The 144,179-nt window shown below is 42.5% G+C and overlaps 1 protein-coding gene and 1 pseudogene across 5 annotated transcripts; one reads left to right on the top strand and one right to left on the bottom strand.

The window, feature by feature from the left end:
- The first annotated feature begins 1,522 nt into the window (after positions 1-1,522).
- On the top strand, positions 1,523-1,971 carry LOC123460221 (annotated as a pseudogene).
- A 36,735-nt stretch (positions 1,972-38,706) lies between these two features.
- Positions 38,707-140,995, bottom strand: Ino80d (INO80 complex subunit D). Of its 5 annotated transcripts, none has more exons than XM_045147595.1 (12): positions 140,898-140,995; positions 127,708-127,802; positions 111,965-112,056; positions 111,595-111,841; positions 93,661-94,403; positions 79,448-79,556; positions 68,512-68,736; positions 63,772-63,881; positions 53,666-53,799; positions 42,404-42,621; positions 41,256-41,413; positions 38,707-40,431 (listed from the first exon to the last, which is right to left on the bottom strand). In XM_045147595.1, the coding sequence occupies exons 4-12, from the start codon at positions 111,810-111,812 to the stop codon at positions 39,260-39,262; spliced, it is 3,087 nt and encodes a 1,028-aa protein (XP_045003530.1). In that variant the 5' UTR covers positions 111,813-111,841; positions 111,965-112,056; positions 127,708-127,802; positions 140,898-140,995; the 3' UTR covers positions 38,707-39,259. The 5 variants fall into 5 exon arrangements, with proteins under 5 accessions (XP_045003530.1, XP_045003531.1, XP_045003528.1 ...); XM_045147596.1 differs by lacking the exon at positions 140,898-140,995 and adding an exon at positions 140,488-140,507; XM_045147593.1 differs by lacking the exon at positions 140,898-140,995 and adding an exon at positions 140,338-140,405.
- Positions 140,996-144,179: the final 3,184 nt, after the last annotated feature.

Here is a 144,179-nt window from a genome sequence, read left to right as displayed (position 1 = left end):
GGTGGGAGAGCGGAGACTGGCCCTCACAGCCACCACAGCAGCTGGGAAATTGCAGCAAAAAAGGGACCTAAACTGGCTATAACATCCCAAAGTCCATACCCAACAACCACCTCCTCCAGCAAGGCTCCAGCTCCTAAATTGTCACCAGCTGGGGACCAAGCATTCAGAACACATAAGTTGATGGGGGACATCTGATTCAAACCACCATTCCATGAAAAGCCAGGCGCATCTAGCATTCATTTGCAGTGGCAAGCAGCCCTGATGCTCCTCTCTCTCTCTCTCTCTCTCTCTCTCTCTCTCTCTCTCTCTCTCTCTCATAAAAAAATGTAATACGAGGGCTGGAGAGATGGCTTAGCAGTTAAGCGCTTGCCTGTGAAGCCTGAGGACCCCGGTTCGAGGCTCGGTTCCCCAGGTCCCACGTTAGCCAGATGCACAAGGGGGCACACCTGTCTGGAGTTCGTTTGCAGAGGCTGGAAGCCCTGGCGTGCCCATTCTTTCTCTCTCCCTCTATCTGTCTTTCTCTCTGTGTCTGTCGCTCTCAAATAAATAATTAATTTTAAAAATGTAATACAAAAAAAAAATTTGTCCTAAAAAAAATAAACAAAAAAGTATTTGGGGGCTGGAGAGATGGCTTAGCAGTTAAGCGCTTGCCTGTGAAGCCTAAGGACCCCAGTTCTAGTCTCAATTTCCCAGGACCCACGTGAGCCAAATGCATAAGGTGGCACGTGTATCTGAAGTTCCTTTGCAGTAAATGGAGGCCCTCATGCACCCATTTTCTCTCCCTCTCTGTGTGTGTGTGTGTGTGTGTGTGTGTGTGTCTGCCTGTCTGTCTGTCTGTCACTCTCAAATAATAAACAAAAATGTTTAAAGTATTTTAAGAGCTAGATAAATGTCTCAGTGGTTAAAGGCACTTGCTTGCAAAGCCTGATGGCCTGGGTTTGATTCCCAAGTACCCAAGTAAAACCAGATGCACAGTGGTGTATGTGTCTCGAATTGGTTTGCAGTGGCAGGAGGCCCTGGAGCACCCATACCCACTCTCTTTCTCTCCTTGTCTGCCTATTTCTTTCTGTCTTTCTCTCTAAAATAAATAAATAAAAATATTTTTAAAGCATTTTAGCCAGGCATGTTGGTACATGCATTTAATCTCAGCACTTGGGAGGCCAAGGTAGGAGGATCGCTGTGAGTTCAAGGCCAGCCTGAGACTACATAGTGAATTCTAGTTCAACCTGGGCTGGAGTGAAACCCTACATCAAAAACAAAGCAAAACAAACAAAAAAAAAAGAATACTGGGGCTGGGGAAATGGCTTAGCAGTTAAGATGTTTGCCTGAGAAGCCTAAGGACCCCAGTTCAATTCCCCAGGACCCACATAAGCCAGATGCACAGGGGGCGCATGTGTCTGGAGTTCGTTTGCAATGGCTGGAAGCCCTGGTGCGCCCATTCTCTCTCTCTGCCTCTTCCTCTTCCTCTCTCTCTCTCAAATAAAGAAATAAAATATTTTTTTAAAAAAAAAAGATGTGCGCTATGGAAGCATACGAACAGGTCCAAAAGAGACCTCTGAAGCTGAAAGGCGTCGCGGAGCTCGGCTTAACAAAGCGAAAGAAGAAGAAGAAGGACAAGGACAAGGCGAAGCTTCGGGAAGCTATGGGAACCAGCAAGAAGAGCGAGGAGGAGAAGAGGCGCTGTCTGGACAAGCGGACCCGGCGCAGGTGGCCTTCGAGAAGATGCAAGAGAAGCGGCAAATGGAAAGAATCCTGAAGAAAGCATCCAAAACCTACAAACAGAGAGTAGAGGACTTCAACAGACACCTTGACACACTCACAGGGCACTACGATATCCCCAAAGTCAGCTGGACCAAGTCGCCGCCCGTGGGGCAGCTTCCAGGAAAGCGAGAGGCCACTTTGGCCATCTTGCTCCCTTTGTTGTTTTGGGAAACAAATCTTTTACACACATACACATGCATCCTCTGCTGAGCCCAGACCTGAAATTGTGTCCCTTGTTTTGGAATTTGATTAAAATAAGTCTGTTCTTTTACTCAGTCTTGGTTTAGGTGTAGACTAGAAATTCTGGGCTGGAGTCCTTTCTGTATGAGGGCTGTGTAAGGAGGATTTTATCCCCAAGTATATCCCACATGCTTAGGCCAGCAGCTGTCTACACTTGGACAATGTGGTAGACTACAAAGGACAGGCTGGGGCTGGGGAGATTGCTCAGCAGTTAAGGTGCTTGCTTGCAAAGCCTAAGGACCTGGGTTCAAATTCGCAGTACCCACGTAAAGCCAGATGTATGAGGTGGCACATGCATCTGGAGGACAGGCTGCTCAGGCCAGCAGGCCTGGAACATGTAGACACTGCCAGACTTCCCCAAGAAGCTTTGGACACAACCAGGGCAGATTGCCAGCACAAGTGGGGACAATGAAATGGGAGAAATGTGGAACTGAAACTGGAGAGTTGGGATGTTTAAGGGTCTCCATGGAGCACATGAAGATCAAACTGCTTATCTATCTTGGGAGAAGCAGCCCCTGTGGCTATAGATACTGAGAGAACAAAATCAAGGAAGTCCAAGTGCAGGCCACTGTCCTGTACCTGCAAAGTAAAGCAAAAGTCTATCATTAAAAAAAAAAAAAAAATACTGAAAAACAGTATGTCAAGGTAGGGTTGAATTACACAGTAGGTTACCAGCAGTTAAACAACCACAGTGTCTAATGATTCTGTCCAGTACAGGGGCTAAGAAGATGTCATGACTTTTCAACTTGGTTATAATAAAAATTCTACTCAAATCAGGCACATAAAATGGATGGGTTTATGGCATGCAAAAAAATAGGTCAATAAAACTGTTAAACATTCTACTTGAGTCATGTATTACTATCTTCAAAGGATGAATAGATAGGAGACCTTACTGTGGCTTTAGGAGGCTAAATGGTATATCTGCATATCTGAAAAGTGTTGGGGGGGGGGGACAGCTCCAAACGAAAAGCCTGTGCCACTCCCTACTTACAGTTCAAACCCCTTGTTCATGAGGGTTGGGTCTAAAAGACCAAATCCATTCTTAATGTTTGCAATTCTCTAAGACAGGTAGATAAACTAAACCAACTCCACATAAAATTGGAGAAAAAGAGGCAGGAATTGAAGTCCATCATCACAAGTGGGTCTTTGTCCACAGGGAGTTAACCGTTAACTCCCGAGCACAAACAAGGACTTTGTCTTTCTCCTGAGGCGCCCCTGTCTCCCACAGCGCACCCCCTTCTCTCCCACCCGCCTCCCAATGCAAGGTAAATGTGATTAAGCACCAACGCCCCCCTGGGAAGTTCAACTCCACAGTTGAACAGTTAGGACATGGAGATAAAAAGAAGACAGCTTCAGCAACAATCTTTTGCAAACCCTTTCCTGTTACTAGAGTCCCGTTTGCAGAAAGCTGTCAAAACTGCACTCACATTGCTGCCCATCGGGAGCTTGTTAGAATGCAAACCGGATCCTTCGTGCGTGGGGTGGCACCTTGCTGTGAGTGTGCGTGTAGATGCGTGTGTCTGTTCGTGCCCGATTCCTCACAGCCTCTCTGGACTCTGAGCTATTACTCCACACCCAGCAAACTCATAAAGCTATGGTCTAAATTTACTATCAACACTGAAGTCAAAGAGTGAAAAAAAAATGATAAAAGTAATTAGAGGAAAAAGAGCATGGCTTCATCAATATGTATAATTAACACATGTTAACCAAAAATAAGGTCTAAGGGCTGCGGAGATGGCTTAGGCTTTCTTTCAAAGCCTGCTGGCTCAATTCCTTAGTACCTACATAAAGCACAAAGTGAGCTGGGCATGGTGGCATGTGCCTTTAATCCCAGCACTTGGGAGGCAGAGGTAGGAAGATCACTGTGAGTTTGAGGCCAGCCTGAGACTACATAGTGGATTCCAGGTCAGCCTGGGCTAGAGTGAGGCCTTACCTCAAAAAACCAAACCAAACAAAAAAAGAAAAATCCCTGCTCTCAGGCTATGCAGCAGAGTACGTGCCCAGCATTTACAAAGCCCTAGGTTCAATCCCCCATACTAGAGGGAAAAAAAAAATCACTACTCTCTTAGAATTTAGAGTTCAGTAAAGAAATAGACATTTAAGGGGCTAGAGAGATGGCTCAGCAGTTAAAGGTGCTTGCTTGAGAGACAGACATTTAAGCCAGACATGTTGGCACACACCTTTAATCCCAGCACTCAGAAGACAGAGGTTAGGAGAATCACTATGAGATCAAGGACAGCCTGGAACTATAGAGTAAGTTTCAGGTCAGCCTGGGCTAGAGTGTTGAAAACAACAACAACAAAAAATCATTCCAAAGTGGAGTATCAAAAACTGAAATAGACATTTAAAAAGAAATAGTGACAGAGAATAGCATCCCATTCCTATTGTCCCAGCACTCCGGAGCTATTATTTCAAAAACAAGCAAACCAAAGAGAATTAAGTAGTTGGAGGTGTGCCTTGGTGGTAGAGATGTTTTCACAGTATGTGCAAGGTCCTTGGTTCAATTCTCAGCATGGAAAAAGAAAGTGAGAGAAGAAGAAAGATTCACAAAAAGGAGTAGGTAAACCGTACTCTATTAGCAGTGACATGCGATAAGGAGAGGACTACACAGGGAAAGGCAGCAAGTGAGGAAGGTTGAACGATCTGAGTGAGGCCCCAAAGCAGGCGCAAGGTCAAGCCACATCTAGTTATCACAAGAAATAATGCTGCAGCCAGAGTGTGAAGGCAGAAGCATTCAACATTCCAGGAGAATCCCATTGCTCCGTGGGCCTGGAGCACAATCAGTGTGCTGGAATAGGCAAGTAGAGGCCAGGGAGGGAACATGGTGGGCCAAGAAAGGCGAGCCCCAGGCCAGAGAGGTGGCTCAGCCACAAGGTGTGCTTCCTGCACAAGAATGAGGACCCAAGGGGGCCTGAGACAGGACAGGTTTGAATCTCCAGAGCCCATGTAAGCAGCTGGATGTGGCCAGGAGCACCTGTAACCCCAGACCCCAAGAGGAGCAGAGACCCAAGAATTGTAGGAGCCGGGCAGGAGTCGAGCTACGGAGCAGAACACCTGAAGTTCCAAGAGAGCACCCTGGCCACAGGTGAGTATATGAAGCACCAACCTCACATACCACATCACACCATGCACACACATTACCCATTGTACACACAAAGCAAAAAAAAAATAATAATAATAAGGAAGGAAGGAAGGAAGGAGAAAGAAAGGAAAGACAGGCCAGGCATGGTGGTGGACACCTCAAATCCTAGCACTTGGGAGGCAGAGGTAGGAATATTGCCATGAATTCAAGGCCAATCCCAGGTCAGCCTGGGTTACAGTGAGACCTTACCCCAAAAGGCAAAAAAAAAAAAAAAAAAAAAAAGAAGAAGAAGAAAGAAAGAAAGAAAAGCCAGATTCACATAGCACTCACTGTGGCGCTCTAAGATGGAATGCCTAAACCCTTGGAGATTTCTGACTAAGGTCTCACATGGTCTGAATTATGATTTACACGACATGACTCTGGCTGCTATGCTGAGGATAGATTTAACTACTGCAAGGTCAGAAGCAGATGACCAAGCAAGACACACACTTTTATTGTGGGGAAGGGAAATGGTGCACAGTGTGTTCTCCCAATACAGAATACGTGTCAGGGGCTGGAACTTAGAGATTTCAGCAAAGGTGTCGCAGTTACTTCTTGCTGCTGCACAAGGTACAAACCAGAAGCAGCTCACAGAAGGAAAGAGTTCAACTTACAGGGGTTTTTTGATTAACTTCATTTATTTGCAAGCAGAGAGATACAGACAGAGAGAGAGAGAGAGGGAGAGAGAGCAAGATGGAGAAACAGAGAGAGGCAGAATAGGTGCACCAGGGCCTCCAGCCACTGCAAATGAACTCCAGGTGCATGTGCTGCCCTGCGCATCTGGCTTACTTTTATTTATTTGTGTATTTATTTGCAAGCAGAGAGAGAAAGAAGAGAGACCGATTTTTTGTTTGTTTGTTTGTTTGTTTTGGTTTTTCGAGGTAGGGTCTCACTCTAGCCCAGGCTGACCTAGAATTCACTATGGAGTCTCAGGGTGGCCTCGAACTCACCGCAATCCTCCTACCTCTGCCTCCTGAGTGCTGGGATTAAAGGCGTGTGCCACCATGCCCAGCTCAAGAGACTGTCTATATATATATATAGTTTATTTATTTATTTAAGAGAGAAAGAGGCAGACAGATAGAGAGGGAAGAGGAGAAAAAGAGAGAGAATGGGCAATGCCCAGGCCTCCAGCCACTGCAAACAAACTCCAGACCCATGTGCCACCTTGTGCATCTGGCTGAGGAACAGAACCTGGGTCCTTAGGCTTCACAGGTAAGTGCCTTAACTGCTAGGCCATCTTCCCAGCCTGAGAGGCAGTTCTGGGGACAAGTTTCATTACAGCAGGAAAAGCACGAGAAACGCAGGCAGCCAGGCCGTCATCATGTCACCACAGCAGCCAAAAGGAAATGGAGTACTGGGCCTGGAGCTGGGCTACACTGACCCAAAGCCTACTCCTAAAAGGCCCTATCTTCCAAAAGCCCCACAATTTCCCCAAATTGCCCCCAGTTGGGGTCCAAGTATTAAACTTAATCATAAACACATGAGACTGTGGGGACATTTTTGCATTCAAGCCACCATTTAAGTATAAAACTTTCGTCACAGAAATGACCAACTATGGAATGGACTGCAGACAGAAGACTTCACATATGAAAAGTGGTTTTAGCATGATGGAATCCGTCTAAGCCACACCCCTAGGGCTCATGAGAAAGTACTTTTCTAGCAAGTTCAGGGCCCTGGATTTGATCGTAAGCACCAGAAAACAAGCAAGGTAAAATAAATACCCTTTGAACTCTGCTACTCCACACTTCAACTAGAAATAAAGTTGCTCAAGAATATTCCACACTAGCTATTAAAAAAAAAACACCGCGGGCAGTGTCAGAACTACCAGAATCACTAAAGCAAATAGTAGTGCATTAAAAGGCTCCTCCTGTGAGGTGTGGTGGCTCACACCTGTAATCCCAGCACTTAGGAGGCAGAGGTAGGAGGACCACTGAGTTCAAGGCCAGCCTGGGCTACAGTGAGACCCTACCTCAAAATAAAATAATAAAATAAAATAAGAAAAATAAGAAAAAAAAAAGGCTCCTCACAGACTACGGAGATAGCTGAGTCTGTAAAGTGCTTGCCTTGCAGGCACAGGGACCTGACTCAACCCCTAGAACCCACATAAAAATGCAAAGTGGGTGGCAAATGTCAAGGATCCCAGCCCTGGGGAGGTGGGGGAGGAAGACCCCTGGGCTCTTTGGCCTGCTGGGCAGCCTTACCTAATCGGTGAGTTCGAACGGTGTTCCTAAGAATGACATCCAAAGCTGTCTTCTGGCCTTCACACACCCATGTACACACACATGCATGCGTACTCACACATCTGTGTGTACCTGTACACGCACGAACACGTGGACACACACTTGTGCACCCCCCCCCCAAAGAGCTTCCTTCCCCTTCCCCTTCCCCTGAATTCTTTGGTTGCAGTTTGTAAAGTGTCAGAAGTAAGGAAGGTCTTTCCTTCCACTGCTCACCGTACTGACCCGGCGTGAAATGGCCACAAGACAAGTTGCAGAGAAAGGAGTCAGGAAGCGAGGAGACTGGGTGAGAAGCCGACAAGAAAATTAGACTTTGGATAATTGATGCGCTTAGACTGGAAACATTCTAACCGTGCTAAAACAAACTGGAACATTTCCAGTGACTGGATTTGAAGCCTGCTCCGAAGGAAACGCTGGGTAGAAATGACATGTGAGGTGCTAGTCCTGGAAACAAATGGCAGCCGGAGAGCAGGTGCCCTCCTGGGACATGCGGGAAAGCATGCCACAGTTTAGTTTGTTTTGTGGCACAGAGGTGCTTCTTTGGTTCTCCTTTCCTTTCCTTTCCTTTCCTTTCCTTTCCTTTCCTTTCCTTTCCTTTCCTTTCCTTTCCTTTCCTTTCCTTTCCTTTCCTTTCCTTTTCTCTTTTCTTTCTTTTTCTTTTCCTTTTCTTTCCTTTTCTCTTTCTTCCTTTCTTTTTCAAAGCAGCATCTCACTCTTGCCTAGGCTGACCCAGAACTCACTCTGCAGCTCAGGCTGGGCTTAAACTCTCTGCAATCCTCCTACCTCTGGCTCCTGAGTGCTGGGATTAAAGGCTGTGCACCACCTCCCCCAACTTTCTGTGTGTGTGTGTGTGTGTGTGTGTGTGTGTGTGTGTGTGTGTGCGCGCGCGCGCGTCTCTAAAGCAAACTTAGAAAGAACTTAGCGGAATGGCAAATACACATGTAACCTATCTATGGCAAGCACCGTGTGTCAAGCAGGGTTCACAGATCCGACTAGCCAGTAAACAACCTTGTGAGATTCCTTCCACTTGTTACTTAAGCAAGAGGGAAAACAAGGAGCAAAGGTGTCAGCTGCCCGCGCTCTTCGTCCCAACACAGAAGGGCAAGGGGACACGTGCATGAGAGGATGCTCTGAAGCTGAGAGGCCCAGGCCACCCGGCGCCTAAATGGCTTCATAGCCTTCAGCTGGACTGTAAAGATGGGCACAGGGCCTCGTCCATCTCCCGCCAGAGGTCAGGAAGGCTCAGGTGCAATGGCCTGACTTATCAGCCCGGCACTTGGAGCATGAGGACCACAAATTGAACACCAGCCCAGGCTGCTTATTGAGACCCCGACCCCGGCCTGAAACTCACTCCGTAGCCCTGGATGACTTTGAAATTTCCTCCTGCCTCAGCCTCCCTAGTAGCTGGGATTGTAAACCCTCTCTACCCGAGGAGCTGTGGATGCGCTTAGGGCCGGAAGAAATGGCCTCATAGCACCGCCTCCCAAGCCGCTTGGCTCCAGGGAGAACCCCAGGGTTTTCCGCCAAGACCACGGCTAAGCCACGCCCTGGTGACCTGCGTTGGGAGCCACAGATCTCGATGGCAGAGAGCCTCGGGAAAATTATAGGCACTGAAGTTGGGCACTGCAGGAAGAGTTTTAGACAAGAGCGCGTAGCTGTTCAGCAAGTGGATCCTAGAGAAGGAACCACTGTACTTCCTTAGCCTGCCCCTGCTTTGGCAGAGGGAGGAGATGCTAACAAAGCTTTTGTAATCAAGCCTCAGGCTGAGAACTGCATAAAACCCTGTATTGGTCTGTTTGGGTTTTTTTTTTTTTTTCTGATTTATTTTTTATTTACTAGAGAGAAAGAAAGAGAGTGAGAGAATGGGCACGCCAGGGCCTCTAGCCACTGCAAAGGAATTCCAGATGCATGTGCCACCATATGCATTTGACTTATGTGGGTCCTGGGGAATCGATCCTGCGTCCTTAGACTTCACAGGCAAGTGTCTTAACCACCAAGCCATCTCTACAACCCGTTTTTTAAAAAAAATATTTTATTTATTTATTTATTTAAGAGAGTGAGAGAATGGGCACTCCACGGCTTCAGACAGTGCTTCTGGCTCAGTAGGTACTGGTGATTTGAGCCTGTGACTTGCAGGCAAGCACCTTTACTGCTAAGCATCTCTCCAGCTCCAAAATCCTGTATTGTTTTTAAAATGCTTCCATACGTACAGACAATAAACAATGATAATCCCAGCCCCATTTTCTCAAGTCCACCCTACATTAAATCCCCTGATAGCTTCCAACTAGTCTCTCTTGCATTATGACATCATCATCCTTTCTCCTGTTATGATGGTCTTGTGTAGGTAGTGTCAGGCACTGTGAGGTCATGGATATCCAGGCCATTTTGTGTCTCGAGGAGCACGTTGTAAGGGGTCTACCCTTCCTTTGGCTCTTACCTTCTTTCTGTCACCTCTTCCACAAAGGATCTTAAGCCTTGGAAGGTGTGATAGAGATATTTCAGTGTTGAGCACTCCTCGGACACTTTATCTCAGCACTGTGGTGACTTTCGAGTCACTCCAGTGGTCACCACCATCTGGAAAGAGGAACTTCTCTAATCAAAAGTGAGAGTGAACTGGGCGTGGTGGCGCACACATTTAATCCCAGCACTGGGAGGCAGAGGTAGGAGGACTGCGGTGAGCTGGAGGCCACCCTGAGACTATGTAGTGAATTCCTGGTCAGCCTGAGCTACAGTGAGACCCTACCTCAAAAAAAAAAAAAAAAATTAATAAAAAGTTGGGGAAAAAAAGTGAGAGTAGTATTAGTATTTGAATATAAACTTTTTTGTTATTTGTTTTTCAAGGTATGGTCTCACTCTGGCCCAGGATGACCTGCAATTAACTATGTAGTCTCAGGGTGGCCTTGAACTCACAGCAATCTTCCTACCTCTGCCTCCCGAGTGTTGGGATTAAAGGCATGTGCCACCAGGCCCAGTGGGTATAAACATTTTTTTTTAAGTGCTTAAAGGGCAGTTTGGTGAGCATAAAATATGCATTTAGCCAGACAGCAGCAGGCATTATGACCTTCCCTAGGGCTCACGACCTCCCTACCATAGGCTATTGACTAGGTTTTCAGTACCAGCCATCTATTCCCTCCCGTGGAGCAGGCCTCCAGTCCAATTAAGAAAGTGGTTGGTTTCCCACATGACAGACATGGCAGTATTGCACCAGCTGGCACATTTGTCCTGGCTAGCCAATCTTATGGATTGTAGGATTTAACTGCTGTTTAACACTATTGATGACTTTTCTCCCACAAAAGGCTGCATAGCTCTTTCCAGCATCATGACAGCTGGTCAACGAGGAGGCTTCCGGCTCAGCTCCAGATTGATTTCTCCGTGACCTGCTGCCCAAGCATAGGGTCTTACTACCTAGTTCTGGTGGGCAACCAAGAGTCTTGGCAATGGCCTGCAATGTCTTGGGGGCAACTCCATGGCCAAAAACTCACTGGAAGGTATCCCACCCTTGACATTGAATTTTTTTTTCAATGTAGTGTCTCACTCTAGCCTAGGCTAACCTGAAATTTACTCTGTAGTCCCAGGATAGCACTGAAGGATGGCCAGAGGCAGCCCCCTACTTCTGCCTCCCAAGTGCTGATATCAAAGGCATGAGCCACAATGCCCACTGCTAAAATTTTTTTAGTAACAATCTATGTCTTCTGGATGTACCATTATCCATAACATCTTATGGCTTATTCATAACATCTTAAATTATTGTTTTTTGTTTTGTTTTGTTTTTATTTTATTTTTTCTCAATTTTTATTAACATCTTCCATGATTATAAAAAATATCCCATGGTAATACCCTACCTTCCCCTACTATCCCCTTTGAAATTCCATTCTCCATCATGTCCCCTCCCAATCTCAATCAGTCTCTCTTTTATTTTGATGTCATGATCTTTTCCTCCTCTTATGATGGTCTTGTGTAGGTAGTGTCAGGCACGGTGAGGTCATGGATATCCAGGCCATTTTATGTCTGGAGGGAGCACGTAAGGAGTCCTACCCTTCCTTTGGCTCTTACATTCTTTCTGACACCTCTTCCACATTAGACCCTGAGACTTGGAAGGTGTGATGGAGATGTTACTCAGTACTCCAGTCACTTCTTTCCAGCACTATGATACCTTCTGAGTCGTCCCAAGGTCACTGCCATCTGAAAAGAGAAGATTCCGTACCCAAAGTGAAAGTAGTGTTAATATAAGGGTGTCGGGAGCCATTCGGCTGGACTTGTATCCATAGCTCTGGGCCTTTGGCAGCAAGACTTTAGCAAAACTATAGCAAAAACTTTAGCAAAACTATAGCACCGCACAAGAATTAAGTCCAAATGAATTAAAGACCTTAACATCAGACTGAAACTCTGAAACTGCTAGAGGAAAAAGTAGGAGAAACCCTTCAACATATTGGTCTTGGCAAAGACTTTCTGAATACAACCCCAATTGCTCAGGCAATAAAACCACAGATTAATCACTGGGACCTCATGAAATTACAAAGATTTTGCACTGCAAAGGACACAGTGAAAAAAGCAAAGAGGCAACCTACAGAATGGGATAAAATCTTCACCAGCTATATATCTGATAGAGGATTAATATCTAGGATATACAAAGAACTCAAAAAGTTAAATAATATGGAATCAAACAAGCCAATCAAAAAATGGGCTATGGAGCTAAATAGAGCATTTTCAAAGGAAGAAATACGAACATAAGCATCTAAAATGATGTGCTACGTCACTAGTCATCAGGGAAATGCAGATTAAAACTAAAATGAGATTCCATCTCACTCCTGTCAGATTGGCCACCATCATGAAAACAAATGATCATAAATGTTGGCGGGGATGTGGAAAAAGAGGAACCCTCCTTCTACACTGCTGGTGGGAATGCAATCTGGTCCAACCATTGTGGAAATCAGTGTGGAGGTTCCTAAAACAGCTAAAGATTGATCTTCCATATGACCCAGCTATAGCACTCCTAGGCATATATCCTAAGGACTCATCCCATTTCCTTAGAAGTACATGCCCAACCATGTTTATTGCTGCTCAATTTATAATAGCTGGGAAATGGAACCAGCCTAGATGTCCCTCAACTGATGAGTGGATAATGAAGATGTGGCACATTTATACAATGGAGTTCTACTCAGCGGTAAAAAAAAAAAAAAAAAAAAATGAAGTTATAAAATGGATGGATCTGGAAAGGATTATACTAAGTGAGGTAACCCAGGCCCAGAAAGCCAAGTGCCACATGTTCTCTCTCATATGTGGATCCTAGCTACAGATGATTGGGCTTCTGCGTGAGAAGGAAAATACTTAGTAGCAGAGGCCAGTAAGTTAAAAAGGAGACATAAAGGGAAGAGAAAGGAAGGGAGGAGGGTACTTAATAGGTTGATACTGTATATATGTAAGTACAATGATTGAGATGGGGATTATGATGGAGAATGGAATTTCAAAGGGGAAAGTGTCGGGGGGGGTGGAGGGAACTACCATGGGATATTTTTTTATAATCATGGAAAATGTTAATAAAAATTAAAAAAAACCATAGCACCTACATGTAAGCAAGATTATGTATATTCAGTGTAGGAAGCCATTTGACTGGCCTTGTATCCATACCTCTGGGCCCTTTGGCAGCAAGACTTTAGCACCTACATGTAAGCAAGACTATGTATATTCAGTGTCATTTGGCTGGCCTTAATAGTCTTTTGTACTGAGAAGTGATTGAACTGCAAAAACTCTGTAACAAGAAGGAGTTTTGATAGAAACTTGTGTGAAGTTCATGGAATTTTTGTCCATGGAAAAACTGTTTGTAAGAAGATATAAAAAGGAATGCTGTGAAGTAAACTGGGCTTCAGTCCTTGCTTCAGTCCTGGACTGGAGTCCTTGCTTTCATTCTTTCTCCTGTCTTTCTTTAATCTTCACTCCCCAACAGGCTCAAACCCTTTAAGATTTTCAAACAGTGAAATCTATGTTCTTAAGGTTTCCTTAAGATTTTCTGAATTTCATTGGTATCTGTTTAATAGTGCCTGTTTCATCTCTAATTTTTATTTTATTTTTTCGAGGTAGAGTCTTACTCTAGCTCAAGCTGACCAGGAATTCACTGTGTAGTCTCAGGGTAGCCATGAATTCATGGCAATCCTCCTACCTCTACCTCCCAAGTGCTGAGATTAAAGGCATATGCCACCATGCCTGGCTTTCATCTCTAATTTTATTAATTTGTGTCTCTTCTTTCTTTCTTCTGATCAGTTTTACTAAGAGTTTATCAATTTTGTTTATCCTTTCTAAGATCTACCTCTTCATTTCATTGATTATATATATATATATATATATATAATATATATATATAATATATATGTATATATATATAATATATATATATAATATATATATAATATATATATATACATATATATGTACAATATATTATATATTATATATATGTATATATATATATTTTATATGTACAATATATTATATATATTATATATATATGTATATATATGTATATATATATATATATTTCCTTAATTTCCATCCTGATCTTCATTATTTCTTTCTGTCTACTGATTTTTTTATTTTTATTTTTGGTTTTTATTATTATTGTTTTGGTTTTTCGAGGAAGGATTTTGCTCTAGCCCAGGCTTACCTGGAATTCATTACGTAGTTTCAAGGTAGCCTTGAATTCAAGGTAATCCTCCTACCTCTGGCTCCCAAGTGCTGAAATTATAGGGGTAGGCCACCATACCCAATTTGTTTGTTTGTTTATTGATTTATTTATTTTTGAGGTAGGTTCTTGTTGCAGTCAGGTTCTCATTGCTGATAGAAATCACCCAACCAAGAAGAGCTTGTGGGAAAAAGAGGTTTATTTTGGCTTACAGGCTTGAGGGGAAGCTCCACAATGGCAGGGAGAAACGTCCGCATGAGCAGAGGGTGGACATCATCCCCTGGCCAACATAAGGTGGAAAATAGCAACAAGAGAGTGTGCCAAACACTGGCAAGGGGAAACTGGCTATAACACCCATAATCTTGCCCCCAACAATACACTCCCTCCAGGAGGTGTTAATTCCCAAATCTCCATCAGCTGGGAACCTAGCATTCAGAACACCTAAGTTTATGGGGAAAACCTGAATCAAGCCACCACATCCCCCCCCCCAAACTGATAACTATCTGCGGTGGTTTGAATAGAATAGATGGTCCCCAATATATTCAGTTGTTTATTTGTTTGTAGATTGCATCTGCAGTCACCTGGCTAGAGGCAATGTCACTGGGTGGATCTTAAGATGTGGTGGTGGGTTTCCGATTTCAAACTAAAGATATGCAAAGTGTGCCTAGCTGGAGTTCCTGAAGTGTGCTGTGCTGTGTGGCTTTTTGGCTTTTAGGCTTGTGCTTCTCTCTCTCTGCTTGGTCCTGTGAAGCAGGCCAGCTTCTTCTGCCATTTATGGAACATCCTCTGGATCTGTAAGCTTCAAAAGTATCCCTTCCTCCATAACTGTGTCTGGTCTGAAAGTTCATCTCAGTGAACCTGAAACTGTCTGGTATACCATCCATGATGTAAAATGCAATGCATTCACTTCTACTTTAAAAGTCCCCATATTTTTTATCAATCCCAATGATGTTCATACATCCCCATAATCCAAGGTCTTTTGACTGAGCCATAATAGCAAAAAATAACCTCAAAAACCCCAAACGGCACAGAAAAACATTCACACTGCAAAAGATGGCATTGACCATAGTAAAGAAATACTCAAGCAATACATGATTTAAACAAGGCAAACATCAAACACTGTAGCTCCAAATCCAACAACTCTAGCCAGTGACAAATATCCAGGTCTGATAATCCTAACCAGCAACAAGTCACTGGAGTTCCAATTCTGCCCCTCCAGCTAGGCTACTCACAGTCCTAGAAAACTTCATCAGGGCCTGCAGCTTTCCTTAGCAGCCATCTCATGGTCCCGGCATCTCCACTGGGTCTCCACTGCAATCTATGGATTATCCTCATGGCTCCATTGGGTCTCCATGCAGGCAACCAGCAAACCTGCTTCACACTGCCCATGGCCATTTCCAAAACACAAGGCCATGTTGCAAACTTTGCAAACTCAACTCAATGACCCTCTCTTTCCTGCATTTCTTATACTCCACAATACCAGGTAGGGTGCCAATTTGTTAATCGGGTGGTGGGGGGCGGGGGTGGGGAAGGTGGATAAAGCAAACTTTGAAGAACAGAACACTCCTTGAGCACTCAGACCCCTCCATAGGAGTATAGCAGACAGCTTCAGGTTCGCTGAGATGAACTTCCAGACCAGACACAGTTATGGAGAAAGGGATATTTATTGAAGCTTACAGATCCAGGGGAAGTTCCATAAATGGCAGAAGAAGCTGGCCTGCCTTCACAGGTCCAAGCAGAGAGAGATAAGTACAAGCCTAAAGGTAAAAAGCCACACAGCACACTTCAGGAACTCCAGCTAGGTACACTTTGCATATCTTTAGATTGAAATCTGAAACCCACCACCACACCTTAAGATCCACCCAGTGACATTGCCTCCAGCCAGGTGGCTGGAGAATGCAAACTACAAATAAACAACTGAATGTATTGGGGGCCATCTATTCTATTCAAACCACCACAGGAGTCTATATTCTTCCTGTTACCCCAGTGCAAATCAGCTAACCCAATATCAAAGGTTGTATTCTCTCAATTGCAGCTGAATGGGCAGCAGTTCACCCAAAGATTTTTCTTCCTCTGCCATATCCCTTTGCTCACACCAGTTCATTTCTATGCAAAGCAACCCTACACAACTTCTCAGGACACAGGCATAACAGCAAGCTTCTCACACGAACTGCTAGCCCAGTCCAGGCAGAGCTCTTTCTCACCCTCATAGGCCAAACCTCACAGTCCATAGTTCTTACTGCATTCAGGTCTTTCAACTCTTACCAGAATAATCCATCAAGCTGTACTTACAGCACTGCAACATGTCTCTTAGGTCAAGGTTTCAAATCCTTCCACATTCCTCTTGAAAATCAACTCCAAAAGGCCAAAGCCACACAGTCGGTATCTAGCAGCAATCCCACTCCCCGGTGCCACTTTACTGTTGTAGTCAGGTCACATTGCTGGTAGAAATCACCCAACCAAGAGCAACCTGTGAGAAAAAAGAGGTTTATTTTGGCTGACAGGCTCGTGTGGAAGCCACACAATAGCAGGGAAAATGACGGCATGAGTAGAGGGTGGACATCACCCCCTGGCCAACATAAGGTGGACAATAGCAACAGGAGAGTGTGCCAAACACTGGTTTGGGGAAATTGGCTATAACCCCCATAAACCAGCCCCAACAATACATTGCCTCCAGGAAGTGTTAATTCTCAAATCTCCATCAGCTGGGAACCTAGCATTCAGAACACCTGAGTTTATAGGGGACACCTAAATAAAACCACAGTTCTCATTCTAGGTTAGGCTGACCTAGAGCTCACTCTTAAGTCCCAGGCTGGTCTTGAGTTCATGATCCTCCTTTCTCTGCTCCAGGAGTTCTAAGATTCCAGGTGTATGCCACCATACCTGGATACTCTGCATTTCTAACAATATTCAGTCTTCCATACCTCCATCAAAAATTACCTACAGAGCTTTGCTTGCAGTATTCTTGGGATTCTCTAGCCCACAGTTCAAATGTCATCTATAATCCTTAAGTAGAAAGAGTTTATTCTATCTTGCATTTTAAGAAGGAAGGCATGGTGGCAGAAGTGTGAGTCAGCTGGACATTGCAACTGCAGCCAGGACCTAGTCAGGAAGCAGAGAACTGACAGAAAGTGTGGCCAGGTTATAAAACCCTAAAGCCCATCGCCAGTGACCTACTTCCTCTGATGGAAAGGGTTTCAGGATGGGACCAAGTGTATGAGCCTGTGAGAGACATTTCACATTCCAACCACAGCAGCAGCAGAGAGCAAGACATTTCAGGGTAGGCACACCCTACTGACCTACTTCCTTTAGCTAAACCCATTTCCTCAAATTTCCATGATCTCCCAAAATAGCACCACCAATTTGGGAACAAACAAAGGACATGACCCTGTGGGGAATATTTCACATTTAAACTACATTACTACGATACTCCCACTCACCAGATCACCCCAGTCTCCCCCAAATTGCATTGCTTCTATTTACCAGCTTCTTTGGGTTACTAAGTTGACTAAGTTACTAAGTTGACTTAGTAATATTTCCTTTGCGCCTGAAGATCAGCAAGCACACTGTGCTAGGAAATGAAGTCTTGAGAGTTAAAGGTACAGACGCTGGAGCACTCAGTCCAGAAGCCCAGGTCAAATATTGTCATTGCAGTGGGGTGTGGGCAGAAAAGTAGCATCCATATTCACATCTTCCCTAGGGAGGGGAGGTGGACTTGTACTCCTAGCAGAGCATCAGAGAAGGGAGCTGCCGGGTAGAATTCAATGCCAGTTCCATATATTAGTAGCTGGATTTTTTTTTTTATTTTCACAATTTTTATTAACATTTTCCATAATTATAAAAAATATCCCATGGTAATACCTCCCCCACACACACTTTCCCCATTGAAATTCCATTCTTTATCATATTACCTCCTCATCTCAATCATTGTACTTACATATATACAATACCAACCTATTAAGTACTCTCCTCCCTTCCTTTCTCTTCCCTTTATATCTCCTTTTTAACTTACTGGCCTCTGCTACTAAGTATTTTCCTTCTCACGCAGAAGCCCAATCATCTGTAGCTAGGATCCACATATGAGAGAGAACATGTGGCACTTGGCTTTCTGGGCCTGGGTTACCTCACTTAGTATAATCCTTTCCAGATCCATCCATTTTATAACTTCATTTTTTTTTTTTTTTTTTTTTTACCGCTGAGTAGAACTCCATTGTATAAATGTGCCACATCTTCATTATCCACTCATCAGTTGAGGGACATCTAGGCTGGTTCCATTTCCCAGCTATCATAAATTGAGCAGCAATAAACATGGTTGGGCATGTACTTCTAAGGAAATGGGATGAGTCCTTAGGATATATGCCTAGGAGTGCTATAGCTGGGTCATATGGTAAATCAATCTCTAGCTGTTTTAGGAACCTCCACACTGTTTTCCACAATGGCTGGACCAGATTGCATTCCCACCAGCAGTGAAGAAGGGTTCCTTTTTTTCCACATCCCCGCCAACATTTATGATCATTTGTTTTCATGATGGTGGCCAATCTGACAGGAGTGAGATGGAATCTCAATGTGGTTTTAATCTGCATTTCCCTGATGACTAGTGATGTAGAACATCTTTTTAGATGCTTATATGACATTCGTATTTCTTCCTTTGACAATGCTCTGTTTAACTCCATAACCCATCTTTTGATTGGCTTGTTTGATTCCTTATTACTTAACTTTTTGAGTTCTTTGTATATCGTAGATATTAATCCTCTATCAGATATATAGCTGGTGAAGATTTTTTCCCATTCTGTAGGTTGCCTCTTTGCTTTTTTCACTGGGTCCTTTGCAGTACAAAATCTTTGTAATTTCATGAGGTCCCAGTGATTAATCTGTGGTTTTATTGCCTGAGTAATTGGGGTTGTATTCAGAAAGTCTTTGCCAAGACCAATATGTTGAAGGGTTTCCCCTACTTTTTCCTCTAGCAGTTTCAGAGTCTCAGGTCTGATGTTGAGGTCTTTAATCCATTTGGACTTAATTCTTGTGCATGGAGAGAGAGAAGAATCTATTTTCATCCTTCTGCAAATATATATCCAGTTTTCCCAGCACCATTTGCTGAAGACGCTGTCTTTTCTCCAATGAGTATTTTTGGCACTTTTATCGAATATCAGGTGGCTATAGCTACCTGGACTTATATCTGGGTCCTCTATTCTGTTCCACTGATCTACATGTCTGTTTTTGTGCCAGTACCATGCTTTTTTTGTTACTATGGCTCTGTAGTACAGGTTAAAATCAGGTATGGTGATACCACCAGCCTTACTTTTGTTGCTCAGTATTATTTTAGATATTCTAGGTTTTTTGTGATTCCAAATGAATTTTTGGATTGTGTTTTCTATTTCCATGAAGAATGCCCTTGGAATTTTGATAGGGATTGCATTAAATGTGTAGAGTGCTTTTGGTAAAATTGCCATTTTCACAATATTGATTCTTCCAATCCAGGAACAAGGGATGTTCCTCCACTTTCTAGTGTCTTCTGCAATTTCTGGCTTGAGTGTTTCAAAGTTCTCATTGCAGAGATTCTTTACTTCCTTGGTTAGGTTTATTCCAAGGTACTTTTATTTTTTTTTTTGATGCAGTTGTGAATGGGAGTGATTTTCTGACTTCATCGTCTGTATGTTTGCTGTTAGCATATATGAAGGCTACTGATTTCTGTGTATTTATTTTGTATCCTGCTACATGGCTGTAGGTTTTGATCAGCTCTAACAGTTTGCTAGTAGAGTCTTTAGGGTCCTTTATGTATAGAATCATGTCATCTGCAAATAATGATAACTTGGTCTCTTCCTTTCCAATTTGTATCCCTCTTATGTGTGTCTCTTGCCTTATTGCTATGGCTAAGACTTCCAAAACTATGTTAAATAAAAGTGGGGACAGTGGACACCCTTGTCTTGTTCCTGATTTTAGTGGAAAAGCTTCCAGTTTTCCCCCATTTAGTAATATGTTGGCTGTAGGATTGTCATAAATAGCTTTTATTATATTGAGGTATGTTCCTTCTATTCCCAGTCTCTGTAGGACTTTTATCATAAAGGGATGTTGGATTTTGTCAAATGCTTTCTCTGCATCTAATGAGATGATCATGTGATTTTTGTCCTTCAACCCATTTATATAATGTATTACATTTATAGATTTGCATATATTGAACCATCCCTGCATCTCTGGGATAAAGCCTACTTGGTTAGGGTGAATGATCTTTTTGATATATTCTTGTATTTTGATATATTCTTGTATTCTTGTATTCTGTTTGCCAGTATTTTGTTGAGAATTTTTGCATCTGTGTTCATGAGGGAGATTGGTCTGTAATTTTCTTTTTTTGTTCTATCTTTGCCTGGTTTTGGTATCAGGGTGATGCTGGCTTCATAGAAGGAGTTTGGTAGAATTCCTTCTTTTTCTATTTCCTGGAAAAGCTTAAGAAACAATGGTGTTAGCTCTTCCTTGACGGTTTGGTAAAATTCAGCAGTGAATCCATCTGGGCCTGGGCTTTTTTTAGTTGGGAGATTATTGATAACTGTTTGGATCTCCATGCTTATTATAGGTCTATTTAAGTGATGAATCTCATCTTGATTTAATTTAGGTAGGTCATATAAATCAAGGAAATCATCCATTTCTTTCAGATTTTCATACTTTGTGGAATATATGCTTTTATAGTAAGTCCCTATGATTTTTTGAATTTCTCTGGAATCTGTTGTGATGTTACCTTGTTCATCTCTTATTTTATTAATTTGTGTCTCTTCTCTCTTTCTTTTGGTCAGATTTGCTAAGGGTTTATCAATCTTGTTTATCCTTTCAAAGAACCAATTCTTTGTTTCATTAATTCTTTGGATTTTTTTTTTTGTTTCTATTTCATTAATTTCTGCCCTAATCTTTATTATTTCTTCCTGTCTACTGATTTTTGCTTTGCCTTGTTCTTCTATTTCCAAGGCTTTAAGGTGAAGCATTAGGTCGTTTACTTGTGACCTTCCTAATTTCCTAATACAGGCACTTAAGGCTATATATTTACCTCTTAGAACTGCCTTCATTGTGTCCCAGAGATTTTGGTATGCTGTGTTTTCATTATCATTTGACTGTATAAATTTTTTGATTTCCTTCTTGATTTCTTCATTGACCCATTCATCATTTAGTAGTGTATTGTTTAGTTTCCATGATTTTGTGTATGCTCTATAGCCTTTCTTGCTACTGATTTTTAGTTTAATTCCCTTGTGGTCAGATAGAATGCAAGGAATTATTTCAATTTTCATGAATTTGTTAAGACTTGCTTTGTGTCCTAATATATGGTCTATTTTAGAGAATGTTCCATGTGCTGCTGAAAAGAATGTATATTCTGCAGCATTTGGATGAAATGTCCTGTATATATCTGTTAGGTCCATTCCTTCTATGACCTCATTTAGTCCAGATACCTCTCTGTTTATTCTTTCCCTGGATGACCTGTCAATTGATGAGAGTGGGGTGTTAAAGTCACCCACCACCACTGTGTGGGGTTATCTGTGACCTTAGTTCTAATAGTGTTTGTTTGATGAATTTGGGAGCCCCCATTTTAGGTGCATATATGTTTAGGATTGTAATGTCTTCCTGTTGGAGTGTGCCCTTAATCAATATAAAGTGACCTTCCTTATCTTTCTTGACTAACGTTGGACTGGAATCTACCTTGTCAGATATTAGGATAGCAACCCCTGCTTGTTTTCTAGGCCCATTTGCTTGAAATACTTTTTTCCAACCTTTCAACCTAAGATAATGTCCATCCTTTGTAGAAAGGTGAGTTTCTTGGAGATAACAAATTGTAGGATCCTGCTTTTTAACCCAGTCTGCAAACCTATGTCTTTTGGTTGGGGCATTGAGGCAATTGATATTAAGAGATATTATTGAAAGGTGTGTATTTATGTTTGCCATTTTCTTTTTCTTTTTTTTTTTTTTGTGGTTCTGGTTCTACCTTTGCTCTCTTGTGTTAACTAGTATTTGAGTATTGCTTGTTTATTCCAGGTTCCTTATATGTGTGCTTTCCCTTTTCTTCAGCATGGAGGATTCTATCAAGTATTTTCTGTAGAGTTGGTTTTGTCTTCAAATACTCCTTTAACTTGCTTTTGTCATGGAATGTCCTTATTTCTCCATCTATTTGAATTGATAGCTTTGCAGGGTAAAGTAACCTTGGTTGACAGTTGTTATCTTTCAGAACTTGGAATACATCACTCCAAGCCCTTCTGGCTTTTAAAGTTTGTGTTGAATAATCTGCTGTAATCCTGATGGGCTTGCTTTGTAGGTAACTTGATTTTTCTCTCTAACTGCTTTCAATATTTTTTTCTATGGTTTGTGTGTTTGGTAGTTTGATTATAATATGGCGAGGAGAGGTTCTTTCCAGGTTTTGTCTGGCTGGGGTTCTAAAGGCTTCCTGTATCTGCATTGGCACCTCTTTCCCACTTTGGGGGAAGTTTTCTTCTATGATTTTGTTGAAGATGCCTTCTATGCCTTTGGAGTGGAATTCTTCTCCTTTTACTATGCCCTGAATTCTTATATTTGATCTTTTCATAGTGTCCTGAATATCTTGAAGTTCCCACTCATACTTTTCTATAAGTTTGTCTTTCTCTTTGTTGGCCTGTATTAGACTGCCACCTGGTTTTCTAGCTTAGATATTCTGTCCTCTCCTTCATCCATTCTACTGGTGAGATTTTCTACAGAGTTTTTTATTTCATTAACTGTGTTCTTCATTGTTAGTAATTCTGACTGATTTTTCTTTTTTATTTCTATTTGCTTATTTATGTCTTGTATTGCCTTCTTTATTTCATGAAATTGGTGTCTTGCATCTTCTTTGATTCCTTTGATTTCCTCTTTGAGTTCTTCTTTGACTCCTTTGATTTGTTCTCTGACTTCTTTGAACTTATTTACAATCATTCCTTTGAAATGTTTCTCAGGCATTTCCTCTAACTCGTTGTCACTGGAGGTCATTTCTGATGCATTAATACTGTTAGGTGGATTTATATTGTCTTGCTTTTTAGTGTTTCTTGTGTCATAATGTATATATTTTTGCACCTTGGATTAAGTGAATACTTGGATTTTCTAGGTATCTAGGTATTCTTAGCTGGATCAATTCATTTGATGTTATATATCTTCAGGATAGGAGCTTAGGTGTTAGGTGTGGCTCTTAAGGCTCTCAGAGTATCTACAAAGGTGTTACTAGGGGTTGAGTTTCCCTGCTATGGGAGTATTCAAGTAGGCTGAGTGGAATAAAATACAGGTAGATTCTAAAATTGAACTAAACACTGTACACATTCAATCAAAATCAGCACCAAATATTTATGCAAGAGTAGTTATTATAACAACCAGATCCTCTATCAACAAAGAGGTTAAGATTTCTGGTCTGTTGAGGGATCCAAGTCAGCTTGTGACCAAGAGAGACCCTTCCCTGGTGCAATCAATCCCAGTTACCTTTTTGGGTGATTTTGGTCTCAGTCAAGTTGCTGGCTGGGTCGTTGGGCTGCTGTCCTGATTTCTGGAGCTGGGCACTGGCTTTTCCTGCAGGGCAAACCAAGGCTGGCAACTGTAGCCCTGCAGATCTGCACCCTCACTTTTGGAACTGCTACTGCTGCTGCTGAAGCTGCCACTGCTGGATCTGTCGCTACTGCTGCTGAAGCTGCTGCTGCTGCTGCTGCTGCTGTAGCGTACACTACTGGTTCTGCCACTGCTGCCTCTGAAGCTGCTGCTGCTGCTGGATCTGCTGCTGCTGCCTCTGAAGCTGTCGCTACTGGATCTGCCAGTGCTGGAGCCACTGATGTTGCTGCCGGACCCTGCTCCTGCTTGGGTCCTGCTGTCGGCTCAAGTTGGCATGGCCAGGTCCCAGGACCGCTGGTCTGTTCGCTGGAGCTGGGCTCAGGTGGTGGGGTAGGGTAGGGAGCTGCAGCTGCTCTAGTTCTCTTGCTGTTCCATGTGTTCTTCTACCTTGTGATCTGCTCCTCTGTTGTTCACTGCCACTCTCCATTCACGTTTCTTGAGTTGCGGAGAGCTCTGGTGTGAGTAGAAACTCCCCTCACCCGGCTTTTCCTGTGGCTCCAGCTGAGCCTGGCAGCTTTCTGGTGCACTGCTGCCACTGCCACAGTTGGCGGAGCTGCCAGGGCCGCTTTTGCCGGCCTGTGCGGGCTCTGGATGCTCTGGATCTCTTCTACTTCTCCCCTGCTGATTCAATTTCCTATACACCTCACTTTTTAGTAAAAGTGTGTATTTTGCTGAGTTTTTTCTTTTCTTTTTGTCTCCCCCCACACCCAGGCTGCTTTGACGTGGTACCTACACTGCCATCTTAACTGGAAGTCGAACTTTTTTTTTTGAGGTAGGGTCTCACTCTGGCTAGGATGACCTGGAATTCACTATGGAGTCTCAGGGTGGCCTGGAACTCATGATGATCCTCCTACCACTGCCTCCTGAGTGCTGGGATTAAAGGCGTGTGCCACCATGCCCAGATACTTTATTTCTTTTCTTTACTTCAGGGGGTGTCAGATAGAGAGACTGGGCATGCCAGGGCGTCTAGGCATGGCAAACAAACTCCAGATGCATGTACCACCTTGGGCATATAGCTTACATATGGGTGCTAGGAAATGGAACTAGGGTCTTTAGGCTTCACAGGCAAGTGCTTTACTGCTAAACCAGCTGTCCAGTGCCCCCCCCCAACCCCTGCCTTTTTTTTTAAAGGTAGGGTCACTCTGTAGTCCAGGCTGACCTGAAATTCACAATGTGGTCTCAGGGTGGCCTCGAACTCACATCAATCCTACCTCTTCCTTCCTAGTGCTGGGATTAAAGGTGCGTGCCACCATGCCCAGCTTTCAAGTTTTTCTTTAGGCTTGTAAATAAACTAAATAATGTGAAATAAACGTTACCAGAGTTAGCCGGGTGTGGTGCCACACGCTTTTAATCCCAGCACTTGGGAGGCAGAGGTAGAAGGATTTCCATGAGTTTGAGGCCACCCTGAGACTCCATAGTGAATTCCAGGTCAGCCTGGTCTACAGTGAGACCCTACCTCCAAAAACCAAAAAAAAAAAAAAAAAAAAAGAAAAGAAAAGAAAAAAAGAAAGTTACCAGAGCTGCCCAAGTAGCTGTCCTTTTTTTCCCAAGAACATGTCCATCACTCCCCATCAGCATGTGTGTGCTGTTTACGTGTACGCATGTTGATATGCCTGTGGGCATACATGTGTGTAAATGGAAGCCAGAGATTGATGTTGGGTGTGTTTATTAGCTCTCACTTTACTTCTTGTTTTTGAGGTAGGGTCTCACTCTAGCCCAGGCTAACCTGGCATTCACTATGTAGTCTCAGGGTAGCCTTGAACTCATAATAATCCTTCTACCTCTGCCTCCCAAGTGCTGGGATTCAAGGCGTGCACCACCATGCCCGGCTCTTCACTTTATCAAGGTAGCCTCTCACTTGAACCCAGGTCTTGCTGTATTAGCTGCTCTAGATAGCCAGTTTGCCTCGGGGATCCTCAGGCTCTCTTCAGTGGGCTGGGATTATTGGCAGGCTGTCACCTTCGCAGCACTGACCTGGGAAACGGGATCTGAATCCCAGTCTTCATGCTTTTTATCCACTAAGTCATCTCCCCAGCCGGGAGCCTTACTTGCTACTACCACTTTGCCAACTCCTCTTTAACTGTTTCAGGAGTTAAAAAAAAAAAAAAAAAAAAAAAAAAAACTCTTCAAAAATATTTTAGGGGCTGGAGAGACGGCTCAGCCAGCTAAGCCTGACAGCCTGGTTTGATTCCCCAGTAGATGCACAGAGTGATGCATGAGGCTGGAGTTCCTTTGCAGTGGCAAGAGGGTCCTATAGCATCCATTGTCCTTCCCTCTCTTCCCTTACAAATAAATAAAAGCATTAAATAATATTTTATTTGCAAGAGAAAGGGGCATCAGGCCCTCTTGTTACTAAAAATAAAAAAAAATAAAATAAACACACCTTGCAAACTTGCAGCAACGAGAGGTCCTGTTGCACCCATACTCACTCTCTCACAGAAGAACGGAAGGAAGGGAGGAGGGAAGAATGGGTGGAATGGCAAGAAGAATGAAGAAAAGCAGCATGGTGGGCCAGGATGTAACTCGGGGATGGAACATTTACCAGCACAAGTGAAGCTTGGGATTCAATCTCTAGCAATATATAAGAAATGGAGAAAGGGGAGCCAGGCGTGGTGGCACACGTCTTTAATCCCAGCACTCGGGAGACAGAGGTAGGATTGCTGCTAGACACCTGACTGTGTGGCTATGGCTTTTTGGAGCTGATTTTCAGGAGGAATGTGGAAGGATTTGAAACCTTGGCCTAAGAGACACATTGCAGTGCTGTAAGTACAGCCTGATGGACTATTCAGATCAGAGTTGAAAGACGTAAATGCAGCAAGATATATGGACTGTGAGGTCTGCCTTATTGAGGGTGAGAAAGAGCTTGTGTGGACTGGGCTAGCAGCTTGTGTGAGAAGCTTGCTGTTATGCCTGTATCCTGAGAAGTTTTATAGGGTTGTTTTGCATAGAAATGAACTGCTGTAAGCAGAGGGACATGGCACAGAAAAACTTTTTGGGCCAAAATTGATGCCCATTCAGCTGCAATTAAAAGATTACAACCTTTGAGATTGGGCCAACTGACCTGCACTGGGGCAATAGGAAGAATGTAGACTCTTTTGAAGGGACCTGAGTGCTCAAGGAGTGTCCTGTTCTTCCAAGTCTGCTTCCCCCTTACCCCCATTAACAAATTGGCGCCCTACCTGGTATTGTGGACTATAAGAAATGCAGGAAAGAGAGGGTCATTGAGTTTGCAACACGGTCTTGTGTTTCGGAAATAGCCAAGGCAGTGTGAAGCAGGTTTCCTGGAAGCCTGCATGGAGACCCCGTGGGGCCATAAGGATGAACCATGGATTACAGTGCAGACCGAGTGGAGATGCTGGGATGAGATGGCTGCTAAGGAAAGCTGCTGGCTCCAATGAAGTTCTCCAGGACTGTGAGTAGCCTAGCTGGAGAGATGGAATTGGAATGCCAGAGACTTGTTGCTGGTTACAATTATTGGACATGGAGATTTGTCACTGGCTAGAGTTGTTGGACTTAAAGTTAGAGTTTGACATTTTCCCTGTTTAAAGCTTGTGTCGGTTGAATGTTTCTTTGCTATGCCCAATGCCATCCTTGGCAGTGTGAATGTTTATTCTGTGCCATTATGGGTTTTGGGGGGAGATTTTTTAGTATTATGACTCAGTTAGAATATCTTGGACTATGAGGACGTATGAACATCACTGGAATTGATTAAAAAAAAAAAAACTATGGAGACTTAGAAAGTTGGACTAAATGCATTGCATTTTACATCATAGATGGTTAATAGTTTATGGGGGCTGGGGCAGAATGTGGTAGTTTGATTCAGGTATCCCCCATAAACTTAGGTGTTCTGAATGCTAGGTTCCCAGCTAATGGAGATCTGGCAATTAATGCTTCCTGGAGGCAGTGTATTGTTAGGGGAGGATTAATGGTGTTATAGCCAGTTTCCCCAAGCCAGTGTTTGGCACACTCTCCTGTTGTTATTGTCCACCTTATGTTGGCCAGGGGGTGATGTCCACCCTCTGCTCATGTCATTTTCCCTGCCATCATGGAGCTTCCCCCTTGAGCCTTTAAGCCAAAATTAACCTCTTTTTCCCACAAGCTGCTTTTGGTTGGGTGATTTCTACCAGCAATGCGAACCTGACTGCAATACTCATAAAGCCCAAAGATTCAGGTTTGATTCCCCAGTACCCACATGAGGCAAATGCACAAAGTGGCACATGCATCTAAAGTCTGTTTGCACTGGCTAGTGGTGTGCCCATTCTGTCTCCAATAAAGGAGAGAGCTGGGTGTGGTGATGCATGCCTTTAATCCCAGCACTCAGAAGGCAGAGGTAGGAGGATCACTGTGAGTTCAAGGCCACCCTGAGACAACATAATGACTTCTACTCATCCTGAGCTAGCGCTAGACCCTATCTCAGAAAAGAGAGGGGTGGGGAGGGAGGGAGAGAGAGGGAGGGAGAGAGGGAGAGGGAAAGGGGAGAGAGGAAACCTTAACAACTCAATTCTAAAGTGACACAGGCTTTTTTAGATGTTGTCATTTTAGGCAATATTTAGGATCAAATCCTGTGGTTTCCCCATGTAACAAGTGCTCCACTACTGAGCTACACCACCTACTGAGCTACGCCCCTGTACCAGTTACTTCTGCATATGGTAAAAAGAGAGGGGACCAAAGAGAAGGGCCAGGCACGGTACGACCTGCCCACAATGTCAGCACTCAAAAACTGAGGAAGGAGGATCATGAGTCAAGGGCAGCTTGGGATACAAAATGAGTTCTGTTCAAACCTGGCATTCTAAGAGACAAAAGCAAAAGAAAAATGTGTGCATAGGTGTTGGAGGCAGTAGAATACAAAGAAAGGACTTGAGTTTAATAAAATAGAACTTGGCTTATAAGCAGGGTGTGTTGGTGCATGCATTTAATCCCAGTGGCAGAGGTAGGAGGATCGCTGTGAGTTCAAGGCCAGCCCGAGACTAGTGAATTCAGGTCAGCTAGAGTGAGACCCTACCTTGAGCAAATACAATTTGGCTTATAAGACTTCCATTGTAAATAATTTCAAGTGCAATTCTGATTGGGCTTCAAGGTTGTAGAGTATAATTACAAGCAACTTGGACAGAACTTAATTCAAACAACTAGAATTTTTAATTGTCAGTCTAACCATAAAGACCATGAATATAGCTCCCTAGAGTTACTGAAAAAAAAATACTGCAGCTAAGTAACAAAGAAAAGGCTGGGCATGGTAGTACACATCTGCAATCACAGCACATGGGAGGCAGGGGCAGGAGGTCTGCCTAGGAGTTAAAGGCCAGCGTGGTCTACACAGTAAGCTCCAGGCCAGTCAGGGCTACATGGTAAGACCTGGTCTCAGAATAATACATAAATGTAAATAATGAAGAGGAAAAAATACCTACCTGTATTAGCAGCTGCCATCAGAATCCAGGCAAAAAAAATTATAGTAAAAGAAAGGCTACTTCACAGCAAGATTTATTAATACATCCAAAAGAAAGAAAGAAAAAAATCATTTTGTCACACTATATACAGATAATACATACAGTGTTTTTATACACATATTACATCAGTTTTTACACAAGAAAAATATACATAAAAATGTAAACTTTTGTATACAAAAACCCTTAAACAAATTAAACAAGGACCAGATAACAAAAGGAGACCAATCCATTATTATTTCATCAATTTTTTTAAAACAGTAATACAGTACATTCATTGAGATATACATGGAAAATGTGAACCATCTCGTCTTGTTTAAAGGGAAATCTCAAACCAAAAGCCATCATCCCCAAAATGTGCTCTCCCACAGCAACACTGCACCCAATCCCATAGATGCATCTCTTGCCTACCTATGGGGAAAGCTATCAAAACCAGCCCACCTCATCTTCTTTCCACAATCCATGCAGAAATAAGTGAATTGATTGCATGAAACTAAGCTTGCAGCCACTAGAAACACATGTGGAGGAGAAGATTCTTGGTCTGTAAATTCCCTTTAAACAGCTATTTCATTTTGTTTTTAATGTATAGCATATTAAACATACTTGTGTGCCAAGGTGAATGAGAACACTGAAAAAGAAGGGCTTTGAGAACCGCTAGTCCTTGCTACCGTGCAGTTACTTTATTAGAAGACATTTAAAAACTGCCCAAGCTGTCTATCACTTTCTGGTTTAAAATAGGCGACCTCACCTTGGATTTCCCACTGCAACTTGGTTTCAACTTACACGTGAGTACTTTGGTGAGTTCCACACAAGTGCCAAGAGGCTTTTTGTTAAAGGCTGCTTCTGATATCAAGTTCCAGCTAAACTACTTTGTTACGTCATACAAACCCCAGTCTCTGCTTCAGTCTTTGGGATACCCTTACTCCGCTTCCCCACCCCAACACCTACACTTTAGCGTTATCAATCTCCCTTCCTCTCCCTGAAAATTCTTGAGAGGTAATCTGCTGCCAGCTCATCACAACATAATATAGTATTTAACAGAGTTTTTTTTTTCCTTAATGGTCTTGTGTTCTGTATGGAAAACTGATATACTAATAAAAAAATACATGTAGCTGTGGAAAATAAGAAATCTATCCCAAGTAATGCAACTTAAGAGTTCTTTCCAAATGAGGGGAGGGGATTCATAACTGTAAAATATGCTCCAGGCAGCTTCCTGAAAGAGCTGCCTTCTTGCAAAGGCGAATTTTGAACAAGGCAGAACAACAGCTAGGTGATACACGTCCCTGCAGCAGGAGAGGAGTGAACTTCCTCCAGGCAAAATGATCACAATGATCATTATCGATGAAAGGAAGAGGCAAATTGGTGAGTTCACTTGCTCTAGGAGATGGTGGATGATGATACACACTCATGGAAATAATAGGCTCACTTCCTAACTGAAGCAAACATACCAGGTTGTGGTAATCCCCATTTCAGAGGCAAAATGTGCAAGTTCCCCAAGTGAATCTGTTCTCCCATGTGACGATGGCATTTTTTAAATGACAGTCTCCCTTTCAGTTAAACATACATTACAACAAAAGGAATAGAAAGCTAAATAAATAATGTGTAGATGTCTTTAGATGAGACCTTTATATGCTCTTTAAATAATTTTTGATAATGTATTTTTAAATCATTACATACAACTGCCTTTGCAGTGACAATATTCCAGTAGGGGCAGCATTTTGCTAAATGTAAAAGATTGCCATTTAAAACTCATACATATACATGTGTATATACAGTCATATCAACACTATTTATATACATATATATCTAGAGAGCAACATTGCATTGCCTTTGAATATCTGTATGTCCACTCCCACAATATACACTGGAGACATACTGTGTGAGTATATAGGAAAGTGTACACATGCTTCAACATGTATATACACTTTTATCTGTGTGTGCATGAGAGCTTTAAAGGCACAATAGATAGGGGTCCAAGTTTTCTAGAGAGCTGCAGTTAGGTTAAAACATAATGCCATACCTGTGAGAAAAGTCAAAAGGAAAGATAGCAGAACTCATCACAAAGAATTTATCAAAGCAATTTCAGCAGGAATAAAATGGGCCATTTACAGAACTCAAGAGGCTAACAAGTGACTTTGCATACTTTCCATGAAAATGCAAATACTAAATTTATGGTTAAACCCCAAAAGCAAATCAAACTGTTTAAGTAACAGTGAGTGTGGATATAAACTAATCCTAATACTAATCATAAAATCATAATTATGGGTTTTTAAAAATTTAAATAAATACCCCCAAATTATTTATGTAAGATGGTCAAATGTCAGATTTTTTGATGACTACCCAATTAAAAAAATTATGACAGAACTATTACTAAGAATTATATCTTCTGGGAAGATAAAGATCTTTAAAAGAAACAACTGAGAATTCAAGAAGTATGTTTAAGTTAAATGCTTCTAGCCAGAAGGGATGTACCGAAGGAGAATCAATCACACTGTGGGGCTGGGTTAGAGCTCAATGGTAGAGCACTTGCCCAGTACATGGGGTGCTCTGGATACAATCTCCAGCTCTGCAAACAAAAAAAAAAACCCTAAATTCCACAATGACATGGTTTTGTTGTTGTTGTTTTTTAAAGAATGAGAGGACAATTAGTAGAAAGTACAGGTGAAGACTAATGAGCTGGCGAGGAAAAATAGTTCAGACAGGAACTTATCTGTGGCAGGCATTAAGAAGTCTATAGTCTAAAGGCTTTCCACTTTAGTATCCTCTGATAATATACTATAGACTGTCACTTCCTCTGGCTTACAGAACAATCCAGAATTTTCCACAGATGCGTAATCTGACTTAGCAAAGGCTGTTTACCTATTAGACACACACATTTTTTTAGGGAAATATATGTATATAACTTTATCTATACACACACATATACATACGTGTATATATAGATTTATACAAATGTATAAATAAACATAATACTTTTCAATCTTTCCATTGACAAGGCAAATTCACATTCAGCAAAGTGCCACCACATCCCATATACACATCTCTGTACAGATATACAAAAGGGGTCTGTATTCTCCCTTCAATAAGGGGGAATTTCTTCTAGCAAATCCCATTAACCAGCAACTGAAGGGAGAAATGACATCAGTACAAACTCCCTTCTTTCATTTGCATGCATATGTACAAGAAATATGCAGATTTCTTAAAATCTGAAAGGAAGAGTGAATGAAACTGGGAGATGTGACAAAATGCAACTGTAAAAAACAACATATAAAGTGTTCCTAGGTCTTCACTAGGTCTAAGATGGAGTGAGGCTTCAAGGGCAACTCCAAAGTCACTGTACTAAAGTTTTTCTGACATAGTCCAAAGTACATGATTTTTAATATTCAAATAAGTGTGATGGAGCACTTAACCCTAGTTTGGACTATTTCAGACCACCAGCTAGATACTCCAGTAATGAATGTACAGAAAACCAATACCTTAAAACTAAACATAGGAATGCTTTCTTCTTTCAGTTTCCTATTAATCCAGAAAATATTGAGGGTAACATGATTTTTCCTGCAGCCAAGATAGAAGCAGGGGTGCTCCAACTTCATAACCAATGGCACAACTGAGTAAAGTTTTAAAAACTGTTTTGGAAATAACTAAAATCACCCCAGCTTTGAAATATGCATGGTAAAATGATCCCACCAACTCCTTATAGCAGCCCTTTTGAAAAATGGATTATAAAAGACTTGTATTTTTTAATTAACTTTGCCAAGAAAAGCTCATCAGTATTTTATACTCAGAAAATGAAGAAAATCTATTATCAACATAAAGAAGTTTCCACAAATCTCTGGTCCCATCACCCCAACAGAGAAAACACAGCTCCTGCCTGGGTCTGTCCTTTTCTCCCTCTCCTGTTTTCATGGTCTTTAAGTATGAGGCTGGTCTTAGAATCTGCTATTTCTCATGTCACTTTAAAAACAGCATAAATTAACCCAAAGGTTAAAATAAAATGCACATGATATCAGAGCTAGCCTTTTAATATAATGAAGAATTTGGTGTATTTATAAAACAGAATCAATGAGAAAAGTCACTCATACCCTCAACTAAGCAAATCATAGTTCTATATTACATTCAGATACCATTCTCTATTTTCACACAAGCAAACATTCATATCTCACACATGTGCCCCAATGTATATTTTTGCATGTGTGTAAAAACAGAGACATATACATGCACACAAGTAATTTAATTCTATTTTTTAAGTCACAGTGGGAATTCCTTAGTGAGGAGGGATAAAAAAGTTCCTGATAAGACACTGAGAACATCTAGATTTATTATTTTCTCTATTTTACTTCACAACTTACAGAATAAGCTGTAAATTAAAGAATAAATCCATAGGAAATAAAAGAGGTCTTAAAAACTTAGTTTACAAATTCCAGCTACAGTAGTTGGAGTTGTACTTGATCTATGTATTTCTATTTACCCTGTAACTAAGTTTCTGGCCATCTTAAGTGTAAACCACAGATCATTTACTCAAGAACATAATTCTCAACAGTTCTATGAACAATAATAAATTGTCTAAAGGTGTTCTACATTTTGAGGCCCCGGGATATCCTTTTACTTTATATATCTGCAAGGTAGCAAAGGATAGCTATACACCTTGACACGGCAGAGATCCAGTGTAAAAAGGTGCTTCACTAGTTTGTTTTGTCCAAAGAAAAAAGAAAAAAATAAAAGGAAAAAAAAAGCTCATATATAATTTTTTAGCTATTCAAACACATAGGCAACATAATTCATTACACTCAATACAGCTTTAGTATAAAACATAATTTATGAGGTGATGTTAATAGCATAAATTAATATACCTTTTCTCTTAAAATCTACAATAAGTATTCTGAAAGCTCATCGGGGAAGGAAGTTTTTAAATAAAAGTCTTAAAGCTGTGCACGATGGGAAAGATTCTGTATGCAGATGAGAGCCTGAAGTAGAAAGGAAAAGTCCTAGGTGAGACACCGTGGGCCACTGAACCAAATGCTTTCTCTTTCTCGAGCTCTCGTCAATGATGAATCACCTTTAGTTTCTTTTAAAACTATTTGCTTAGTTTAAAAACTGCCCTAATTTCCGCAAGGAATCCCTGAGACATACTGACTACTAGACAGTGAAAGCGCCATCACTGTTGAGGAACTGGTTCGACCCTGCGGGCAGGTGCGGCCGTCGGCGCGGGGCAGCGCCGGGCACAGGCACGGCGGCTCCTTGGGTCAGGTCGCTTGGGGCCAATCAGTCGACGCCCCAAGGAAAGCAATGGTGTGCCTGTGGCTGCACTGGCGCCTTGCACGGTGGAAAAGTTTTCCGTGGGGGACTTTGGGTGCCTACAGAGCGTACTACAGTGGTCCCCAGCTTACAACAACAAACAATAGGAACGCGGAGAGGGGCCTCGGCCGCTCCGCCGGCGTCGGTGCGGCTCAAGTGCACATGCGCGCCACGGCACAGGGGGTTGGGCGAGCAGCGGGGCAGGAAGCTTGCCGCCCAGCGTGGCTTCAAAGAGTCAGACTGATCTTCCGGATTAAACTTTAGATCGTCCCAAATCGTTTTGGATCTGTTCTTTATATAAACACTCCTGATATTCGGGAACATAGGGTAAATAAAGCCATGGGAAATTTGCTCTCTGAAATGCCACATCTCCTCTTACCACAGGGCAGAGGGGAAGCTAACCAGAGCTAGGAGCTGAAGTGAAACAAGAAATGGCTCCCAACCTCGGACCCACAGCTGCAGCATTAATGACACTGAAGATCAGAAGACATGACTAATTCTCATGTATGTCTGTCTTCTCCTTAACTCACTGCCAGGGGGGAATGCTCACAGACATCCCTGTGTTCTTCACTGGTATTTTACCACAAACCATTTGAAAGATTGTACTTAAAATGTTACCTTAATCTACTAAGTATGATTTTGGTTCCCTCCAGAAGATGATATAGGAAAGCTTAATGAAGCCAGGTTATTAAGAAATCATTGTTATAATCATGGAAAATGTTAATAAAAATTGTGAAAAGAAAAAAAAAGAAATCATTGTTATTTTCCTTTTCTCTACAATTCCAATGAAGAGTCAGTTATTTTTACTTTAATGAGGGGGATACTATGGTCTCTTATGGATAAACATACATCTATTCCTCATGAAATGTACTTTGTCAGGAAAAACTCCTTAGAATAATTATTAGTGACAAAATGAGATACGATGAAGACTGTTCATTACAACTAAATTTTCCTTCAAGGAAGCCTCTAAATCACCTCATGGACTGTAGAGTTCTGTTGACCATTCAGCACACCACCCCTGGAATATTCCACACCTATCAGATTAAAAATAGAATTGAACAGAAATTTTTAAAAGTCTAAAAGATGGAAGAAATTGAAGATACCTAAAATGGTTTTAGTGAATTCCAAACATACTTAATAACTAGTGTTAATAACTTCATGCTTTTGCAATGCCAACCCACAGCAACCTTTAGAACTGAAGGTAGACATGAACCATCACCAATGCCCATGAAGCCAGGGCACAGGAAGGATCAAGAACAGACTGTTAAGAGACCCATCTACATGAGCTTGAATCCCTCCCAATACCCCTTTAGAAAAAGGTCTGTGCTCTAGGTCAACAGAAATGTAACTTCCTTCATCTAAAAGAAAACTGTCGGAGCAGGGCACGTGTGCAGAGCACAGAGATGGTTTCCTTCCCAACCAAACAAGTCTTCGCCACCGTAGACTGAGGATGAGCTTAGAAAAGGAAAAGCTTTAGTGTTAGTCACAGATGATAATTCAATCCCTAATCGTCAAGTGAAAGATGGGCTTACTGAAGTTCTATAAATAATCATTTGGCAAAGATAAACTATTAGCTTTCCTTAGCTTTTAAGCCACTAAAGATGGTAACATCAATTTTATGGAATATGACATAAAGTAATAACTTTCCAAACTGATCTCTATACCTATTGTTTGCTTCTTATTAAAATTATAACCTTTTCATAGAGGGGCACTAAACATACCACACTGCCTGCCAGTATAAAATCGCTCAAGAAGGCATTTATGAAGCAGGTATGCTACACATGGTAGGCTTACTAGAGTTATGCGACGATAACTAGAAGATTTTTCCATTGCATAGTCTGCCACTTGATGGATTAAGTGTAATCACTATTTACTATCCTGAATTGTTTGTTTACTAGCTACATAACCTACCCAGATGTGAAAAATACTAAGCCATTTTATAGAAAAAAAATGTCAACTACTTTTATTAAAATAACGGTAACAGTTCAAGGAGAAAAAGCCCATCTTTCCTTTGGATGCTACACACCCCAGTCAGAGCATAGGATGCATCCATTAACTGCAGCTACTTGGAAAATTCAATCACAGTAACACAATCTAACTGGCCTTTACGAATGGTCCCAAAGAACTGCAGAAACAGAGTGAACCCTCTTTTCCACTGAACACTAAGAATAACATCCGCCCCCACCCCACCCCCAATTAGGACCTTGTATAAATTCCAGTATTGTCTTACTATAACATAAGTGCTGTATTTAAACAAATGCTAGTTTTCATATATCTGGATAAAAGATGCTTTATTCTTTTCTTGTATAGTAACAGCCCACCTACCACTAACAGACTGGAACTACCTCAGTAGCTAGACGAGAAACAAAGCACAGACATCCTGCCCCCAGGGCCTCACAAGAAAAGCAGAAGCAAGGCAAACTGCAAGCTGAGATGTAAGTTCTAAAGAAAAGTGTGTTTTCACTCGTTATTCAACTCCTACTGTTTCTAAGACTGCCCTCCCTCTTCAGCTATCAGCATAAGCATCTAAACAATGAGTTTAGTCAACATTTTTGGTGTGAAGCTGACTGGCAATGTTCCTGATCACTTCATGCCTCCTTAAGCAAAGAAGGGCTTTTAAATGCACATAAAACAGAAAACCACAAATAAAATGTGCAACCTACTGCAAACTCAGTTTGGACAACTAATGGATTTTAAGTAGCTAATATGAGGGACAAATAACCAGAAGGGGTTCAAGTTGACTCCCATGATTTTGCCTTCACAACAAAACTATCGAGAATGCAGTTATCTAGTGATGGCTACAATGGGATGTGAGAATAGCTTAGCAAACTACATGACACTTTTGAGCCAAGGGGACCACTGTCATTTCATTACAGTGCACTAAAAAAAAAAAAAAAAAAAAAAAGAAAGAAAAAAACTACTCACATAGGTTCACAGGTGAGAAATCAAATTATCAGTTCTTGCCATTCAGGATAGATTTATGGCAATACCAAATATAATTTTGCTTTGTGACATAATTTATAATTTAGAAATTTCTCAATTTGCAAAAAAGGCAAAGCTATTAAAATAAATCTTCCAATTAATTTAAATGATTTTTTTAAAGTACATATATTACATATTTTGTAACCCCCCCCAACTTTAATAAATACAAAATAGGGTATATCATGATTTCACAGTCATGTGACACTTCCCTCCATCATATCAGGCACCTGGTATCTGCATAATGCCTGATGGTCACCATTATTCCTTTGAAAAGCTGAGAAAGAAAAACTTTCAAAAGAAGGGGCTGATTAGAACTAGCATGAAGAGAATATAAAGAAGAAGTACGAAAATACATCCACATCTTTACTTACAAGGAAGGAACTAAGATCACAGACCCTGCACACATCATTAATAGATATCGTGTCTGACTTCTCTAGGGTACATGTAGACGTGAGACTGGACTTGGGGATGAAGAGCAATGGTAACTTAAGGGACAGTGTAACATCTCAGCAGAAACAAAGAAAATCAAGGTCCACCCTTCTTTGGGGCGGGGAAGGCAGTCAAGAAGAAACCTCACACATCATTTCAGAGTCACCAAGTTACTAAACTACCCAATAGGATTTTTTAACTCTAAAATTCTGGTACTTATGAAAATTTCCCAAAACTATTTCCAGATTTACTTAAACCTAAGTACTTGAATTATTTTAAAGTACCTAAGGTAAGTAAAATTTATGTCTAATTTCCATATTCTGCTTTGAAATAAACTTTAAAATGTGTATCCTTCAGATATTACACATCACTTTACAACAGGTATACCAATTCTACAAGTGTCTTCAACATTACAAACCTCACCAAAGAACCACAACTGTAAACATGAAAAATTAAAAGCAAAAGATGGACCAAGGAGTTCACAGATTTCAACATTCAAATCCACCTCACCTATTCTGCTTTTTCACATCAAAATGTTTCCTTTAATTACACCTGGCAAATGTGTTCCTTGAGTGAGGGGCCGAGGAACAAGTGTACACATCACCAGGCCTCTGAAACTTGGTTGCCCTACGGTCACTTGGGTAAGCTTCTCATGACATACCCCATCTCTGATGTGAATTCAGCTTTCTGTGTCCCGTTTCTTCATGGGCTAATTTTTTAGCAGAAAAGGACTGTGCTATTGACACTACTAGACCATCTTCTCCCTATTCAGGACATTTCAGTCAACTCAGTGGGAAAGAATGACCAACCTTGCTAGAGTATGAGATGGAAGGAAGAAGAAAAGAGTGTCTGCTCATTCTAGGGGTGAAAAAAAATACAATGGGACAGCTATTTCCTGCACGGCACAAGACACACGCATGGATGCACATACACGCACAGCCAGTCAAAAGACAACTTTTCATTTCTTTTTAATTAATCATACCACAATTAGGAATGACATCCTGGCCTCACCGTGGTGTTGGATAGTTGGTACTAAGCCAGAGCCTTGACCAGCCTCCGCGCACCACCTGCTCTACAGGAGCTCAAGAAGGGTCATTCTATCTTGAACCTCCTCTATAAAAACCTGGCTAGAGAATGGAAAGCACTGATCTGAACACTGGGGAATAGTAAAGGGCACTGGTAATCTGAGGTATCTTCCACTTCTAGGACTCGCTGCAAAAGAAAAATCAACCCTATCCAGTCACTGTGCTGAACCGCCGGCCGGCCGAGGAGACCACCAGGCCGAGAGGACCTGCCAGGAGGGAATGAGCACCAGTGCTAAGGAGCACGCGCGAACACTGACACGAGGTCCACTGCACGGCCACTTGTAGAATGGGAAGGGGAGGCCCTCGAATCCCCAACTGTTAATTTAAATCTTCCTTAGGAAAAGGGGAGAGGGCTGCAAAGAGGAAGCAAAGATAGAAAACACCGGGCTTCCCACCTGCCTGCAAGCTCACAGACATGTTCAGCTAGGGGAGGGGGAGGGGAAGGGGGAAGGTGCATTATTGGTACTTGTAGCAGTGGCACCTGTTACTGTGAAGCCTGTAGGAGGGGCAATAGAACTGTGGCTGGGCTGCAGGTCCTTAGGAATGCCACTGTGCGAACTCAGCTGGTGGCCGAAGGCTGCGCTGAACTGCGGGAGCTGCTGCTTGGGAGAGGTGGAGGCCATTAGTTCAGCAGAAGGCCCCATGCCACTGAAGCTGGTCTGTGGTAACCCCGGAAGCACACTGGAGCTGCTGGGGGTCACGGTGGCGAAGGCAGGCTGTGTGGTCTCTGAGTTGGACGTGGTGGGTGGCGTGGACAGGGAAGTGGAAAGAAGGTGTCCATCCGCGCCAAGGAGGTTGCTAAATGCAGAAGGATCGCCTAGGTTGACGGGGAGGTTCCCCCAGTGAGTTCTGGGGTTAACCACTCCTCCAAGTGGCACCTCAAGCTGGGTTGGGAGCAAGTGCTGCGCCATGATGGGCATTTCTGTTGAAAAGGTAGCTGCCATATTGTCACCAGAGTAAGATGCAGTGTGGGGAGAGGTGATGTGGTCACTGTAGGGAGACGGCACGTGCTCGCTATCATAATGGCTTCCATGGGGCGAGGAGTGTGAATGATCACTGCTGTATTGCTGTCGTGAGGTGATTACGTCATCTGCCTTGCTCAGCAGCTGGGCAGGAAGTGGCCTCTGGGAGGCATGGCTGCCATCATGAAGTCCGTGAAACTGTCCTGGGAAGGCTCTCTCCCCAAGTGCACTCTGGCTGATCAGAGTGGCAGAAGTAAGGCCAACGTTGGCTGGGGCAGAGAACTGCCCCTGGATCTGCCCTGCCAGGGGTGTAGGTGGGTTGGACAAGGTAGCAGAACGGAGCAGGTTCTCATCCAGCTCAAGACTAGGAAAATTATCATGTACTATTCGCCCGTTTAGAAGCTCCCCCAGGTCTGTGTTAACTTCTCGACTCAAGGACGGGATTCCGGAAGCATCAGTACCCGTGGAAAACACTTCCATTCCTCTATCTGACAACTCCTGGACTGGCACACCATCTGGCTGGGTAAGTACCCCAATGGTACTCAGGCACTCGAGAGAAGTTACAGCCTGCAAGGCCCGCTCAAGTTCCTCGGCCTCTTCAGTGGTTGGGAGGAGATCTCCATTCTTTCCTGGGTCAACAAAAGCCATCAAGAATCAGCAGAGCTCAAAACCAATCTATACCACAAAAACCATACTTGAGTTACTTCAAACAACATTCTATCAAAGGGGAATCCTGCCAGGTATGGTGGCACATACTTTTAACCTCAGGAGGAAGAGGTAGGAGGATCACTCTGAGTTTGAGGCCACCCTGAGACTCCATAGTGGATTCCAGATCAGCCTGGGCTAGCTGACACACTGTCTCCAGGCAAGACCCTACCTTGAACTCTCCTCCCCCAAATAGAGAGTCCTTAAAAACAGTTGGGATTAGAAAGAAAAGTGAAACACTGATCTGTAGGACAGGCCTCAAGTATCCTGGAAGCCAAGTGTCCTTGAACTGGAATTACTACCTTCAGTTTCTTTGCATTTAAAAACCATCCATGGAATTTAAGAGTGCTAAGGATTGCTGATTTTTTCACTCATTATTAGCTGGGCGTGGTGGCACACACCTTTAATCCCAGCACTCGGGAGGCAGAGGTAGGACGATTGCCGTGAGTTTCAGACAACTCTGAGACTACATAGTGAATTCTAGGTCAGCCTGAGCTAGAGTGAGACCCTACCTCGAAAAACCAAAAATAAAATAAATAAATAATAAATAAACTAAGCCAGGCATAGTGACACACACCTTTAATCCCAGCTCTCGGGAGGCAGAGGTAGGAAGATCACCATGAGTTCAAGACCAGCCTAGGACCACAGAGTAAGTTCCAGTTCAGCCTGGGCTAGAGTGAGACTCTACCTTGAAAAGGCAAAAATAAACTAAAGGAAAATTATTCACTTTAAAGGAACAAAGAAATACCTTCAAAGAAATCAAAATCTTGTAAGTCATCAGGCAGCCGTGGCAGGACGTCTGAGAAGTCCTCCTGGTTCAATTCCAAATCGTGTGGAATGTCAGTGATCTCGTTGGCAATGTCCTCCGGCAGGTCCTCAGCACTCAGCTCTGGCGTGGAAGGGCTCCTGCAAAGGCAGTGCAGCTAAGACCCCAAGATTCCCTCTTACCTTTACACCAATGTCACAAGTTCGAACATAACAGAATGCCTTTCAGGTTTGCTATACATTCAATGCCAGCATGGGAGATCCTAAAATAAAATGAGTCCTCCCCAAACATGGTAAGGTTGACAAGCCTATAATCCTAGTTCTTGTACAGAAAGTTTAAGCCTACTATGGGTTATGAGACTTTGTCTTGAAAACAATTAATAAATAGAAAAAAAGGATGCCAGGAATGGTGGCACAAGCCTTTAATCCCCACACTCGGGAAGCAGAGGTAGGAGGATCACCCTGAGTTTGAGGCCACCCTGAGACTCCATAGTGAATCCAGGTCAGCCTGAGCTAGAGTGAGACCCTACTTCAAAGTCCCACCCCCCCCCAAAAGGAAATGACCCCTTACTTTTTAAGAAATTTTTTAAGAAAGTTAAGATTCTGCAGAAAAACAGACCTTACTGCAATAGTCACAGATTCCTACAACCTTTACCCATGATTAAGAAAATCATTACTAGGTAATATTTACTTCAAATTAGTATAATGAATTACAACAGATGCATCTACTTTTTAGCAGATTTCAAATCTGGTCAAAATAATGTAATTAGCTAAAACAGAAGCTTCATATTCATCTGGTCAACGTGTTTAAGTCTGCCATAATTAATGTATTCTATTCATGATACAATAATTATGTTAGAACATCTATGAAATTTCTACCAAAGCAGAAAACCTGAGAACATAAAATTAAATTCTCAGTTTAAGTATTTCTTTGCTATAATCAAAAAGCTTTATTAGTAAAATTTGTACCACACACTCAGCCAGATATTGGTAAAATTGGTACATAAAGCTGCAAAAAGGGTCTATGCTAATATATGAGGTGGCTTCTGTAGACTAGTAACAATACGGCAATAAACCCACATTCTGAGAGCCAATGGCACGCAGGAAGCTAATCCCGAAGCCACCACTGACCGGGTGTGAGAGGCCTCTGCTGGCAGTGAGACGCTGGTGGGCATGCTGAGGTTCCCTTGGGGGACGGCAGGGGGAATGGGTTTCTGGGGTCGACGAGGTCCACGCCTTCTCTTCTTCTTGTGTTTTTTGGTAAGTGCAGGAGGCTTGGTTTTTTTCCTGGGTTTCCTCTGCTGCTGGTGCTGAACTTTACGGGAGTTATCTCCTCTCAGGAAATTGTCCTTTAGAATAGACAGATAGTTCCTTTTAAACTGAGACTGTCCGCTGTTCAACATACCCCAATCCACCTTTCTAAGGAGCAGAAAGGTGATTACAGATGACAACAATATTCTGCATATTTCAAAGAACAAAAAGAAAAGATTTCCATACCTTTTTTTCTACATAGGAATGATAAACATATGGGGTATGGTGGCACACACCTTTAATCCCAGCACTCCGGAGGCAGAGGTAGGAAGATCACAGAGAGTTCAAGGCAATCCTGGGACTACCTCTGACCTGCATTCCAGGTCAGCCAGTGAGACCCTACTTTGAAAAAAGATTTAAAAAGTAATAAAGTATGATTGTATCAAAACATCTTTTTAAAAAAGTCTGTAGCCCACGCTGGCCTTGAACTCTGCCTCTTCAACAATATGCTACTGGTGTGCACCACCACAATGGGCCAAAACATCTATTATCCTACTTATAGAATAATTTTACCTTTTATGTATTAGTTAAAATAAATTTATCTAAAAAACCTGAGTTAGGACTGAGGCAATGGCTCCCTGATAAAGGTCCTTGCTGAAAGCCTGCTAGCATGGGTTCAATTTCTCAACACCCACATAAAGCTGGAAGCACACACACTGGCTCATGCTGTGACCCCAGCACACTCAAGACAATGACAGATGGAGCCAGGAAGATCCAAAGCTTATAGGGCACACTTGTTTGCAGCAGCAAGAGTCTCAAAGAAAGCAGAGTAAACAACTCCTCTGACCTCCACACACATGCCATGGCATGCCCCTACACACACACAAAATAAAAAATAAGTCAAGTCAGGAGTGGTGGTGCACATCTTTAATCCCAGCACCAGAGACAGAGGTAGGAGGATCACCATGAGTTCAAGTCCACCCTGAGACTACATAGTGAATTCCAGGTCAGCCTGGGCTGGAGTGAGACCCTATCCACCAAAATAAATAAATAAATAAATAAAATAAAAACAAAGTCTGGTTGGAGAGATGGCTTAGCAGTTAAGGCACGTGCCTGCGAAACCTAAGGACCCAGGTTTGATTTCCCAGTACCCTTGTAAGCCAGAAGCTCAAGGTGATACATGTGTCTAGAGTTTGTAGTGGCTCGAGGCTCTGGTGGACCAGTTCTCTCTCTGTTCCATTGTCTCTCAAGTAAGTAAATAAATACATTAAATCATTTAAAAATATTTATTTATTTGCAAGCAGGAAAAGGGAAGAGAGAAAATTAGAGAGAAAGAAAACGACCAGGGCCTCTGCCACTGCAAATGAATTTCAGATACATGCTCCACTTTGTATCTGACTTTACATGAGTACTAAGAAATCAAATCCAGGCCAGCAGGTTTTGCAAAGAAGCACCATTAACTACTGAACCATCTCCCCAGACATAATAAAAATTTTAACCCCCAAACAAAAACAAACAAACCAACCAACCCCACCAAGCTGGGCGTGGTGGCGCAGGCCTTTAATCCCAGCACTTGGGAGGCAGAGGTAGGAGGATCACTGTGAGTGCAAGGCCACCCTGAGACTGCATAGTGAATTCCACAGGTCAGCCTGGGCCAGAGTGAGACCCTACCTCGCAAAACCCCCCAAAACCGCAAAAAACCCACCAAGGTTATCTGTGAAAAACTTAACTACTTTAAAAAATTATTTATATCTCTTAGTAGTTAAATAATGCCCAAAATTATACATAATAAGTGAACAAAAAAAAAATAACTTCAATTACAGACACATACACGCACAGATACATTGTCCTTTGGTACCAGCACTTGGGAGGCAGAGGGAGGAGGATTGCTGGGAGTTTAGGCCAGCCTGGAACTAGAGTCAGTTCAAGGTCAACCTGGACTAGAGTGAGACCCTCAAAAACAAAACAAAGCAAAACAAAAATACTGTGAGAGCTAGTGTTGTAGCTCAGTGGTAGAGCAAGGCCTAACTTTGATCCTCAGCAATGTCCAAAAGGAAAAAGGACCTGCCAGGCATGGTGGCTCAGGCCTTTAATCCCACCACTTGGGAGACAGAGGTAGAAGGATTGCCATGAGCTCAAGGCCATACATAGTGAATTACAGGTCAGCCTAGGTTAGAGTGAGACTGTACCTTGACAAAATAAATAAATAAGAAAAGAAAAAGGGTTAGTGAAGTGAGACAGGTAAGGGGAAACAAAGAAAGTCGTGGGAATGGATGATGATCAAAATGCATTATGTACATGTATGAAGAATACATATAGTACATAGAAAAATGAGTAATGATAATATAAATACCTCAAGGGAACAGAAAAGGAAATTATTTTTAGATTTGTAAGATTAAAGGGTTAGTAGACTCAGGGCTCAGTTGGTCCAGTACTTGCCTCACAAGCAAGAAACTAGCAGTTCTACTAGCTTTCCATAATTAGCATTTTTTTTTGGGGGGGGGGTTTCAAGGTAGGGTCTCACTCTAGCCCAGGCTGACCTGGAATTAACTATGGAGTCTCAGGGTGTCCTCAAACTCATGGCGATCCTCCTACCTCTGCCTCCCGAGTGCTGGGATTAAAGGCATGTGCCACCATGCCCAGCTCATAATTAGCATTCTTAATTCTATCTACCATCAGTTATGGGCTCGATGTTTGTGTCATCCCAAAATTTGCATTGGGATCCTAACCCTATCACAAGATAGGGCCTTCAGTTACAAGGATAAACCCTCATGAACATAAAAGACACACTATAAGCTGGGCCTGGTGGTGCATGCCTTTAACTTAGTTAGGAGGATCACCATGAGTTTGAGGGCAGCCTGTAATTACAGAGTAAGTTCCAGGTCAGGCTGAGTTGGAGTAAGACCCTGCCTCAAAAATAAACAAACAAACAAACAAACAAAAACTTTAAAAAGACACCATATGACAATACAATGATGTTGGCAGGATGCAACCCAGAAAAGAACCCCATGGACTTCCAAGTCTCTACCTCTATCCCTTTCTCTCTTCCTCATTCTCTTTTCTTGAACTTCAAGCATCCAGAAGCATGAAACATATGTTTTTGTTGTTTATAAGCCAACCATTCCAAGGTACTTTACAACAGCTTCCTGAACTAGATACTTTTCCATCAACTGTAAGACGTCACTTTAATATCTCTGCAAATGGGGAACATTTTATACTTGCTATCAGCAAAGTGATGGTCACATCTGACATTGTCTATATACACACTGTGCTGCTGTTGTTTGAATTAAGGTGTGTACACTTTGGTACTTCCTTCTTTAAAAAATATTTTTATTTATTTATTTGCAAGCAGAGAGAGACAGAAGAGAGACAGAGAGAACGGTGTGTCAGAGCCACCAGACACATGCACCACCTTGTGCATCTGGTACTGGGCAAGTGAACTCTGGTCCTTAGACTTTGCAGGCAAGTGCCTTAACAGCTGAGCCATCTCTCCAGTCTGCATGCATGCATGCTCCCTTCCTTCCTTCCTTTCTGACAGTATCAGTACAGCTCTAGGCTTGCCTCAAACTTCTTATGTAAACTGAGGATGACCTTAAACTTCTGATCCTTCTACCTCAACCTCGAGTGCTGAGATTACAGCTGTGCATCACCATACACAATTTTCTGTGGTGCTAGGAGCAGTCTACCAATGAGCCACATCAACAGCCCAATTGTATATCTTATGCAGGAAAATCCTGTGTGCACAGGAAAGCACCAAGAGTAGCAGGGTGTAAAGCTGGCATTAGTAAAACAAAATACTCATCACTGAAGAAGTGACCACAACTTGGTTTTGTACAGAGCAACAACCAAGTGAGAAAAGAGAGTAAGCTGGGCATAGTGCGTTTAGGCGCAGTCTTCAGTACTCAGGAGGTTTAGGTAGGGTTAGGGTTAGGAACTGTGAGTTCAAGGCCAGCCTGAGACTACCTACTGAATTCTAGGTCAGCCTGGAAAAGAGAAAAAAGTAAGAAATTAACTACAAAGCAGATAAGGTTGCAACACAGTTCACAAAACTACTACCTTAGACATGTCAAGTGGTACAGCTGAAACCAGTAGTGAAAAGATAAAAATCCATGTGTAAGTCTTTTATAATTATAATTATTATTGTGGTTTTTCAAGATAAGGCCCCGCTTTAGCCCAGGTTGACCTGGAATTTGCTAAGCAGTCTCAGGGTAGCCTCAAACTCACGATTCTCCTACCTCTGCTTCCCAAGAGCTGGGATTAAGGGCATGCACCACCACACCTGGCTCCATGTCTAAGCCTTTAAGAGACTCTTTTAATAAATATAAAACAACAATTATGAAAAATTCCAGGCTGCCTCTGGTACAATGCAGAGCCTAAGCCCCAGATATGACAAATCCTACCAATGCTCCTAATAATTAGAGTCCAAGCTCCTGTCTGATTCTTAGGTGATGTTCCACAGCTATAACATTCTTGGTCATATACCAGGTACTTCACATGACAGCCCATGATGGCCACCTTGCCTTGCTTGTGCCATCCCCTCTTAGTTTCACTGAGCTAGAGGCCCCTCTCCTTACAAACCTTCTGTATGCTAGAGTTCACTTTACTTTCCCAATATCTTATTCTACCTCCATGTCAGGACAAGGTACCACTCTCCACCTACTGCATGGCTGATAAGAGTACCGTGTTGGGCATGCCAGCCTGCACTTCCTGTGGTTTGGTCCTCTTCTGCTCATAGCTGACCAATCCCAGCGGCTGAGTCTAGCTTTGAATCTTTATCTATCAATAGCCTATTGCCTAACCATTAGTTTGCTCAACAATTAAGTACCGTGCACCCCTGTCCTAAGACCTGGTAGTATCGTAATGAGGAAAAATATTCACTTAGGAAATATTCCCTTATGAAGTTTACATTCTATTCTAGTAGGAGAACACAGACAATGAATAAACAAATAACGTTAGACAAAGGAAAGGCAGGAAGGAAAATATGATAGTGTATGAGGATAAAAACTCACAGGAATATGTAATTACAATGATTGTAATGGGGAGGTAATATGATGGAGAATGGAATTTCAAATGGGAAAGTGTGGGGGTGGGGAGGGAGGGAATTACCATGGGATATATTTTATAATCATGGAAAATGTTAATAAAAATTAAAAAAAAAAACAAAAAAGTAAAAAGAATGCAAGCAAAAAAAATAAAATAAAATAAAATAAAAAAAAACTCACAGGATATTAGGAAGGTAAAAGGTGTCTTTAACAAGATCACATGTGATACGAAATTTGAATGAAGGCTGGGAATGGTGGCACACATCTTTAATCCCAGCAGTAGGGAGGAATTCAGGATATAATATGAAAGTACAGCCAAAAATTTGACAGAATTTCTGTCAAACTGAAAATCTCTCATACGGGTTCAGATTGAGAATAAGTGTTATCTCAAAGTAATTTTTAACCTGAAACAAAAACAGCTGTCAGATTCTGAAATAGTCTTTAGAGACAAGATCATCTTATAAATATTTGTATTGTAAGCTATTTACACAAACTTGATTATCACATTTTTATTTTATAACACTATACAAAAATAAACATTTTCTGATTAAGGTAAGTAGAAATGTATGAATAATGAAAAGAAGAAATGGCTTTAAGTTTCTTTAGAAGAATTCACATAGTGGCTGTACAAGTAAAACATTCACTCATGAGGCCAGGTATGCCTGTAAATCTAGAACCTGGAAGGTAGAAAGAGGGGGATGAGGACCAGGACTTCAAGTTCATTCTCAGCTACATACAAGTTTGAGTCCAGACTGGGCTACATGAAACCCTGCCTCAAAAACCCTGCCCTTGGTTTGATGATAAGGCCCTATTGCTGAACATTTCACATACTTGGGCTGCAAGGCCACTGAGAAATCCTGCTGGAACTGAGCTGATAACCACTTCCATGTAGACCAGCTGAGAAAAACCGGGAAGAAGCCATTCTTCATGCGGTTCAAAGGGAGAGAGAGAAATCACCAGTGAAGATACTCAACAGTAGACACTGTAAGTCTTATATTTGGCCAGCCAGGACAAATGAGCCAAAGAGTGCAATAGTGACACATCTGTCATGGTGGAAACCAAATGCCCTCTAATTGGACTGGAGGCCCACTCCATGGGAGGGAATACATCTCTGATACTGAAAACTTAAAACAGGGGTAGTTATGAGCCCTAGGGGGTGTAACATCTGCTGCTGTCCGGCTAAATGTATATACTATGCTTATCAAACTGCCCAGTAAGCACTTCTCTTAATGTACATACCTATATATTAATGCTACTTTCACTTTTGGTAGAGAATCTTCTCTATTCAGATGGCAGTGACTTTGGGATGACTAAGAAGGCACCATGGTGCTGAGAAGAAGTGACAGGAGTGCTCAGCACTGTGATATCTCTATCATACCTTCCAAGGCTCAGGGTCTAATGCGGAAGAGGTGGCAGAAATAATGTAAGAGCCAAAAGGGTAGGACTCCTTACAGTGTGCTCCTCCAGACATAAAATGGCCTGGATATCCATGACCTCACAGTACCTGACACTACCCACACAAAACCATCATAATAGGAGGAAAAGATCATGACATCAAAATAAAAGAGAGACTGATTGAGAGGGTGGGGATATAATGGAGAATGGAGTTTCAAAGGGGAAAGTGGGGGAAGGGAGAAAATTACCATGGGATATTGTTTACACTCACAGAAGTTGTTAATTTAAAAAAAATAAAATCAGCCAGATGTGGTGGCACACGCCTTTATCCCAGCACTTGGGAGGAGAAGTAGGAGGATTGCTATGAGTTCAAGGCCACTGTGGTGGTTTGATTCAGGTGTCCCCCATAAACTTAGGTGTTCTGTATGCTAGGTTCCCAGCTGATGGATATTTGGGAATTAATGCCTCCAGAAGGGAGTGTATTGTTGGGGGCGGGCTTAAGGGCTTTATAGCCAGTTTCCCCATGCCAGTGTTTGGCACACTCTCCTGTTCCTGTTGTCCACCTTATGTTGGCCAGGGGGTGATGTCCAACCTCCGCTCATGCCATCGTTTTCCCCTGCCATCGTGGAGCTTACCCTCGAGCCTGTAAGCCAAAAAAAAAATCTCTTTTTCCCACAAGCTGCTCTCGGTTGGGTGATTTCTACCAGCAATGCGAACCAGACTGCAACAGTAAAGTGGTACCGAGGAGTGTGGTTGCTGCTGGACACCTGACTGTGTGGCTTTGGCCTTTTGGAGCTGATTTTCAAGAGGAATGTGGAAGGATTTGAAACCTTGGCCTAAGAGATGCTTTGCAGTGCTGTAAGTACAGCTTGATGGTCTATCCTGGTCAGAGCTGCAAGACCTGAATGCAGTAAGAACTATGGACCGTGAGGTTTGGCTTATGAGGGTGAGAAAGAGCTTGTGTGGACTGGGCTAGCAGTTTGTGTGAGAAGCTTGCTCTTATGCCCGTGTCCTGAGAAGTTGTGCAGGGTTGCTTTGCGCAGAAATGAACTGGTGTGAGCAGAGGGATATGGCACAGAAAGAAAAATCTTTGGGTGAACTGTTGCCTGTTCAGCTGCAACTGAGAGATTACAACCTTTGAGACTGGGCTAGCTGACCTGTGCTGGGGCAACAGAAAGAATGTCGACTCTTTTGAAGGGGCCTGAGTGCTCAAGGAGTGTCCTGTTCTTCAATGTCTGCTTTATTCCCCCCTGGATTAACAAATTGGCACCCTACCTGGTATCGTGGAGTATAAGAAATGCTGGAGAGAGGGTCATTGAGTTTGCAACACGGTCTTGTGTTTTGAAAACGGCCATGGGCAGTGTGAAGCAGGTTTGCTAGTTGCCTGTATAGAGACCCCATGGGGCCATGAGGATGAACCGTGGCTTGCAGTGGAGACCCAGTGGAGATGCCGGGACCATGAGGAGCTGCCGGCCCGATGAAGTTTTCCAGGACTGTGAGTAGCCTAGCTGGAGGGGCAGAATTGGAATGCCAGAGACTTGTTGCTGGTTAGAATTATCGGACTTGAAGATTTGTCACTGGCTAGAGTTGCTGGACTTGAAGCTACAGAGTTTGATGTTTGCCCTGGTTATTTTAAATCTTGTATTGGTTGAATGTTCCTTTGCTATGCCCAATGCCATCTATTGCAGTGTGAATATTTATTCTGTGCCATTATGGGTTTTTTTTGAGATTATTTTTTGGTATTATGGCTCAGTTAAAAGATCTTGAACTATGGGGATGTATGAACATCATTGGAATTGATAAAAACTATGGGGACTTTTAAAGTCAGACTGAATGCATTATATTTTACATAATGGTACTATGGGGACTTTTAAAGTCAGACTGAATGCATTATATTTTACATCATGTATGGATATCAGTTTATGGGGGCCAGGGGCGGAATGTGGTGGTTTGATTCAGGTGTCCCCCATAAACTTAGGTGTTCTGTATGCTAGGTTCCCAGCTGATGGATATTTGGGAATTAATGCCTCCTGGAGGGAGTGTATTGTTGGGGGCGGGCTTAAGGGCTTTATAGCCAGTTTCCCCATGCCAGTGTTTGGCACACCCTCCTGTTGCTGTAGTCCACCTTATGTTGGCCAGGGGGTGATGTCCACCCTCCGCTCATGCCATCGTTTTCCCCTGCCATCGTGGAACTTCCCCTCGAGCCTGTAAGCCAAAATAAATCTCTTTTTCCCACAAGCTGCTCTTGGTTGGGTGATTTCTACCAGCAATGCGAACCGGACTGCAACAGCCACCCAGAGACGATACAGTGAATTCCATGTCAACCTGAGCTAGAGTGAGACCCTACCTTGGAAAACCAAAATAAATAAATAAACAAATAAATATATATATATATATATATATATATATATATACTTATAAATATATATTTATATATAAATATGTTTTATGAATATTTATTTATTTATTTATATATATAGATCCTCACTCACAGTAAATCAGTAAAGCAGATTGTAAAGCACAGCTTCATTACTAAACTATATTCTCCTGATCTTAGATGTATGTGGGAATGGCAGAATTTTAAAAGGAAGTTAGTTGGCTAGGTCTTCCAATGCTTTGAAAGCTTCAGAGCCCCATTACCAAAATTTGAAAGGCTTGAAAACCTGACACTTTTTTGTTTGTTTGTTTATTTACTTATTTGAGAGCAACAGAGAGAAAGTGGCCGATAGATAGACAATGGGCACGCCAGGGCCTCCAGCCACTGCAAAAGACCTCCAGATGCGTGTGCCCCTTGTGCATCTGGGTAACGTGGGTCTTGGGGAATCAAGCCTTGAACTGGGGTCCTTAGGCTTGACAGGCAAGTGCCTAACCGCTAAGCCATCTCTCCAGCCCAGAAAGAGAATGGGCATTCCAGGCCCTCTAGCTACTTCAAATGAAGTCCAGATTCATGTACCACCTTGTGCATCTGGCTTACGTGGGTCCTGGGGAATTGAACCTGGGTCCTTTGGCTTTGCAGGCAAGTGTTTTAACCATTAAGCCATCTCTCCAGCACCACCTGACACTTTTTGAGCATCATGTGTCACTATGGGATCTTATGAACTATCCTAGATTTTTTTTTTTAAATTACAGTTGCTCAACCTTTTTCTTCCAAAATAGTGGTATGTGTTTGGTTGGCTTTTAAATAAGCATCAATAGACCATGACTAACATTTACACATTTTTTTAGTCCAAGAGAAAAACACTGCAAAATTTCAAGTATTAAAATCAATGTTCTGGAGTAGAGAGATGGCTCAGTGGTTAAGGCATTTGCCTGCAAAGCCTAAGGACGCAAGTTCGATTCCCCAGCATTCATGTAAAGCTAAATGCACAAAGTGGCAAATGCACCTGGAATTCATCTACAGTGGCTAGAAGCCCTGTTGCACCCATTTTCTCTCTCTCTCTAATAAATAAATAAATACAATATAAATATTTTTTAAAAATTGTTTTGCATTACAGGCCATTGCTGAGGCTCTTGGTTTCCCACCAAGAATAGATGGTAAGACCCTATTGGTGAAAACATACTTGGGCTGCAAGCTCACTGAGAAATCCTACTGGAGCTGAGCTGAAAATCTTCTCTGTGTACACCAGCTGACAAATGGCTAGAAAAAACTATACTACATCCAACTCCACAGGAGAGAGAGAAATCACCAGTGGAGATAGACAACAGTGGACACTGCAAGCCTTAAATTAGACTAGCCTGGCCAAAGGAGCCAACAGGTGCAGTAGTGGCATGTCTGTTATGAGGGAAACCAACAGCTCTCTAATTGAAATGGAGGCCTGCTCCACAGGAGGGAATACATACTTAATACTGAAAATCTATGACCGGGAAGTCATGAGCCCTAGAGCTATAATGTTTGTTGGCATCTGACTAAATGTATACACTATGCTCACCAAAGTGCCTGGTAAGCACTTCTCTCTTAATGATCACACCCATATATTAATGCTACTTTCACTTTTGGTTAGAGAAGCTTTTCTTTTCAGATAGCCGTGACCTCTGGGATGCCTCAAAGACACCATAGTGCTGAGAAGAAGTGACAAAGGAGCACTGAAACATCTCTATCACACCTTCCAAGGCACAGGGTGGCAGAAAGAATCTAAGAGCCAAAGGAAGGGTAGGATTGCTTACGATGCAATCATCCAGAAAGAAACTGGCCTTGATATCTGGAATCTCACAGTACCTAGCACTACCTTCATAAGACCCTCCTAACAGGAGGAAAAGATGACGATAAAATAAAAGAGGCTGATTGAGAGGGGAAGGGGATATGATGGGGAGTAGAGTTGTGAAGGGGAAAGTGGGAGGGGAAGGGAGGTACCATGGCTTATTGTCTATAATTATGGAAGTGGTCAATAAAAAAATAAATAAAAATAAAAACAAATGATTGTTTTGGACTGGAGAGATGGCTTAGCAGTTAAAGGTATTTCTTCCTAGGAAAAAAAGTTTGAATGCCTTGACTACAGAAAATAAACTTTGAGAAGCTGGGCGTGGTGGCGCACGCCTTTAATCCCAGCACTCGGGAGGCAGAGGTAGGAGGATTGCCATGAGTTCAAGGCCACCCTGAGATGACAGAGTTAATTCCAGGTCAGCCTGGACCAGAATGAGACCCTACCTCGAAATACCAAAAAAAAAAAAAAAAAAAAAAAAAAAAGAAAATAAACTTTGAACTTACCATTTTTTTGGCATGTTCTTCACACAGAGGCGTCTGGTGTGTAATGTCAAACACTGGCACCGAGCACTGCTGTCCGTCGGCAAACTTGGCGGTACAACTGGAGAAGAGCTGCTGAGAACGGTTCAAGAGGATGTCTGGGATTTTCCAAGTTAGGGAAAAAACACACCGAAACTCGTTTTTCAGTTTCTGAATATTTCACTACATTCCTTACTTCAGTTCAATATGTATAAATTTTATGTACCAATACAATTGCTAACAGGGGAAAATGATAACTGAATATACCATCATTAATAATCAAGATGATACTTCTAAAGGAGTTTATTTTGCCAATGGCTCCTAAGGAAAGTCTTCTCTATGGTCACGCCAAGCCAATATCTGTTGTTTGAAGGATTTTTTTTTCTCTTAACATTATCCCCAAAATAACCATTAAAACTGTAGTTTTACTGGTCGAACCATTGTGGAAATCATTGTGGAGGTTCCTAAAACAGCTAAAGATTGATCTTCCATAAGACCCAGCTATAGCACTCCTAGGCATATATCCTAAGGACTCATCTCATTTCCTTAGAAGTATGTGCTCAACCATGTTTATTGCTGCTCAATTTATAATAGCTGGGAAATGGAACCAGCCTACATGTCCCTCAACTGATGAGTGGATAATGAAGATGTGGCACATTTATACAATGGAGTTCTACTCAGTAAAGAAAAATGAAGTTATGAAATTTGCAGAAAAATGGATGGATCTGGAAAGGATTATACTAAGTGAGGTAGCCCAGGCCCAGAAAGCCAAGCGTCACATGTTCTCCCTCATATGTGGATCCTAGCTACAGATGATTGGGCTTCTGCGTGAGAAGGAAAATACTTAGTAGCAGAGGCCAGTAAGTTAAAAAGGAGACATAAAGGGAAGAGAAAGGAAGGGAGGAGGGTACTTAATAGGTTGGTATTGTATATATGTAAGTACAATGATTGAGATGGGGAGGTAATATGATGAAGAATGGAATTTCAAAGGGGAAAGTGTGGGGGGGTATTACCATGGGATGTTTTTCATAATTATGGAAAATGTTAATAAAAATTGTGAAAATAAAAAATAAATAAATGACAAAATAAACAGAAAAAAATTTTTTTTAATGTAGTTTTAGCACTATAGGCCATTGCCAAGGCCCTTGGTTTCCCACCAGGAATAGATGGTAAGACCCTATTGCTGAAAACTCCACATACTTGGGCTACAAGGCCACTGAGAAATCCTGCTGGAGCTGAGCTGAAAACCACCTCCATGTAGACCAGCTGACAGAAAGCTGGAAGAAGCCATTCAATATGCAGTTCAATAGGAAAAAGAGAAATCATCAGTGAAGATACTCGACAGTGGATACTGCAAGTCTTATATTTTGTCAGCCAGGGCAAATGAGCCAATGGGTGCAATAGTGGTACGTCTGTCATGGTGGAAACCAAATGCCCTCCAATTGGACTGGAGGCCTGCTCCATGGGAGGGAATACATCCCTGATACTTAAACCTTATAACAGGGGTAGTCATGAGCCCTCGGGGTGTAACATCTGCTGCTGTCCGGCTAAATGTATATACTATGCTTATCAAACTGCCCAGTAAGCACTTCTCTTAATGTACATACCTATATATTAATGCTACTTTCACTTTTGGTAGAGAATCTTCTCTATTCAGATGGCAGTGACTTTGGGATGACTAAGAAGGCACCATGGTGCTGAGAAGAAGTGACAGGAGTGCTCAGCACTGTGATATCTCTATCATACCTTCCAAGGCTCAGGGTCTAATGCGGAAGAGGTGGCAGAAATAATGTAAGAGCCAAAAGGGTAGGACTCCTTACAGTGTGCTCCTCCAGACATAAAATGGCCTGGATATCCATGACCTCACAGTACCTGACACTACCCACACAAAACCATCATAATAGGAGGAAAAGATCATGACATCAAAATAAAAGAGAGACTGATTGAGAGGGTGGGGATATAATGGAGAATGGAGTTTCAAAGGGGAAAGTGGGGGAAGGGAGAAAATTACCATGGGATATTGTTTACACTCACAGAAGTTGTTAATTTAAAAAAAATAAAATCAGCCAGATGTGGTGGCACACGCCTTTATCCCAGCACTTGGGAGGAGAAGTAGGAGGATTGCACTTGGGAGACAGAGGTAGAAGGATCACCATGAGTTCAAGGCCAGCCTAGGCTAGAGCGAGACCCAATGTGAAAAAACCAAAAAAGTTGTTTTAGGGCTGGATAAATGGCTGAGCAGTTAAGGCATCTTCCTTCAATGCCAAAGGACCCAGGTTTGATTCCCCACAACCCATGCAAGCCAGATGCACAAAGTGGCGCTTGTGTCTGGAGTTTGTTTACAGTGGCTAGAGCCCCTGGTGTGTCCATTCTCTCTCTCTGGCAAGGTGGCACACGCCTATAATCCCAGTACTCGGGAAGCAGAGGTAGGAGGATCACCATGAGTTCCAGGCCACCATGAGACTAGAGTGAATTCCAGGTCAGCCTGAGCTAGAGACCCTACTTCAAAAATACAAAATGTTGCCAGGCGTGGTGGCGCATGCCTTTAATCCCAGCACTCGGGAGGCAGAGGTAGGAGGATCACCGTGAGTTCGAGGCCACCCTGAGACTACATAGTGAATTCCAGGTCAGCCTGGGCTAGAGTGAGACCCTACCTCGAAAAACCAAAAAAAAAAAAAAAAAAAAAACAAAACAAAATGTTTTAGTTGTGTGGCATTTTGATTCTGGCGTCCCCCATAAACTTTCGTATTCTGAATACTAGGTCCCTAGATGATGGCAATTTGGGAATTAAAGCCTCCTGGAGGTAATGCACTGTTGGGGGTAGGCTTATGGGAATTATAGCTAGCTTCCTCTTGGCAGTGTTTGGGACACTCTCCTGTTGCTATTTATCCGCTGTTGCCCAGGGGTGCTGTCCACCCTCTGCTCCTGCCATCATTTTTCCTGCCATCATGAAGGTTCCCCTTGAGCCTGTAGGCCAAAATAAACCTTTTTTCCCACACGCTGCTCTTGGCCACATGTTTACTGTGAGCAATGCGAACCTGACTGCAACAAACTGAGTGTGGGGGTGCACGCCTTTAATCTCAGCACTGGGAAGGCTGAGGTAGAAGGATTACTGTGAGTTCAAGGGCATCCTCAAGCTACATAGCAAAGTTTGGGTCAGACTGGGATACAGTGAGACCCTACCTCAACAAACAAAACAAAATGCTGGGCTAGAGGGATGACTCAGCGGTTAATGCACTGCCCGGAAGAGAGTAACAATCCAAGTTTGATTCCCCAAGTACCCATGCAAAGCCAGATGCACAAAGTGGCACAAATATCTGGAGTTAGTTTGCAGTGGCTGGAGGCACTGGCATGCTCCTTCTCTTTCTTTCTTCTCTCTCTGATTGCAAATTATATATATGTGTGTGTGTGTATGTGTATATATATATATATATATATATATTATATATATATATATATATATTTTTTTTTAAGTTTTACATTATAGGCCATTGTCAAGGCTCTTGGATGCCCACCAAAACTGAGCTGGAAATTGGGGTAAGGAAGTTCAAAGCCCCTACCCCAACGTTATGTCTTGTACTCTATAGAATACTTTTGTATTGCTTATGTCCTTTATTGTATAGACTGTTGTACTGGTTATGTCCAGCAGTGGTGTTTTTGTTTCTAGGCCATGGTTTGTACTGCAGCTCCTGTCTCATAGGTAAATCGTGTGTTTCCTTTTTATCTCCATAGCACAGCTGCAGGCATTTGCTAACTAACACCATTTTTCTGTTTCTGGAAAACTTGCCTATTACATACTCAAGGTCTCTGGCACTAGGCCGGCAATCTGGGCTCTGACACTTAATAATAAGAGTAGTTCAATGTAAGGTTTAAAAGATCTGAACCATTGAGAATCACAGTCCAGGCTGGTGTGAAAATAAACTTTCATCCTGATTTTCCATTCAGTCTCTGGTAAGAGTTGGTGAAACTAAGTTTCTTGTAAAAAGAATTAGATGACAGGAGCCTATCACTAAAGACTCCACATGCTTGTCATGCAGGTTACAGAGAAATTAAGCTGGAGCTGAGGTGGAAACCTCCTCACTGTTGACTAGCTGTCAGAAAGCTGGAAAGACCTACACAGCCTGAAGCCCTATGGGGGAGAGAAGACATGAATGGTGGTAAACAGCAGTGGACTCTGCAAGCCTAAGACTGGCCAGCCAGGCCAAATGTGCCAACTGGTGCAACGGTGGTATGTCTGTTATGAAGGAAACTAACCAGCTGTTCTCTAACTGGAGGAGCAGTCCCCTCCATAGGAGAGAATATGTGTCTAATGCTGAAAAACTAGTCAAAAGCCTATGGCTGGGGAGGTCATGAGCCCTAGGGGATTAACACCTGCTGATATCTGGCTAAATGCATATCTTATGCCTTCCAAACTATCCTGTAATCACTTTTTCAATGTTTGTATCAATTTTTTTTTTTTTTTTTTTTTTTGGTTTTATGAGGTAGGGTCTTGCTGACCTGAAATTCACTATGGAGTCTCAGGGTGGCCTTGAACTCATGACCATCCTACCTCTGCCTCCCGAGTGCTGGGATTAAAGGTGTGTGCCATGACGCCCGGCTCTGTATCAAAATATTAATGCTACTCTCACTTTTGGTTAGAAAAGCTTCTCTTTTCACATGGTGGTGACCACTGGGGTAACTCAAGTCACCAAGGTGATAAGAAGAAGTCACAGTGGAATGTTCAGCACTGAGACACCACTGCAGAAGAGGTGGCAGAAAGAATGTAAGAGCCAAAGGAAGGGTGGAACTGCTTATAATGCAATCTTCCCAACACAAAATGGCCGGAAATTCCATGACTTCACAGCGTCTGACACTACCTACACAAGACCCTCATAATAGGATGAAAAGATGATGACATCAAAATAAAAGAGAGATTGATTGGAAGAGGGAGGGGATTATTGGCGCGTAGATTTGAGAGGGGGAGGGTAGGAGCGGGAGAGGGAAATATCATGGGTTACTGTCTGTACTTACAGAAGCTGTCAATAAAGTTTTTGTTTTTTAATTGTTTTAAAAGCAAGATTTTAAAAGGAACACTTGGGCTGGAGAGATGGCTTAGCAGTTAAGGTGTTTGCCTATGAACCCTAAGCACCCAAGTTTGATTCTCCAGGTCCCACACAAGCAGATGCACAAGGTGGCTCATGTATCAAGTTGTTTGCGGTGGCTTGTGGTCCTGGCACACCCATTCTCATTCTCTCTCTCCCTCTCTGTCTCAAAGTTAAAAAAATAATTAATTAAACTTGAAAAACAAAAAAAAGAACACTTAGCCAGGGAGAGGTAAGAGGTTCACTGTGAGTTCAAGGCCAGCCTGTGATTACAGAGGTGAGTTATAGGTCAGCCTTGGCTAGAGTGAGACCCTACCTTGAAAAACACACACAAACAAAAAGGAAAACTTTCTCCTTATGACACCATGAAGAACACAAACTTAAGCAACAAACACATCTGTCCAAGGTTTAATTTTCATCTCACTTTCCAACACTAAAATCAAGTTCACAGCTTAATGATAAAATGACTTACAGCAAAGCCTTACTTCCAATTTGAAATATCAGGGTTTTGTTTTGTTTTTAGACACTGTTTCATTCTTTATCTAAGTCTGGTAATATGTAGCCCAACCTTGCCTCCAGTTCATGTCAATCCTCCCATCTCAGCTTCCCAAATGCCAGAGAAATATCAGTTGTTGTTTTTTACTATTACTTCAGAAATTTTATTTTAATATATCTTAAAATGTATGACATTGGATCAAATGTAAAATTACCTGGAATAAAGTGGTTTTCCTTTCCAAAATAAATATATATTAAAATTTTAAAAATTCTCACTATTAAATATTTCTCCTTTTTCCATTATGGAATACATTTTGCATTGAGACAGAGTCATAATTTGACTGTTCTGATGTAACGAATTTTGCATTCATAAGTGTAACTTCAAGAGTTACCAGAATCATGTAGAGCTATTAATAAGACCCTAAGTATATCTTACTGTAATATTAAGATGATTTTTGCATGTGTACATGTGCCTGGTGTGTGAATGCACATATGCATGTGGGTGCACATGTCAGATGTGTAGCTCAAAGGTTGGTGATGAGTGTATTACTGGATCTCTCTTCACTATATTTGCCGAATCGGAGTTGCTCACTAAATCCACAGCTTGATAGTTTGGCTGCTCGAGCTGATTGATCCCTTTGCTCACCTGACGGTTCCCCTCCTCTGCCCCTTGAGTGCTGGCATGACAATGGGGACAACATGGCCATCTGCTATGTACGTGGATGCTGAGGGTCCAAGCTCCATGCCACCTTCAAGTAGCATTTTATCCCCTGAACCTTTATTATACAATGTTTTTGAATAATAAATGTTTTAGAGAAATATCAGTTTTACATTATCAACATTGAGAATTCAATCTTACTAGGCATGGTGGCATACATCCTGTAATCCCAGTACTTGAGAGGTGGAAGCAGGAGGATCAGGAGTCCAAGGTCACCCTGGGCTACATAGCAAGTTCCAAACCAACCTGGGCTACACAGGGAGACCATCTCAAAAGACCAAAAACAAAACAACAAAAAATAATTCATATTATTAGTTTGGGGGACTGGAGAGAGAGCTTAGAAGTTAAGGCACTTGCCTGCAAAGCCAAAGGATCGAGGTCTGATACCCCAGGACCCACATAAGCCAGAAGCACAAGGTAACACATGTGTCTGGAATTTGTTTGCAGCAGCTGAAGGCCCTGGCATACCTAATCACTCCCCCCGGCCCTCTTTTAAGCAAATATTTAAAACACAAAGAATTACTTTTTGCAGGCTGGAGGGATGGCTTAGCAGTTAAGGTGTTTGCAAGCAAAGCCAAAGGACCAAGGTTCGATTCCAGGACCCACATAGGCCAGATGCACAAGGTGACACACGCATATGGAGTTTGTCTGCAGAGGCCAGAGGCCCCGGCATGCCCATTTTCTCTCTCTCTCCCCCACTTTCTCTTTGTCAAATAAATAAATAAATAAATACAATAATAATAAAACGCTGGGCGTGGTGGCACAAGCCTTTAATCCCAGCACTCGGGAGGCAGAGGTAGGAGGATTACCATGAGTGTGAGGCCACCCTGAGATTACATAGTAAATTCCAGGTCAGTCTGAGGTAGGGTGAGACCCTACCTCAGAAAACCAAAAAAAAAAAAAAAAAAAAAAAAAAGAAAGAAAGAAAGAATTACTTTTGGGGCTGGGGCTAAGCTCATTAGTAGATCCTAAATAGCATGCATGAGTCCTTGGCTTCAATCTCCAATAAAACAAAAAACACAAGAAAGTGAACAAAAGAGAGGACTGGAGAGATGGGCTTACTGGTTAAGGTGCTTGCCAGCAAAGCCTAAGGACCAAGGTTGGATTCCTCAGGACCCACGTAAGCCAGATGCACAAAGTGGTACATGCATGTGGAGTTCGTCTGCAATGGTTGGAGGCCCTGGTGCTCCCAGTTTCTGTATGTCTCTAGTCTTTGTGTCTGTCTCTGCTTGTAAATAAATATTTTAAAAACTTTTAAGAAAGAAAGGGAAAGAAAAAAAAGATAAAAGAGAGAAAACACAGAAACAAAGAGAGGGGAGGATGAAAGAAGGAAAAGGATTGTGATGGAGAGGTACTATGATGGAGAATGGAATTTCAAAGGGGAAAGTGGGGGGATTAACATGGGATATTTTTTTATAATCATGGAAAATGCTAATAAAAAATTAAAAAAAAAAAAAGAAGGAAAAGGAAGAAGGGAAAATGAAAGAAAAGTCAAGAGGGGGAGAGAGAAGTAAGAAAAGAAAGAGGAAAAGGAAGGGAAGGAAAGAAGACACGAGGGGGAGAGAGTCTGACTTACTATGTAGGAAGTAAGTGCCCTTATGGTTTCCTTTATGCTTTAAAGTTATTATGTATAAGTTACCGTAGAAAGGTCTTGAAACCACAGTTCAAAGAACAGAAAAGAAGACAGAAACTACAGTACAAGAACCAGACATGATTGAGAGTCAAAGATCTTTTTTTTTTTTTTTTTTTTGGTTTTTCGAGGTAGGGTCTCACTCTGGTCCAGGCTGACCTGGAATTAACTCTGTAGTCTCAGGGTGGCCTTGAACTCACGGCGATTCTCCTACCTCTGCCTCCCTAGTGCTGGGATTAAAGGCGTGCACCACCACGCCCGGCGAGAGTCAAAGATCTTTTGAGCCCAGAGTGTGAAACCAACTTGGGCAACACAATGGGACACTGAAGAAAAAAGAGGAAAGAGAAAGGGAAACAGGGAGGAGAGGGAAAGAAAGGAAAGGAGACGGGGGGGGGGGGAATGATGGTTACAGAGATGGCTCAGCACTTGCTTGCAAAGCCTGCCAGCCAAGATTCACTTCCCCATCCATTCATGTAAAGCTGGACAGGAATTTGTTTGCAGCCACAAATAATTTGATTTTTTAAATAGAAAGAAGGGAGGGAGAGAGGGAGGAAGAAAATTATACCAGCTGGACACAATAGCAAACACACATAATCCCAGCATTTAGAAGGTTGAGTCCAAAGGTCAGTAACTTCAAGACTACCCTACAGACTGAGGCCGTCTTTAGAAGAGTAAGAGGGCTGCAGAGATGGCTTAACGGTTAAGGCATTTGCTTGCAATGCCTAAGGACCCATGGTTGACTCCTCAGATCCCACATAAACCAAATGCACAAGTTGACGCAAGCATGCCAGGTGGCACATGCATCTGGAGTTCAAATGTAATGGCTGGAGGCCCTGGCATACCAATTCTCTCTCATTTAAAAAAAAAAAGGGGATGGGGGAGGAGGGCAACAAGGGAAGAAGGGAGAGGAAGCAAAGAAGAATAATTTCTGTTATGTTTTTTTAAGCTAAACATAGTTGCACAGTCAGATCCTGTCACACAAAAAAAGGCTATAAGAACATAGGGGAAGGGAGGAGGGAAGAAGACAGGGGTAATAGCTCAGTGCTTAAAGGCACTTGCCTACAAAGCCTGCTGGCCTGGGTTCAGTTCCCCAGCCCTCCACAAAAAATGGTACAACCATCTGGTGTATCTGGTATTCATTTGCAACGAGTAACTAGAGACTCTCATGTGCCCATACACACAGAGATAAAAAAAGGTGTGTGTTACCATGCCTGGCTTATGTACACCTCATTTTAAAGTGAAGTATGTATGGCTTGGGTTGCAAGGCTACTAGAAATCCTGCTGGAACTGAGCTGATAACCTCCTCCATGTAGACCAGCTGACAGAAAGCTGGAAGAAGCCACTCTTCATGTAGTTCAATGGGAGAAAGAGATACCACCAGTGAAAATACTCAACAGTGGACATTGCAAGCCCAAATGAGCCAACGGGTACAATAACGGCAAGTCTTTAATGGTGGAAACCAACTGCCCTCCAATTGGACTGGAGGCCTGCTCCACAGGAGGGAATACATCCCTGATACTGAAAACTTAAAACAGGGGTAGTCGTGAGTCCTAGGGGTGTAATATCTGTTGATGTCTGAATAAATGTATATACTATACTTAATCAAGCTGCCCAGTAAGCACTTCTCTTAATATTCATACCCTTATATTAATGCTACTCTCACTTTGGGTAGAGAATCTTCTCTTTTCAGATGGCAGTGACCTTGGGACAACTCAGAAGGTATCATAGTGCTGGAAAGAAGTAACTGGAGTACTGAGTAACATCTCCATCACACCTTCCAAGGCTCAGGGTCTAATGCGGAAGAGGTGGCAGAAAGAATGTAAGAGCCAAAGGAAGGGTAGGACTCCTTACAACGTGCTCCCTCCAGACACAAAATGGCCTGGATATCCATGACCTCATAGTGCCTGACACTACTACACAAGACCATCATAAGAGGAGGAAAAAATCATGACATCAAAATAAAAAAGAGACTGATTGAGAGGGGGAGAGGATATATGGAGAGTGGAGTTTCAAAACTTGAGGGAAAAAAAAATAAAGTGAAGTATGGGACAGAGCATGTGGGAAGCCCTCAATTTAACCCCTGAAAGAACAGTGGAGAATAAGAAAGTGCACAGCTGTAAATGAGTTGATCATGGTCCATGTCTGCTTAATTTAGTTGAAAGGATACGTTGGAAACAATGTCTGGTGAATGGAAGGGCTCTGTTAGCGCACTGCTCCCCCTTCACGGTGCCACTGCATGCTGCTGGCTCCACCTCCCTCAACTTGGTCCGGCTGATGCTACACAAGGAAAAATACAAAATTAACTTAGCGTACTAACAACCCAGGATAATTTTCCCACCATATATCACTGTAATTACTGTAGCCATTAAAATGCAAGTATGAGTTCCAGAAAGCAGATAATAGAATTATCTAACATTCAAAGCTGTCATATACCTATCTTGTTGGTCAGTGACATCCTTTTGTTTTCTGAGGCAGGGTTTCCCTATGTAACACAGGTTGGCCTCTTGTTTCTACCTCCTGAGTGCTGAAATTATACATGTAAACTTTTACATTAGGCTTATTTTTTCAACTTGTTTTCTTCTTGTTGTTTTGTTTTTCTGAGGTAGGGTCTCACTCTAGCCCAGGCTATCCCAGAACTGACTCTGTGGTCTCAGGCTGGCTTCAAACATCAATCCTCCAACTTCTGCTGGGGTTAAAGGCATGTGCCACCACACAAGGCTTATTGTTTTGGTTTTTATTTCTGTTAATATTTCATTTATTGGGGGTAGGGGAGAGGAGGAAGATAGAGGGTGGCCTCGAACTACCTCTACCTCCCAGGTGCTGGGATTAAAGACATGACCAGCTCTAAATAAACATTTCTATTACCATTACTTCCACAACAACAGTAAACACAATCATAATAAATTAAGAGGACTGAAGATGCAGCGCAGTAGATACCACATAAACAGAGCGTGGAGGGCACTATGGCTGGGATCCCAGCACTTCAAAGAATTTTGAGACATGTGGAGACCACAAGGCGGAAAAGAAGTTACAGAATTAATTCCCAGTCTTTACTTTGCTTTTCTCGCAGCACTGGCGATTGGACCTAAGGTTTGCACAGACTAGGCTAGCACTCTATGCACATTACCAACTTCTGTATGCACTGTCTTTGAAAAGGCATTTGCACAAGTAACTTTAGAACTGTGAAAAAGTTACACAATTTCAAGTAAGAAAAGTTTATTATTTTGGTAGCTAAACTACCAAACCTCTTAGTCTAGATTTTATTTATTTATTTATTTGTGAGGTGGAGAGAGAATGGGCATGTCAGGGCCTTTTGCCACTGCACACGAACTCCAAGCACATGCCACTTTGTGCATCTGACTTTAAGCATATATTTCGAATTGAACCTGGGTCATCAGGCAAGCACCTTTAACCTCTGAGCCATGTCTCTAGCCCTTTAGTCTTGATTAATATAGAACGTGGTACTCTTTGGGCTGGAGAGATGGCTCAGCAGTTCAAGTGCTTGCCTGTGAAGTCTAAGAATGCATGTTCAAATCTCCAGGTCCCATGTAGCCAGATACACAGTGACACAAGCATGCAAAGTCGCACATGCACACAGGGAGGTGCACATGTCTGGAGTTCGTGCACAGAGGTTGAAAGGCCCTGGCGCACCCATTCTCTCTCACTCTCTCTTGCTCAAAAATAAAATACTACCCCTCCCAATAGAAGAATGTGGAACTCATAACTAAAGGAGTAATTTCCTCTTTAAAAGAAATACTTATATGCACTTCTGCATATGAGTACACCAGGGCCACTTGCTGCTACAAATGAATGTGAGATGCATATACTAGTTTTGTTTCTGGCTTTATGTGGGTACTAGGAGATTGAACCTGGGCTGGCAAGATTTGAAGAAAGTGCCTTTAACCACTGACCCATCTCCCCAGCCCTTACAGGAGTAATTTTCTTTGAAAATTTTAATAATTTATTTAGTTATCTATTAAGCCTAGTACACAACATATTCCCTCGGTTTCCCTCTCCCTTTTGGAATTTTTAACTCTCTTGTCTCCACTGCCTTGGTTCTGGGATTACAGAAGTACACCACCACACCCAGCTACCTTATTTCATTTCTAGATTTTCAAGAAAAATTATGGGTTTCGTGTGTGTGTGTGTGTGTGTGTGTGTGTGTGTGTGTGTGTATACAACAGGGTCTCTTGAAGCTGGGGAATTGAATCTGGGCTGGCAGGCTTTGTAAGCAAGCAAACTTTAACTACTGAGCCATCTCCCCCATCTGTGGTTTAATCATTTTGTGCTCTAATTTACTAATTTGTCTCTTAAAAGAAAACCAAAGTCAGAATTTCACTTACCATATAGGTAAATTATGTTATGGCACTACATATAATTTACCATCCAAATAGTACCAAAAAACCAAAGAAAGTTAGTAAAACTCTACTATTTGAATTTTGTTAATGTTAAAATGTTAACTAAATTCTATGTTAATATGAACAAATCTATAACAAGTATCCCTTTCCTATGCTGTATACTATCCCCAAAAATAATGTTTCCATCCAAACAACAAAACACAAACACTAGGTACTACAGGATTAATGGCTACAAGATATTCGTGGTTTTTTTCCCCCCGAGGCAGGGTCTCACTCTAGCCCAAGATGACCTGGAAGTCACTATGTCCTCTCAGGGTGGCCTCGAACTCATGCTAATCCTCCTACCTCTGGCTCCCGAGTGCTGGGATTAAAGGTGTGCACCGCTACGCCCGGCTAAGAATATTTAAAATGACATATGATAGGTTTCCACAAAGGATATCATGAAACTAATAGCTAAATTTATGATGCTGAAATTCAGTAATAATCAAGCTACCAGAGGGCCATTATGACACATCATTATGTGAAGTCAGGTGAAGATGTAAGCAATGAATATTTCGTTAATCCAGGGTGACATAACTAACAACACCAAGTCCGTCTGAAAAGTATAACAGATCTATTTTAGCTGGGCATGGTGGCACACACCTTTAATCCTGGCACTTGAGAGGTTGAGGTAGAAGGTCACCCTGAGACTACATAGTGAGTTCCAGGTCAGAGTCTGGGCTATAGCAAAACCCTAACCGAAAAACCAAAACAAAAAAGATCCATCTTAACGTTTTATTACCTGATGACTATAATAGATCAATCTTAATGTTTTGTTATTTAATAACACTTCTAATTAATTTTTTTACATCAATAAAGTTGCTTTGAGAGATATTCTGAAAACAGATACTTAGAATCACAGAAAGCTACAGAGATGAGGTTCAGTGTAGAACACTTATCTAGCAGGTACTAAACTCTAGCTCCAATCTTTAGCAACACCAAGAGGAGGAGAAAGGAAAAAAACAAAACAAAACACAGGGATGGAAAGATGGCTAGGTGGTTAGAGTACTTGCTTGCAAAGCCAAAGGAGCTAGGTTAAACTCCCCGGGACCCGTGTAAGCCAGATGTACAAGGTGTATATGCATCTGGAGTTTGTTTCCAGCAGCTGGAAGCACTGAGGCACCCATTTTCCCTCTCTCAAATAAATTTTTAAAAATAGATGAAAACACTTTTCTCTAGGTGTGGTGGTGCATGCCTTTAATCCAGCACCAGAGAAGCAGAGGTAGGAGGACTGTGAGTTTAAGGCCACCCTGAGACTACATAGTGAATTCCAGGTCAGCATGCTAGAGTGAGACTCTATCAGAAAAAAAAAGTTTTCCACACTACCAAATCACATTAAACTAATTATATAGATTCTTAAATCTTTAACAAAATTATCATCATCACAAACTACAACTGAGATATCGTATGCCTATATAAAAATTGCCTTATGGGCTGCAGGGATGGCTTAGAGGTTAAGGCGTTTACCTGCAAAGCCAAAGGACACAGGTTTGATTCCCCAGGACCCATGTTACCCAGATGCACAAGGGGGCGCACGCATCTGGAGTTCATTTGCAGAGGCTGCAGGCCCTAGCACCCATTCTCTCTCTCCCTCCCTCTCTGTCAAATAAATAAATATTTTTAAAAATTGCTTTATGCAGGAGGACCACAGCAACAGGAGAGTGTGCCAAACACTGGCATAGGGAAACTGGCTATAATACCCATAAGCCCACCCCCAATAATACATTGCCTCCAGGAGGCGTTAATTCCCAAATCTCCATCAGCTGGGAACCTAGCATTGGGAACACCTAAGTTTATGGGGGACACCTGAATCAAACCACCACAGTGGCTCGTGCCTTTAATTCCAGCACTCAGGAGGCAGAGGTAGGAGGATCCCTATGAGTTCGAGGCCACCCTGAGACTACATAGTGAATTTCAGGTCAGCTTGGCTAGAGTGAAACCCTACTTTGAAAATCAAACAAACAAACAAAAAAAGGTAGATATCATTATTTTACAACTTGTATGAAACTGAGTGAATCATTTCAACAGAGAACTTAACACATTTAATTCTATTCATTTATTCACTAACATGTGAGACTTAATAACTAAATGTACTACCGGGCGTGGTGGCACACACCTTTAATTCCAGCACTCAGGAGGCAGAGGTAGGAGGATTGCCGTGAGTTCAAGGCCAACCTGAGATTACACAGTGAATCAGGTAAGCCTGGGTTAGAACGAGACACTACCTCCAAAAAAACACAAAAAAGGAAAAAGAGAGCTAAATATACTTTGTTTCTGTACTCATGGAAACTCTAAAACACTATAGATGTGGTGGCACACTTTAATCCCAGCATTCAGGTGACAGAGGCAGAGGTAGAAGATTGTGAGTTCAGTCAGCCTAGGACTACAGAGTGAGTTCCAGGTCAGCCTGGGCTAGAGTGAGACCCTGCCTCAAAACAACAACAAAACAGAAAGTTACAGAAAAGAAAAAGCAAGCTGAAACAAGGTCCTTAAGAGTAGGCGGCTCTAACCTGGTTCGAGTGCACGCAGCTCTCCGCAGTTCTTGTATTAACTGGCCGGTACACTCAGGCTCCTTACTGGCCGCCTGCAGGAGCGCTTTCCTAAAAGTATGTCGGCATTTCTTTTGACGAGACTCTGCTCGCTCCAGGCGGCAGAGGTGCTTGTATTTCTGCTGAAAGTAAGTGCAAAGTTGGGTCACCCTGGAGCTCCTACTCTCTGCGTCATCGTCATCTGACCTAGAAAATGCAAGAAGGGTCAAAACGGATTACACATAAATTCGTTGTGATGGTTAATCTCTTGTCAAATTAACAGGATTTAGAATCACCATGGGAAGAAATCTCTGCTCATAACTTTTTTAGATTATCTAGGAGGACCCACCCTAACTATGGGTGACATAATCCCATTGGCTAGATTTCTGGAGTAGATAAAAAGGAGAAAGTTAGTTGAGCATTCAACATTTACTCTCACCTTCCTACCTGCTCATGTGATGACGTGACACTCACTGGCTGTCTGCTCCTGTCATGGCCCCTCCCTCTGTAATGATAGACTTCCCCTTAAACTATAAGTTGGAAATAAACCCTTCCTTCCTTAAACTGCTTCTGGTCAGATATGTTCATGTTAGAAAGGGGAAATGAGAATGTTCAAGGGTTAGAGGATACACAGGATTAAAACATCCATGACATGTGAGCACATACTTAATAAGAGATGCTAGTAGAGTTGAAATAACTAATAGCCTTGATGTTTTCTGCTACTGGATTCAATCTGTTGGGTTTTTTTTGTTTTTTTTTTTAACAAATTCCACTCTAACTTATTTTGATGTGTTTACGAACCAAGTGTTTAGCAATTCCACTTGTGCAGAGCTCTACTGTGTTTTTATGTTCCTTCCTCTGTGTCAGGAGCACCCAACTGCCCTTGGCTCTGGCCAGTCCATGCCACAGCTGGGCAGCATCTGCCCCTATCTGTTTTTGACAGACATATATGAAAGTGAGAAGTCTGCTTCTGAGTCAAGTAGAAGCCTGACAGAAGAGCAATTAACACTGAGTTAGAAAAGTAAACAACCACCCTGGGAAAGAAGGCAGCAAAGCTCCTGAGTCATCATAGCCAGTCCCTGGAAAACAGCCCGTTGGTGGACACTGCCAGGGCTCAGCCCTTGAAAAGGTTAACACTGTTGAGGCTCAAGAGGAGCACTCAAGTGCATTGAACAGACATGGTAGACAGTGCACCAAATGACACTCCTGCCAATACTGTGAATGAAGAGCACCTGCTAAATGTAGTAGACACACAACTTGACCAGTCTTTCTGAGATGCCCACTCATAACTGCACCCATATAGACCTGGCATGAGATCAGACAGCCTCCACTAAGAGAAATGTCATGAAAGTCCTTGTGCAGGTTGCTGTTTAAAATATAGTATCTATTTGTCTATTATTTTTGGTGTTTTTATATAACTCTGACTTCATAAACTTATTAGTAAGCTGTTTTGGGTGTACAATGAATGCTTTGGCACTAAAATGGCTAATGTTTTAAGATATAAATATGGGGGCCGGAGAAATGGTTTAGTGAGTGGTTAAAGGCACTTGCTTATAAAGCCTGACAGCCTGGGTTTGAGTCCCTAGTACACATCTAAAGCCAGACGCACAAAGTGGTGTGTGCAACTGGAGTTTGTTTGCAGTGGCAAGAGGCCATAGCATACCCATCCTTTCTCCCTCTCCAAATAAATATTTTTGTAAAAGATTAAAAAAAGACAGCTATATACACCAGTAAAATCAAACAATACTTACCACACACTACTCATTTAGAGACTGTTTTTTTTTTCTTGTTTATTTGGCTTGGTTTGGTTTTGTGCAAGCAGAGAGAATGGGCAAGCAGGGCCTGCAGGTGCATGTGCCACTTTGTGCATCTGACTTTATGTGGGTACTGGGGAATCAAACCCGGGTCGTTAAAAACTTTGCAGGTAAATGCCTTAACCACTAAGCCATCTCTCTAACACCATACTCTGGTTTTTATTGTTTTTTTTTTTTTTTTTTTTTTTTTTTTTGGTTTTTCGAGGTAGGGTCTCACTAGCCCAGGATGACCTGGAATTCACTATGTAGTCTCAGGGTGGCCTCGAACTCACGGTGATCCTCCTACCTCTGCCTCCCAAGTGCTGGGATTAAAGGTGTGCGCTACCACGCCCGGCTGGTTTTTAAATTATGTGTGTGTGTGTGTGTGTATGGAGGGGGGGGGGCAGGCCCAACAGACTGGCCTTTTTTTTTAAATGCCAGAGAGTGAGAGAGAAAGAGACAGAGACAGAGAGAGAGAATTGCCGTGCCAGGCCCTCCAGGCAGTGTACTCAAACTCCAGATGCTTGTGCCACCTGTGTGCATGCACGACCTTGCCCGCTTCCATCACCTTGTGCATCTGGCTTACATGGGACCCGGAGAGTCGAACATGGGTCCTTAGGGCACACAGGCAAGCGCCTTAACCAATAAACCATCTCTCTAGCTGCCTCCCTCTTTTGTTGAGGTAGGACTTCACTCTAGCCCAGGCTAACCTGGAATTCATACGGAGTCTCAGGTTGTCCTTGAACTCACAGCAATCTTCTTACCTCTGCCTCAGTGTCGGGTTTAAAGGTGTGCAACACCACCCTCAGCAACACTTGAGGAATTTAAGGTAGAAATCTCATTGATTCTACCAGTTTAACTACAGAGCATCCCAAATTGTGTTTCAGAGACTTGAGTACAGGTTTTCCATCACATGCTAATGTGACTGATGTGTCAAGGACACAAAGGGCGAGTCCAGGCTAACGAAACACAGTGCAAGGGCTAGAGACATGGTATAAAGGCACTTGTTTGCAAAGCCTTACATCCTGGGTTCTATTCCCCAGTACGCACATAAACCCAAATACACAAAGTGGCACATATGTCTATAGTTTGTAGGGAGTGGCAAGAGGTCCTGGCATGCCCATTCTTTCTCCCCTTGGAAAAAATAATAATAATAGCCGGATGTGGTGGTGCCCGCCTTTAATCCCAGCACTCAGCAGGCAGAGGTAGGAGAATTGCCATGAGTTCAAGGCTACCCTGAGCCCTAAGACTACATAGCGAATTTCAAGTCAGCTTGGACTAGAGCAAGACACTGCCTCGAAAAACCAGTAATAGACCATCTTGTGCCAAACTTGTTAGAAGGTGAATTATTTCATTGGGGTAGAAACAAAGGGTATGAACATGATCAAGGATTTTTACTTTGTTTGGTTCAAGGTAGTGTCTCGCTCTAACCCAAGCTGATCTGGAATTCACTATGTAGTCTCAGGGTGGCCTCAAACTCTCAGCGATCCTCCTACCTCTGCCTCCTTAGTGCTGGGATTACAGGTATGCACCACCATACCTGGCTAAGACTTTTGATATATACTGCCAAATTATTTTGGATAAAAGGTCCCAGTTAATACACCCACGAGGAAAATGAATCAGGTATATTCCTTACTATCCCCAGGTATAAAGTTAAAATTCTTTTATGTGGGCTGGAGAGATGGCTTAGCAGTTAAGCGCTTGCTTGTGAAGCCTAAGGACCCCGGTTCGAGGCTCGATTCCCCAGGACCCATGTTAGCCAGATGCACAAGGGGGTGCATGCATCTGGATTTTGTCTGCAGTGGATGGAAGCCCTGGTGCACCCATTCTCTCTCTCTCTCTGCCTCTTTCTCTGTTGTCACTCTCAAGTAAATAAATAAAAATAAACCAAAAAAAAAAAAAAAAAAAAACCAAGTTGGGGGGGACGACAAAAAACTGAGGGGCAGGGCTGGAGAGATGGTTTAATGATTAAGGTGCTAGCCAGCAAAGCCAAAGGACCCAGGTTCGATTCCCAGTGCCCACATATGCACATATGTACATGTGTCTGGAGTTCATTTGCAGTGGCTGGAGGCCCTGTTGTGCCCATTATCTCTATCTCTCTCTTTCTCACTCAGAAATAAATAAAATATTTTTTAAAAATGACTTATAGCTTGGACCAGGTGTGTTAGCACACACTCAGAAAACTGAGAGAGGGGATAACTGTGAGTGCCAAGCCAATCTGAGATTATCGTAAATTCCATGTCAGCTTGGGCTAGAGTGAGACCCTACCTGGAAAAGAAAAGAAAAGAAAAACTAAGGGGAAGATGTGAAAAGAAAGAAAAGGAAAGGGAATGGGGTAAGGGGGAAAAAGCAAAGAAAAGAGGAAAAGAAAAACCTAGCAGAGCATGGGGATACACTTCTGTAATCTCAGGATCAATACAAGTTCAATGCCACCCTGGGCTGCATAATGAGTGCCAGACTTCATAGACTATGCCAGGCTATATAGTAAAACTCTGCCTCAAAGAAGGGGAAGAGGACCTAAGAGAACTTACCTCAGAACCACTGAATCAAAATCTTTAAGACGCACAACCTCGGCATCTTTATTTTGAATTGTTCTTCTAGCAGGTCTACCCTCTGGCGTTCTAGCAGGCCAGCAGGTGCTACAAATATCTTTACTGTAAGAACAGCAATATGAACCCATGAGAGGTATGGATAAAGGGTCATTGAAGTTTACTGAAGGATCACTAGAAGAGGCTTTGTCTGGAGAGGATATGGCAACAGAACTGCACCATAAAGAAAGGACAGAAGCTGAAGATGGGGGGGGGCGGGGAACGGGTGGGATGACAGGGATCTCACAAGGCTGAAACACTACTTACTGTAGAGACAGGGTTGCAAAATAGGTAGCTGTGGTGTATAAGGACTGCAAGATGACAGCCAGGTGTGGTGGTTTGATTCAGGTGTCCCCCATAAACTTAGGGATGCTGAATGTTAGGTTCCCAGCTGATGGAGATTTGGGACTTGATGTCTCCTAGAGGCAGTGTATTGTTGAGGGCTGGCTTGTGGGTGTTATAGCCAGTTTCCCCATGCCAGTGTTTGGAACACTCTCCTGTTGCTATTGTCCACCTTATGTTGGCCAGGGGGTGATGTCCACCCTCTGCTCATGCCATTGTTTTCCTCTGCCATCGTGGAGCTCTCGAGCCTGTAAGCCAAAATAAAGCTCTTTTTCCCACAAGCTGCTCTTGGTTGGGTGATTTCTACCAGCAATGCGAACCTGACTACAACAGTAAAGTGGTACTGAGGAGTGGTGTCATTTCCTGCTAGACAACTGACTGTGTGGTTTTGGCCATTTGGAGCTGATTTTCAAGAGTAATGTGGAAGGATTTGAAACCTTGGCCTAAAAGGTGCCTTGCAGTGCTGTAAGTACAGCTTGATGGACTATTCTGGTCTAAGCTGCAAGACCTGAATGCAGTAAGAACTATGTGGACTGTGAGGTTTGGCTTATGAGGAGGAGAAAGAGGTGTGCCTCGACTAGGCTAGCAGTTTGTGTGAAAAGCTTGTTGTAATGCCCGTGTCCTTAGAAGTTGTGCAGGGTTGCTTTGCATAGAAGTGAACTGGTGTGAGCAGACAGATTATGGCATAGAAAAATGAAATCTTTGGGTCTAAACTGCTGCCCATTCACCTGCAAATTGTTTGAGAGATTACAACTTTTCAGACTGGGCTAGCTGACCTGCACTGGGGCAACATGAAGAATGTAGACTCTTTTGAAGTGGCCTGAGTGCTCAAGGAGTGTCCTGTTCTTCAAAGTCTGTTTCATTCCCCCTGGATTAACAAACTGGCACCCTACCTGGTATTGTGGAGTATAAGAAATGTAAGAGAGGGTCACTGAGTTTGCAACATGGTCTTGTGTTGGAAATGGTGACGGGCGGTGTGAAGATTTGCTGGTTGTCTGCATGGAGACCCCGTGAGGCCATGAGGATGAACTGTGGATTGCAGTGGAGACCCAGTGGAGATGCTGGGACAAGATGGCTGCTAAGGAGCTGCTGGTCCAAATGAAGTTTTCCAGGACTGTGAGTAGCCTAGCTGGAGGGGCAGAATTGGAATGCCAGAGCCATATTGCTGGTTAGAATTATCAAAGTTGGAGATTTGTCACTGGCTAGAGTTGTTAGACTTGGAACTACAGAGTTTAGTGTTTGCCCTATTTAAATCATGTATTGGTTGAATATTTCTTTGTTGTGCCTAGTGCCATCTTTTGCAGTGTGTATGTTTATTCTGTGCCATTGTGGGCTTTGGGAGGGATTTTTGGATATTATGGCTCAGTTAAAAGATCTTGGACTTGGGCTGGAGAGATGGCTTAGCGGTTAAGCACTTGCCTATGAAGCCTAAGGACCCCGGTTCGAGGCTCGCTTCCCCAGGTCCCACGTTAGCCAGATGCACAAGGGGGCGCACGTGTCTGGAGTTCGTTTGCAGAGGCTGGAAGCCCTGGCGTGCCCATTCTCTCTCTCTCCCTCTATCTGTCTTTCTCTCTGTGTCTGTCGCTCTCAATTAAATAAATAAAAAAAAAAAAGATCTTGGACTATGGGGATATTTGAGCATCATTGGAATTTATTAAAAACTATGGGGACTTTTAAAGTTGGATTGAATGCATTATATGTTACACCATGAATGGTTATCAGGGGCGAAATGTGGTGGTTTGATTCAGGTGTCCCCCATCTGAATGCTAGGTTCCCAGCTAATGGAGATTTGGGACTTAATGCCTCCTGGAGGTAGTGTATTGTTGGGGGCTAACTTGTGGGTGTTATAGCCAGTTTCCCCATGCCAGTGTTTGGCAAACTCTCCTGTTGATGTTGTCTGCCTTATGTTGGCCAGGGGGTGATGTCCACCCTCTGCTCATGCCATCGTTTTCCCCTGCCATTGTGGAGCTTCCCCTCGAGCCTGAAAGCCAAAATAAAGCTCTTTTTCCCAGAAGCTGTTCTTGGTTGGGTGATTTCTACCAGCAATGCGAACCTGACTGCAACATCAAGCTTTCCACACCTAAATGCCAGGTTAGAATTCAATGTCAAGACTTGGTGGTGCATGCCTTTAATCCCAGCAAAAGGCTGACATAGGATGATTACCATGAGTTCAAGGCCAGACTGGGCTACAGAAGGAGTTCCTGATAAGCCTGGGCTAGAGTAAAACCTTTCATCAAAAAAGAAATAGACCAGGTATGGTGACACACGCCTTTAATCCCAGCACTAAGAAGGCAGAGGTAGGAGGATTGCTGTGAGTTTGAAGCCAGCCTGAGACTACACGTGACCTCCAGGTCAGCCTGAGCTAGAGCGAAACCCTATCTTGAAAAACTAAAGTAAATAGTTTAATGCCACTGTTCTTCAGTGGTGTTGTCTCTAGTAAGTTGCCGATTCTTTTTTTCATTTGTTTTACTTTTTTTCCAGGTAGGGTCTCACTTTAGGCCAAGCTTACCTGGATCTAACTATCTCTATAATCCCAGGCTACAAACACACAGCAATCTTCCTTACTTCAGCCTCCTGAGTGTTGGAATTAAAGGTGTGTGCCACCATGCCCAGTTAAAAAAAGTAAATAAGGGCTGGAGGGATGGCTTAGTGGTTAAGGCGTTTGCCTGCAAAGCCAAAGGACCTAGGTTCAATTCCCCAGGACCCATGTTAGCCAGATGCGCAAGGGGGCACATGCATCTGGAGTCCGTTTGCAGTGGCTGGAGGCCCCGGTGTGCCCATTCTCTCTCTCTCTACCCCCCCCATATCTGTCAAATAATAAAATAAAATGGAAAAAGTTGTTTTTGGAAAAAAAAAAAGTAAATAAAAAATAATTGCAATGTATGATTACAATTGTGGGTCAATCTGACAATAAATTATTAACAAATAAAAAAGCCTGGTGGGGTGGTGCACGCCTTTAATCCCAGCACTTGGGAGGCAGAGGTAGGAGGATAGTGGTGAGTTCAAGGTCAGCCAGGGACTATAGAGTGAATTACAGGTCAGTTTGATCTACAGTGAAACCTTACCTAGGAAAGAAAAAAAACTAGTAAAATGTTTCAAGGAAAATTTAATGAGCAATATCGTTGTAACAAAAATTAATACTAATCAGAAAAGAATCTTAAATACTTAGAGTGAGTCTAGGAGACAGGTTGATGAATAGTGAAGATCTGAGTTTGAATCCCAGCACCTACACACATAGTGGCAAATGCTTGGAAATCCAGGTGCTGGGGAGGGTAGAGGTGGCTCCCTGGTGCTTGCTGTCTAGTTTGTCTAGCTCTGGGTCTCCGTGAAAGACAGTTTTGTAAAAAAACAAATATATATAGCCGGCCGTGTGCACACCTTTAATCCCAGAACTTGGTAGGGGGATCGCCATGAGTTCAACGGCAGCCTGAGACTACACAGTGAATTCCAAGTCAGCCTGGGCTACAGTGAGACCCTACCTTGAAAAACAAAAAACAAACAAACAAAAAATGCTGGGCACGGTGGTACATGTCTTTAATCCCAGTGCTTGGGAGGCAGAGGTAAGAGGACTGCTGTGACTTGAAGGCTATTCTAAGACTACAGAGTGAATTCCAGGTCAACATGGGCTAGAGTGAGACCCTACCTCAAAATGCCAAAAAATAAAAATAATTAAGGCAGAGAACAATAGAAAAGAACACCCAGGGGCTGAAGAGATGGCTTAGTGGTTAAGGCATTTGCCTGTGAAGCCTAAGGACCCTGGTTCAATTCCCCAGGACTCACGTAAGCCACATGCACAAGGGAGTACATGCATCTAGAATTTGTGTGCAGTGGCTAGAGGGCCTGGTGTACTCTTTCTCTCTATCTGCCTCTTTCTCTCTCTCTCTCAAATAAATAAATAAAATAAAAAGAACACCAACATCACCCTCTGTTCTCCACATGCATACAACAGGCAAGTATACCCCCAAAGTATAACCTAGGTTCAGTTCCCCAGATTCCATGTGAGCCAGATGCCCAAGGTGGCACATGCACCTGGAGTTTGTCTACAATGGCTGGAGGCCCTGACATGCCCATTCTTCTTTCTCTCTATCTGCCTCTTCCTCAGAAAGCTAAAAGTGGGGAAGCTGAAGAAATGGTTCAATGGTTATGGTGCTTGCCTGCAAAGCCTAAGGACCCTGGCTCGATTCCTCAGTACCCACATAAAGCCAGATGCACGAAGTAGAACATGTGTTTAGAGTACATTTGTGGTGGCTGGAGACCCTGTTATGCCTATTCTCTCTCTCTACCTGCCTCTGTCTGTGTCAAGTACATAAATAAAATACTTTTTAAAAACCTGAAACTGTGTAAAAAGTAAATTATTTGTTAAAAGAAGAAAATTAAACCAAAGAAGAGGAAAAAACAGAAAAACAGTATTATGGCAGTCAAGTTAGTACAGGAGAGTCAATTGTTCCAGAAATTAAATTAGGAATAACTACCATTTGTTAGTCATTTCTCATGTGCTAGGTATTCTACAGAGAACTCATTTAGGTTAACTCAGCCATTTGTAAAATTTAACCCCAAATCTCCACGTCAAGTTTAGCTGATATGAAGCATGGGTGACAGTGTCTGCAACTAAGAACGCTTAAGTTCAGTTAACCTCTCCATGATTGCTGTGAAAGAAGGGAGCCGGCCTGAACGACGGGCAATGGGATGTCTGCGTTAGGGGAAGGGAACACAATACTGCCTATGGATCCGTGAGCAGAAACAAGGCCAGACATGCAGCCCCGGGGAAGAAACGAATGCATTCTTTTAGTAAAATGTAACGACCTGGCCTTAACAAAACCCACCTCAATCTCTTGCTTGTATTCCATGCCAAATGAACTTCTGATCACAATTTACTTCTCATGTAGTTTTGGTTTTATAGCTTAGTCTCCACTGAATCCACTTTCTAGGACAATAGTCATTTCCCAGTTTACTAATATAGCTTTTTCTGGGCAGGGATGACTGGTCTCACTAGCCCTACGCTTGCCTGCAATTATGTGAACTAAACTGGCTTTTTTCATGGATGATCTTTCTGCCTCTTCCTCGAGTGCTGGGATGAAAATTTGAGCCAACATACCAGTTTATGTATCACTTTTTTTTTTTTTTTTTTTTTTTTGGTTTTTCGAGGTAGAATCTCACTCTAGCTCAGGCTGACCTGGAACTCACTATGTAGTCTCAGGGTGGCCTTGAACTCATGCAATCCTCCTCTGCCTCCCAAGTGCTGGGATTAAAGGCGTGCGCCACCACACCCAGCTTCATATCACATTTTTGATCCTACAAGTTCAAGAACCATAACATAAATTGTATGTCCATACATGGATACTATGAACTTCCAGGAGTGGATCCAAGACAGACAGCTAGTCTCTTCTCTACCTTGGGCATATAGTCAAATACCAATTCTTTTTTTTTTTTTTTTTAATATTTATTCCTTTATTTATTTGAGAGACAAAGAAAGAAAGAGATCAGCAGTGAGAGAAAGAATGGGTAAACCAGGGCCTCTAGCCATTGTAAAAACACTGTAGCAGAGTAGAAGTTTTAAAGACTGAATCAACAAAACAGGTGAACAGGGCTGGAGAGATGGCTTAGTGGTTATGGTGCTTGCCTGCAGAGTCAAAGGACCCAGGTTCGATTCCCTAGAACCCATGTAAGCCAGATACACAAGGGGGGTGCATACATATGGAGTTTGTTTGCAGTGGCTAGAGGGCCTGGCACACCCATTCTCTCTCTCTACCTGCCTATTTCTATCTCTCTCTCAAATAAATAAATAAAAATAAAATATATAAAAAAAGACAGGTGAATGAAGAAGCACTATTTCTAGCGACTGCAGGGCATGGGGGCAAAGACGACATGAGCAGGATATAGTGTGGGACTTCAAGTGACCCTCCAGGTGAACATGGGTAAGTTTCTTGGTCCCTCTAGGTAATTTCTACTATCCTTTCAACTTCAAGTTCTATTACAATTGGTTCCTTTGGTAGTAAATAGGAAAGGTATGGAAACAAATTAGCAAGAAACCTTGTTAGCTTTGCTCAAACATTATGATCGACTTCTTCCAAAACAGAATCAACTTTACCTCCAGTATAATAGGAGTAAGTCCAGTAAAATTTGAAACATTTTCACAGCCTGGGAAAAAGTTAATTAGCTACACATTTAAAACTAAAACAAAAAAGGAAGGCTTACGTGTGTCTTTCATATCTGAGGGTTTCTCGGATAGACCATGCAACCTGGTATGGAGAGGCCTGATCCGAGTCCTCCAGCTCTTCTCCACTCTCTTCAGACCAGTCCAACCCTAGAGCAGACAGAATAAGAAAAAAATTGGTCGCCATTATATATGAATGGTTGACCCCCACATGCTGGCTGATTCTGCAGAATAAACACTCTTTGTTTTTACATTTAAAAAAAAATTACTTTTAGTGGGCTGGAGAGATGGCTGTGAGGGCTTGCTTGCAAAGTCTTATGGCCTGACGATTCCCCACATACCCACATAAAGCCAGATGCACAAAGTGGTATGGGTGTCTGAATATTTTTAAGAAAGGAAAAAACTGAGCCAGGTGTGGTGGCACACGCCTTTAATCCCAGCACTCGGGAGGCAGAGGCAGGAGGATTGCCATGAGTTCAAAGTCACCCTGAGATGACAGAGTTAATTCCAGGTCAGCCTGGACCAGAGTGAGACCATACCTCGAAAAACCAAAAAAAAAAAAAGAAAGAAAGAAAGAAAGAAAGGAAAAAACCTACTTAAAATCTTGACAAAGCCAGGCCTCGAACTCACAGTGATTATCCTACCTCAGCCTCCCAAGAGCTCAGATTAAAAGCATGCACAACTATGCCCAGGAGAGAGAGAGAGACAGAATGGGCACACCAAGGCCTCCAGCCACTGCAAACAAACTGCAGACACATGTGCCACTTTGTGCATCTGGCTTTGTGTGTGTATGGGGAATCAAACTCGGGTTGTTAGGTTTTATAGGTAAGTGCCTCAACTGCTGAGCCATCTCTCCAGCCCCCACTCAGGTTTAAAAAAGATAGCACTGGGGCCGAGGAGATGGCTCAATGAGTGAAGTGCTTGCCACACAAGCACAAGGACCTGAGTTTAGAATCCCCAGCATCCATGGGAAAGCCACACACAGTGATGAGTACCTATAATACCAGTGCTGGACAGGTGCACATAGGAGGATCCCTAGGGTGTGGACTTGCAAGCCCATCCAAACTGCTAAGCTCTAGATTCAGTGAAAGACTCTATCTTAAAAATAAGGTGGAAGGCTATTGAGAAAGATATCCAACACTAACATCTGGCCTCCACACACATACATGTACTTGCCCACACTCATAAACACACACACACATGTTGGGCTGGACAGATTACTTAGTGATTAAGCACTTGCCTGTGAAGCCTAAGGACCCCGATTTGAGGCTCAATTCCCCAGGACCCACGTTAGCCAGATGCGCAAGGGGGCGCACATGTCTGGAGTTCATTTGCAGTGGCTAGAGGCCCTGGCACACCCATTCTCTCTATCTGCCTCTTTCTGTCTGTTGCTCTCAAATAAATAAAATAAAAAGAAATGGGCTGAAGAAATGGCTTAGCGGTTAAAGTATTTGCCTGCCAAGACAAAGGACCATGGTTCAATTCCCCAGGACCCACATAAACCAGATGCACAAGGGGGCACATGCATCTGGAGTTTGTTTGCAGTGGCTGGAGGCCCTGGCGCACCCATTTTCTCCCTCCCTCTCTCTCTCTCTCTCTCTCTCTCTCTCTCTCTCTCTCTCTCCCTCCCTCTTTCTTTCTCTCTCCCCCTCTCACAAATAAATAAGAATTTAACAAAATATTTAAAGCACTCAGGAGGCAGAGGTAGGAGGATTGTTGTGAGTTCGAGGCCACCCTGAGACTCCATAGTGAATTCCAGGTCAGCCTGGGCTAGAGTGAGACCCTACCTTGAAAAACCAAAACTAAAAAATTTTTTTAAAGTGTTTAAAATAAATAAATATACACACATGTGAACAATCAATACACACAAATATACATGCCCCCCATAAGAACAGATGGCACCATCACAGTAAAGTTATGCTCTGTTCCAAGGATGGACAATATTAATGAGCAGAGACAACTCAGGCAGACTTCAGAATACATGAAGGATAAACATTTTCAACTATGAAAACATACACTAAAACAGCGTCAGCAAAGTACTCTGAGGGCAGAGCGAAAAATGGAGTTCAGTAGGCAGTGTGTTTAGGTGGCATGTATGAAGTACCACCTAACAGGTGGTGGAGGCAGGAGTTCAAAAATTCAAGGTCATCCATGGCTACATATTGATTGAAACTGGCCTGAGATACATGAGAATCTATCCTGGAAAAGGACATTAGGGCAATAGAGATAGCTTAGCGATTAAGATACTTGCCTACAAAGCCCAAGGACCAAGGTTTGATTCTCTAGTTCCCACATAAGCCAGATGCACAAGGTGGCACATGCATCTGGAGTTCATATGCTATGGCTGAAGGCCCTGGTGTCCTGGTGTGCGGGCATTTGCACTCACGCCCTCTCTCTCTCTCTCTGTCTGTCTCTCAAGTAAAATAAAATAAAACATTAAGGACTATGGACCTGGTTCAGTGGTTAAAGCCACTTGCTCACAAAGTATGATGGTCCAAGTTTAATTCCCCATGTAAAGCCAGATGTAGAAGTGATACATGCATCTGGAGTATGCTTGCAGTGGCAAGGGAACACCATCACATGCAAAGAAAAAAAAAAAAAACTTAAACCTTAAAAAGAAAAATAAACATTGCCAGGTACAGTGGCACATACCTTTAATCCCAGCACTCAGGAGGCAGAGGTAGGAGTATCACTGAGAGTTCAAGGCCACCCTGAGACTACATAATGAATTCCAGGTTGGCCTGGGTTAGTAAGACCCTACCTTGAAAAACCAAAAAACAAAACAAAGCAAAACAAAAAACATAAATAAAGGTGACAAAAAAGATTTTATGTCCAAGCACGTTAAAAAAAAAGTGCCAATGGAATCACTTTATACTTTAACCAAGAAGGAAGGGCCCTGGAGTGAACTGTCCACAGTCCACATGTTCCCCTTAGTCTCCTCGCGTCACGAGAAGAAAGCACTCCATTGACTAGGCAAGTCCACTCCCATGGAAAGAGGGGAGGGTGAGATAATAAGGCTATGTTACTAGTGATTTTTGAAATTTCATTCTATTTTCTTTTGTTTTCTTACTTGTTTTGTTTTGAGGCATGATCTCTCCCTAGCCCAGACTGAACTGACACTAGCTATGTAGTTCACACTGGCCTAGAACTCATGGCAACCCTCCTACTCAGCCTCCCAATGATAGGTTTGCTTCTTTCAATTCTTTTAAACAGAAGCTGCAACATTTTGTGTTGCACTTTATAAAACAAGATTAGAGGGGAAAGAACAGAAATATAGCATGAACAATGTTCATCTTGTTAATTGTAATTTTTATTAAAAGGATAATTATTAGCTGCTAACATCAGGTATCTCCCTCAAAAGTTTCCATCTTGAAGAGATTTTAATAAACAGATGCTGCATATCCTGGAGTACAGCACTGTATGCAGCCACATAACTTTAATATACTCACAGCATAATGAATCTTATTAAGTACTTTGGTAATTTAGACTATCCCTACTAAACACAGTAATATTAAAAAACCTTAGGCTAAGCAGGGTGACACACACCTTTAATCCCAGCACTAGAGAGGCAGAGGTAGGAGGATCACTGTGAGTTCGAGGCCACCCTGAGACTATATAGTGAATAACAAGTCAGCCTGGGCTAGAGTGAAACCCTACCTCAAAAAAATAAAAAAACCTCACAAACTTATTCCACAGCTTTAATGAATTCACATGTGTCAATGTGAAAATTAAGGTTAATTGAAATGCTTAAAATTAAATTATATATTGCTACTGGAATAAAGAAACTTCAAATCTAGTTTCCAAGATGACCTTTCAAAGTATCAGTTACCTTGAAAAGCGAGTGCTTTCTCTCAACTAAATAATAATTTGTAAAAAAGAAAAAAGTGCCAGGCATAGTGGCACACGCTTTTAATTTCAGCACTTGGGAGTGAGTTTGAGGCCACCCTGAGACTACATAGTGAATTCCAGGTCAGCCTGGGCTACAGTGGAGTGAGACTACCTCAAAAAGCAAAAAAAGAGAAAAGTAAAAGTGACACAAGTATCCTGTGCTTGTTTACAGTATGTAGACGTGGGTACACCCACACATACATATGCAAATAATAAAAACAAAAACAAAAATGATTCCTAAGGAATCTTTAAAAGCAGAACATAAATTATTATCTCATTGTTCCTAAAGACCTAACAATAATGTCTACTAAGACTTCTATATTGTCTCTGAACATGTCAAGATCTAAGTCAGAAGAATTATGATGGCAGTGTTTCTCCTGTTGTTAAATTAACCGTCCAATAAAATAAGCCTGTGATCACAGCTTCATTCCTGCCAGCCCAGACGGCACTGTGAAACTAATTACAGGACTAAGTCTTTCTTTGAGGACTCTGCTGACCTGAACAGATTGTGCTTAGTGGTCAAGATACATGGCAGTTTCTTATTTCTCCAAAATAACCTTAGTTCTGTAATGTCATGTCCCCAAAATGCTTGGATTTAATCTAGGTGTGGTAGTAAATCCTTATAATCCTATAGTACTAGCATTTGGAAGACTGGGGTAGGAGGATAGTCATAAATTCCAAACAGCCTTAGCTATAGACTGAGTTCCAGGTCAGTTTGTGTTAGAGTCTAAATTCCTGTCTAAAAAAAAGAAAAAAAAAAAACAAAAGAAAAAGAAAAGAAATTCCAAAACAACACACACACAGTTTGAATTTAAAACCAGGAAGGATGGTTCACGCCTATAATCGCAGCACTCAGCAGACCAATCACCACAAATTCAAGAACAGCATAAACTACACAGCAAAGAGACCTAGTCTCAAAACAGAACAAAGCAAGTCATGGGGGGGCACGCCCTTAATCTCAGCACTAGGGTGGCAGAGATAGGAAGATCACTGTTAGTTAGAGGCTATCCTGAGACTACATATTGAATTCCAGGTCAGCCTGGGCTAAAACGAGACCCTATCTCAAAAAAAAAAAAAAAAAAAAAAACAGTATCAAGGAAAAAAAAACAATGAAAACATGGGTAGAAACTTTGCAGCAATTACAAAATACGTAAAAAAGATTTTGTGTATCAATAAAAGAGCAAGTTAATAAAATCACAAAATATTTGTTTATAAGGCACATATTCAACCTTGTGGACATGTCCACCAAACAGCATAAAAGCAATAGTGGAGTGCTGGCTCCACAGCAAGGATTAAGGCAGTGGAACCACAATCTACTTGTGGTCATTGTATTCTTAACATGCCTCACTCAGGAAACAGATAGGAGGATCACACAGAGTTCAAGGCCAGCCTGAGATGACATAGTGAATTCCAGATCAACCTGGGCTACAGTGAGACCCTACCACGAGGAAAAAAAAAAAAAAAAATAGAAAGTCGGGCATGGTGGTGCCCCCCTTTAACCTATATAAAGCCAGATGGCATACACATTGTAATTGCAAAGCATATACAGTATCCAGGAGAACCTGGAAGCCCATGGGCCAGCTAGACTGGCCTGTCCAGTTGCAAAACATCAAGAGAGACTCTGTCTCAAAAAGTGGAAGGAAAGGACTGACCTCCACACATGTGCCATGGGGTTTGTGTGTGTGTACACAAAAAAGATATGATAGCAATTATTTTGTTGCAAGGCTATGTACTACAATAGTTTATACTGATAATAAAATAAATTATTTAAACTGGAGAGAGAATCCAGCCATGACAAATCATGTATATGATATATTAACTTGAAAATACATTATAGGGCTAGAGAGCTGGCTTATTGGTTAAGGTGCTTGTCTATAAAGCCTAAGGACCCAGGCTCAGTTCTGCAGTACCCACATAACCCAAATGTATAAGGTGGCATATGCATCTGGAGTTCATTTGCAGTGGCTAGAAGCCCTGGCACAACCATTTTTGGGAATACTTTACTTATTTATTTATTATTATTATTAAATATTTTATTTTTTAACCATTTTTATTTGAGAGAGAAAGAGGCAAAGAGAGAATGGGTGTGCCAGGGCCTCTAACCATTGCAAATGAACTCCAGAAGCATGTGTCACCTTGTGCATCTGTCTTATGTGGGTCCTAGGTAACTGAACCTGGGTCCTTTGGCTTTGCAGGCCATCTCTCCAGTCCTATTTTATTATCTTGCTTACCTATATTTTTGAGGTTTTATCCACATGGTTTAACAACAGGTGAAATAAACAAAGCTATAAAGAAAGCTCACCAGTCTCAATTCCCATAAAACCCATTCATCCCAATTCCATTGTCTGCACTAGCTCTGTGGAGTATATTCCTGCACATTCTTGCCTATGCTCACACCAAACAGGCAAACATCTATTCACATACATTACCAATGGATATACTGATGCTTTTATTCTCTTTGTTTACTCATATTTATAAAAATAGAATTACATAATACCTCTTGATTTTCTTCTACTAGCTAAATCATGGAGATTCAGAAAAAATCTCAATCAAAACTAACACTGTATAAAAAGGTCCTAAGAGAACTGGGGCATGATGGCGCACGCCTTTAATCCCAGCATTCAGGAGGCAGAGCTAGGCGGATTGCTGTGCGTTCAAGGCCACCCTGAGACTCCATAGTGAATTCCAGGTCAGCCTGGGCTAGATTGAGACCATACCTCGGAAAAAAAAAAAAAAAAAAAAAAAGTCCTAAGAACATCTGAGCCTTGATAAGCTAATCAGAAAACAAAATTTAAAAAAAAATGTACAGAGGTAAACTGTATGGGTATATAAAGCTGCTCCCAGAAGCCAAAGATTATTAAATGAAAATCTCAGTGCCAGGAGTGGACTACCTCACTATGAGTTGTTGTCAAGAAGGCCCCTGGATTCCACAAACAATATAGGTGTTTGCCACGATCATTGGTTTTCCAGCAGAAATAGAGGATAAGACCCTATTGATGAAGATGCCACCCATCTCGGCAACAGGACACAGAGAAATCAAGCTGGGATTGGGCTGGAAGCTTCCTGTCTCATGGCTACCCCTCACAGTGCTGGAAGATGCTATGAAGGCTGCAGGGGAAGTCTTACAGGCATTAGCAGTCTTCCTCAGCTGTGGACTCTGTGCTATACTACCAACTGGCCACAGGCAAAATGAGATAAGTGGCAAATCTAACTGGATTTGATGTCTGTGCCACAGTAAGGAATTCATGTCTGGTACTGTAAGTTCAGTCAAAAACTCATAAATAGGGAGGTGATGGGCTCCAGTGGAAAATCTACTTCTAAATTGACATGATGTGGTCATAAATTGCTTCCTAGATAACTATGATAATGCCTACAGATTAGGGTTGCTGTCAGCTTTGGTCAGACAAGCTTCTTTTTACAGTAGGCAGTGGTGACTAGAAATTAATGAAATAGAAACAAATAAACAACAACAACAAAAAACAATCCAAAGAATGAATTGAACAAAGAGTTGATTCTTTGAAAAGATAAACAAGATTGATAAACCCTTAGCAAATCTGACCAAAAGAAGGAGAGACACAAATTAATAAAATTAGAGATGAAAAAGAAACATCACAACAGATACCAGAGAAATTCAAAAAATCATAGGGACATATGATAAAAACATATACTTCACTCAGTATGAAAATGTGAAAGAAATGGATGATTTCCTTGATTTATATGACCTACCTAAATTAAATCAAGATGAGATTAATCACTTAAATAGACCTGTAAAAAGTATGGAGATCCAAGCAGTTATCAAAAACCTCCCAACTAAAAAGAGTCCAGGCTCAGATGGATTCACTGCTGAATTTTACCAGACCATTAGGGAAAAACTAACACCACTGCTTCTTAAGCTTTTCCATAAAATAGAAAAAGAAGGAATCCTACCAAACTCCTTCTACGAAGCCAGCATCACCCTGATACCAAAACCAGGCAAAGATAGAACAAAAAAAGAAAACTATAGACCAATCTCCCTCATGAACACAGATGCAAGAATTCTCAACAAAGTATGGCAAACAGAATACAAGAATATATCAGAAAGATTATTCATCCCAACACCCCAAGCAGGCTTTATCCCAGAGATGCTGGGATGGTTCAACATAAGCAAATCGATAAATGTAATACATTACATAAATGGACTGAAGGACAAAAATCACATGATCATCTAATTAGATACAGAAAAGCATTTGAAAAATCCAATATCACTTCATGATAAAAGTCCTATAGAAACTGGGAATAGAAGGAACATATCTCAATATAATAAAGGCTATTTATGACAAGCCTGCAGCCAACATATTACTAAATGGGGAAAAACTGGAAGCTTTTCAACTAAAATCAGGAACAAGACAGGGGTGTCCACTATCCCCACTTTTATTTAATATAGTTTTGGAAGTCTTAGCCATAGCAATAAGGCACATAAAAGGGATACAAATCGGAAAGGAAAAGATCAAGTTATCATTATTTGCAGATGACATGATTCTATACATAAAGGACCCTTAAGACTCTACTAGCAAACTATTAGAGCTGATCAAAACCTACAGCCATGTAGCAGGATACAAAATAAATACACAGAAATCAGTAGCCTTCCTATATGCTAACAACAAACACACAGAGGATGATCAGAAAATCACTTCCATTCACAATTGCATTAAAAAAAAGTACCTTGGAATAAACCTAACCAAGGAAGTGAAGGATATCTACAATGAAAACCTTAAAAGACTTAGCAAGAAATTGCAGAACACACTAGGAAATGGAAAAACATCTCTTGTTCCTGGATCGGAAAAATTAATATTGTGAAAACAGCAATCTTTCCAAAAGCAATCTACCCATTCAATGAATCCCCATCAAAATTCCAATGGCATTCTTCATAGAAATAGAAAAAACAATGCAAAAATTCATTTGAAAGCACAAAAAATCTCAAATATCTAAAACAATACTGAACAACAAAAATAAGACTGGTGGTATCACTATACCTGATTTTAACCTATACTATGGAGCCACAGTAATAAAAACAGAATGGTACAGGCACAAAAGCAGACATGTAGATCAATGGAACAGAAGAGAGGACCCAAATCTAAGTCCAGGTAGCTATAGCCACCTGATATTCAACAAAAATGCCAAAAATACTCATTGGAGAAAAGACAACCTCTCAGCAAATGGTGCTGGGAAACTGGATATGTATCTGCATAAGGATGAAAGTAGATCTTTCTCTCTCTCCATGCACAAGAATTAAGTCAAGCCGGGCCTGGTGGTGCACGCCTTTAATCCCAGCACTCGGGAGGGAGAGGTAGGAGGATCACCATGAGTTTGAGGCCACCCTGAGACTACATAGTGAATTCCAGGTCAGCCAGGGCCAGAGTGATAGCCTACCTCGAAAAACAAAAACAAACAAACAAACAAAAAAAAGAATTAAGTCCAGGTGGATTAAAGTCTTTAAAATCAGACCTGAAACTCTGAAACTGCTAGAGGAAAAAGTAGGGGAAACCCTTCAACATATTGGTCTTGGCAAAGACTTTCTGAATATAACTCCAATTGCTCAGGCAATAAAACCACAGATTAACTGCTTGGACCTCATGAAATTACAAAGATTTTGTGCAGCAAAGGACATTGTGAATAAAGAGGCAACCTACAGAATGGGAAAAAAAATCTTTGCCAGCTATACATGTGTAAGACGAATAATACCTAGGATATACGAAGAACTCAAAAAATTAAATAAGAAATCAAACAACCCAATTAAAAAATGGGCTATGGAACTAAATAGAGAGCTCTCTATTTAGAAGAAAGAAGAAATACAGATGGCATCTAAAAAAATGTTCTACATCCCTAGTCATCAGGGAAATGTAGATTGTAAGTATGTTGAGGTTCCACCTCACTCCTGTCAGATTGGCTACCATCATGAAAACAAATGACAATAAATGCTGGCGAGGATTAGAAAAAGAGGAACCCTTTTACACTGTTGGTGGGAATGCAATCTGGTCCAGCCATTGTTGAGATCAGTGTGGAGGTTCCTAAGAGAGCTAAAAATAAACCTACCATATGACCCAGCTATAGCACTGCTATTCATATATCCTAAGGATTCATCTTAGTACCTTTTAGATACTTGCTCAACCATGTTTATTGCTGCTTAATTCACAATAGCTGGGAAATGGAGCCAGCCTAGATGTCCCTCAACTGAAGAGTGGATAATGAAGATACAGCACATTTATTCAATGGAGTTCTACTCAGCGGCAAAGAAAAATGAAGTTATGAAATTTGCAGGAAAATGGATGGATCTGGAAAAGATTACACTAAGCAAGGTAACCCAGGCCCAGAAACCAAGTGTTCTCTCCCATATGTGGATCCTAGCTACAGATGATTGGACTTCTGTGTGAGTAGGAAGAAAACTCAGTAGTAAAGGCCAGTAAACTAGAAAAGAGATATAAAGGGAAGAGAAAGGAAGGGAGGCGGATACTTAATAGCATGGTATTGTATATATGTAAGTAGAAGAACAGATTAATGGGGGTGAAAAGGCCCAAGTGAGGTCAGGGGAAGAGATTGAGTAAAGGAAAGGTGGAGGGAGGGCTAATCCAAATCTAAAAGGATATAAATAAATCATAGAAGCCTACTTTTTTTGGACAATGGAACACTCAGGAGCCGTACATTGCTACTAGAAAATGTTCATTCAGTGCCAGGGATGGGATACCTTCCAGTGAGTTGTTGGCCAGGGAGGTCCCTGATGCCCCCAAAACATTACAGGCCATTGCCAAGGCCCTTGGTTTCCCACCAGGAAAAGACAGTAATACCCTACTGCTGAAGATTCCACATACTTGGGTGGCAAGACCACAGAAAAATGCTGCTGGAACTGAGCTGAAAACTTCCTCCATGTAGACCAGCTGACAGAAAGCTGGAAGAAGCCATTCAATACGCAGTTCAATGGGAGAGAGAGAAATCACCAGTGAAGATAATCAACAGTGGACACTGTTAGCCTTATATTTGGCCAGCCAGGCCAAATGAGCCAAGGGGTGCAATAGTGGCACACCTGTCATGGTAGAAACCAACTGCCCTCTAATTAAACTGGAGGCCTGCTCCATGGGAGGGAATGCATCCCTGATACTGAAAACTTAAAACATGGGTAGTCATGAGCCCTAGGGGTGTAACATCTGCTGCTATCTGGCTAAATGTATATACTACGCTCATCAAACTGCCCAGAAAGCACTTCTATTAATGTTCATACCCTTATATTAATACTGCTCTCACTTCTAGTTGAGATCCTTCTCTTTTCAGATGGCAGTGACCTTGGGATGACTCAGAAGGCATCATGGTGCTGGGAAGAAGTGACAGCAGTCTCAGCACTGCAACATCTCTATTACACCTTCCAAGGCTCAGGGTCCATTGCGGAAGAGGTGGTGGAAAGAATTTAAGAGCCAAAGGAAGGGTAGGACACCTTACAACGTGCTCCTCCAGACACAAAATGGCCTGGATAAACATGACCTCACAGTGTCTGACACTACCTACATAAAAACATCATAATAGGAGGAAAAGATCATGACATCAAAGCAAAAGAAAGACTGATTGAGAGGAGGAAGGGATATGATGGAGAATGGAGTTTCTAAGGGGAAAGTGGGGGGGAGGGAGGGCATTACCATGGGATATTGTTTACAATCCTGGAAGTTGTCAATAATAATACTAAACAAAAATCAGGGCTGGAGGGATGGCTTTGTGGTTAAGGCATCCACCTGCAAAGCCAAAGGACCCAGGTTCTACTCCCTATGACCCACGTTAGCCAGATGCACAACAGGGTGCACGTGTCATTTGCGGTAGCTGGAGGCCCCGGCATTCTATCTCTATCTCTCCCTCCCTCTTTCTCTGTCAAATAAATTAAAAAATAATTTAAAAAGAAAAAGAAAAAGAAAACCTGTCTCAAAAAATATGCTGGTGGGGCTGGGGACAGGGCCCAGCAGTTAAAGACAGATATACAAAGTGATGCATGCATCTGGAGTTCATTTGCAATGGCAGGAGGCCCTGAAGGCAAGACCATACTCACATTCTTCCTGTCTGCCTTTTTTTTTCTCTCTCTCAAATAAATATTTTTCTAAAAATAGGGTGGAACAAAGTGTGGTGGCACACACCTTTAATCTCAGCACTCAGTAGGCAGATGTATGAGGATCACTATGAGTTTGAGGACAGCATGGGACAACCAAAGTGGATTCTAGGTCAGCCTGGGCTACAGTGAGACCCTAACTCAAAAGGGGGTGGGGGCTGGAAAGATGGCTTAGCAGTTAAAGGCATGCCTGCAAAGCCGAACAGCCCAGGTTCAAAGCCCCAGTACCCATATAAAGACAGACACACAAAATGGTACATGAGTCTAGAGTTTATTTGCAGTGACTAGAGGCCCTGGCATGACCATACATACATACACACACACACACACACACGCCCCTCTGTCAAGTAAATATATAATAAAAATATGTATTATTGGGCTGGAGAGATGGCTTAGCGGTTAAGCGCTTGCCTGTGAAGCCTAAGGACCCTGGTTCGAGGCTCGGTTCCCCAGGTCCCACGTTAGCCAGATGCACAAGGGGGCGCATGTGTCTGGAGTTCGTTTGCAGAGGCTGGAAGCCCTGGCGCACCCATTCTCTCTCTCTCCCTCTATCTGTCTTTCTCTCTGTGTCTGTCGCTCTCAAATAAATAAATTAATTGAAAATATTTAAAAAAATATGTATTATTTAATTAATTAATACCAATACCCTAATTCACCAGCAATGTAAAAGATAATCTAGGCTCATTAATACTGTTTTGACCAATCTAGTAATTCATTGTTGTTTAACTCGTATTTCCCTAGGAAAATACCACAGGGAAATGCTATAGGGACTGAGGTTTTCACTGGTCTACTGGCCATTCATATTTCTTCAGTTATTCATATCCTTTGCTTATATTTCTATTCCTAATACATCAAGCAAGTAAGTAATTTTTCCTAAGTTAAAATTATACCTCATTCCATGTTCAAGAATTCTAAATAAATTAAAGATTTAAATAATCAAAACCAAAACAAGTCAGACATAATGGTATGTATCTAAAATTTCAACACTTAGTAGGCTAAAACAGCCTGAGCTACAGAGCAAATCCTTACTGTCAATAACAGTAAACAAAAATTCAATCACAGTATTAGTAGCAAATACAGAAATCTATATATAATCTTGGGATTCAAATCAATAAAGGAAAGCTAGACATTTGATTACATTAATCATATATTTGTATGTTGCTACCTTTCAATCATTAACATGAATTGTATTGGTAATTTTCTCTATTGAAAGTTTTGGGGCCTGGGATTTGGTTGGGATTGGTTTTATTGGTTGTTCTTTTGTTACTGGTTTTTTGAGATAGGTTCTACTATGTAGCCCTTGCTGGTCTAGAACTATAAACCAGGCTGGTCTCAAACTTGCAGCGATCTTCATTCCTCTGCCTTCCAAATGCTGCCCTATTCCTGGCTTCTTAAAAGTTAAAAAGTTAAAATAAAACAGAGTGGGCTGGGGAGATGGCTCAGCACTTAAAAGTGCTTTGCTTGCAAAGCCTGTTGACCAGGGTTCAATTCTTTAGTACTCATGTAAAGCCAGATGCACATGTACCTGGAGTTCGTTCACAGTGACCAAAGACCCAAGTTTACCCATATGCACTCTTTCTCACGCTATGCTTACAAATAAATAAAAAATATATTAAAAAAAAAACATGGAATAGCTGGGTGTACCTCAAAAAACAAAACAAACAAACAAGAAACAAATCATCATGGACTAGAGAGATGACTCGGCAGTTGAAAAGGCTTGCTGGCAAAGTTTGATAACTTGGGTTTGATTCCCCACTACCCATGTAAAGTTTGATGCACAAAGTGGTACATGCATCTGAAGTTCATCTGCAGCGGAAGAAGGCCCTTGCGTGCCCATCCTCACTCACTCACTCTCTCTCTCTGTTTGCTTCTTTCTCTTAAATAATGATTAAATACATAAATAAAATAAAATTTTAAAAACACAGAATGCATGTATAGTCTGTGGGCTGAGGCATTAGAAATAACATAGCAAGACCTTCCCTTCAGAAAAAAAATGAAATCATACCCAAAACACAACTATTTTGTAAACACTGCTATTGCTACTAATAAAAGCTCTGACTTGGAATCCTCAATTGCCAAGCCCAGGAACCAAGCTCTCCCGGAGCATATTTCTTTAAGGTAGTCTATCTAATATAGGACCTGTGCTGTCACTTGGCCCCTGTTCTACCTCTGCCATGGATGTGTGGTTAAGAGTGTGAAGCCTCATGCAAGAGAAGACATTTCATATTCAAACAGAGGACAGCTCACCTAAATGGGGAAACAGATCCATGTCCAGCTGATGCTTCTGGGTGCACAGTTTCACCAGTCTCTGCAGTCGACTGATACAAGACAAGTGGGGAGAGAAGGCGGTGGCTTTCATGAGGACACGGTCCGTCCTGGGTGGTTCCGTGACAGGAGCCCTACTGGATGGCAGGAGGGGCAGAGACCTCTTATGAGAGGACTGCCTGGCTTGTGCTATAGAGTGTGTGGTGGGGGCCACTCCCTGCATTGGTAGGCTGGTGTTCTGGGGTTGAGGTGACTTGCAGACTGAGCCCTGCGGTGGCGCTGGAGGTTTTAAAGTGGGTGAAGGTGACAGGTGGGAGTGCTGCTGTGGAGGCTGCTGCTGTGGAGGGGCGGGAGGGGGACTAAAGTGCTCTTGCTGAACTTTTAAAATCTCTGTCTCTCTCTGGCGCTGCCGGTTCTGAGCCAACTTGCTCTGCAACTTCTTTCTCACAGTTGCCCCTTTCTTTAGGTCATCATCTTCCTCGTTGAAAGCAAAAGGGTCTTCCAGCTCAGTTTCCAGGTAGTGGAGAGGGACCCTTGCCCCGGGTGGAGAGAGGGACATGCTATCCAGGCCATTGGGCATCTTCAAGGCCAACGTGGGCACCGTGAGGCTAAAAGCCATGGTGTCCATCTGATGCCTTACCTTCACCTCATCTAGAGGATCATTCTTTTTCTTCCTCTCTTTTTTCGGGATAAAGCCAAGTACCTGCAAGTGGCTGTTGCAGTACCTACAAAAGCACAAACACACATGAGAAAACATTCATTATACATACTGAAAGGAGAATATAGAGCCACATGTCACAAAATGTGACTCCTAACACGTTAAACATTGTACAGCAAAGGCTGAATATGCTGGCACAGGCCTGTAATCCTAGCATCTGGGAGGCAAAGGCAAGAGGATGAGGAGCTCAGGTCGTCTTTGGCTATGTAATGAGTTCAAGGACACCCTGAGCTACATGTGACCCATATCTCACAAAACCAAACCAAAAAACCCTGAATGACCTGTTGGGAACATAAGCCTTCAAGAATGGACAGGCTACTTTTTCCATACAAAATATTATAAAAAGGGCTGGAGAGATGGCTTAGAAGTTAAGACGCTTGCCTGTGAAGCCTAAAGACTCAAGTTTGATTCCCTAGTACCCACATAACCCAGACGCACATGGTGGCACATGTGTCTGGAGTTCTTTTGCAGTGGCTAGAGGCCCTGGCATGTCCATTCTCTCCTGTCTCTCTAATAAATAAATAAAAAATATTTTTTAAAAAATACTGTAAAAAGATGGAGTTCTTTTACATAATGACAAAATAAATACTGATTATGCCAATTAACCATGATGAAAACCTGTAGAGGGTTTTACCTGTGAAATATTCTCCAAATTAATATTCTTCATAGAGTTTCAACAGTATGTCAACTAGTATGCCGTTAAAACATTATTTCCATGCTTTAGTCAATTTAGAAAATTATGGCTAACCAAAATTATATAACAATTTTGTTGTGCTTGTTTTTGCTGAAAAACAAAGCACACTATGCATCACAATGTGTACAGGACATTCCAAGAGAGACACCACATGAACGTGTTTCCCAAAGTTACTAAGGATGGAATCTATCATTGCAGCAAGCACGTGATTTCTCCAGAGCACAGTAGCAAGTCTGAGCTAGATCCCATATATCCCTTAACAAAGTAGATTCATAAGACTGAAGGCATCAAGAAAAGGGGTCTTGGGAATGACTACTAACTAAGAACTTAAGAAAAAATTAATATAGAATAAATGGTAGCAGGTATGGTGGCATACAACTGTAATGGCATCACTTGAGAAGTTTAGGCAGGTGGATAAGCACTTCAGTCATCTTTAGTTACATGGTGAGTTTAAGGCTAGCTTGGAGTACATAAGACACAGTATCAAAACAAACCAACAGGGTTAGAGAGATGGCTTAGTGGTTAAGGCACTTGCCGGCAAATCCAAAGGATTCAGGTTCAATTCCCCAGTACCCATGTCAAGCTGGATGCACAAGATGGCACATGCATCTGGAATTCATTTGCAGTGGCCAGAGGCCCTGGCGCACCCATTTTCTCTCTCTACCTGCCTCTTTCTCTCTCTCTCAAATAAAAAGTAAAATATTAAAAAAAAAAAAAAACATACACACAAAAGAGTAAATGGTAGCTGGCATAGTAGCATATACATGTAATTCCAACTGCTTGGGATGCCAAGAAAAAGTTTGGGACAAGAAGCTCATTGGTATAGAACTTGCCACAAGTGTGTAAGGCCTGCGGTTCAATCCCCAGTATTGAGAAAAATGTAACATTTAATGGAAGCATTAGCTTCTCAGTCAAAAAAGGTGAAATACAGTTTTTTTCTTTTCTTTTCTTTTCTTTTCTTTTCTTTTCTTTTCTTTTCTTTTCTTATTGTGTGTGCCTGTGTGCAGTAGGCATGATGTGGAGTATGTACAACACAGTACACCTGCATGCAGCCAGGCCAGGAAAACATCTGCTGCCCCTTCCATCAGCTCACCTGTGTGCTTTCCTTGAGGAGTTTCGTTCACTGATTCAGGTGAGCCCCAGTGATTCACTAGCCTCTCCTCCCCATAGGACTAGGGTTACAGACATGGAAGGCCATACCTAGCTATTTATGTGGGTTCCAATGAATCAAACTCAGTGTCTCAGATCTGTGTCGGCCCTCATACATGGACAGGAAGGGCTTTTCCTTAAACACTGATTCATCTTTCATCTTTCCAACCCCTTTGACTTTTGTTTTGTTTTGTTTTTTGAGGTAGGGTCTCACTCTAGTTCAGGCTGGCCCTAAACTCATGGCGATCCTCCTACCTCTGCCTCCCGAGTGCTGGGATTAAAGGCGTGCGCCACCACACCCAGCTCCTTCTACTTTAAGAAAATTTTTAAAGTTGAAAACAAACAAAAAAAAAAAAGCCACCCCCAAATCCAGGCTTGCAGGAGCATGGTGGCACATGTCTTTAATCCCAGCACTTGGGAGATAGAGGTAGGAGGATCACTGTGTGTTCAAGGCCAGCCTGAGACTACAAAGTGAATTCCAGGTCAGCCTGGACTAGAGTAAGGCCCTACATTCAAAAAAAAAAAAAAGTTTAAAGTCAAAACTGATCATTTATTTACATGTAGGAAGTCCCAGCTAGTAAATGAGGCTAGTGCTATAGATTATAACACCACAGAGCATACACCGTAGGGGGAAACTACTACTGCTCTCTGGTTAAATGAATATATTATGCTCACCAAATTGCCTAAGCTGGGAGTAGTGTCACACGCCTTTGACTTCAGCACTGGGGAGACCAAAGTAGGAGGACTGCTGTGAATGAGGCCAGCCTGGGACTACAGAATGAATTCTGGGTTAGCCTGGGCTAGAGTGAGACCCTACCTTGGTGGTGAGGGGGAACCTTGTCCTCTAAATCCTTATGTTCATGCCCATATATCAATGCTATTCTCACTTTGGATTAGAGAAGTTTGCCTTTCCAGACTGAAAACTCACCACAGTGCTGAGAAGGGACAGCGGAGTGTTCCACACTAAGGGCGACATCTCTACAACAGCTTCCTGGCTCAGGGACCACTGGGGAGGAGGTGGTGGAAAGAATGTAAAGAGCCAAAAGAGGGGAGGAGGACACAAAGTGGCCATGGTGTTCATAGGGACTGAGGCTACCTACACAAGACCTGCGTAATAGCAGGGGAAATGATGACTTCAAGTTAGAAGAGAGGCTAATTGGAAAGAGATTCAGTGAAGGGGTTATTTGGGAGGGCAAATAGAGAAGATGGTGGGAGAGGTTAGGATCATGATCATGGCATACTGTCTATACCTATGGAGGTTATCAATAAAGTTTTAAAGTTCTTTTAAAATAGTAATCCAAGAGAGGTAAATCAACAGGCAGCCACCCCTCAGCCCTTCATCACTCTGGCCATTGATTAGCATATCACAGCAGCCTGTTCTCAGCTAAACGGAAAGCAGAGACAGGAGACTTTCCAGAAAGCTGGGGTCAAGAACAGTACAGCCGGGCGTGGTGGCGCATGCCTTTAGTCCCAGCACTCGGGAGGCAGAGGTAGGAGGATTGCCATGAGTTCAAGGCCACCCTGAGATGACAGAGTTAATTCCAGGTCAGCCTGGACCAGAGTGAGACTCTACCTCGAAAAAAGAAAAAAAAAAAAAAGAAAGAAAGAAAGAACAGTGCAGTGAGAATGTACAACATCCAGAGTGAGAAAAGAGCTAAAACTGTCCTCTGACCACCACATGTGCACTTGCACCCACTTTCACACATGCAGACACACTCACATGCAACACATACAAATCAACAAAAGAAAAACCCATTCCTGTAGGGTATGGCGGTTACTGCCTGTGATCGCACAGCTCAAGAGGCTAAGGCAGGAGGGTCACAAGTGTGAGCGTAGCCTGAGCTACATAGCATTTTCCTGGCCAGCTTGAGGTACAGGGGAAAGGCATTTTCCTTTTCATTTTCTCTTTCTTTTTCTTTTCTTTTAGGTAGGGTTTCACTCTAGCCCAGGCTGACTTGGAATTAACTATGTATAGTCTCAGGCTGGCCTCAAGCTCATGGCGATCCTACTACCTCTGCCTCCCAAGTGCTGAGATTAAAGGCATGAGCCACCACCCCAGCTTACTTTTTTCTTTTTTTAAAGGGGGTCTAGAAAGATTGCTCAGCAGTTAAGGCACTTGCCTGCAAAGCCTAATATCCAGAGTTCAACTCCCTAGTGCCCATGTAAAGCTAGATGCACAAGGTGGTGCATGTACCTAGAGTTCATTTGCAGTGGCTAGAGGCCTTGGTGTGTCCATTCTCTCTCTCTCTCTTAAATAAAAAATAAATAAAATATTTTTTTAAAAAGGTGCTTCCTCACAAAGTCTGACAGCCTGAAGTTCTAGTCCCCACATACATCAAGCCCTGATGCACCCATTCATTCTCTTCCCGCACCCAAACTCGCAAATACACAAATAAAAATATTTTTTAAAGGGCTGGAAAAATGGCTTAGTGGTTAAGGAGCTTGCCTGCAAAGCCAAAGGACCCAGGTTCAATTCCCCAGGACGCAGGTAAGCCAGATGTACAAAGTGGCGCATGTGTCTAGAGTTTATCTATTGTGGCTGGAGGGCCCAGCATGCCCATTCTCATTCTCTCTCATTCTCAGATAAATAATAAATAATTAAATAAATAGATATTTTTAAAAATACCTTTTAAAGAAACTGAACAAGTTTCATATTTGTTTGCCATCTGAGAGTGACATGGTGTGACGTCTTCACCACCTCCCATAGAAAGTTTCCTTACAGGCCTTTTCAAGAGAGGTGAAAATACAAGGCAAAGATGATAGAAATATCTTGGTTACCAAACTCTAAAGAGAGCAGGTTGGGTGGTACTGCCCGTGATACAAGTACGAGTGTCATGAAAGATAAGAGAAAACACGTGGCCTGGGCCTACATTTGAGAACAAAAAGTGAAGAATCAACTTCCGGTTAAGATGGCGGCGTAGGTACCACGCCAAAGCAGCCTAGGGGGGAAAAAACTCAGCAAAATACACACTTTTACGAAAAAGTGAGGTGTATAGGAAATTGAAGCGGCAGCGGAGAAGTAGAAGAGTTCCAGAGCATCCAGAGCCTGCACAGGCGGGAAAAGCGGCTTCGGCAGCTCGGCCAACCGCCGCGGCACACCAGAAAGCAGCCAGACTCAGCTCGAGCCACAGGAAAAGCCAGGTGAGGGCGCTTCCCCTCACACCGCGCTCTCCGCAACTCCGGAAATGTGAGGGGAGAGCGGCGGCGAGCAGCGGAGGAGCAGACCGCGAGGTAGAAGAACACGTGGAGCAGCGAGAGAACCAGAGCAGCTGCGGCTCCCTCACCTCCCCCACCGCCTGAGCCCAGCTCCGGCGAACAGAGCAGCGGCCCGGGACCCGGCCACGCCAACTTAGGCCGACAGCGGGACCCAAGCAGGAGCAGAGTTCGGCAGCAACATCAGCGGCTCCAGCACCGGTAACAGCGGCCCCAGCAGCAGCGGACCCAGGAGTGGCAGCAGCGGCAGACTCGGCGGCATCAGCTTCAGGGTGAGCAGCGGCAGTGGACACAGCAGCTTCAGCAGCTTCAGCAGCAGTGGTGGCTCCAGCAGTGGCAGCTACAGCAGCAGCAGAGGCTCGGTTTGCCCCCCAGGAAAAGCAAGTGCCCAGCTCCAGAAATCAGAACAGCAGCCCGACGACCCAGGCAGCAACTTGACTGAGACCAAAATCATCCAAGGTAACTGGGATTGCACCAGGGAAGGGTCTCACTTGGTTGCAAGCTGACTTGGATCCCTCAACAGACCAGAAATCTTAACCTCTTTGTTGATAGAGGATCTGGTCGTTATAATAACTACTCTTGCATACATACTCAGGGCTGTTTTTGATTGAATGTGTACAGTGTTTAGTTAAATTTTAGAATCTACCTGTATTTTATTCCACTCAGCCTGCTTGAATACTCCTATAGCAGGGAAACTCAACCCCTAAGAACATCTTTGTAGATACTCTGAGAGTCTTAAGAGCCACACCTAACACCTTAAGGTCCTACCCTGAAAATATATTACATCAAATCAATTGATACAGCTAAGAATACACAGCTAGCTAGAAAATCCAAGCATTAACTTAATCCAAGATGCAAAAAAATATGCATTATAACACAAGAAACACTAAAAAGCAAGACGATATAAATCCACCTAAAAGTATTAATGCATCAGAAATGTCCTCCTGTGAGAAAGAGAGGAAATGCCTGAGAAAGAGTTCAAAAGAATGATTATAAATATGTTCAAAGAGGTCAAAGAACACATCAAAACAATCAAAGAAGAAATCAAAGAGGAAATCAATGGAATCAAAGAAGACGCAGGACACCAATTTAATGAAATAAAGAAGGCAATACAAGACATAAATAAGGAAATAGAAATAATAAAGAAATACCAGTCAGAATTACTAGCAATGAAGAACACAGTTAATGAAATAAAAAACTCTGTAGAAAATCTCACCAGTAGGAAGATGAGGGAGAGGACAGAATATCTAAGCTAGAAGACCAGGTGGCAGACCTAATGCAGTCCAACAAAGAGAAAGACAAACTTATAGAAAAGTATGAGTGGGAATTTCAAGATATTCGGGACACTGAAAAGATCCAATATAAGAATTAAGGGCATAGTAGAAGGAGAAGAACTCCACTCCAGAGGCATAGTAGGCGTCTTCAACAAAATCATAGAAGAAAATTTCCCCCAAATTGGGAAAGAGGTGCCAATGGAGATACAGGAAGCCTTTAGAACCCCAGCCAGACAAAACTCAGAAAGAAAATCTCCTCGCCATATCATAATCAAACTTCCAAACACACACACCAAAGAAAAAATATTAAAAGCAGTTAGAGAGAAAACCTGCAAAAGCAAGCCCATCAGGATTACAGCAGATTATTCAACACAAACTTTTAAAGCCAGAAGGGCTTGGAGTGATATATTCCAAGTTCTGAAAGATAACAACTGTCAACCAAGGTTACTTTATCCTGCAAAGTTATCCATTCATATAGATGGAGAAATAAAGACATTCCATGACAAAAGCAGGTAAAAGGAGTATTTGAAGACAAAACCAGCTCTACAGAAAATACTTGATAGAATCCTCCATGCTGAAGAAAGGGAAAAGCACACATATAAGGAACCTAGAAAAAACAAGCAATACTCAAATACTAGTTAACAGAATAGAGCGCAGGTAGAACGGGAAACACACACACACACAAAAAAAAGGCAAACATAAATACACACCTTTCAATAATATCTCTTAATATCAACGGCCTCAATGCCCCAATGAAAAGACATAGATTTGCAGACTGGGTTAAAAAGCAGGATCCTACAATTTGTTGTCTCCAAGAAACTCACCTTTCTACAAAGGATAGACATTATCTTAGGGCAAAAGGTTGGAAAACGGTGTTTCAAGCAAATGGGCCTAGAAAACAAGCAGGGGTTGCTATCCTAATATCAGACAGGGTAGACTTTAGTCCGACGTTAGTCAAGAAAGATAAGGAAGGTCACTGTATATTGATTAAGCGCACACTCCAACAGGAGGACATTACAATCCTAAACATATATGCACCTAACATGGGGGCTCCCAAATTCATCAAACAAACACTATTAGAACTAAGGTCACGGATAACACCAAACACAGTGGTGGTGGGTGACGTTAACACCCCACTCTCATCAATTGACAGGTCATCCCAGGAAAGAATAAACAGAGAGGCATCTGGACTAAATGAGGTCATAGAAGGAATGGACTTAACAGACATATACAGGACATTTCATCCAAATGCTGCAGAATATACATTCCTTTCAGCAGCACATGGAACATTCTCTAAAATAGACCATATATTAGGACACAAAGCAAGTCTTAACAAATTCATGAAAATTAAAATAATTCCTTGCATTCTATCTGACCACAAGGGAATTAAACTAAAAATCAGTAGCAAGAAAGGCTATAGAGCATACACAAAATCATGGAAACTAAACAATACACTACTAAATGATGAGTGGGTCAATGAAGAAATCAAAAAGGAAATCAAAAAATTTATAGAGTCAAATGATAATGAGCACACAACATACCAAAATCTCTGGGACACAATGAAGGCAGTTCTAAGAGGTAAATTTATAGCCTTAAGTGCCTATATTAAGAAATTAGAAAGGTCGCAAGTAAACGACCTAATGCTTCGCCTTAAAGCCTTGGAAATAGAAGAACAAGGCAAACCAAAAATCAGTAGACAGGAAGAAATAATAAAGATTAGGGCAGAAATTAATGAAATAGAAACAAAAAGAACAATCCAAAGAATTAATGAAACAAAGAGTTGGTTCTTTGAAAGGATAAACAAGATTGATAAACCCTTAGCAAATCTGACCAAAAGAAAGAGAGAAGAGACACAAATTAATAAAATCAGAGATGAATAAGGTAACATCACAACAGATTCCAGAGCAATTCAAAAAATCATAGGGACTTACTATAAAAGCATATACTCTACAAAGTATGAAAATCTGAAAGAAATGGATGGTTTCCTTGATCTATATGTCCTACCTAAATTAAATCAAAATGATATTAATCACTTAAATAGACCTATAACAAACATGGAGATCGAAACAGTTATCAATAATCTCCCAACTAAAAAAAGCCCAGGCCCGGATGGATTCACTGCTGAATTTTACCAGACTTTTAAGGAAGAGCTAACACCATTGCTTCTTAAGCTTTTCCAGGAAATAGAAAAAGAAGGAATTCTACCAAACTCCTTCTATGAGGCCAGCATCACCCTGATACCAAAACCAGGCAAAGATAGAACAAAAAAAGAAAATTACAGACCAATCTCCCTCATGAACATAGATGCAAAAATTCTCAACAAAATATTGGCAAACAGAATACAAGAGTATATCAAAGAGATCATTCACCCTGACCAAGTAGGCTTTATCCCAGAGATGCAGGGATGGTTCAACATACGCAAATCTATAAATGTAATACATTACATAAACGGGTTGAAGGACAAAAATCACATGATCATCTCATTAGACACAGAGAAAACATTTCATAAAATCCAACATCCCTTCATGATAAAAGTCCTACAGAGACTGGGAATAGAAGGAACATATCTCAATATAATAAAGGCTATTTATGACAAGCCTACAGCCAACATATTACTAAATGGGGAAAAACTGGAAGCTTTTCCACTAAAATCAGGAACAAGACAAGGGTGTCCACTGTCCCCACTTATATTTAACAGAGTTTTGGAAGTCTTAGCCATAGCAATAAGGCAAGAGACACACATAAAAGGGATACAAATTGGAAAGGAAGAAATCAAGATATCATTATTTGCAGATGACATGATTCTATACATAAAGGACCCTAAAGACTCTACTATCAAACTGTTAGAGCTGATCAAAACCTACAGCAATGTAGCAGGATACAAAATAAATACACAGAAATCAGTAGCCTTCATATATGCTAACAACAAACACACAGAGGATGAAATCAGAGAATCACTCCCATTCACAATTGCATCAAAAAAAATAAAATACCTTGGAATAAACCTAACCAAGGAAGTAAAGCATCTCTACAATGAGAACTTTAAAACACTCTAGCGAGAAATTGCAGAAGACACTAGAAAGTGGAGAAACATCCCTTGTTCCTGGATTGGAAGAATCAATATCGTGAAAATGGCAATCTTACCAAAAGCAATCTACACATTTAATGCAATCCCTATCAAAATTCCAAAGGCTTTCTTCATGGAAATAGAAAACACAATCCAAAAATTCATTTGGAATCACAAAAAACCTCGAATATCTAAAATAATACTGAGCAACAAAAAAGAGGCTGGTGGTATCACCATACCTGATTTTAACCTATACTACAGAGCCATAGTAACAAAAACAGCATGGTACTGGCAAAAAACAGACATGTAGATCAGTGGAACAGAATAGAGGACCCAGATGTAAGTCCAAGTAGCTATAGCCACCTGATATTCGATAAAAATGCCAAAAATACTCATTGGAGAAGAGACAGCCTCTTCAGCAAATGGTGTTTTGAAAACTGGATATATATCTGCAGAAAAATGAAAATAGATTTTTCTCTCTCGCCATGCACAAGAATTAAATCCAAATGGATTAAAGACCTTCATTTCAGACCGGAAACTCTGAAACTGCTAGAGGAAAAAGTAGGGGAAACCCTTCAACATATTGTTCTTGGCAAAGACTTTCTGAGTACAACCCCAATTGCTCAGGCAATAAAACCACAGATTAACCACTGGGACCTAATGAAATTACAAAGATTTTGCACTGCAAAGGACACAGTGAAAAAAGCAAAGAGGGGCTGGAGTGATGGCTTAGCAGTTAAGGGCTTGCCTGTGAAGCCTAAGGACCCCGGTTCGAGGCTCGGTTCCCCAGGACCCACATTAGCCAGATGCACAAGGGGGCGCACGCATCTGGAGTTCGTTTGCAGAGGCTGGAAGCCCTGGCGCGCCCATTCTCTCTCTCTCTCCCTCTATCTGTCTTTCTGTCTGTGTCTGTCGCTCTCAAATAAATAAATTTAAAAAAATGTGTTTTAAAAAAAAAAAGAAAAAAGCAAAGAGGCAACCTACAGAATGGGAAAAATCTTCGCCAGCTATATATCTGATAGAGGATTAATATCTAGGATATACAAAGAACTCAAAAAGTTAACTAATAAGGAATCAAACAAGCCAATCAAAAAATGGGCTATAGAGCTAAATAGAGAGTTCTCAAAGGAAGAAATACGAATGGCATATAAGCATCTAAAAAAATGTTCTACGTCTCTAGTCATCAGGGAAATGCAGATTAAAAGTACATTGAGTTTCCCTGCTATAGGAGTATTCAAGCAGGCTGAGTGGAATAAAATACAGGTAGATTCTAAAATTTAACTAAACACTGTACACATTCAATCAAAAACAGCCCTGCGTATGTATGCAAGAGTAGTTATTATAACGACCAGATCCTCTATCAACAAAGAGGTTAAGATTTCTGGTCTGTTGAGGGATCCAAGTCAGCTTGCAACCAAGTGAGACCCTTCCCTGGTGCAATCCCAGTTACCTTGGATGATTTTGGTCTCAGTCAAGTTGCTGCCTGGGTCGTCGGGCTGCTGTTCTGATTTCTGGAGCTGGGCACTTGCTTTTCCTGCGGGGCAAACCGAGCCTCTGCTGCTGCTGTAGCTGCCACTGCTGGAGCCACCACTGCTGCCGAAGCTGCTGCTGCTGTGTCCACTGCCGCTGCTCACCCTGAAGCTGATGCCGCCGAGTCTGCCGCTGCTGCCACTCCTGGGTCCGCTGCTGCTGGGGCCGCTGTTACCGGTGCTGGAGCCGCTGATGTTGCTGCCGAACTCTGCTCCTGCTTGGGTCCCGCTGTCGGCCCAAGTTGGCATGGCCGGGTCCCGGGCCGCTGCTCTATTCGCCGGAGCTGGGCTCAGGCGGTGGGGGAGGGGAGGGAGCCGCAGCTGCTCTGGTTCTCTCGCTGCTCCAAGCGTTCTTCTACCTTGCGGTCTGCTCCTCCGTTGCTCACTGCCGCTCTCCCCTCACGTTTCCGGAGTTGCGGAGAGTGCGGTGTGAGGGGAAGCTCCCGCACCTGGCTTTTCCTGTGGCAGGAGCCGAGCCTGGCGGCTTTCTGGTGCGCCGCACCCGCGGCGGTTGGCCAAGCTGCCGAATCCGCTTTTCCCGCCTGTGCAGGCTCTGGATGCTCCGGAACTCTTCTACTTCTCCGCTGCCACTTCAATTTCCTATACACCTCACTTTTTAGTAAAAGTGTGTATTTTGCTGAGTTTTTTTGGTCTTTTTCCCCCCTAGGCTGCTTTGGTGTGGTACCTACGCCGCCATCTTAACCGGAAGCTAAAACTACATTGAGATTCCATCTCACTCCTGTCAGATTGGCCACCATCATGAAAACAAATGATCATAAGTGTTGGCGGGGACGTGGAAAAAAAGGAACCCTTCTGCACTGCTGGTGGGAATGCAATCTGGTCCAGCCATTGTGGAAAACAGTGTGGAGGTTCCTAAAACAGCTAGAGATTGATCTACCATATGACCCAGCTATAGCACTCCTAGGCATATATCCAAAGGACTCATCTCATTTCCTTAGAAGTACGTGCTCAACCTTGTTTATTGCTGCTCAATTTATAATAGCTGGGAAATGGAACCAGCCTAGATGTCCCTCAACAGATGAGTGGATAATGAAGATGTAGCACATTTATACAATGGAGTTCTACTCAGCGGTAAAGAAAAATGAAGTTATGAAATTTGCAGAAAAATGGATGGACCTGGAAAGTATTATACTAAGTCAGGTAACCCAGGCCCAGAAAGCCAAGCGCCACATGTTCTCTCTCATATGTGGATCCTAGCTACAGATGACTGGGCTTCTGTGTGAGAATCAAAATACTTAGTAGCAGAGGCCAGTAAGGTAAAAAGGAGACATAAAGGGTAGAGAAAGGAAGGGAGGAGGATACTTAATAGGTTGATATTGTATATATGTACTTACAATGATTGTAATGGGGAGGTAATATGATGGAGAATGGAATTTCAAATGGGAAAGTATGGGGGTGGGGAGGGAGGGAATTATCATGGGATATATTTTATAATCATGGAAAATGTTAATAAAAATTTAAATAAATAAAAAATAAAATTAAAAAATGTTCTACATCACTAGTCATCAGGGAAATGCAGATTAAAACTACATTGAGATTCCATCTCACTCCTGTCAGATTGGCTACCATCATGAAAACAAATGATCATAAATGTTGGCAAGGATGTGGAAAAAAAGGAACCCTTCTGCACTGCTGGTGGGAATGCAATCTGGTCCAACCACTGTGGAAAACAGTGTGGAGGTTCCTAAAACAGCTAGAGATTGATCTACCATATGACCCAGCTATAGCACTCCTAGGCATATATCCAAAGGACTCATCTCATTTCCTTAGAAGTACGTACTCAACCATGTTTATTGCTGCTCAATTTATCATAGCTGGGAAATGGAACCAGCCTAGATGTCCCTCAACAGATGAGTGGATAATGAAGATGTGGCACATTCATACAATGGAGTTCTACTCAGCGGTAAAGAAAAATGAAGTTATGAAATTTGCAGAAAAATGGATGGACCTGGAAAGTATTATACTAAGTCAGGTAACCCAGGCCCAGAAAGCCAAGCGCCACATGTTCTCTCTCATATGTGGATCCTAGCTACAGATGACTGGGCTTCTGCTTGAGAATGAATATACTTAGAAGCAGAGGCCAGTAAGTTAAAAAGGAGACACAAAGGGTAGAGAAAGGAAGGGAGGAGGATACTTAATAGGTTGATATTGTATATATGTAATTACAATGATTGTAATGGGGAGGTAATATGATGGAGAATGGAATTTCAAATGGGAAAGTGTGGGGGTGGGGACGGAGGGAATTACCATGGGATATATTTTATAATCATGGAAAATGTTAATAAAAATTAAAAAATAAATAAACAAATAAAGTGAAGAATCTTGAGTCAACGTAGAGATTGAGAAGCACTCTGCTTTCTCTGGGGCAACATTCGGCTGCTGCATTACTTTGAAATGTCATCTAGGTGTCTCTCTGAATTAGCAGTTGTTGGGGTTTTACATATAAACTTTAGACAAACCTATAAATTGAGCCAGTGTGAATTGTGTTTCATTGTATATATATATATATTTTCCATTAGAGAAGCTTATGGTTTCCTGATAATGTGTGTATGTAAGTAGTCTACAGTGTTATAAATTTGGAAGTACTTTTATAAAAACAAAACCTGTTTAAGTATGTTTTGTATTATCTAGTCCTTAATTTAAATGATGGGTATGTTGGTAAAACGTGAATATAATGAGTGTAATTAAAATGTTGTTTTTCCCAGCACTCGGGAGGCAGAGGTAGGAGGATCGCCATGAGTTCAAGGCTAGCCTGAGACTCCATAGCGAATTCCAGGTCAGTCTGCGGTAGAGTGAGACCCTACCTCGGAAAAAAAAAAAAAAAATGTTGTTTTAAAGAAATAAATGTCTTATTAATGAAATTCTATTAAATTATGCCCATCTTGTGTATCAGAAAAAAACAACACAGAACTGCTGGCTGTGGTGCTGCACACCTTTAATCGCAGCACTGGGGAGGCAGCAGTAGGAGGATCACTATCAGTTCAAGGCCACCTTGAGGCTACATAGTCAATCCAGTTAAGCCTGGGCTACAGTGAGGCCCTGCCTCAAAAAACTAATATATGTATATTTAACAAGATTATGCTAGACATGGAGATCACCTATAATCTCAGCTTTCAAGAAGCTGAGGTCACCCTGAAACAACATAGTGAATTCCAGGTCACCCTGAGCTACAGCAAGACCCTACCTCCAAAAATAAAAATAAAAAACAACAAAAAAAAGGAAGATTCCTTTAGGAGCCACACACAATGGCACATACCTGAAATCTCAGCCCTTGGGAGGTAGAGGCAGGAGGATCAAATAGTTCAACATCAGGGTTGGGGAGACAACTCAGCAATAAAAGTGCTTGCTATGCAAAGCATAAGGACTGATTTCAATCCTTAGTGTCTACATCAAAACGCATGCCTACCCAGTGCTGAGGGGAAGGCAGGAGAAATGCTCAGGCTGATCAGCCAGTCTGAATGAAAAACAGCAGCTTCAGCTTCCATCACAAGAAAAAACAGAAGAGGTCTGGAGAGATGGCTTAGCAGTTAAGTGCTTGCCTATGAAGCCTAAGGACCCTGGTTCGAGGCTCGATTCTCCAGGACCCAGATGCACAAGGGGGCACACGCATCTGGAGTTCGTTTGCAGTGGCTGGAGGCCCTGGCGTGCCCATTCTCTCTCTATCTGCCTCTTTCTCTCTCTGTCACTCTCAAATAATAAATAAATAAATGAACAACAAAAAAAAAGAAAAAACAGAAGAGTTAAAGAGCAACACACCAACATTCCCCTCTGCAACAATGTGCACACACACGCATAAACCACAGTCAAAAAAAAAAAAAAAAAGAGCCCGGCATGGTGTCCACGCCTTTAATCCCAGCACCACTTGAGAGTCTGAGGTAGGAGGATGGCCATGAGACTCTGGCCAGCCTGAGGCTACAGAGTGAGTTCCAGGTCAGCCTGGGCTAAGACCCTACCTCAAAAAAAGAAAAAATAAAACCTTCAACATGTTCCTCAAGTCAGTAAGAGTTTGAGAACAGCCCAAACTATATGAGAGAGTGTATGTATGTGTGTAAAAGAGAGAAATTAAAAAGATCCCTTTAGCTTTGTCTTCTTTGTAATTTTTGTTTTTAGAGGTTTTTATTGATGTGTGCATGAATGTGTAATCCATGATGGCCTTGGACCTACAGAGATCCTTCTGGAATTAAAGGAGTTGAGCTACTATATCCAGCTAATCTTGTCAATCAAAGCTTATTGTTTTTTAAAACAATAAATACAATCATCTCAAGTCATTAAGTGCTCAAACAGTAACTGTATTAACAATAATAAGTGCTTACTTTCAAATAAATATTAATCTTGCTTAAATAAAATCACACATAATACAATATAATTATAAACATTTATCTACAAGTTTAAACATAGTGAGACATGAATTGAACCCAGATCCTGGGGCAAAAAGAATTCTACTTTAGCCAGTTTGCAAGTAACCCTGCCAATAACAAAAACCCTTTGCATTCATGTGACCCTGAAAAAGTCAGAAAAGCACTGTACAACTTAGTACTTATCAGGCAAAGCTTTTCAACACAGAAATACAAGTCCTTCCCCTTATCCTGTTCTACAAAGAGGAAACTACTTTAAAGACAAAGAAGACATATGTTTCAGAGAATGAATATTTTAAAGAAATTTAAGACTTTTAGTTAGTCCTTACCATTAAGATAACTTGCTTTAGCACAAATGAAAAATTCCAAGAATAATAACTGCAACTGCTGTAAACTAAACTTAAGGTAAAATGACCGAAATTCATTGACTATAGCGCTTACAGAGAAGAACTGGTCCAAGTTTGGCAATCAGGTTAAAGGGGGGTAAGAAATTATCATTTTCATTCTGCTAACACAAGCTAGACAGACATGTTTAACCTAATACATAGGTCCCTTCCTCACCTGAGATTAAAATTTTATTCCCTGTCTCACTAAGCAGCTGTTTCTAACTTTCAGGTATTGTAATTTGACGCTTTAAGTGCTCATTAGAAATTCTAAGAGAGCACTCCCAAAGCAACGTGTCCTATGTGCTCATTTTGGTAGGGTCTCTGCCACACAATGTATTCATTTCACACTGAAAGTGCTCATCAAGACATAAGAAACACATGATTCTTTTCAGCCGATTTATATAGGTGATATGTGCTTGTGGACAAGGTTGTTTGTGTATAAGGCAGAAGTAAAAGGTTCAAATTTTCAACCAACAGATGGTATCCGAAAACTTTTAGAGAACAAGCATGTATCTTCATTATGTTTCATAATGATCAATATGATCTCTGAAGAATTAAAGAAAAAGAAGTATGACTAGATTACATGTTAAAGTATTAATTTTCCTAAGAATGTGAGATAATTAATTTAAGACTGACTTTTTTAAAGTAACTCTGTTTTTTAAGTATAAAGTTACAACTCTAGAGATAAAATTTATCCCTAAGGTGAAAATACATTTTCTAAATTTTGTACATATAATCTCCTTAGAATTCTTTTTGGCGAAAACAGGTTAAGATTATACAACAATGGCCAGGCTGGAAAGATGACTTAGTGGTTAAGGTGCTTGTCTGTAAAGCCTAAGGACCCAGGTTGGATTCCCCTGTACATAAGCCAGATGTACAAGTTGGCACATGCAACTAGAGTTTGTTGTGCAATGGCTGGAGGCCTTGGCATGCCACCATTCTCTATCTACCTCTTTTACCCTCTCTATTAAATAAATAAATAAGTAAACAAAATATTTTTTTAAAAAAACAATGGCAACACTACTTAGAAATCTGATAGAAAGTAAATCTTCTAAATTTTAGTGCTATTTTTAATTCAACACAAATCTTTTACTACTTTACAAACACAAAAACCTAACTTGTTATCAATTATAACACTTACTCAGTTCCCATAATTCCTCTCACTGAGCAGATGGTAAGTACAGAAACCAGCAACTACTTTACATGGCCACAACCCTAACCAATCAATACAAGATTTCAAGCAGCAATTTTCCAGAGGAAAAAAAAATTCTATGAAATCAATATGAAAATACTAAATCATATTGTTTTTAGGTAAAATTTTATCATTCCATTTTAAAAGAAATTGCTATCCCTCATCTCCAGAAACATTCCAAATTTGACTTAAAATACCCCCAGCATTCAACATTTAAATTCAGCACAACAAAAGAAACAGAGGGGCAGAAAGGTTAGCCAAGGAAAGCTTCCAAGCCTACTAATGAAGTCAAGGACTGATCCCATTGATAGCTCTTACCTGCGATCCTCTGATTTGGGGATAGGGTTGGTGCAGCGCTGGCTGTTATACTTGGCCACATATTCACATTGCTTGAAGGGGGCAGTCTTGTCCTCCAGAACGTGTCTGATGCAGAAAGCGTACCCGTTGAGTCGCCGCTGCTTGCACAGTTTGGGGCTATATGAGCACAAGGGCTTATTGTCAACCTCAGAGAAGTGTATATGTTTCCCTTCATACATCACGTGACTCTATTCCTTGTGAACATCAGCTAAAAGGCCACCATAAAAAAAAAAAAAAGGAGAAAGAAAGAAACCCAAATGATAAATAAATCAGAGAGTATAAGGCAGGTTTAACTTGAATTTCACTGGGGGTTTTGGCCTGTCAGTCATACCTGATCTTAAATTGTCTGCACCACAGCAATGTTAAGAGAACCCCAAGGATACCACAGTTTGGAATGCTGCTGAATCAAGGGAAGCAGATGGTCTAGAAAAATATCAAAAGTCCTCATTAACAAAGAGAAATAAACAAAGCAAACTTAGCCAGAACATAAAGTATTTCAATTCACCCTTCCTAATGTGATAGAATCAGAATAACCCAACATCCCAATAATGAGATCAAATAAGAAAAAAGCATTATAAATGTTACCTCACTCGCCCCCCCCACCCTAAACTAAACTAGATCAAATCCATTCTGGTTCCTTTCCCTGTGACTCACAGCAGCAGAGCTCCTCAGAAGACACCGCACGGGGCAGGGTGTAACTTCATTGCTGGCTTTTGCATGAGGTGTGCACTATGCCAATTGGAATGAACCATGGACTAAAACCTCCTTCAAAAAATCTACATTTTGGGGGTTGGAGAGATGGCTCAGCAGTTAAGATACTTGCCTGTAAAGCCTCACAACCCTGGTTTGATTCCCCAGTACTCATACAAGTCAGATGCACAAAGTGGCACATGCATCTGGAGCTTATTTGCAGCAAGTAGAGGTCCGGGTGCACCCATTCTTTCTGTCTCCTCTCTATGCTTGGAAAATAAAATATTTTTGTTAATTTTGTTTGTTTGTTTTTTGAGGTAGGGTTTCACTCTAGCCCAGGCTGACCTGGAATTCACTATGTAGTCTCAGGGTGGCCTTGAACTCATGGTGGTCCTCCTACCTCTGCTGAGATTAAAGGCGTGCACCACCACGCCCAGCTAAATAAAATAGTTTTAAAAACATGTTAAAAAAGAGGCTGGAGAGATGGCACAGAGGTTAAGGTGCTTACCTATGAAGACTAAGGACCCAGGTACAATTCCCCAGTAACCATGTAAGCTGATGCACAAGGTGGCACGTGCATCAGGAGTTCATTTGTAGTACGTAGAGGCCCTGGAGTGCCCATTTTCTCCCTCTCCCTCTCACATAAATAAATATTTTTTTAAAAATTTAATGTTACAAAACAAAACAAAACAAGAAAAATTTTTTAAAAATCTACATTTTTGTTATGTTGACAAAATTCTTGGTAATTAATGTCCCTATTAAATAAAAACAGAGACGGCATTGTGTCACACACATATAATCCCAGCATTCAGGAAGACTTCTCTGAGCTCGAGGCTACTCTGCTCTATAGAGCAAGTTCTAGCCATCTAAAACTACCTGTCTCAAAAATAAATGATTAGGAAGATCACTGTGAGTTTCAGGCCAGCCTGAGACTGTATAGTGAATTCTAGGTCAGCCTGGGCTATAAGAAGATCCTATCTTGAAAAAAAAAAAAAAAATGATTAAACTGTGAGGGCTGGCCCATGCCTTTAATCCCAGCACTCAGGAGACAGAGGTAGGAAGATTGACATAGGTTCAAGGCTACCCTGAGACTATACAGTGAATTCCAGGTCAGCCTGGGCTAGAGTAAGAACCCTACCTTGACAAACTAAAAACAATATAAAATAAAATAAATGACTAAGGCAGGTATATTGCACTTGCCTTTAATTCTAGCACTCAAGAGTCAGAGTTAGGAGGACTGTCATGGGTTCAAGAGACTACATAGTAAATTCTAGCTCACTAGAGCGAGACCCTAACTTGAAAAACAAAAACAAAACAAAAAAGAGATTAAAAATTTAATTTAAAGGACTGGAGAGAAGTCTTGCTTTGCTTGCAAATCCTGATGGCTCAGGTTTAATTTCCCAGCCCCCATGTAAAAGCAGATGCACAAAGCAGCACATACATCTGGAGTCTGTTTGCAGTGGCTGGATGCCCTGGTACACCCATTCTCTCTTTGTCTCTCTTTTCTGTAATTCCCTCTGCTTGCAAACACACACACACATATTCTCAATTCTTTAAACATTTATTTTATTTATTTATTTGAATGGGAGAGACAGAAAAAAACACAGATAGAAAGAGATTGGGGCTCAAGCTATATTTTTTCTTTTTGGTTTTTTTGAGGTAGGGTTTTTACTCTAGTCCGAGCTGACTTGTATTTCACTATGTAGTCTCAGGGTGGCCTTGAACTCATGGCAATCCTCCTACCTCTGCCTCCCAAATGCTGAGATTAAAGGCGTGCGCCACCATACCCAGCTCTCAAGCTGTATTTTTTTAAAAATTGGCCAGGTGTGGTGGCGCACACCTTTAATAAGCTTTTCAGTCTAGGCCTTAACTCCTAAGCCATCTCTCCAGCCCCAAAATATAAAATTTTTTAGTTCATTCCACTGGTATGGTGTGCATCACATGCAAAAACTAGGAGGATCGCTGTGAATTTGAGGCCACCCCCAGACTGCACAGTGTCAGCCCCATCTCAAAAAAGAAAAATAATAATAAAAAATAAATTTTTAAAATAAGATGGAAAAAAAATCAAATAAAAATAAAATGACATTGGGCAAGGTGGTATACACCTTTAATCCCAGCACTTGGGAGGCAGAGGTAGGACCGCCTTGAGTTCAAGGCCACCCTGAGACTACATAGTGAATTCCAGGTTAGCATGGACTACAGTGAAACCCTACCTTGAAAGACCAAAAAAAAAAAAAAAAAAAAAGAGAGAGAGAGAAAGAAAAGAAAAATCAAAATAATAAGAGACAGCAGCAGGGCATGCTGGCTTGTGCCTTTAATCCTAGTACTTGAGAGGTTGAGGCAGGAATGAGTTTAGGGCAGTGTAGGCTAAATTCTAGAATAAATTCTAGGTCAGGTAATCTTTGACCAGAGTGAGAGCCCGCCTCAAAAAACAAAGCAAATTAAAAAATAAAGACAGGCATAGTGACATACATCTATAATTCCATCACTTGGGAAGTGGAGGCCAGATGATCAGAAGTTCAAGGCCAGCCTAGGCTACATGTGACCCCATATGTCACAAAAAACCAAAAAAAAAAAAAAAAAGGCCTGGTAGGGTAGCTTAGCAGTTAGTTAAGGCATTTGCCTGCAAAGCCAAAGGACCTCAGTTCAATTCCCCAGGACCCATGTAAGCCAGAAGCACAAGGTGGCACATGTATCTAGAGTTCGTTTGCAGTGGCTGGAGGCCCTGGTGCACCCATTCTCTTACTCTCTTTCTGTCTACCTTGTTTTCTCTCGCTATCTCAAATAAATAAATAAAATTTTAAAAAATACAATATAGAGGAAATTCTTGCTTTTCAAAGCAGAATGTTATGTTCCTTCCAGTATTCTGCCACAACTATCTCATGCAACCTCTAAACTTTACCTGACCATATTTATACCAATCCTTAAGTTTAAAGGTCTGTACTACAAGGGCTCCTAATCACTCAAAATTGAATAATAGTTTTGACATTCAAGACAGTGAAATAAAAAGTTACACAATGCCAGGTGTGGTGGCACACACCTTTAATCCCAAAATTTGGGAGGCAAAGGTAGGAGTGAGTTCAAGGCCATCCTGAGACTACATAGTGAATTCCAGATCAGCCTAGGCAAGAGCAAAACCCTACCTGGGGTGGAGGGGGGTGGGGAGATGGCGGGGGAGAAACAAGAAAGAAAGAAAGTCACACAATATTTGGGGGCTGGAGAGATGCTCAGCAGTTAAGGTGTTTGCCTTCAAAGCCTAATGACCTGGATTTATTCCCACGTACCCATGTAAAAACAGATGCCCCAAATGGCACATAATTAATAGTAGCTATGTTATCATCAAGTTGTTCTAAAGCTCCAATAATCATAATGATAGACAACAGGAAAGATCATGGCTAGACATTGTAAATCTTGGATAAATAGAAGTTTTCCACAAATGTTAATTTTTATGTTTTGTGATAGCAAAAGAGAATTTGTATTCTACTCGAGAAATATTTCTGCAGGCAGGCGTGGTGGCGTATGCCTTTAATCCCAGAATTTGGGGGGCAGAAGTAGGAAGATTGTTGTGAGTTCAAGGACACCTGAGACTACATAGTGAATTCCAGGTCAGCCTGGACAGAGTGAAACCCTACCTCAAAAAAAAAAAAAAAAAAAAATCAAGTAAGAAATATTTCTGGTACTTTTGTACACAAAGAATATCTAAAATATTAACCTACTTGATAAGTTACATGCACTATTAAATAAACATAAGCCCACATATTTTTTCACCTTATTAAGAAAAGTTGGACTAATATTTAGCTAATCCTAAATTGCTGATGTGGCTCAGTGGTAGATGCTTGTCTTGCAGGTAAAAGGCCCTGGAGTCAGTTCCTAGTCCTACCAAAAATCCAGTCGCTCCACAGGTCTACATTTTTCATTTTCAGTGTCATTTGACTACACAACCATCACAGAATCTTTCAGGAACTTAGTTCATGTAACACCCTAGAAGTAAGTTTAAAAAGTTATTTACAGGGCTGGAGAGATGGCTTAGCGGATAAGCGCTTGCCTGTGAAGCCTAAGGACCCTGGTTCAAGGCTCGATTCTCTAGGACCCACGTTAGCCAGATGCACAAGGGGGCACACGTGTCTGGAGTTCGTTTGCAGTGGCTGGGGGCCCTAGCGTGCCCATTCTCATTCTCTCTCTCTCTCTGCTTCCTTCTGTCTGTCATTCTCAAATAAATTAAAATGAACAAAAAAATTTAAAAAAAAGTTATTTACAGAAAAAGGAACCCTCCATGATGACACTAAGGCTGTATTTTAGGGCCACAGGGATGGTGGAGCGGATCAAGCCCGTGGTGCACAAGCGTGAGGACCGGAGCGCATGCAAACGCAGCCGTCTGTAATCGCAGCACACCTAGGGTGAGATGCAAGGCAACAACAGGAGGGAGAATCCTAGAAGCTCCAGGCCTCCCTAATCTGGCTAACAGTGGTAACCAGCAAGAGACCCTGCTTCAAACAGGGCGGAAGGCAAGACCAGCATCCCAAAGCTGTCCTCTGTCTTCCACGTTATGTGTCTACACACATACACACACACACACTCACAACAATTTAAAAATTAAAAAGGGATATTTTATAAATCACAGAACTCTGAGGGCAAGAATAAAGGGATACGAGGAGCTGCACGTTCACAGTGATCCTGCTGCCTTAGTCTTCAAATTCTGGGACTAGAAGCCTGCTCCACCACATTTGACTTCTATTATGTTGTTGTTGTTACTTTGTTTCTCAGGGTAGAGTCTCACTCTGGCCCAGGCTGACCTGGAATTCACTCTGTAGTCTCAGGGTGGCCTCGAACTCACAGGGATTCTCCTACCTCTGCTTCCTGAGTGCTAGGATTACAGGTGTGCACCACCACGCCTAACTGGTTCTCTTTTTAATCAGGGTCTCAAGTACCCAGCTAGCCTTAAACACATTCTGTATCCCCAAAGATGACCTTGAACATTTGATTCTACTGCCTCCACCTTCTGAGTTTTGGGATTTCAGGTGTACAACACCATACCTGGTTTTATGTGGTGCTGAGGGTTGAGACTAGGGCTTTGCTAATGCTAGGCAAACAACTACTAACTGAGCTATATCCTGGTCCCATTCCTCAATGTTTTTGAAAATTTTTTTCAGCTAAGTGTGGTGATATAGGCTTATAATGCCTGTACCAAGGTAGCTGAGGAAAGAGGAATGCTGCCAGTCAAGGCTAGCCTGGATTATATAGTATATTAGACCCAGTCTTGAAAAACAAAATAGGGGCTAGAGGGATTGCTTAGTGGTTAAGGCATTTGTCTGCAAAGCCAAAGGACCCAGGTTCAATTCCCCAGGACCCACGTTAGCCAGATGGACAAAGGGGAGCATGTGACTGGAGTTCGTTTGCAGTGGCTGGAGGCCCTGACGTGCCCAATCTCTCACTTTCCCTCTTTCTCTGTCAAATAAATAAATAAAGAAAAAAATATTTTTTAAAAAAATAGCTGGGTGTGGTGGCACACACCTTTAATCCCAGCACTTGGGAGGCAGAGGTAGGAGGATAGCCATGAGTTTGAGGCCACCCTGAGACCACATAGTGAATTCCAGGTCAGCCTGGGCTAGCATGAGACCCTACCTCAAAAATCAATCAATCAATAAATAAGGCCTGGTGTGGTGGTGCACGTCTGTAATCCCAGCATTTGGGAAGCAGAGGTAGGAGGATCACTATGAGTTAAAGACCACCCTCTGAGACTACCTAGTGAATTCCAGGTCAGCCTGGGCTAGCGTGAGACCCTACCTGGATAAAAAACAAAAACAAAACCCAGCCAGGCCTACAATCCTGAGACTGACGTGGGAGGATTGCCAGTTCAGAAGTTGAAGGCCAGTCTGGGCTACATAGTGAATACCAGGTCAGCCTGAGATAGAGCGGACCCTGCTTCAAAGAAAAAGAAGAAATGAGATGACCAGAGGCTGGTGATGCATGCCTTGCACACCTTTTTTAATCCCAGCACTCAGGAGGTAGAGTTAAAATCACCTTGAGAGCTGGGCGTGGTGGCACACGGCTTTAACCCCAGCACTTGGGAGGCAGAGTTTGAGGCCACCCTGAGACTACATAGTGAATTCCAGGTTAGCCTGAGCTAAAGCAAGACTCTACCTCGAAAAACAAAACAAAACAAAACAAACAAAAAAAAATCACCATGAGTTTGAGGCCAACCTTGGACTTCCAAAGTGAGTTCCAGGTCAGCCTAGGCTAGAATGAGACCCTGCTTCAAAAACACCAAAGGAAAAGATAAAAAAAAAAAGGTTCGTGATTCGTCTCCTTGGCTGGTGTGGAATTCAAGGTGACCCTCCTATCTCAGCCTCCCTAAAGGTATGCACCACCATATCCAGCAGCAAAACACTTTTAAATTACTACATTCCCCATTCATGACTCCCTGGGCTGGCCTGAAACTATGCAGCCCAAACTGTCCTCAAACTCATGGTTATCCTCCTGACTCAGCATCCTGAGTGCTAGGATTACAAGTATAAGCCACATATCTGACTCCCTAGTCTTTAATTTTTCTTTTTAAAAATTATTTCTATTTTGAGAGAGAGAGAATGAATGGACACACGAGGACCTCGGCCTCCAGATGCTTGGGCCCCCTTGTGCACAAGCGTGTCACTCGTCTGGCTACATGAGACCTTGGAATCTGAACGTAAGTCCTTAGGTTTCGCAGACAGGCACCTCAGCCACTAAGCCATTTCTCCAGCCCTATTTTTTTTTTTTTTTTCTGTTTTCTTTCTGGATTGCTCAGATTTCATGATTTTACCATTACCTATTGCTTTGAAAGTGAATTTCATTTCTACCAAGGACTAGATTTTTCTTTTATTCTGTGCCTGCCCACACTATATTTTTGCCATTGCTTCTGGTCTTTTTAAAAAAAAAAATATTATTTATTTATCTACTTATTTGAGAGAGAAAGAAAAAATATGGGAAGGCTAGGGCCTCTAGCCTCTGCAAATAAACTCCAGACGCATGCACCATCTTGTGCATCTGGCTTACGTGGATCCTGGGGAATCAAACCAAGTCCTTTGGCTTTGCAGGCAAGTGCCTTAACTGCTACACTTCTTGTCCTTTTTATTCTCTTAAAGTTTTTTTTTTAATTTATTTTTATTTATTTATTAGAGACAGAGAGAATGAGTATAAGAGAGAATGGGCACACCAGGGCCTCTAGCCACTGCACACAAACTCCAGATGCATGTGCCACCATGTGCATCTGGTTTACATGGGACCTGGAGAATCGAACCTGGGTCCTTAGACTTCACAGGCAAGCGCCTTAACTGCTAAGCCATCTCTCCAGCCCTTTATCTCTTCTTTAGACTCCTGTTTCAGAATAACTTACCCTTACTACAGTGAACTATTTGGTTTTTGTATTTTCATTTATTTGCAAGAATAGAACGGGCACACCAGGGTCTCTTGCTGCTATGAACTCCAGATGCATATGCCACATTATGCATCTGACTTTACCAGGGTGCTGGAAAACTGATCCTGCACCAGCAGGCTTTGCAAACAAGTACATTTAACTGCTGGGTATTTTTCTAGCCTCATAGTGAACTGTATAATCACGATTTTCACCTGCTCTGCTGTTTGTGATAATGTTTACCACAATCCTCTTCCCCTGGTGTGGCGATGCTTGCCTGGCACACAAGAAGCCATGGGTAAACTGGATGTGGTAGTGCACACCTGTAATCCTGGCACTGGGGAGGTGTAGGCAGGAGGATCAGAAGTTCATGGTCATCCTCAGCTATACATAGAGTATGATGCCAGCTTGTTGTTACTAAAAAAAGACAAACAAAAAAAACCTCTTTCTTGGAGGTGTGACTTCATGTTTCTAGTTTCCATAAGAACAGGTACCCATATGATGCTGTTGTTTTGGAGGTAGGGGGAGAAAACAGTAAACAGGTTTTTCTTTACGTAGCAAAAAAAAAAATAAGCAGCTATAAGCTCCTTGGTGTCATTTTCTCCTCTCATCATTATTTCTATCAAAAAAGGAAGGATGGCCGGGCGTGGTGGCGCATGCCTTTAATCCCAGCATTCGGGAGGCAGAGGTAGGAGGATTGCCATAAGTTCGAGGCCACCCTGAGACTCCATAGTGAATTCCAGGTCAGCCTGGGCTAGAGTGAGACCCTACCTCGATAAACCAAAAAAAAAAAAAAAAAAAAAAAAAAAAAAAAAGGAAGGATGCACTCTATAATTCAGACCCTCTTGCCCAGCCACTTATGGAGCCCAAAATTCCAATACACCGACCCAACGTTGCCATTTTAGGCACATGGTTAGTGGTTTTGTTCTCCTCACTGTGGGCGTGAGCCACCATGCCTGACTTTTTTTGTTTTTTAACTTTCAAGGGGCTGCAGAGATGGCTCAGCAGTTAAAGAACATTGCTTACAAAGCCTGTTGGCCCAGATTCAATTTCCCAAACATGCACCTAAAGCCAGACAGGTGTTCATTTGAAGTGGCAAGAGACCCTGATGTGTCCTAGTATGGGCTGGAAACACAAATACATATACATGCAAATAAACAAATATTTTAAAAATTCAGGGCTATGCCAGGCATGGTCATGCATGCCTTTAATTTCAGCACTAAGGAGGCAGAGTAGGAGGATTGCATTGAGTTGGAGGCCACCCAGAGACTACACAGTGAATTCCAGGTCAGCCTGAGCTAGCGTGAGACCCTATCTCAAAAAAAAAAAAAAAAAACAAAATCATGGCTGGCTGCAGTGGCTTATGCCTGTAAGAAGGTAAGGTAAGTCACCCTGAAATGAGTTGGGAGGCCAGCCTAGGCTACATAGTGGGTTTTAGGTTGACCTGGTATACAGTAAGGTCCTGTCTCAAACAAACAAACAAACAAACAAACAAACAAGCAAAGGGCTGGAGAGATGGCTTAGTGGTTAAGGTGCTTGCCTACAAAGCCCAAGGACCCAGAGTTGACTCCCCAGAACCCAGATAAGCCAGACACACAAGGTGACACATGTGACTAGGTGGTGCGCACGGCTGGCGTTTGAGAGCAGTGGCAGGAGGTCCTGGCATGCCGATTCTCTCTCTTATAAAAAACACTCCATAGGGCTGAGGAAATTGTTTAGTGGTTAAGACATTAGCCTGTGATGCCTAAGGACCCTGGTTTGATTCCCCAAGACCCATGTAAGCCAGATGCACAAGGGGGCACACGTGTCTGGAGTTCATTTGCAGTGGCTAGAGGCCCTGGCATGCCCATTTTCTCTTCCTCTCTACCTGCCTCCCCCCCCCACCTTCTCAAATAAATAACTAAAATATTTAAAAAACCACTCCATAATAAAATCAGTCATAAAATATATTTATCATGTAATTCTTATAGCACAATTACTTTTATAATAATTATCTACTTCTAATTTTATTTTGTTTCTGAGGCAGGGTCTTCTGTAGCACAGGTTGGCCTAGAACCCACTGTATAGCCCAGATGACCTTGAACTTCTGATCCTTCTGCCTCCACCTCTCAAATGTTGGGACTCCAATCTACGAAACAAGATGTGCCCAAATAAAGAAAGGGGTAGCTATGGGGTATCACAGCGCTGGATACCTCGGGCTTCTCTGTGCTCACCAATGTCAAGAACAGACTGCTCTATCTACCCATAATAATGGATTTCCTCTATTTACTTCATACATAGTACCTCTCTTCTGGCCAGTCCTAATCTAATCCTAAAAAATATAGCTTAGTTGTCACAACACCACACACAGACTTCAGACACCCAAAAGTTACGTGAGCTATAAGTTCACACCTGAAAGGCACTCTGTGTACTTCCCTGTTTAGGCACTCACCAGTCAGTTTTAACTATCTGTTCTGTTGTCTCCCTTCCTAGAAAATAAGCTCCCAGAGGGGACCAACAGTTGTCTGTGCATTAGTGTGTCTATCCCTAGCTTAACACAGGACCTAGAAGTTAATATGTATTTACTGTATGCTTAACATATAAGTAGATTCTGAACCGAAAAAGAACTATTCTAAACTAAATAGAATCTAAAAAATAGTGACTCTTTTTTTTTTGTTGTTGTTGTTGTTATTTTCTGAGACAAGTTCTCACTGACCCAGGCTGGAGATCTTCCTACCTCAGTCTCCCTAGTGCTGGAGTTACAGTCCTGAGCCACCCAGTGGTTTCACTTAGTGAAACAAATCATAACTCTGAATTCCAGGTTGTCTACCAAAGGCTACTACATTTATTGCAGATCATTATTTTTTTTTTCTTTTGCACCACTGGAAGTGGAATTCAGGGTATCATCTATGCTAGGCAAGCACAGTCTTTAAATATTCTTTTTTTGTTTGTTTTTTCGAGGTAGGGTCTCACTCTAGCTCAGGCTGACCTGGAATTCACTACATAGTCTCATGGTGGCCTCGAACTCAGGGTGATCCTCCTACCTCTGCCTCCCAAGTCCTGGAACTAAAGATGTGCACCACCACGCCCAGCTTACATTTTATTTACATTCAGAGACAAAGAGAAGAAAGAGAAGGAGAGAGAGAATAGGTGTGCCAGAGCCTCCTGCTACTGCAAACCAACTCCACATGTATGCACCACTTTGTGCATCTGGCTTTACATGGATACTGGGAACCTTAACCATTGAGCCATCTCTCTAGCCCCCTTCCTTCCTTTTTTAAAACTACATTTCAATGTACAAAATTAAGGCTATCATGTTCTCTAATTCATGATGATAAAAAGCTAAAAAAAATTATTTGAGAGAGAGAGCAAGGGAGAGAGGTAGACAGAAAGAGAACAAGTGTGTCAAGGCCTCCAGCCATTGCAAATGAATTCCAGACACATGTGCCACCTTGTGCATCTGGCTTACATGGGTACTAGAGACTCAAACCTCAGTCCTTTCACAGGCAAGCACCCTAAATGCTAAGCCATCTCACCATTCCTAAGTTCTGCTTTAAAAATTTTTAATTTAATTTAATTTATTTATTTGCAAGAGAGAGAGTGGGAGAGAAACAGGAAGAGAGAAAGAATGGGCGCCAGGGCTTCTAGTCACTATAAACTAACTCCAGATGGTTATGCCCCCTTGTGCATCTGGCTTACATGGGTCCTGGGGAGTTGAACCTGGGTCCCTTGGCTTTGCAGGAAAGTGCTTTAACTGCTAAGCCATCTCTCCAGCCCCTAAACGTTGCCCTTTTTTTTTTTTTTGGTTTTTCGAGGTAGGGTGTCACTCTAGCCCAGGCTGACCTAGCACTCACTATGGAGTCTCAGGGTAGCCTTGAACTCATCAGCACTCCACCTTCCTCTGCCTCCCAAATGCTGGTATTAAAGGCATGCACCACCACACCCAGCCTAAGCATTGCTTTTCAGTAAAAAAAAAAAAAAAAATCACTCTTAAAAAGAAGAAAATCAAGGTGAGCGTGGCAGTGCAGTAGAGGTGAGAGGACTGTAGTAAGTTTGAGGCTACCCTGAAACTGCACAGTGAGTTCCAGGTCTTTAGCTACAAAGACAACTCCAAGAATCTCTGCACCCTCCAGAAGACAGTACAGATAATTAAGTAAATCACACACTCGTTATGACTACCTGAATACAGGGTAAGAGAGATGGCTGTGAGAGCAAGGGGCCCGGAAGGGCGTGAGTTCCATCCCCAGCACCCACTCAAACAGCTGGGTGTGGCCCACAGCCTGTAACCCCGGCCCTGCAGGGAGTGGACACTCCAGGGTCACTGGGGCTCACTGAAATGGCAACTCCAGCTTCAGAGATTCCATAACCAGGAAACTTGCAGAGAAATGATGAAAGGAGGACACCAGACTTTCTCCTCTGGCCTCCACGAGCACATGCATAAGGTGTGAGCGTTTGTACTAATGTGTCCATACATCAGACACATGCAAAAAATTTAGAAGTAATTACTGAGAAGAGACAATATTCACACTCTAAAAAACAAAAAAGGGCATTTCCACAGCAAACACTTGCATGTATTAGAATGCAAAAGTAGAAAGTATGGTTACATGTAAAAAGTACATTTTTAGTTTTCAGGCAAGTGAGGCACTAGAGTTCCGGCCCAAGGGAGGCAGAACCGTAGAACAGCTGAACTCCAAGATGGCCTGGTGCACAGAGAGGACAGCCAGGGTGACAAAGTGAGACTACCTCAATAAACAAATAAACAAGTCCTTCTTAGTACATATATATATGCTGAGATTAACTTAAAATACAACAGTTCACAGGCCTTTAATCCCAGCACTTGGGAGGCAGAAGTAAGAGGAACACCGTGAGTTCGAGGCCACCCTGAGACTACAGTTAATTCCTGGTCAGCCTGAGCCAGAGTGAGACCTTAGCTCGAAAATCCAAAAATAAAAAATAAAAAAATTCAATTTATATTTTCTTTCTTCCTGGAAAATAAGCATACTTTTCTTTGTTTGCTTGTCCCTCCCACCGGTCAAGGTCTCTGCAGGCTGACCTGAAACTCACTGTAGCCCCGGGCTAGTCTTGAACTCAAGGTGATCCTCTTATCTCAGCCTCCCTAGTGGTGGGATTAAAGTCCACCACAACCAGTGAAGATAAGCTTTTTTAAATTTTTATTTATTTGAGAGCAAGGAGAGCGAAAGCGAGCGAGAGAGAGAGAGAGAGAGAGAGAGAGAGAGAGAGAGAGAGAGGGAGAGGGAGAGGGAGAGGGAGAGGGAGAGGGAGAGGGAGGGAGGGAGGGAGGGAGGGAGGGAGGGAGGGAGGGAGGGAGGGAGGGAGGGAGGGAGGGAGAGAGAGAGAGGGAGGGAGGGAGGGAGGGAGGGAGAGAGAGAGAGAGAATGGGTGTGCCAGGGCTTCCAGCCACTGCAAAGGAACTCCAGACATGTGCCCCCCTTGTCCCTTATGCATCTGGCTAACGTGAGTCCTGGGGAAGCTTCACTGGCAAGTGCTTAACTGCTAAACCATCTCTCCAGCCCCTAAGATAAGCTTTTAGCAAAGGCAGTGAATACAGTATTTGCCTTTCAGTAACAACAGCAAAACACTGTGACCAATGCAGAAGAGGATTCTCCTGGGGAGCACTGGAGCAAGGTCACCTAGAATCTCCTTGCCATTAGTTTTTTACCTCTGCTTCTGGAGTGTGTCCATTTCACTGACACAGCACTTTTCTCTAACCGCCAACTGTGATTTTATATTCTGCCACCTTTAAAGAGCATAAACCTACCTACATGCATTTTTTCTTTTTTTTGATTTTTGATATAGAGTCTTGCTCTATCTAACCCATGCTGCCCTGGAATTCACCATGTAGTCTTCAAGCTGGCCTTGAACTCACAAGATCCTCCTACCTCTGCCTCCCAAGTGCTGGGATTAAAGGCATGTGCCACCATACCCAGGCTCAATTATTCTTTAAGTTAGAGTGGATCGAAATTCTTAGAATATTAGTTTTTCTAGTATATTTAATGTAAATGAAAAGAATAGTCTCGTATCCCAGAAGTGGCTACTGTTAAAATCAAGAGTCTTACACTTAAGACTTTAAGGCCTTAGGGTTTTTCCTTTAGTTTATTTTTATAAATGAGTTTTAATCCAAAATCAAGCAAAATAAATAAATAAATAAAGTAAATATAGCTAAGTAGACTAATTTAAAAACCTACCCTCCAGGCTCGGTGTTTAAAGGCACTTGCTTGCCTAAGTACCCATGTAAAGCCAGATGCACAGAATGGCACATACATCTGGCATTCATTTGCAGTGGCAAAAGGCCCTGGCATGCCCATATTCATATTCATTCTCTCTCTCTCCTTACAAATAAATAAAACTAAATAAGTAAATAACAATAACCTCTAAACTAGGCATGGTGATGGTGCACACCTTTAATCCCAGCACTCAGGAGGAAAAGTTAAGAGGATAACCATGAGTTTGAGGCTAGCCTGAGACTACATAGTGAATTCCAGGTCTGCCTGGGCTAGAGAAAGACCCTATCTTGAAAAACCAAAAAGAGTAGTAAGAAGGAAAAAAGAGGAGGAGGAGGAGGAAGAAGAAAGGGAAGAAGAGGAATTGGAGGAGGAAGAAAACCTCCACATATCAATTCAAAAACTAGTAAAACTTGGGGTTGGACAGATGGCTCAGGAGTTAAGGCACTTGCCTACAAAGCCTAACAATCTGGGTTTGATTCCCCAGGACCCACATAAAGCCAGATGCAGAAAGTAGTACATGTATCTGGAGCTTGTCTGCAGTGGCTAGAGGCCTTCGTGTGCCCATTCTCTCTTTTTTCTACCCTGCTCTCTGCTTGCAAATAAAAAAAAATGTATTTTTAAAAATAATTTTTTAGGAGGGAATTACCATGGGATTTTTTTAATAATCATGGAAAATGCTAATAAAAACATTAAAAAAAAAAAAAAAGACTGATGGGAGCTGGAGAGATCACTCAGCGGTTAAGGCACTTGCTTACAAAGCCAAAGGACCTTAGTTCAATTCCCCAGGACCCATGTAAGCCAGATGCAGAAGGTGGTGCATGCGTCTGGAGTCCGTTTGCAGTAACTGGAGGCCCTGGCATGCCCATTCTCTCTCTCCTTCTCCCTGTGTCTTTCTCTCTCTCAAATAACTTAAAAATAAAATATATTTTTAAGCAAAAAAAAAAATAATAATAATAATTTTTTAGCCGGGCATGGTGGCACACGCCTTTAATCCCAGCACTGGGAGGGAGAGGTAGGAGGACTGCTGTGAGTTCGAGGCCACCCTGAGACTCCAAAGTGAATTCCAGATCAACCTGAGCTAGAATGAGACCTTACCTTGAAAAAAAAAATTTTTTTAAAGCCAGGTGTAGTGGCTGATGTCTTTATTCCCAGCATTTGGGAGGCAGAGAGGGAGGAGAATCACCATGAGTTCAAGGCTAGCCTGAGACTACATAGTGAATTCCAGGTCAGCATGGGCTACGGTGAAGACCTGCCTCAAAAAAATTTATCTATCTGTCTATCCAATTTTTATGTATTTAGTTGACAGAGAAAGAGGGAGAGAATGAGAATGGGTACACCAAGGCCTCCAGCCACTGCCAACAAACTCCAGAAACGTGCACCCACTTGTGCATCTTGCTAACATGAGTCCTAGGGAATCAAACCTGGATCCTTTGGCTCTGCAAGGAAATGCTTTAACTGCTAAGCCATCCCTCAAACCTAAAGCAATTTTTTTCTTCTCTTTTTGTTCAAAATAATTTTTTACAGTAGTAAAAATTGACTGAAGAATGAAAATACACCAATTGATATGACTGAAAAAGTGAGGAAACTGTCTATCTCCCATAAACATGAACAATATTCATATAAAGTTCAAACAAGAATATTTAAAAATAAAATAAAAGCTTGTTAAATATCTGACATGTGTCAAAGTCTATTCAACCAGCCCAGTACAAATCAATTTGCATTATGAAGTTAAACCTCAGTAACAATTTAGATGGCCCCACACTATTGCCTTACCTGATAAGGTAAGGGTAGTCTCTGCAGCAGTAGAGGTCACTCATTGGCTCTGGTAGGAATCAGGGATGGGGTTCAAATCTGTTCAATGTTCTCATCTGTAAAGAGAAGACAATTGTATGTACCCCAATGAGTTGCTTACAGAATTAAATTAGGTATTTCAAGAATCATGCTTAGTACAGCATCCAGCACACAGTAATCACTTAATGTGAACTATTACTCAAAGCAGTAAGTAGCAGCTTATTGTTACATTTAATCTAGAATCTGCAGGGATAAAATGAACCCTCCAGCTGCTCATGGTTTGCTAAATAGCACAGGGTAACTCTCCATTAATTCAGTCCTTCCTACCTTCTTGGGGCCAGAGTTAAGAGAATCCATGAAGAAGTTCTTCCTCTGTTCCATATTAAAAATCTACATCTAAGAAGACCTAGCACTTGGGAGGCAGAGATAAAAGGATCACTGTGAGCTCCCACCCTGAGACTACACAGTGAATTCCAGGCTAGCCTGGGCTAGAACAAAACCCTACCTCAAAAAGCAAAAAAAAAACTGAAAATGTTTTGGGGTTAGGGAGGTTGCTCAGGGATTAAAGGTGCTTGCTTGCCAAGCCTGGATTCAATTCCCCAGCCACTCATTTAAATTAGACATGAAAAGTGGCACAAGTGTCTGGTGTTCATTTGCAGCAGCAGGAGATCCTGGCACTCCCATACATCTACATATAACACACGTGAAACCCGAGAGTACATAGTGCATTCCAGGTCAGCCTGGGCTACAGCAAGACCCTACCTTGAAAAAGTAAAATAAAATAAAATAAAAATGAAAAGTAAACTCTAAAACAGTTTTTCCTACATTTATTACAGTACGTACATGCTAATTTTCTTACGATGGGAAGAACCAGAATGATCTGTGTGAAGCTGGGGTGTTGTGAAGCCCCTGAGTCAATCCCCAGTAACCCTCCAAAAAAAGACCTCTGACTGACTTGGTTAGAACATTCATTAGCTGCAGTTAATAACCCTTTATAACAAATGCTTTCTGAATTCCTATCCAGGTCAGTCACTTGTTGCAGAAATCCTACATTGCAGGAGATGTAAGTTGTGGCTAAATGCAAATTCCTTTGTTCACAGAATCTGAAACTAATGGCCACTTTGTTACTAAATTCCACATTTTTCCCTGGGCAGTACTTGACACTGTGGACCATTTGACACTTTTCTCTCGAAAATCTCCTTCCTAGCCCTACACTTACATGTCCTTTGGGCAGTTTTGGTTTCTGCAAGGCAGGGTCTCACTCTAGTTCAGACTGACCAGAATGAAATTCACTCTGTAGTCCCAGGCTGGCCTTGAACTCAGAGAGATTCTCCTACCATTGCTTCCCAAGTGCTGGAATTAAAGGTGTGTGTGGAACCACGCCCATCTGGTTCTTTTAATTTTGTACTACAGAGGTGCAATATGAAAGCCTCAGTAAGTGGCCAGTGGCAGACTTAGCAATGCTACTCATTAAAGTTCCAACTCAAACAGGTGCCAGCAAGTTACTGTGCTTTGTTGTTATTTTTATTTTTGTTGTTGTTTTAGAAAAAATACAAGCCTCACCAGGCATGGTGGCTCACAGCAATAATACCAACACTTGGAAGGCTGAGGCAGAAGGATTACTGTTTAGGAGCATCCTGGGCTCCACAGTGAATTCCAGGCTAACCTAAGCTATAGGCTCCAATTTTTCAAGATTAAAAAATCCAAAATTTCTCACAAAACCTAATATTTTCATGTTAGCTGTTTATTGAAATTTCTGAACATACAAGACCAAGTTAATTTATAAATTTGTTTCCTCATCGATGAAAAGACTAATTCATATACAGACACAAAAAGTTTAGGTCAAAACATTACAGGATTTGAATATTTTTACTCTGCATCTACCCAAGATTAGAGGTTATTACTCATGTTTCTAAAGAAAAGTGCAAATGTACACAAGTGCATTTTCCTTTTCCCCAGAATCACTGGTCATCCGGCATCTATACCATTCCAGTGGCCATGTGAGGGCCCTCCCGTCGCTCCATGTGGCCGGCCTGCTTACCTTCTGAACCTGCCTCTCCACTGCCTCTCCAAATCACTGCCACCTGAGTTCACACCCTCTTCGCTCCCCTCGGGAGCTGCCTCCTTTATCTACTATGTAGACCACGGGAATCCTTTATAATACCACAAGTTAACTTATTTGACTGAAGACCTTCAGGATATGCTGGTGAAGTCAAAAGAAATCTACACTGCTTAGCCTAGCAGAGAGATTTGGTAAACCGTTCCACTCAACATTATTCCTTACTCCCCCTACTCCAAGGCCACACAGAACCACAATTTGCAACACAGATACTCTTTTGTCCCCAGGCACTTATTCATACTGATAGGTCCCACCTCCTGGAATCCTAACTCCTCCCATTTGCTTAAGCCCATACTTTAGAGCCTCCACAGACCAGAGTAAAAAAAAAATAGGTTTCCTTCCTCCAGGCTAACCCATTTCTTATCATTCAATGTTATAAATACAGGCATACTTTTCTTCTCTAGTAGACTAAAAACTTCTCAAGGGCAAAGAGTGGTTCTTCCTATGGACAGATTAGGAGCTGGTCCAATGCAGCTGCTCTGTTACATGACTGAATAGAACCTCAACAACTCTGCCATCTCAGGTAAAACACTCAGGGTAAGCCTATTGAGGGCATCCTATACACAGGCCTTCAAAGCCACAGAGATTACTTCAAAATCTTATAGGACAACCAGGGTATCTGGTGGCACCTGTGATCTCAGCTACTTGGGAAGTCAGGAGGATAAGTTCAAGGCCTACATGGACTACAAAGGGAATTCCAGGCCAGCCTGGGCAACATAGTAAGACTTTGTCTCAAATTTACAAAAAGAGGGAGAGATGGCTTAGCAGTTTAGGTGCTTGCCTGCAAAGCCTAATGACCTCCAGTTTGATTCCCCAGTGCCCACATAAAGCCAGATGCACAAAGTGGACCATGCATCTGGAATTTGTTTGCAGTCGCTAGAGATGCTGGGGCACCCATATTCATCTATTCTCTTTCTCTCTTTTTCTCTCTCTGCTTGCAAATGAATAAATCAATATTTTTAAAGGGGGTGGGTGGGTGCAGGAATGGCTCAGTAGCTAAGGTGCTTGCCTGCAAAGCCAAAGGACCCAGGTTCAATTCCCCAGGACCCACATAAGCCAGATGCAGAAGGTGGTGCATGTGTCTGGAGTTTGTTTGCAGTGACTAGAGGCCCTGGCAATCCCATATTTTCTCTTTTACCCGCTCTCTCCAATAAATAATTTTTTAAAAATTAGGTTAAAAAAAATAAAGGCCCAGGCATGGTGGCATACATTCCACCACTCAGGAGGGCAGAAGCAGGGTACTGCTGTGAGTTCAAGGCTAGCCTGGAAGTATGGAATAAGTTCCAGGTCAGTGTGGTCTAGAGAATGAGACTCTGCCTTGTTGGGGGGGGCTGGCAATGGCGAAAGGCTGAGGATGCAGATCAGTGTAGAGCTCTTGCCCAGCATCCACAAGGCCCTGGTTCAGTTTCCAGTACCACCAAAAAATAACCAAACATAAACTCACCAATTCCTCCTTTACCCATATTATCACTCCTTTGCTATTTTGAAGTTTTGATGTGTGATCCCCAATTCTGTGAAGCAGGTACTAATAGTACTACTTTTCACAGATGAAGAAACTGAAGCTTTTTTGGTGATTGCTTTTGAAACAAGATCTCTCACTCTGCAGTGCAGGCTGTACTAGAACTCACTCTATAGCCCAGGCTGGCCTCAAACTCAGGCTGATTCTCCTGCCTCAGACTCACATGCTAGAATTACAGGCTTTAGCTACCAGGTCCACCTTTAAGCTGGGAGTAATAATACTAATTTTATTTATTTATTTTCTTTTAAAGTTTTGTTGTTGTTTATTTTTATTTGTTTATTTGAGAGCGACAAAGAGAGAGAATGGGCACGCCAAAGTCTCCAGCCACTGCAAAGGCACTCCAGATGCATGCGGCCCCTTGTGCATCTGGCTAACGTGGGTCCTGGGGAATCGAGCCTCGAACCAGGGTCCTTAGGCTTCATGGGCAAGCACTTAACTGCTAAGCCACCTCTCCAGCCCTATTTATTTATTTATTTTGAGGTAGCTTCTCATTGCAGCTCAGGCTGACCAGGAACTCACACTGTAGTGCCAGGTTGGCCTTGAACCCACAGTAATCTTGCTATTTTGAGTGCTGGAATTAAGGGCAATGCACCACCACACGTGGCTATTTTTTTTTTTTTTTTTTTTTTGAGGTAAGGTCTCACACTAGCCCAGGCTGACCTGAAGCTCTGTAGTACCAGGCTGACCTTGAACTCACAGTGATCCTCCTACCTCTGAGTGTTGGGATTAAAGGCATGCACTACCAAACCAGGCTTTGATACTAATTGTAATTATTCAATATTACACAGCTAGAAGACCACTGTGATGTCAAAACCCAAATTTAAAAAACATATATTTTACTTATTTATCTATTTAAGGGAGGGAGGGGGAGACAGAAAGAAAGAGAATAGGCACACCAGGGCCTTCAGCCATTGCAAACAAACTCCAAATGCATGTGTCACCCTGGGCATCTGGCTATACATGCATACTAAGGAATCAAACTCAGGTCCTTAGACTTTGTAGGCAAGCACCATAACCACTGAGTCATCTCTACAGTCACAAAGCCCAAACTTTTAGCCAATATAAAAGTACACAACAGGAGCTGGAGAGATGGCTTCGTGGTTAAGCGCTTGCCTGTGAAGCCTAAGGACCCCGGTTCGACGCTCAATTCCCCAGGACCAACGTTAGCCAGAAGCACAAGGGGGCGCACGCATCTGGAGTTCGTTTGCAGTGGCTGGAAGCCCTGGCGCGCCCATTCTCTCTCCCTCTCCCTCTCCCTCTCCCTCTCTCTCTCTCTCTCTCTCTCTCTCTCTCTCTCTCTCTGCCTCTTTCTCTCTCTGTGTCTGTGGCTCTCAAATAAACAAAATAAACAAAAAAAAATTTTAAAAAAAGAAGTACACAACAGCCGGGCATGGTGGTGCATGCCTTTAATCTCAAGGCCACCCCGAGACTATGTAGTTAGTGCATTCCAGGTCAGCCTGGGCTAGAGTGAGCCCCTACCTTAAAAAAGATACACAACAGTTGTTACACCCAGAGGATCCTATGCTGTATGCACACACAAAAAAATAGAAAGGCACTAAAAGGTTAGGTTATTATCCTCCAGATGGAATGAATAGGTCTATTCTTCAAATATTGTATGAACAGATAATTTAGTTACAAAAGAAGCAAACAGGTGAGATACAGTGTTACTAAAACAGAGTGGGCCAGGGGAACTAACATGCCCTGAGTTCCTAGGCAGGGCGAGCACACAGCTATCTCAGAGAATTTCACTTCCATTTCCAGATAAGGAAACCAAAGATTAAGGCTGCCAAAGGAAGAGATGGGATCAGAACCCAACTTCAAGCCCAGCCCAGTTATGTTTGGCTTTGTAATATGCATAATACAAAGATCTCGCCAAAATGTTTGAGGGGGACTAAGGGTGAAACAGGAGTTTACTACACAGGGTAGACTTGAACTCACTAAACGCATAGGCTGACCTAGAACTTGAGGTCCTCCTACCACAGCCACTCTAGTAATGGATTACAAGTATCCACTGCCAGCCACCCCTGGCTAAGAACTGATATGGCAGCACATATCTGGAATGCCACTACTCAGGAGGAAGATGGCTGTGAAGTTCAAGGCAAGTTCCAAGACAGACAGGAGTATATACAGAGACCCTGACTTGAGGTGACAGACCACTCCAGGCTTGAGAGATGGCTTAGTGGTTAAGGTGCTTACCTGTGAAGCCTAATGACCCACGTTCAATTCCCCAGCATCCACGTAAAGCCAGATGCACAAGGTGGCACATGCATCTGGAGCTCCTTTGCAGTGTGCCTGTTCTTTCTCTCTCCCTCCCTCCCTCCCTCCCTTCCTCTCTCTCTCTCTCAAATAAATAAGTAAAGCCAGGCATGGTGGTGCACACCTTTAATCCCAGCACTCTGGAGGCAGAGGTAGGAGGACTGCCATGAGTTCGAGGCCACCCTGGGGCTACATAGTGAATTCCAGGTCAGCCTGAGCTAGAGTGAGACCCTACCTTGAAAAAAACTAACTAACTAAATATATAAACAACAGGGCTGGAGGATGACTTAGCAGTTAAGGTGTTTGCCTGCAAAGCCAAAGGACCCAGGTTAGATTCCCCAGGACCCATGCTAGCCAGATGTCCAAGGGTACACACATGTCTGGAGTTCATTTGCAGTGGCTGGAGGCCCTGGCGCGCCCATTCTCTCTCTCCCCCTCTTCTCTGTTAAATAAATAAATAAAAATAAAAACAAAATATTTTAAAAAATGAAATAAAGGCCAGGTGTGGTGGTGCATGCCTTTTGTTCTAGCACTCGGGAGGGAGAGGCAGGGGGATAACTGTTGAGTTCGAGGCCACCCTGATTATACATAGTGAATTCCAAGTCAGCCTGTGCTAGAAGGGGACCCTACCTCAAAAGAAAACCAAAAAATAAAAAATGTTAATTCAATAAAGCTCATCCTTTTTCCTTCCTTGGAGATGATTTACATGGTAGAATAGACTTGAAGCCTATTTTATAATAAATATTTTATAATAAATAGAAGAATTATAGGGTTGAGGAGATAGCTCAGTGGTAAAAGGCATTTGCTTGCAAAGCTTCCAGCCCAGACTGGATTCCCAGAACTGATATAAAATCAGATGCACAAAGTGGCCCATGTGTCTGGGGTTCCTTTGCAATGGCAAGAGGTCCTGGCACACCCATACTTTCTCCCCTCCTCCCCCATAAACATAAGCCAGGTGTGGTGGTTCATGTTTATAATTCTAACGCTTGGGAGGCTGAGGTAAAGGGTATCATTGTGTGTTCCAGGTTATTTTGGGCTAGACTGAGACCTCTGCCTCAAAAAAAAATAAGTAAATAAAAAATAAAAGAGGAGTCAAGAGTGGTGGCGCACACCTTTCATCCCAGCACTCAGGAAACAGAGGTAGGAGGATCAATATGAGTTCAAGGCCAGCCTGAGACTACATAGTGAATCCCAGGTCAACCTGAGCTGCAGCGAGACCGTACTTTGAAAAAACAAAATAAAAAATAAAAATAAATAAATAAAAGAGGAAATCACACAATAGGAAAGAATCAGAACCAAGTAGTCTGAAGTGGTCTGTCACCTCAAGTGCAGGGAGAGAAAAGGAGGCCTCAAAGTTCACTTTAGCCACGAGCATTGTCTAAAATCACCCTTTGCAGTCAGGGCCTCTGAGCCACATTCACACCTGATACAGGTGAAAAGGCCCTTGTCCGGCTGCTGGGAGAAGCGCCCTCGTAGTCACCCAAGTGAGAAGTAGATGTGACTCCGCCACCGCCACTGTGCATTATTACAGTGCCGCATCCGCTGTGAAGACAACTGCGGCGTCCAAGAAATTCTCTCCTCTTTACCTAGTTCTTCACAAGTCCTCAGGGTAGGAAAAAGGAAGCTCTCCTGGCTGAGAAAATTGCTCCCTAACCATACTCAGATATAAATGGTCAATGGCCTTTCATTACCAAAAACCACGGCTTCAAACCTATTCTACCATGTAAATCATCTCCAAGGAAGGATAAAGGATGAGTTTTATTGAATCAACATTTTTTGAATGCTCAGACTTGGAAATTTCTAAACCCAGCTAACTAAAATTTTCATTCCTCTAAAAAGAGAAATATGATTTGCTGGAAAAAAAGCAAGTGGATGAGATCTACAGATTTCTTTATAAAATCTTTCACAGAAGGGGCTCTGGCACACCTATAAATGTGTTCTCTCTTATTCTTTTTCTCTCTCTGCTAATAAATAAATAAATAATCATTTCAGAAATCTTGATTATTTCAAACTACTCTTTTTATTTTCAAGGCAGGGTCTCGTCATAGCACAGGCTGACCAGGAATTCACTCTGCTGTCCTAGGCTGGCCTTGAACTCACAGTGATCCTCCTACCTCTGCCTCCCAAGTGCTAGGATTAAAGGAATGCACCACCACGCCCAACAACATGTATTTGAAAGAGAATGAGAAAAAGAGGCAGAGAGAGAATAGGTATGTCAGGGCCTCTAGCCACTGATGACAAACTCCAGACACATGTGTCACTTTGTGTATCTAACTTTACGTGGGTACTGGGGAATAGAACCTGGGTCCTTAGGCTTTGCAGGCAAGTGCCTTAACCACTGAGCCATCTCTTCATCCCCAACATCTATTTTTTTTTTAATTTTTTATTTTTATTTATTTGAGAGCGACAGACACAGAGAGAAAGACAGATAGAGAGAGAGAGAGAATGGGCGCGCCAGGGCTTCCAGCCTCTGCAAACGAACTCCAGACACATGCGCCCCCTTGTGCATCTGGCTAACGTGGGACCTGGGGAACCGAGCCTCGAACCGGGGTCCTGAGGCTTCACAGGCAAGCGCTTAACCGCTCAGCCATCTCTCCAGCCCGCAACATCTATTTTTTAAACTAAACTTTCATAGTAAAAAAAAACAACAAAAAAAAAAAACATTTGCCAGGTGTGGTGGCTCATGCCTATAATTCCAGCACTCAAGAGGCAGAAGTAAGAGGGTTGCCATGATTTTGAGGCCACCCTGCGACCACAGAGTGAATTCCAGGGTAGCTTGGGCTAGAGTGAGACCCTGCCTTGAAAAAAAAATTGTGTGTGTGTGTGTGTATTCCTATCAATTTAAAACTAATTCAGTGGGGCTGAAGAGATGCCTCAGTGGTTAAGGCACTTGCTTGCAAAGCCTGATAACCTGGGTTCAATTTCCCCATACCCAGATAAAGCCAGATGCACAGAGTAGCACATGAGTCTAGAGTTTGCAGTGGCAGGAGGCTCTGGCATGCCCATTCTCATTCTCTCTCTCTTTGCAAATAAATATAAAGTGCCAGTGCGTGGTATGCACGCTTTTAATCCCAGCAATGGGGAGGCAGAGGTAGGAGGATCATTGGATCACCATGAGTTCAAGGCCACCTTGAGACTACATAGTGAATTCCAGGTCAGCCTGAGCTAGTATGGAACCATAACTCAAAATATATATATATATATATATATATATATATATAACAATAATAAGGAAATAAAACTTGGCTGGAGAGATGGCTCAGCGGTTAAGGCACTTGCCAGGAAAGCCTAATGACCCGGCTCAATTCCTTAGTACCCATGTAAAACCAGACCACTAAGTGGCCAGAGGCCCTACCACCCATTCTCTCTCCTTACTTGCAAATAAATGAAGCCCTGGCATGCCCACTCTCTCTCTGCTTGCAAATAAGTAAATATTTTAAAAAATTAAATAAAACTAATTCAAGCTAGGCATGGTGGCACATGCCTTCAACCTCAGCAGAAGTAGGAGGATCACTATAAATAAATAAATAAAACTAATTCAATATGTTCCCTGAAAGTATTTTATGAATTTTAAATAAAATATACCTTCTTGTTTTAACTTTTTTTTGTTGTTTTTATTTATTTATTTATTTAGTTAGTTAGTTAGTTAGTTAGTTATTTTGAGGTAGGGTCTCACTCTAGTCCAGGCTGACCTGGAATTAACTATAGTCTCACGGTGGCTTCAAACTCATGGTGATCCTCCTACCTCTGCCTCCCAAGTGCTGTGATTAAAGGCGTGCGCCACCATGCCCGGCTTTAAATATAACTAAATATAGCTTTTAAGACATTTCCATTCCTTCAGGAATAAAATAGCCCATGATCTGATTAAAGCAGGAAAGCAAAATAAAATACGTTTGGAACAAGGTGGAAAAAAAAAAACCCTATAAAACCTTTGGTATTTGTGCATATATAGCTTTTAGAGGTGTAGGAATACTGAGTTGACAGTATATTTCAAAATAAACTATGAAGGCTAAAGATGGTTCAGTGGTTAAAGGCACTTACTTGTGAAGCCTGATGGACTGGATTCAATTCCCAGGGACCCACATAAAACCAGAGGCACAGTAGTGCATGCATCTAGAGTTCATTTGCAGAGGCAGAAGGCCCTGGCACACCTATTCACTCGTTCTTTTACCCTTTGTCTCGCTTCATAAATAAATAAATATTTTAAAAATAAAATAAATCATGAAATGACAAGATGTGTTTCAACCCTTAAAATGTTCTTGGAAATGAGATTCATAGAATGACTTTTTCTATGCAAATATACCTTAGGAGAAACTATAACAGAAATGATGATTTTTGCTACATGTTTATATGAAAATGCTCAAGTCAATAAGCAATTTCAAGCCAGGCATGATGGAGAACACCTTTAGTCCTAGCATTCGGGATGCAGGGGTAGAAGGATCACTGTAAGTTCAGGGCCCGCCTGGGACTACAGAGTGAGTTCCAGGTCAGCCTGGGCTAGAGTGAGACCCTACCTGGAAAAACCTCTCCCCAAAAAGCAATTTCAATTACTAATATTAAAACAACCATTAAATGGAATTTGCATTTTGGTCCATACAATCTTCATTATGACTTTCTAAATCTAAATGGCTGGTTGCCTCACACAGTAAGAAAACAGTTCTATTTTTTAGACAGACAAAAGGATAGACATCCTTGGTAAGAATCCTACAAAAAGTCGCAGTAAGGGGTCTGACAGGAGTCAGTGCTGACCAGGTGCTGGACTGCCACATTATTACCCACTGCTCTGCAAAGTGGCCAGCAGCTCTCTGTGATCTGTTCTGTAGGCTCCAGTGGTCAGAATGTGAGCCTCCAGCAATCTCCAACCAGCTCACAAGCTAGACACACACACATGCACACAACACACTGACCAAGTCGCCAAAACATATGATCTGTCCACACACGTGCCCACACTGGGCCTGGGGGTGGAAGATCCACGAACATTTCCACAATGACAGTACAAACAGCAGGTGGCCAGTTGTAGCTCCAGGAAATATCATACTGGGCTTGAAAAGCGGGAAATATAGATTTGGAAAATTTAAATTTACATTTTTTAAAAAAAGGCTTTTCAGAACTCATCAAAACAAAACTAACATTGAATTCGTTGATACAAGAGACCAACACCACACAGGGCTTTTCCACAGACCCCTCTGAGTCGTGGCAATAACAAGTTGAATTTTTCTTAAACCCCCACCTTTCTATTTCTAGAGTTCAATATAAGAACCTCACGTAAATCTAAATAGTTACTGTCAAATATATAAATTATTACGCTTTAAAATACAGGTAGACCCTACTTCCAAAGCTGACTTCCCTCCGGACCCTTCCTCCTCGCGATCTTGAAAGCTTCCAAGCGCTCTGACAACCACAGTCTAGCCCGTGGGTGGGTGTGGGTTCGGTTCCCTGAGCTGGTTTTATCGAATAGTGACCGAATTCAAGGGGAAACTCGTACAGCTGGGGGAGGGGGGCTGCTCCTGCCCGGCCCTGCCCCTCTCACTGACAGTTTCCTCGCAGTTCCCTGTCTCTTTCGGCCGGAGCTGTCCAGAAAGGGGGACTAGGGACCCGAAGGAGTCCGATCGGAAAGAGATGGAGGGGGGAAAGTCCATTTGCAAAGCAACCTTGGGGCTTGTGGGGTACCGGGTTAAAAAAAAAAATTAAAGGCCGATAGGCAAAGATTGTGCAGTAGAAACAGCACCTGAATCTACCTCCTTTCCCACCCCCAAAAGCCCAGTCACTAACTAATAACCCTAAGAAAAAGAGAGAGAGAGAAAAAAATCGCTTGAAAACTTTTCCAAACCGGAAGAGAAGGCTTTTCCCCCCCGGCCAGGAGCTCTTGGGGGAATGGGCTGGAGTTGGCAGCCCCGAAAGGGATCGCGGGGAGTGGGGTGGGGCGCGGGCGAGGGGTGCAGGGGCGGAGTACCTTCGATGGCCGGGAACTGGCAAAGAGTTTCCAAATTGCCGAACGCTCTCCCCCACGCCCTCGAGGGTCCGGGGCGCGAGGACCGGGGCTCCCCGAACACAGGGCAGCCCCCCAATTCGGGCCTAAAAGGAAACTTTCCGGGCCGCGGCTGCACCTGACTCCTCACCGCCCCTCCACCCCACCCCACGCCCGCCAGGCCGCCCGCCCGCCCCGCCCCGGCCAGGCCCGGCCCGGCCGCCCCGGAGCGCGAAGACGGAGGAGGAGGGGGGGGGAAATAAATAAATCCAACTGTTACCGGAATCCGGGGGTGGGGGGAGAGACACGCCGGGGGAACCTGGTGGGGGTGGGACGGGCGCCCATTCCCCCACCGCTAGGCCCTGACGCCCCTGTCCCGGCAGCCCCGGGCCTGTCGCCCCGCGGGAGAGCCTCGGGCCGGCGCACGATTTGGGCCCTCAGCGCTGCCGTCCCGCCCCGAGGGCCCCCCCCCCTCAGGGGACTCCGGGGGGCGCGGGAGGCCCGTCGCGCGGGGGCAGGGCGCGGCCGCCGCGGGGCCAAGCCGGCCCGAGGCCTAAGGGCGCCCCCTCTTCCGCAGCACACTCCCCCACCCACCCGCCACCACCCACCCCGAGCCCGTGCAGGCCGCGCCGCTCGCCCCCCAACTCCGGGCCCTGGTCGGACCCCGTCCGCCAGACCGTCGCTGCCGGCGGGGCGCCCCCCGAGTCCCCCCCCCCAAGTCCCCGCCACCCCAGCGCCGGCCCCACTCACCCTTTCATTCTCCGCCCGAGGCCTGGCGTGGGCCGGCGAATCCCCGGCCTCACGTAAGCGCGCTCGCCGCCCGCCCTGCCTGCGCGGCCCAGCCCGCCGCCCTACGGGAGCCCGGGGATGTGGGCCGGGCCTGGGGCCGCCTCTGCTTACCTTTCAGCTGCTTTTTTTTTTTTCCTCGTTTTTTTTTTTTTTTCTTCCTCCTCCCCCCCCCCCCCCAATCTCTTTTTTCCCTCGGCTTGGCTGACAGATCAGAGTGAGAGGAGCTGGCAAAGGGTTAGGAGGCTCGGCTGCTACTGCTCCCCCCCTGGGCTTCAGCTAGAGTCTTTCCCTGTCAGGCAAGAGGGGTGAGGATCATATTTTTATTTTGGAAACGAAAAAAGTGCTCCCAGGGTCGGTGATTATTAAGGGGAAATCCCTGAATATACTCTCCAGCCAAGAAGGCAGGGCTGCCGAGGCTGCACAAGAACAGCCAGCAGCCTCCTACAGCACCACTACAGGCACCGCGAGGACATAACACCACCGAGCGGCTCCTCGGCCCTCCGAAACGACAACTTTCCTACCATCTTGGAGGCACGGGCAAGAGGGGCCGAGGGTGGAGAAGTGCCCTCGCTCCGGATCGAGTACGAAACTTCTACCTCTCGGCTCCGGGGGAAAAAAGTCCCCTCGTCGCCGTCGACAGCAGCGCTCCTGGGGGAGAAGCTGGAAAGAAACTGGGCGTGCACGAGAAAGGTTTTCATTTGCTCCTGGTTGGGGGGGGGGGATGTTTCTGCATCTTTCTGATGGGAAGAAATCGTTACAAGACAGGTTTTCCCATAATATTGCTTTCTATTTTCACTTTTTTCCCCATGTGGGTGGTAGTGATGTTTTAATTTTTTTGGGGGGGGGGCTAATAATGACTTTTCTTCACGGCACGTTCTGTGTGGTGGGCAGTTGGTAAATACTTGTACTTAAAGAGACTTCACAGTCACTTTATCCTTTATTTTGTGCCCATGTGAGCTGTTGTATATAGGAGTATTTATGCTTAAGATTTGGTGTTGCATACTGTCTTCCCAACTTGAGTTTGCTGCGAATCATATGTAAAGAGGTGTCTTTTTGTCTTGCCTCAAAGTAATGTAAGACCTGTTCACTATCCAGAAAGGCATAATACAGCTGGTTCTTTTTCACTGTGCAAATAAAAGCAGTGTGTATTTAAACCCCCAGTGTGCAGCTAACCACATTTCTGGAAATAATCCTAACTCTGTTATGGTCTGCCCAAGAAGAAAGGATACTGTCAACCTGGGGATAGATTCAAAAACGCTTTGGGTTTTCTTTAAGCAAAATTGTTTATTAAGAATTACATATAGATAGCCGGGCATGGTGGCTCACGCCTTTAATCCCAGCACTCAGGAGGCAGAGGTAGGAGGATCACCGTGAGTTCAAGGCCACCCTGACACTACATAGTGAATTCCAGGTCAGCCTGGGCTAGAGTGAAACCCTACCTCGAAAAACCAAAAAAAAAAAAAGAATTACATATAGAAGGCTGGGTGTGGTGGCCCATGCCTTTAATCCCAACACTCTGGAAGGCAGAGGTAAGAGGATTGCCTTCAGTTCAAGACCACCCTGAGACGACAAAGTGAATTCCAGGTCAGCCTGGACTAGAGTAAGACCCTACCTTGAAAGCCACCCCCCCCCAAAAAAAGAAAGAATTACATATACGATTTGATGTGCGTAAAACTTGAATAGATTATTTAAAGTTCAGATCTTTGGTACATTACCCATGCTCCCTGCTTCTTAGAACATAATTGAGATTTTGTTGTTGTTGTTAAAGTGCTCAGAACTTCCAGTGTGGAACCAGCCTGTTGAATAAGTTTTTATAGACTGGGAAGGATGTCATGAGTTTAATTTTTTTCTTTTAATTTATTTGAGAGCGACAGACATAGAGAGAAAGACAGATAGAGGGAGAGAGAGAGAATGGGCGCGCCAGGGCTTCCAGCCTTTGCAAACGAACTCCAGATGCGTGCACCCCCTTGTGCATCTGGCTAACATGGGACCTGGGGAACCGAGCCTCGAACCGGGGTCCTTAGGCTTCACAGGCAAGCACTTAACCACTAAGCCATCTCTCCAGCCCTGAGTTTAATTTTTTTAATGAGCAAACCTTAGTAGATAAATAGGGATCAAAGTAATTCTGACTGATCTTAGAAGTGCTGCCCATTTGCATCAAATCTGGTAGAATTTTACTGGAAGAGAATAAGTTACAGAGACTTTCTATCTTAGTGAAGAAAGACAATAGAAACTGCAGACGTTTTGTGTGTGTTCTAAGGGATGAGGGATCGATTATTTTTGTTTTGTTTTTTGTTTTTTGTTTTTTGAGATAGGGTTTCCCTCTGGCCTAGACTGACCTGGAATTCACTATGTAGTCTTAGGTTGACCTTGAACTCATGGAGAACCTCCTACTTCAGCCTCCAGAGTGCTGGGATTAAAGACATACACTAGCACACCCAGAAAGAATTGAATCTTTGTGTGTGTGGGGGGGGAGGGGTGTTATTGTTTACTTATTTATTTTTTAGGTAGGGTCTCACTCTAGTCCAGCTGACCTGGAATTCACTATGCAGTCTCAGGCTGGCCTCGAACTCACAATGATCTGCCTTTGCCTCTCGGAGTGCTGGGATTAAAGGCGTGTACCACCATGCCTGGCTTTTTTTCTTTCTTTCTTTCTTTTTTTTGAGGTAGTGTCTCGAGTGCAGGCTGACCTGGAATTCACTATGTAGTCTCAGGGTGGCCTTGAACTCACCACCATCCCCCTACCTCTGCCTCCCCAGTGTTGGGATTAAAGGTATGTGCCACCACACCCAGTTAGGAATTGAATCTTACACTAAAAGATTTTATTTTCATTTTAACATATGCCGGTCAACCTAGTGAGAATGAAGTTGTGATATTAGTGTCTTGAATTAGGAGGCTGGTCTCACTGAGATTTGCTATAAAGTGTTTCGAAGCAACTGGTGGCTCCACTTAAAATTTGAGCTTCCAAGTTTAGAAATTGTCACAAGGTTAAAGTGAATTCATGCACATGTATGAGATACTATATTATCCTGTAGAACTCCATCTTTGTCATCAAAATTTATATACAATTCCTAAATATTCTGTATTCCCTTTTGTGTTTTTTGCCTCCCTCTTTGGTGAAAATAACCTGTAGTAACTAAATTTGACCAATTCCTATCATCTTGGAAACCGATGGTGTTGTGTGATACTTATATTTTTTTGTTGTCTGTTTCATTAGTTGTCGAGACCTCACTATGTAGCTTAGGCTCTTGAACTCACCGTGTAGCTCACAAGCGGTCCTCAAACTTAGGGCAATCCTCCTGCCCTTCAAGTTGTAAACATGGACCACCAAACCCAGCACAACACTTGGAGATAAGTAGAGTGGTCCTAACAAGGACATTGGTTTCTATACATTAGATTTCTAGAAGACCTGAAGTGCATACTTGATAACAACTTGTTTTTTCTTTATGTGTGCCATAATTTCATGGACTTGTACACAGCTACAATCATGTTGTTCCATTAGCCTAGCTAATTAGCCAAAATTTGGGAGATTTCAGTTTAACCAAGAAAAAAGAAACCCCACTCAATTTATATTGATGAATCTGTTTAGGTTAATAAGCTTACTTCCGTGTGTCCGACTTCTAGAAGTTACAAGTGCTCTACCATAATTTGAGGAGTCCCTTTTTTGCCCAGTTAAATTCCTTACTAAAGTTTGGCTGATGTTATTAAGTACCTAGTCTATCTTGGTAACCTTCCAAGACATGCTCATGTATGTATTATCATTCCATTACCCCATAGTTCCAAAAGTTGGTTGGTTGGCTGTT

The sequence above is a fragment of the Jaculus jaculus genome, chromosome 4 (assembly GCF_020740685.1).
Source record: "Jaculus jaculus isolate mJacJac1 chromosome 4, mJacJac1.mat.Y.cur, whole genome shotgun sequence".
NCBI lineage: Eukaryota > Metazoa > Chordata > Mammalia > Rodentia > Dipodidae > Jaculus > Jaculus jaculus.
This window is presented reverse-complemented; position numbering and strand designations above follow the sequence as displayed.

What these genes read in the sequence shown, in the direction of transcription:
- Ino80d (XM_045147595.1), bottom strand. Translation starts at nt 111,812, where the DNA reads ATGTATGAAGGGAAACATATACACTTCTCTGAGGTTGACAATAAGCCC. An exon ending in GGATCTGTTTCCCCATTTAG is followed by an intron (nt 79,557 to 93,660) that starts GTGAGCTGTCCT and finishes TGTCTGCTCTAG; the next exon opens with GGTTGGACTGGTCTGAAGAG. An exon ending in AAGAACATGCCAAAAAAATG is followed by an intron (nt 42,622 to 53,665) that starts GTAAGTTCAAAG and finishes TCTATTCTAAAG; the next exon opens with GACAATTTCCTGAGAGGAGA.